Consider the following 144,179-nt stretch of genomic DNA (forward strand, 5'->3'; position numbering starts at 1 on the left):
TCCATTGACACAGTCTACACTTCCCACTGCCTTAGAAAGGCAGCCAGCATAATCAAGGACCACACACACCCTGGACATACTTTCTTTCACCTCTTCAGTTGGGGAAAAGATATAAAAATCTGAGGTCATGTACCAACAAACTCGAGAACAGCTTCTTCACTGTTGCCATTAGACTTTTGAATAGACCTAGCTGGCACTAAGTTGATCTTTTCTCTATACCCTAGCTATGACTGTAACACTACATTCTGCACTCACTCCTTTCTTTCTCTATGTACGGTATGCTTTGTCTGTACAGCACACAAGAAACAATACTTTTCGCTGAATACTAATACACATGACAATAATAAATCAAATCAAATCAAAATCAGAACTCTACATAAGCGTTCATCTCTGAGGGGGAGTTCAGAGTGAATGCTCACCCAGGCATCAACCCCCGCGGGCACGGGAGAATATGTGGGGACATAGATAAGTGCAATTCAGGGCCATATCACTGGGTGGATATCAGATGTGTTACCTACAGCCGTTACCTTCCCTCATGTTTTGTGCCCTTTGCTTTAAAGGGGTTGCGAAGGCTGGTCTGCGGGCGGCACTTCCCGTGTTCTCCTTCCTGGGTTCTTGTGTTCCTTGCAGCTGAAGGAATGCCCTTCCTTAGTGGGGGCTGGCAGAGGGTTTGAAGGTTTGGTTGAGAGCTTCACATTTCTAGGTGGCCAGATCACAAACAACCTGTCCTGGTCCTTCCACGACAGCACTATAGTTAAGAAACTCCACAATGCTTTTACTTTCTCAGGAGGCTAAGGAAACTAGGCATGTCAGCTACGAGCTCACCAACTTTTACAGATGCACCATAGAAAGCATCCTTTCCAGATGTCTCACAACTTGGTATGGCTCCTGCTCTATCCGAGACCTCAAGAAACTACAAAAGGTTGTGAAAGGAGGGCTTGAAAACAAGAAGCTCAGCACTGCAGGCAACTATGAGTTACCCAGGTGGAATCCCTTGAGAATCTGTGTTATCAGGGCAGCCTAGGGTAAATAAAAATGGGCTGTGTCTGCCCTCATGTGGCCTGAACGGCCTCACACTCAGTGGAAGATGACTGGCATCCACACTCAGGCAACAATGTGAGAACAAAGAGGAAAAGCTGCTCAGAAGTCCCAAACCAATTATCAGGGCGCTTACATGTAACAGTTTATCTCAATGGGTCATTGAAGGCTGCTCAGCTCTGCAACTCTTGAGACCTGGGAGAAACTGGATGCATTCTGGGAATGTGCTGGACATGCTAATTGCTGGCCTCGTATGATTCAGCTGTGCCTCCTTTGCCACAAGAGGCAGACACTTGGCTGAACAGTCACCCCAGCCTATCTGTGTTATGCCATTAAATGGTGTGCAGCCAAAAAAGCACTCTGTTTAGAGTCATAGAGATTTACAGCATGGAAACAGGCCCTTCAGCCTGACTTGTCTGTGATGCCCAGTTTTTACCACTAAGCTATTCCCAATTGCCTGCATTTGGCGCATATCCCTCTATAGCCATGTTAACTGTGCCATCTTAAAATGCTTTTTAAAAGACAAAATTGCACCTGCCTGTACTATTATCTCTGGCAGCTCGTTCCAGACACTCACTACCCTCTGTGTGAAAAATTGCCCCTCTGGACCCTTTTGTACTTTTCCCCCTCACCTTAAACCTATGCCCTCTAGTTTTAAACTCCCCTATCTTTGGGAAAAGATGTTGGCTATCTACCTTATCTATGCCCCTTATTATTTTATAGATCTCTAAAAGATCACCCGTCAGCTTCCTATGCTCCAGGGAAAAAAGTCCCAGTCTATCCAGCCACTCCTTAAAACACAAACCATCAAGTCCTGGCAGCATCCTAGTAAATCTTTTCTGCACTCTTTCTACTTTAATAATATCCTTCCTATAATGGGGCGACCAGAACTGTACACTGTATTCCAAGTGTGGCCTTACCAATGTCTTGTCCAACTTCAACAAGACATTCCAACTTCTGTATTCAATGTTCTGACCAATGAAACCAAGTGAATGCCTTCTTCACCATTCTGTCTATCTGTGACTCCACTTTCAAGGAGCTATGAGTCTGTACTCCCAGATCTCTCTGTTCTATAACTCTCCCCAGTGCCCTACCATTATTTGAGTAAATCCTGCCGTGGTTCAATCTACTAAAATGCATCACGTCGCATTTTTCTAAATTAAACTCCATCTCCCATTCATCAGTGCACTGGCCCAACTGATCAAGATCCCATTGTAATCCTCGATAACCTTCTTCACTGTCCACTATGCCACCAATCTTGGTGTCATCTGCAAAGTTACTAACCATGCCTCCTAAATTCTTATCCAAATCATTAATATAAGTGACAAATAACAGTGGACCCAATCCCTGAGGCACACCGCTGGTCACGGGCCTCCAGTTTGAAAAACAACTCTCTACAACCACCCTCTGTCTTCTGTCATCAAGCCAATTTTGTATCCATTTAGCTACCTCACCCTGGGTTCTGTGGGATTTACCTTATGCAACAACCTACCATGTGTTGTCAAAGGCTTTGCTAAAGTCCATGTAAACAACATTGATTGCACTGCCCTCATCTACCTTCTTGGTTACCCCTTCAAAAAACTCAATCAAATTTGTGAGAGACATGATTTTTCACTCACAAAGCCACGCTGACTGTCCCTAATCAGGCCTTGCCTCTCTAAATGCCTGTAGATCCTGTCATTCAGAATACCTTTTAACAACTTATTCACTGCAGACATTAGGTTCCCTGGCCTGCAGTTCCCAGACTTTTCCCTGTAGCTCTTCCTAGACAAAGGCACAACATTTGTTACGCTCCAATCTTCTGGCACTTCACCTTTTCAAATATCTCTGCTAGGGGACTTGCAATTTCTTCCCTAGCCTCTCATAATGGCCTGAGATACACATCATCAGGTCCCAGGGATTTATCTATACTGATGCCCTTTAAGACTATCAGCACCTCCGTCTCTGTAATATGTACATTCCTCAAGACATCGCTATTTATTCCCCCAAGTTCCCTAACATCCATCCACCTAACGTCCATGGAGGCCACCTTTAACCCTTTGCAAGTGAATGTCCCAAGCATTGAGCTACATCCCCAGAGAGGCTGCAACATCAGACAGATAACACTGATATGATGATGCATGACATGATGATGATGCCTAACATCCTGTACCCCAATCAAGGTCATGATGGGTGCATTAGTGAGATGCCCCGTCAGAATGCAAACACTAGTTACCTGCAGCCACTTGGCTGCCCTCTAATAGTTTCTTTGGGGGTGCAGGGGTTATGCGCAGGGTCCAGCAGGAGATTAGGGGTAGTTCACTTACCCATGCTGAGCAAAGAAGACCATTCACCTTCTTCCGACACGATGGTCCCGAGTTCTTCTGGTGTGCACTTGCACTAACCAGGGCTGACACTGCATCCCAGACGGGGGTGGTCACCCTGCTGAAAATCCATCTCCTGGAGCAGAGGGTAGAGTGTGTCCCACCTCTGCTCCACTCCATTCAGCATCCTGGTGAGGGCCCCCTTCGAAAAGCACTGTGCAGCCTTCATGGCTGCCATCCCCTACAGTCGTTATGGAACAAGTGCTGGGGAGCTGTTTAAATGGAGTTCATGATCTGGAGATGCTGCTGTTGGATTGGGGTAAACACGGTAAGACGAAAGGGCAGCACTCCAAAAGCTGGTGGATTTTGCTACCAAATAAACCTGTTGGACTTTAACCTGGCGTTGTGAGACTTCTTACTGTAAATGGAGCTCCCCAGTGCCTGCAGCAGTTAAGTTGGTGCAGGGTGCGCAAATCAGAAGGAACACACTGCGAATGCACCATGATACAAGTGGGCATTAAAATTATTATTAATGAGGCATAAGATTCCACCTGAAATCACGCTGGTGCTGTCAACGGACGTCATTCTGTTTTTCATGCTGGAACCAACACTCTGCCATTTTTTGGTAGCAGTAAGCAGTCTCAAAAAAGTCCAACAGGTTTATTTGCTATCACGAGCTTTCGGAGCACCGCTCTCTCGTCTGATGAGACACCATGATTCCAAATAAACCTGTTGGACTTTAACCTGGTGTTGTGAGACTTCTTACTGTGCCCACTCAGTTCAATGATGTGGAATCTCCACATAATTTTTTGGTAAGATCATATGTCTGAAATTTAGAGGCCAATTTAATAATATTAAGATAGAATATTAAATAGAAGAAAGAGGGAAAACTGCAGATTTAGCTACAATACAAACTTCAAAGTTAAAATATTGATTCTAAAATACCTCTGAAAGTCTTAGCTGCTATGTAATAACTTGAGCTAGGTGCCTGCAGTGAAAGCTTTATCCATGACTGAACCTTTATGGAACATATCAGTTCCTGGTGCACATAGTGGAAGAGCAAACACTGCAATGTACCGGCTGCTAAGCTGGGGATGTGATTCTTTTACTTTTGACATTCAACTTAAGCAACAGGAATATATAGAAGATACCTTCGAGATGAATCAAAACTATCAATCAAAATGCAGATGGCTGCATTCCATGTTAATGAGTCGAGATAACTAGCCATTGTGTTCCTGAGGAATTGCTAATGCTGTTGTGCCACTGAGCTTCCAGATTACTAAATCAAACATTCCCCCTTGTTATATTTGCAGACAGAGTTGTGTGCACTCTCAGCTTACAGCCTCAAGAGGAGAAAATAATTCATTTCAGAAACATCATCAGTAAATAAATGTCTTTAAATTTCAGTGGAATAAAATTAATTCGGAGAAAGGGAAGATCAAACAACACATTGAAGAATGAGATGGAAAAGATGTAGGTTTGTGAATAAAAAACAATTGGAAGGTCAAAGGAAGAGGATACATTAAAGAGGCACAGCTTGAATAAATAGTGAGGGAAGAGTAAAAAGGAGATTAAAAGACGGCACCGTGATAAACATGGAAGATAACTCAGAAGAAAATGTTTAGAAGTTTTCAAAGCAGACATGAGAAAGCTATGAGGACGTATGAAAGATTGAAGATAGAGAGAGAAAAAGCAAGAGCCTTAAGCATCCAGGAATTAAAGGATAGTAAATGGTGCTGGAGCAATTGGGTGCATCTTGTTCTTGAGGGTAAGGGAATATTTAGCATTCCTTTTTACAGAGGAAGTTGAAAGTAGAACTATAGGAGTACTGAGGGTGGATGCAAGAGAAATTACTGGAGAGAAATATTCGTTTGGGTGGTACGGTGGCACAGTGGTTAGCACTGCTGCCTCACAGTGCTAGGGACCTGGGTTCAATGTGTGGAGTTTGCATGTTCTCCCCATGTCTGCGTGAGTTTCCTCTGGGTGCTCCAATTTCCTTCCAGAATCCAAAGATGTGCAGGTTAGGTGGATTGGCCGTGCTAAAATGGCTCTTAGTGTCAGGGGGATTTGCAGCGTAAATACATGGGGTTATGGGGATGGGGCCTGGGTGGGATTGTTGGCGGGACGCTTGATGGGCCGAATGCCTTCTTTCTGTGCTGCAGAGATTCAATTCTATGAAAAGGGTTGCATTAAAAAGTGAATGGGATAGACTTTAAGAATGGTTCTTGACACTCAGTAAGTGGTTGTGAGGTGTTTCAAGATGGGGGAGAAGCAGGGCAGGTTTGGGTAAGAGGAGGGGGAAGCACTGTGCAGAAGGGGCTGTGATTTGCTGTATGAAACTTGGAGAAGTAAACCAGCTCCTCCTGGCCCTATAGTAGCAATTTTAAGCCCATACTTTACCTAGAATGGACTGATCTGCTGTTCTATCAACTCTGTGGCAAATAATGCTGAAATGGCATTGGGCGCCCTGTGCACAATAGGTCGCCAATTTCAATAGGTTAATGAGGCTCCCATTAGATTCATTCCAATGCTGAGAAAATGGCTGTGGATTGGGGAGTCCAGTGTCTCTTTTTTTAACTTCATAATTCCTCTATTCCTTGCAAGTGGAGGTAATTAAAATTGGATCTGATGCCCATTTTATGGAGATTTATTTTAACTGTGGTTTTTTTTTGCTAGTGGTGATATTGGAATGTTCGAAAGGAGCTTCTGACAGTGGATGTCTTTCCTCATCTTTCACAAGCTGAGGAGCAGAAGGAGGAACAATCAGAGCTCCAGCTGCACGAAGACCAAATGGAAGGAGGCAACTTGCAGGAAATGTTAATCCCTTATCAATAGACTTTGTAAGCACAGGTTAAAAGTCTGTAAGGATTATATGCTTCTTAAGGGAAGCTGTCACAGGGGATGTTAGCAGCATCAGTCTGGCTGCTGTTTGTGCTCTTGTAAGCAGGCACCTGATGCCATGTCTGCTGGAGTACACACATTCATCACTTTCCCCATGAAGTTCATGAAGCACAGGTTACTGGAGATTACAAAGAGTACAGGCTTCTGTCAAGTCCAACGTGTTATTGGTTGCACTTATGTCACTAGGGGGTCTCCTTCAGATGACACCACTGCTTCCTGTATTGCAAAATACAACTGATATGTGATCATTTTCCTGACAGCTGCCACAATGCATTTTTCTATTGATAATCTACTATCTAGCTCCTTTCTCAAACCTGCTGTTCTCCTCTGCATATCTGCAACAGATCAGCACTCTTCTACACCTACAGGAGAGTACTTACAGCACCTAAACCTACAGTAGGGCATTAATGATCCAAATAAGCTCCTTATCCATTCAGCCTCCTGCCACATTTAAGGCAGAGGAGATGGTTGAGTCTGAAACCTGGGTGACATTAGTGTGAGGGTGCTGGGAGATACTGATCTACACAATTGCTGTCTGTACCTCCTGTGACATGTGACATCAGGCCACTGCTGGGCAGGATCTTCCCCGCCTCCCACCAGCATGATCTGTGGCAGGGGAGGGGGGAGTAGGCGGGTGGAACAGAAGATGCAACAGAGATACAAATAAATTGGTTTCCCAATGTCAGGAAATGCTTTCGGGACTTCCTCTCCCAATGGGTTGATGGCTATTCATCTGTCCCAAGGAAGTTCAATGGGAACCCAGTTTGCATCTCATGCATGCTCATTAAAACCCCAACAGACCAGAAACATGCACCCCACCCAGCAGAATTTATGCTATTCCATTACCCGACTTCCAAACATGGCTTGCACCTGGCAAGAGAGTTTCAAAACTGACCATCGAGTCAAAACTGCCTGCACCACTGGAGGGCGCTGCAGGAGATGGTGCATGTGGAAGACATGAAGATGGGGATCAGTGGAAGAAACAAAGAGAAGATGGGTGGAGGACATGAATGGGGGGGATGTGGAATGAGGGGAAATCAGGAAGGCATGAAGTGGGGGGGGGAGTGTGTGGGGGGAGGTGGGGCTGAGTATTCAAAAGAAGGGGCCAGTTGAGTCATGTTGGAATCCTGGGGGAAGAACTGAGGGTACCAGTGCTGGGAGAATACATTGAATGTGAGAAGGGGAAGTGGAATGCTATAGGCTGAGGGGTCAGGGTTTATGCGTGTGGCAGGTATAGTTTTCATCCGATAGATCATTGAGGGGAGAGAAGTGGTGGCATGGATTGTGGGAGTGGGCAGTATCAGGGTAGGCACTGGCATGGTGACTGCTGTGGGCTCAGCAAGGAGGCAAGGCTTGTTCAAGTTGACCATGACAGGGTCCAGGGTGATGGAGGGGGAGGTACAAGGGTCACCAAGGGGAGAGATCGTAGTGGGTTGATGCTGAAGGGAAAGTTGGTTTGTGACGGGGAGGGGGAAAAGGTGGTGAAAATGGTCTCTAACATTACATACACCATCTTGGAATGCAGGTAACCCACCAGGAAGGCCCTGATTTCCAACTGCAAAACATTGAGGTGGGAGAAGGGTCTTCTATAGTGTTTGCAGGTACAGTTCAGTAAAATTGGACAACTAAAGGGAAACCTGAATAAACATGTGGACACTGTATGAGAACTTTTTGCTTTTGAAATGCATACTGTTTGGTGAAAGCCACACTGCAGCAGACTGGCCCAGAGGGTTCTCACTAAAACAAATTCCCAGCAAGGTATATAGCTGCCATTCACTCTGATTCATTCAGCATTAGAGAAGAAGGGAAATACGGAAGTGAAACATAACCAACCTGACACTCCTGAGGGAATGGAACTGCCTGACAAAGGCGCGTGTGCCTAGGCTTTCCATTGTGATCTGGTCTTCCATTGTTTTGAGGGCAGTGGAGACAAGCGGAATAGTGTGATTGGGAGACTTCTTGCACATGACAGCCATGGCCCTTGTCAAAAAGCAATGTATTCAAAGGAGGAATTCCCATTCTTGGTCTCCCCCCAGACAGTGGTAGAGTGCACACAATCACTTACACAGTCAGCAGCAAGAATGAATCCAGGTGACTTGCAATCAGTACAGGTAAACATATATTGACAAGTGCCTGAACTAGATATAATGATTATACACCTGGACCACCAATACTCATTTAAAATGTTTTTTGACTCTACCTCTCAATCTGCATACATTCCTGGCAACTGCAGCAGAAGGGGAGGCAGCCTGCTGACTACAATTCCTCTGTCTGTGATGACTTTTGTGGGTGTCCTCTGGAGGTCCAAGATGCAGAGGACCCTGGCCTCTTTTGGGACTCCTGCTCAAGGATGGATGCAACTTCCATAGTTTGAGCAGCTTGAGCTGAGGAGGTGACAGGGAGAGGGGATTGAAAACACCAGGACACCTTTGATGTATCTCGGGTGGTTGCCCTCGGGGTGTCTGCCTGACATCCCTCCTACCTTTGTGTGCCAGAGGGTCTCTTTCTGACTCCCTGAGGTGAAGGGGGCACTGAGTGGGCCTTCTACTGCCATCCCTTGGAAAGATTCTCCAGGGAGGCAACACTGAATCGTGAATCCTTGTTATTCTCCAGATTCGATGACGAGACTGATCCAGTTATTTTTAACTCAGTTCATGATTTATGAACTTGAATGGTATATGCTTTGTCAGGCTGATACCAAAATATTCTCTGACCTACTTGCATTTTCACTGAATATCATCAAATAACAAACATCTGCATTTAACTAATGCGAAAATGCAAGGTTTTAAACCGTTAGGGTATCATTTTCAAATAGTTATTTTCTCTTTACAAGTTGTACCCTGAAATAATCATTACAATACTTTTGACAATCAGTGTCCTGTGTGAAATGCTTCAAATACAAATTTCCTTTGTCTTGATAGGATTTGGACAATTCACAATAGGTACCGTATGACTTAAGGAATATGTTATGAAAGGGACTTGGACTGCCATTGTTTCACAAATTACACCCTGCCACCGCTCGTGAAGGTGATTGTTTCTCTCACCTTTCATGTTGTCGACTTTACAAATGAAGATTAGATCAAGTGTATAGGCAAGCATTGTTGATTATTTCTCTTTACTCTTTCATGGGATGTGGATATAAATTGGCAAGATCAGTACGTTTTTTCCATGCCTAATTGCCCTTAAACTGAGTAGTCATGATGTGGATGTGCCAGCGTTGGACTGGCGTAAACACAGTAAAAAGTCTGACAACACCAGGTTTTAGTCCAACCGATTTATTTGATAATAGACTCGTTGGACTAAAACCTGGTGTTGTCAGACTTTTTACTGTGCTTAAACTGAGTAGCCAGCTAGGCCATTTCAGAATGCAGTTAAGAGTCAACCATGTTGCTGTTGGTCTAGCTGGACTGGGTAAGGGTGGAAGGTTTCCTTCCCTAAAGGGCATTAGTGAACCAGATGGGTTTTTACACCAATCGACGATAGTTGTCGTACTCACCATTGTTGAGACTAAGGCCGGAATGTTATGGCCGTTTATGCCAGTGGGATTTTCCCATCCCACAGCAGTGAACAGTGATTTTACTGGACAACAAATTTTCCGATCTCACTGCAGCAGGAGTGCAGTGTGAATGGCCGGTAAGATTGCACCCTAACTTTATAGTGCAGACTTTATTAACTAAATTTAAATTCCACTGTTGCCATGGTGGGATTTGAATCCAGAAAAATCCATTTACATTACCACAACACCAGCAACTTTTCAATTCTTAACAATATAACCTGCAACAAGAAAAGTGCCCATTTCAAAATGATAAGTTACAAGTGATACAAATTTAAAACCGTACATTTTCACATGAATTAAATGTAAATATGTGTCATTTGATAGATCTTCAATTAAAGTTCAAGTGGGTCAGAGGAGATTTCAGTATCAGTCCTACATAAATCGGCTTCGTAAATCTCTGCTGCTTTGCTTCAAACTCAGAAACTTTGCTGCTCAGCAATATAGGAGAACCAGGCAAGTTTCTATGACATTGTATGATGCTCAGTGCTTTTGACAGTTCCCACATCCATCTGTACCTTCAACTCCCCAAAAGGAATATCTTCCATGAAATAAGCACAGGTAATTTTTCAATGCATCATGGATTCCAATGATACGGCCCATGATAAATTCTGGCCCAGGCAGGGAATCTGGAGAAAAACAACAGAAGATGATGCTAAAGATAATTTAATCTGTATTCTTTGTGCATTCTCCATTTCGTGAGTGGCAGACTTGAGGATTTGAAATGACTTAAGGCTTCAGCACCCATCTCTTCAAACAGTTGACTGATGTGATGGAATATAATTCACTCCATTATCATCGGCCTGTTTCCAAAAAGGATCAAAAGACAAGGCACACAGTGCCTAAACATCACAAAGCATTCTGAACAGGGCTTTACAATGAAAGAAAGAAGAGTTATCTTTACTCAAGGCCATTCAGCTCAGGTCTGTTTCCACATTTTAAAAAAATGTTATGCATTTATTCAATTGCAGCTGTGGGTGTCACTAGTAAGGTTACCGTTTATTCTGATTAGCCTTATCTGACTGACTTGAGAGACGAGCGAGGGACAATCACATTGCTGTGTGTCTGGAGTCACAAAGGCCAATCCAGCTAAAGATGGCAATTCACCTCTCCTAAAGAGAACCCAATGAGGTTTTTACAACAATCACTTTAGTTTCATGGTCACCATCACTACTAGTAGCTTTGTTTTTAGCAAATCACAATTTTTATTCTGAATGGGACTTAAATTCCTGCCTTCACATCATTAGGGGAGCAGTGGTGTAGTGGTATCGTCGCTGGGCTAGTAATCCACAGACCCAAGATAATGCTCTGGGGACTCAGGTTCGAAGCCCACCAGGATAGATGGTGAAATTTGAATTCACTACAAAACTGGAATTAAAAGTCTAATGATGACCATGAATCAATGATCATAAAAAGCCATCTGGTTCACCCATGTCCTTTAAGGAAGGAAATCTGCCATCCTTATGTGGTCTGGCCTACATGTGACCCCAGACCCATAGCAATAATGGTTGACTCTCAACTGCCCTTGGGGTGGAGCAGTAAATGCTGACCCAGCCAACAATGCCACATCCCATTAAAAAAGTCCAGACCTCTGTTGCTAATAACCATTATACTACCATTGCCGATAATGCAACAAAACAAACAATTGTTTTGATTCGACAGAATTGAAAGATTCACATTCCCAACATCCAGCAAGTCCAGTGCACAAATGTAACATTTGGTGTGATCCTGAGCATGGAAATCCAGAAGATCTTTGAAGAGATTTGAATGCTAATCCACGGTGAGTTTGCAGACTGGCCAGTTGTAAGGATATTCTTGGGCTGAGGGTGGGGCAATCAGCCAGATTTACTATCCACAGTGCCATGCTGGAAAGATGAGAATATGTAACGTGTAACTGCCACCTCTGGAAAAAATCCTGCTCAGCTGTGATGTATCTTACAGTTCAGAGCCTGTCAAGGGGCAGTCCAACTTGCAATGCAGTGGAGCATGATTCACCCCAACCTAACACCATCAGCATTATCTTTTACGTTAACTATTGCAGGTTTTAAATCCTGCAGCAACACATTATTTCTCACTGCCAGTTGGAGGTATTTCACAATATGTTTATAATAGTGGGATTAGTGCATTGGACATGGACAAATCAAACATCATGGTTTTCCTATGTAAAGATGAATAGTTGAGGCCTCAGTACGGAGCCCTGTGAGTCACCACTAGTCACAGCATGCCAATTAGACTACCTGCCATTTGTCCTGCCTCTCTTTCTCTTGCTGTTCCACCAATTTCCTAAACTGGTCACTAATTTTCCCTCAGTTCCATGAACTTCAACTTTAGTCCGACTAGTCTCTTATGAGGGACCTACCTTCCAGAAGTCCTTATGAACAAACATTTGTTGGCATTCCCCTGTCCACTATTTCAGCCACCTTTTCAAAGCATTCAATCATGGCTATCATTGACAGCACAAACTGCCGGCTTCAAGTGGAGAGTATCGCCAAGATGATCATGCATATCGACGCAGATATGTTGAAGGAGCAGCACTCTGAAAGCTCGTGATTCTAAATAGATCTGTTGGACTTTGATCTCATGTTGTGAGACTTCTTATTAGGTTTTGTCAGGCATGACTTATTCTTTATAAATAAATCCATGCTGATTCTTTGATCATCTGAAAATATTCAGGTTGTTCAGTCACCCTATCCTGTACAACTCCAGGATTTTCCCAACCACAGATACCAAAACAAAACACTGCGGATGCTGAATACTGAAGTAAAACCAGAAAATGGCTGGAAATACTCAACAGGCAAGGCAGAAGCTGAGGAAAGAGAAACAGTGTTTCCATTTCAGGTCAATGATCTTTCCTGATCAGCAGAAAAAGTCATCAACCTGAAGTACTGTGCAGGATTTTCCAGTCCTGACAGAGGCAGGCATTGTGGTAGGTGGGACTGGAAATTCAGAGTACAACCAAAACTCCTGCTGGTGTAAAAATGATTTGCTCCCAATTTCCATGGCGGTTAAGTTTGCCAGCCACACCATATTTCAAGCCTTTCCATCTCGTGGAAGCTCATAAAGAAACCAGCTCACTACAACCATGTCTCCCACTCCAATCAAATAGCCATGCTGGCTGAACTGTAAGATACATCACAGCTGAGCAGGATTTTTTCCAGAGGTGGCAGTTACACGTTACATTTAGAATTTAGAACTCCCCATCGACAGTTCCGATGCGCCACAGCAAAAAACCGCACCGGCCTCCTCAGAAGACAAACATGGGACACGGTGGACAGAATACCCTTTGTCATCCAGTACTTCCCCGGAGCGGAGAAGCTGCAACATCTTCTCCGGAGTCTTCAACATCTCATTGATGAAGACGAACATCTCGCCAGGGCCATCCCCAGACCCCCACTTCTTGCCTTCAGACAATCGCACAGCCTCAAACAGACCATTGTTCGCATCAAGCTACCCAGCCTTCAGGGGAACAGTGACCACAACACCACACAACCTTGCCACAGCAACCTCTGCAAGACATGCCGGATCATCGACATGGATGACATCATCACACGTGAGAATACCATCCACCAGGTACACGGTACATACTCTTGCAACTCGGCCAACATTGCCTACCTAATACGCTGCAGGAAAGGATGTCCCGAAGCATGGTACATTGGGGGGACCATGCAGACGCTACGACAACGGATGAATGAACATCACTCGACAATCACCAGGCAAGACTGTTCCCTCCCTGTTGGCGAACACTTCAGCGGTCACAGGCATTTGGCCTCTGACCTTCAGGTAAGCATTTTCCAAGGCAGCCTTCACGACACACGACAGTGCAGAGTCGCTGAGCAGAGACTGATAGCCAAGTTCCGCACACACGAGGATGGTCTCAACAGGGATCTTGGGATCATGTCGCACTATCTGTAACCCCCATGACTTGCCTGGGTTTGCTAAACCTCACTTACTGTACTGCCTGGAGACAATACACATCTCTTTAACCTGGGCTCAATGCTCCTTCCACTCACATTGTTGGCATCTTTAAGACTTGAATAGCAGGTTAGGTGTAAAGATTCGCATTCTAATCAGTAACCTGTAAACTGGCTGTGCTGTTATATGCTCTGTCTAAGGCCAGAACTCTCCATTCGCCAGACGAAGGAGCAAACCCCAAAAGCTTGCGAATTTACTATCAAATAAATCGGTTGGACTTAAACCTGGCCTTGTCAGACCTCTTACAGGGAATGAGTGGACAGAGACACATAACCAGGGTAGTGGAGGGGAGGTTTATCTTGATCTTGGAAGGGAAGGGATGGACATAGACACATGATGGGGAGGGGGAGCAGGGTGACGTTAAACTCGCAAGTCAGGGTGGGGGAGGGAAGAGTAAAAGTACAGGAACTACAACAGTTAATAGAAAGCAAAGCAACAGGTTAGCATGTGGGGAGAAGATTCAAACTACATCAAAAATCAGGAAAAAAGTTAAAAGGACAGAGAACTCAGGTGATGTAATTAATGCAGGTGTTAAAATGCAAAAAGAAGGTACAAAAGCTAGCAAAAGGGCACTTTATCTGAATGCTCGTAACGTTCGAAACAAGGTAAATGAGTTGATGACACAAATCATCACAAATGAGTTTGATTTGGTGGTCATTACAGAGACATGGTTGCAGGATGGTCAAAACTGGGAGTTAAACATCCAGGGGAATCAGACTGTTCGGAGGGACAGACAGGAAGGTAAGGGAGGTGGCGTAGCTCTGATATTTAAAGATAACATCAGGGCAGTAGTGAAAGATGAAATAGATTCTATGGAAAGAAAGGTTGAATCCATTTGGGTGGAAATTAGAAATACTAAGAAGAAAAAGTCACTGATAGACATAGTCTATAAGCCATCAAATAATAACATCACAGTGGAGCGAGAAAGAAACAAAGAAATAACTGATGCGTATAAAACTGGTATAGCAATTATGGGGGATTTTAATCTACATGTCAATTGTCAAACCGAGTCGGTCAAGGCAGCCTTGAGGAGTAGTTCATAGAATGATCCGTGATAGCTTCATAATTAATGATCTTACAGTTAGGGTCCTTTCGGAAGAAGCTATCACAGTATGGTTAAATTTAAAATACCGATGGAGCATGAGAAGGTAAAATTCAATACAAGTGTCTTGTGCTCAAACAAAGAAGACTACAATGGGATGAGGGAAGAGTTGGCTAAGGTAGATTAGGAGCAAAAACTTTATGGTGGGACAATTGAGGAACAATGGAGGACTTTCAAAGCGATTTTTTCACAGCGCTCAGCAAAAGTATATACCAGTGATAAGGATTATAGGAAAAGGGATATTCAGCCATAAATATCCAAGGAAGTAAAGGAGGGTATCAAATTGAAAGAAAATGCATACAAAGTGGTAAAGATTAATGGGAAACTAGGGAGTTGGGAACTCTTTAAAGGTCAACAAAAAACCATGAAAGAAAAACTATAAGATTATGAGACTAAACTAGCTCAGAATATAAAATCAGATAGCAAAAGTTTCTACAAATACATAAAATGAAAAGGAGTGACTAAAGTAAACATTGGTCCTTTAGAGGATGACAAGGGGGATGAAATAGCTGGAAATGAGGAAATGGCTGAGGCATTGAACAAAAGAAGACACAAATAACATGCCAAAAATTGATGACAAGAAGGCTATGTCAGGTGAGGACTTCAAAATTATCATTATCATGAGAGAGGTAGTGTTGGACAAGCTAAGTGGGCTAAAGATAGACAAGTCTCCTGGCCCTGATGGAATGCATTCCAGAGTACTAAAAGAGATGGCAAGAAAAATAGCAAATGCGCTAGTGGTAATTTACCAAAATTTGCTGGATTCTGGGGTGGTTCCAGCAGACTGGAAAACAGCAAGTGTGACGCCACTGTTTAAAAAAGGAGGTAACAAATGGTGGGCATTGTTTGCTGGAGCTGAGAGAGAGAGAGAGCTAAGATTTTACCTGTTAAAAACCTGTTTAAAATAAGTTTAAAGCACTTTACTCTTTGTAGAACTGTTTAAAGCATTTATTTATTGTATTTACTGCTTTAAGAATTCTGAGGGTGTGGTGAAAAGGCATTTGTGGACCAGCCTGCTTTAATTATCAAGGGGCCACACGGTGAAGCCTTCCATTGTTTGCTGGAGCTGAGAGAGAGAGAGAGCTAAGATTTTACCTGTTAAAAACCTGTTTAAAATAAGTTTAAAGCACTTTACTCTTTGTAGAACTGTTTAAAGCATTTATTTATTGTATTTACTGCTTTAAGAATTCTGAGGGTGTGGTGAAAAGGCATTTGTGGACCAGCCTGCTTTAATTATCAAGGGGCCACACGGTGAAGCCTTCCATTGTTTGCTGGAGCTGAGAGAGAGAGAGAGCTAAGATTTTACCTGTTAAAAACCTGTTTAAAATAAGTTTAAAGCACTTTACTCTTTGTAGAACTGTTTAAAGCATTTATTTATTGTATTTACTGCTTTAAGAATTCTGAGGGTGTGGTGAAAAGGCATTTGTGGACCAGCCTGCTTTAATTATCAAGGGGCCACACGGTGAAGCCTTCCATTGTTTGCTGGAGCTGAGAGAGAGAGAGAGCTAAGATTTTACCTGTTAAAAACCTGTTTAAAATAAGTTTAAAGCACTTTACTCTTTGTAGAACTGTTTAAAGCATTTATTTATTGTATTTACTGCTTTAAGAATTCTGAGGGTGTGGTGAAAAGGCATTTGTGGACCAGCCTGCTTTAATTATCAAGGGGCCACACGGTGAAGCCTTCCATTGTTTGCTGGAGCTGAGAGAGAGAGAGAGCTAAGATTTTACCTGTTAAAAACCTGTTTAAAGTAAGTTTAAAGCACTTTACTCTTTGTAGAACTGTTTAAAGCATTTATTTATTGTATTTACTGCTTTAAAAATTCTGAGGGTGTGGTGAAAAGGCATTTGTGGACCAGCCTGCTTTAAATCAGCGCCAGGTTTAAAAAGGAGGCCTGGTGTAGACAGCGGGCAGCGTCTGAGCGGGCAGCGGAGTGAGGGGGAAGCAGAGTGAGTTAATAGGGCTTAATATCAAAAAGGGCTTGGAGGAAAAAAGGCCAGGTGAGTTTGTTTGAAAAAAAAACAAGGAAAAAAAATTTTTTTCAAAACTGCTACAGCAGGAAACAAGGAAAAAAATTTTTTTCCCCATAAAAAATTACAGTGAATAATGGAGGGGCATGTGATGTGTGGTTTCTGTATGATGTGGGAACTGGCGGACCCCAGGGTCCTTCCCAGTGACCATGTCTGCAGTAAATGCAGGTTGCTGGAGGAGCTCCAGCTCAAGGTGGATGAGCTGGCCTCTGAGCTACAGACACTGAGGCTCATCAGGGGGAGAGAGGGTGCCCCTAGACTGGCTAAATCTAAGGGTCAGGGACAAAAGGGGGCTGCTGGGAGGAGGAGGAAGGGGGGTGAGGAGCGGAGGCCTCAGCCTCTTAATCTGCATAACAGGTTTGAGGTTCTTGCTTCCAGTCTGGAAGAGGACGAGGCAGGTGAGGTTGGTGAGCAAACTGCACACGGTACAGTGATGCAGCAGGACATAGGCAAAGAGAAGGGGAAAAGGAACGTAGTAGTGATTGGAGATAGTGGGGTGAAGAGTATTGACACTGTCCTTTGTCACAATGACAAAGTGCACAGAAGGGTGTGTTGTCTGCCTGGTGCTCGGGTACAGGATGTCGCAGCTGGGCTGCAGAGGAACCTGGAGTGGGAGGGTGAGAACCCGGTCGTTGTAGTACATGTGGGTGCCGGCGACGTAGGCAAAGTGTGGACTGAGGATCTGGGGAGGGAGTATGAGAAGCTGGGAATGGAATTAAAAAGTAGAACCGACAAGGTGGTCGTCTCTGGGCTACTGCCTGAACTGAGTGCAGACGGGCGTAGGATTGACAGGATAAAGGAAGTGAATGGGTGGCTCAGGGATTGGTGTGGGAGGAATGGGTTCGAATTTATGGGGCATTGGCACCAGTATTGGGGTAGGTGGGACTTGTTCGGGCGGGATGGGGTTGGTCTGAATCGTGCTGGGACCAGAGTGTTGGCGAATCGAGTAAAGAGGACTGTAGACAGGGCTTTAAACTAATTAGGGGGGGGGAGGGTGCGAGGGTAGGTGACGCTACGAGGTCTAAAGTTAAGGATAGGGTACAGGTAAGGGAAGAGGCCGAGGATGTCCCAATTGGTGGCGTTACGGCAAATAGGGTCCAGGTGAAGGCTGGGATGAAAGCGCTTTATCTGAATGCACGAAGCATTCGGAATAAAGTGGATGAGCTGGTGGCGCAGATCGACACAAATGGATACGATCTGGTGGCCATTACAGAGACGTGGCTGCAAGGTGACAGGGACTGGGAGATGAATGTACAGGGCTATCAAGTGTTTAGGAAGGATAGGCAGGAGGAAAGAGGGGGTGGCGTAGCTCTGCTGATTAAGGATAGTATCAAGGTGGTAGCAAGGGATGATATCGGAGCCAAAGAGCAGAACGTGGAATCGTTGTGGGTGGAGATTAGGAACAGCAAAGGGAGGAAGACGCTGGTGGGTGTCGTCTATAGGCCCCCGAATAATGATCTGGAGGTGGGGCGGGCTGTTAACACGCAAATAAGTGCGGCGTGCAGGAATGGGACGGCAGTAGTTATGGGAGATTTCAATCTGCATATTGATTGGTCGACCCATGTTGGACGAGGTGGGCTCGAGGAGGAGTTCTTGGAATGCTGCCGGGATAATTTCCTTGAACAGTGTGTGTTGGAGCCGACGAGGGAGCGAGCTATCTTGGATCTGGTGCTATGTAATGAGGCGGGTAGAATTAGGGACCTTGCAGTGAAGGATCCTCTTGGAGAGAGTGATCATTGTATGGTGGAGTTTCTGGTGCAGATGGAGGAGGAGAAAGTGGGTTCCCGGACACGCGTCCTTTGTTTGAATAGAGGGGAGTATGGTAGGATGAGAGAAGAATTGGCGAATGTGGACTGGGGGAGTGCGTTGGAAGGTAGGTCTGCTGAGGAGCAGTGGAGGATCTTTAAGGAGATCTTTCTTGGTGCTCAGCAGAAATTTATTCCGATGGTTAAAAAGGACAGTAGGAAGAGAGGTAATAAGCCGTGGATAACGAAGGAGGTGAAGGAAAGTGTTAAATTAAAAGCGGAGGAATTTAGAGTAGCTAAGAGTAGTGGGCGAGAAGAGGATTGGGAAAGGTTTAAATGTCAACAAAGATTGACAAAGAAGTTGATAAAGGAGGGTAGGAGAAGCTATGAGGCTGGGCTAGCACTTAATATAAAAAAGGATAGCAAGAGTTTTTATAAATATATAAAAAGGAAGAGGCTGGCTAGGGTGAACGTTGGTCCTTTAGAGGATGAGAAAGGGGAGCTAGTGGTAGGGGATGGGGATATGGCTAAGGTCTTGAATAACTTTTTTGTTTCTGTCTTCACGGAGGAGGACGTGAATAATTTGCCGGGTGTTAGCGATGGAAAGGTGGTAGGAATGGAGGGTCTTAATGACATTACTGTTACTAGAGAGGTGGTGCTCGACAGACTGGAGGGGCTGATTGTGGACAAGTCCCCAGGACCGGATGGAATGCATCCGAGGGTTCTGAAAGAAATGGCGGAGGTGATAGTGGATGCCTTGGTGGTTATTTTCCAGACGTCGCTGGATTCCGGGGAAGTGCCGGAAGATTGGAAAACGGCTAATGTTACGCCGTTGTTTAAGAAGGGTGCCAGGCAAAAGGCGGGGAATTATAGGCCGGTTAGTTTAACGTCTGTGGTAGGTAAAATGTTAGAATCCGTCATTAAGGAGGAAATTGCGAGGCATCTTGAAGGGAATTGCTTGATAGGGCGGACGCAACACGGTTTCATTAAAGGGAAGTCGTGTCTGACAAATTTACTGGAGTTCTATGAGGATGTGTCTAGGGCAGTGGATAGAGGAGAGCCGGTGGATGTGGTCTTTCTGGATTTTCAGAAGGCGTTTGACAAGGTACCTCACAAGAGGTTATTGCAGAAGGTCAGGGGACTTGGAGTTGGGGGTAGGGTGTTAGCGTGGATAGAGGATTGGTTGTCAAATAGGAGGCAGAGAGTGGGGGTCAATGGGTGCTATTCGGATTGGCGGTTGGTGACTAGTGGGGTGCCCCAGGGGTCGGTGCTGGGGCCTCAGCTATTTACCATTTATATAGATGATCTGGAGGAGGGAACCGAGTGCAGGGTGTCGAAATTTGCTGATGACACCAAGATTGGGGGAAAGGCAAATTGTGCGGAGGGTGTGGAGAGTCTGCAGAAGGATCTAGATAGGCTGGGCGAATGGGCCAGGAAATGGCAAATGGAATTTAATGTTGGCAAGTGTGAGGTGGTCCACTTTGGTAGGAAGAATGGTAGGAAGGACTATTACTTACGTGGCGAAAAACTGCAGCAGGCGACGGTGCAGAGGGACCTCGGGGTCCTTGTGCATGAGTCGCAAAAACCCAGCTTGCAGGTGCAGCAGGTGGTCAGGAAGGCGAATGAGATGCTGGCCTTCATAGCGAGGGGGATTGAATATAAAAGTAGGGAGGTCTTGCTGCAGCTGTATAGGGCATTGGTGAGGCCGCAGCTGGAGTACTGTGTGCAGTTTTGGGCGCCGCACCTGCGCAAGGATATTTTGGCCCTGGAGGGAGTGCAGAGGAGGTTTACTAGGCTGATACCGGAGTTGAGGGGATTGAGCTATGAGGAGAGGCTGAATAAACTAGGCTTGTACTCGTTAGAGTTTAGAAGAATGAGGGGAGATCTCATTGAGACGTATAAGATGATGAATGGGATGGATAGGATAGAGGTGGAGAGACTCTTCCCGCTCAAAAAAGACAGTAGGACTAGGGGGCACAGCCTCAAGATAAAGGGGAGGCGGTTTAGAACGGAGTTGAGGAGGAACTTCTTCACTCAAAGGGTGGTGAATCTCTGGAATTCTCTGCCCGTTGAAGTGGTGGAGGCTGCCTCGCTAAATATTTTTAAGAAGCGGGTTGATGGGTTCTTGATAAGAGAGGGGATTAAGGGTTATGGGGAGAGGGCGGGAAAGTGGAACTGAGCTACAACAGATCAGCCATGATCTTATTGAATGGCGGGGCAGGCTCGAAGGGCTAGATGGCCTACTCCTGCTCCTATTTCTTATGTTCTTATGTAACTATAGTCTGGTTAGCTTAACTTCTGCAGTAGGGAAAATGCTTGAATCTATTATCAAGGAAGAAATAGTGAGACATCTGAATATAAATTGTCCCATTGGGAAGATGCAGTATGGGTGTCCTTGTGTATGAATCACAAAAGGTTGATTTACAGGTATAGCCAGGGTTGGGGATTGGGGGGTGGGGGGGGGGGTTCATGGAGCCTTACTCACTGGGAAAGCTGGCTGCTGAGCTCTTAGGTGCCATTAGGCAGGTGCCCTGATCTCCTTCTCTGCTGTCAGCAACACAACCCCAGCTTATCCAACCTCTCTTCACAGCTGAAATGCTCCAGCCCAGGCAACATCCTGGCGAATCTCGTCTGCAACCTTTCTAATGAAATCATATCCATCCTATATTGTGGCACCCAGAATGGCACACAATACCCTACCTATGGTCTAACATGCATCTTACACGGATTTATCATAACCTCATTGCTCTTATATTCTATGCCTCAGCTAATAAAGATGTATCCCATATGCTTTCTTAACAATCTTACCTATTTATCATGCTTTTCATGATCTTTGGACAAGATCCCTCTGATCCTCTATGCTACCTAGCATTCTTCCACTCACTGTGTATTCCCTTGTCTTGATAGTCCTCTCAAAGTGTATCACCTCACACTTTTCAAGGTTAAATTCTATTTGCCATTGTTCCGCCCGTCTGACAGCCCGTCTACATCACACTGTAAACTAAGGTTTTTCTCCTTACTATTTACCACACCACCAATTTGCATGTCATTTGCGAACTTACAGAGCATATCCCCACACTTACATCTAGATCATTAATGTACACCACAAACAGCAAAGGACCCAGCACTAATTCTCAAGGTACACCATTGGGCACAGGTTTCCAGTCACAAAAACAAACTTCGACCATTACCCTGTGCCTCCTGCCACCCAGCCAAATTCATTACCCGCTGCTTTGTTTCTCTTAATCTTGGTCTTAAAAGTTCCAGTTTACAATGCAATGAGTAAATTTTCATATGGCTCCCTGTCACCTATCTTACAGCCATCATGCAGGTTCCAGCCTAAGCTAAATTCTCCCTCATGTGCCCAAACAGGTGCCGAAGTGTGGCGACTTGGGGGGTTTTCACAGTAATTTCATTACAGTGTTAATGTAAACTTACTTGTGACACTAACAAATAAACTTAAAAGAAACAGGATTTCAGATGAATTACATGGTGTAGATCTATTGGTAAATCTTATTTTCATTCCTGTCAGCTCTTTGTTTTCTTTTGATATCTGGAATGGGATCTTACAGAAGCAATATTTTATCTGCTGTCTCATTTTTGTTTCTCACTATAGTGTCATACTTTACTCCAGGCTGGTTATGTTCCTGTCATTGTTAATACTTCATAGCAATTCTGCATCTCTGTGTAAAATGCTACCCTTATTTTCAGGTCCAGCTGTCATGCTTTCTATATTTATGTTACACTTACTTTAGTTTCAGTTCTGCTGAGACGAGAGAATTTTCCTTTCCAGTTCTGGCATTCAAGGAACTAGCAGATTTAAGGAAATCACTGTGGAAGAAACCTTTTGCACCACAAAATGTCTGGATAAAATGCAACCCATGAACTAATTGAATACTGTTAAGTCAATAGAACACCCAGCAATACTGAATCGTCAGAAAATTGTGTTTAACAATGACTCCATTGTAAATGTTGTGTCAACATTTTATTTAATTCCATATCTAGCTATTTGTTTGATTTTATTTACCATTTTTTTCAAGTTAAAATGTGAGAGAAACCATCAACAATCCAAATTTCCTGAAGGTTGCAAAAAAAGCATAAATAAAAATCCGCCATCCTCTGCAGATATGTTTCACGATCAAATGAAAGGACCCTTTTTATCCAAGACCTCCTTTGTGCTCTCCATAGATTTTCATTCACTGAAGCTTTGTAAGTAGAACAGTATAGAAACTCCTTTACTGTATCATCAAATTTGATGAAAAGAGTTATAAAAACACTGGAATCTGTCTTTTCCTTGTTTTAAACAAATATATCAGTAAATAATTCCTTTTATCTTACAATATTAATATTTTGCTGCGATTTTTACATCATTATTATCTTTTATATCGATATAAATCTAATTAAATAGTAATGTTGGTATGATCAGTGAAAATAAAGAGGTGAACATGCTGTGTCAACATTGATGCTAGAGGAAGAGGTCAACATGCCAGATACTCAACAAAATTAATACTGAATCACTGAAATAGCGTTAATAAGGAAAATAATGACACCAAACAGTGGTAAATCCCCAGAATCAGATGGTTTTCAACCCAGGGTTTTAATGGAACTAGATGAAAACTAAAAGATTACCTAGCAATAATCTTCTAAAATCTCTCAATTTGAGAACTGTTACATTAGAGTGGAAAATTATGCATGTGATTCTACAATTTAAGACAAGTCAGAGAGGGTATCCAAGGAATTCTAAACTATAATAAAGTCAGAAAATGCAGATAAAGCCAGCAGATTGGCAGCATCTGTGGAGAATTAATGTTTCAAGTCCATGGGGGCGACTCTCTGACCTCGTCTCTCCTGGCGCAGATTGTGCCGATTCTGGAGAATAACATGTGGGGCTAAAGATCAGTTTCACACCCAGTGCCAAACAGTTTGGGATTCACCTGGCCCTTTTCTAATGGTGTGGTGGTGAGTGGCAAAGGCAGTGTGGATCCCAGCACGGTGGGTTTCTACACTAGATCATCTGTTTTTCACCTCAATGTATACACTTGAATGAGGAGTATACCATATCTCACCGTGAGGCAGGCTGGGATTCATTCATTGTGGTTGACAGGGCATTCAACCATGTCTGATCCCTCTCCTGCATCTCTGTCCTCACTCTTTCCCTCCCTCCCAGAACGGTGACAGGTTTCTCCTTGTCCTCACTTTTCACCTGATCAGCCTCTTCATTCAAAGGATCATTCTCTGCCATTTACACCAACTCCAGCATGATGCCACCACTAAACACGTTTTTCCTCACCCACTCTTATCAACATTCCACAAGGACCACTCCTTCCATGACACTCTGGTCCACTCCTCCATCACCCCCAGTTCCTCATCCCTTTCCCAGAGCATCTTCTTATGCAATTGCAGAAGGTGCAAAACTTTCATCCATACCTTCTCCCTCCTCGCTGTCCAAGGTCCCAAACATTCCTTTCACGTTAAGCTGCATTTCACTTGCAATTTGGTCTGCTGTATTGACTGCTCTCAATGTAGTCTCCTTTACATTGGGGAAACAAAACCCAGTCTGGGTGACAGCCTTGTGGTACATGTTCACTCAGTTTGCAAGTATTACCCCGACATTCCAGTCGCTTGCCATTTCAACTCAGCATCTTGTTCTCATGGTCACATGTCCATCCTTGGCATGCTGCAATGCTCCAGTGAAGCCCAACACAAACTGCAGGAGCAGCATCTAATCTTGTGATCAGGCACGTTCCAGCCTCTGGATTCAACAGAGATCAACAACTCTAGACTGTCAACTTTATTCTCCACTTTGACTCTTTTCTTGTCTTCTTACGTTTGTCCAAATGCAACCCCCCCATCCCCCACAGGGCTATTTAGTATTTGTTCTTTAGTTTTACTTTCACTGAGCACTGAGTTTTGTTCTCCTATTAAGACATTCTGTTATCTTACCTTTCTGCCACTATTAGCACCTTCTTTAGTCCTTAATGTTGAAACTAACACTCTATTTGTCTTGTACCCGTGACATCTTTGTCAATCTGTCCTTAGCTCCAACCTATCCTGAGCTTTTATTCTGCCCTGCCTCCTCCACAGTCCTCTCCAGCTATATAATCCATTACAGTTCTACTCCACTTCAGCTCTGTATATGAGTCACACAGACTTCAAACATTAACTCTGTTTCTCTCTCCATAGATGCTGCCAGACCTGCTGAGTATATCCACCATTTTCTTTTTTTTTACTTCAGATTTTCAGCATCCACAGTATTTTGCAATAGGACAGTTCGATAAGGTGGTTGAGAAGACATATGTGTCACATGCTTTTAATAGCTGAGGTATAGAATATAACGGCAAATAAGTTATGATGTAGCTATATAAAATGTTTGTTTGGCCACAGCTGGAGTACTTTGTGCAGTACTCCAACTGTGTTGCTGGAGGGCATCTGTATTTTCATGCACCTGGTCCCATATTTACCTGTAAGGCAACCGACTCATTTTTCAGTGCTGGACAGCCCTCTGTGAGCCTCCAAGCTTCAAGAGCCCACTCACTATCTTTAAATGGACAATGAACCTACCAAATAGGCCAATTCATGGAAATTTATAGTTGGGTTATTGTTCCCCAAGAGCATGGGCTTCTGACCATGTCAAAACCTATAGGAAAAATCCTGCCCCATGTGTCTGAAGGCCTGTGGCTGCAGGATAATTCTACTTTCCACCTACCTCACCAAGACTTCCATTAGAAGATGAATATCTAGGTGCCCACTCTCTCGCTCTCTCTCTCGTGGTCGATTATTCTTCACTCCCCCAGGCCAAATTTACTTGTAGGATGACTCCCAGCACTTGCTCCAGGCACAATGTCCCTCCCCTTTAAGAAGTTCAGGCTAACTTAAAATAGTATCGCCTAGTTTGGAGTAATGAAAGTTAGTACAAATACTGAGTCCCTCCTGACATATGCAGCCAATAAACAACACAAAGAGGGTTGATTGTGTGCAGGAGTATTTTCAAGAGTAGGCAGCATGAAGTTGGCATTGCTGCTTGCATCAATGGATGAGGGTTAATTACACATTGCAGTCGTATTCAAGGGCTGATCAATCAATACTCATAATGTTAATAATTAGGAGGTGAAATGATTGTCAGCACTGTTTGCAATAATTCTATTAGTGCATTTTCTTATAATTATCTACTACTATATGTACCAGTCATACTGATTGAGGCAGTCTTATATTTGATCAATTACAATGCCCGCAGAGGCTTCACTTTGCAAAGGAAATTGCCAATTCCTATAAATAGATGTGTGGCCTATCTCTAGGAGACATACCAGCTTGCCAGTGGTCATTGCAGGCTCCCACTGTGAGGTTGTGCAATAATATAAGGCTGGTGTACAAAGGTGTATTAGTAAAGTGATAGTTATCTTACTGTCTAGAGCTCTCAGTTACAAATTCCAACAGCGACAGGACATGTGACAACATGATTCGACCTTGCAAATTCACAGGATGGTGATTTTAATTTTATCACCAGGCAAAAAAACAGGAGATAGCCAGCTTCCCACTTCACCCAATTCACCCCATTCACCAGCACTTGAAATGCCATAACATGCAAGGCTACGGATCACATGCAGGAAAATGGGATTAAAATGGATAGGTCCTTGACGGCTGGCACAGACACAATGGGCCAAAGGGCCTTTTTTCTGCTGTAACACTCTATGACTCTATGGGTGCAATCTTACTGCCCGTTCAGGCCACGCTCCCGCTGCAGTGATGTGAATGGGCATTGGGATTTTGGCAACAAATCTCCATTCACTATAGCAGAATAGGAAAATGCCACTGGCTTGAATAGTCGGAAAATTCCAGTCTATAACTCCTTTTCATCATCAGCAAACAAAAGCACGTCAAATGCAAATAACCAATGCAAATAGAGAACTTTGCATCTTGGTTATGTTACTGGACTTGTAGTCCACTGAAGGTGGAAGCCAGTGGGCTGGAAGATGAGGAATAGGGCAACCATATCACGGATCTGGTTTGGAGAGGAAGGAACAAGTGCTGGGAATGGGGATGGACATGGTCAAGGGCCCTATCAATCACAGAGGAGGGGAATCCTCAACTGAGGAAAAGAGGAAGCAATGATGTGGAACAGCGTAGCCTTTTCTTAATGCAGTTGATCTTTTATACTTCTTTCCCATGGGAATCTAAAGGGGCCAATTTATGTTCAGCCCACATGGGAATACTTGGGTTATGCATAGCCGAGTGAGAATATTCATTGGAAGGTGAATTTCCAGAACATGTACAATGGAGACACAGAAACTGAGAGAAAGGAATAGATTTTTTTTCAGGGAACAGACTGTGAGGAAGTGCAATCAAGGTAATTTGGGAGTCAGTGGATTTATATTGAATGATAACCTATATCAAAAATAGAGTGAGAGAAGTTGAAAAAGGGAAGGAATGACTCAGAGGTCAACCACGTTATTGTGTTTGCCAGTTTGTTGTGCATTTTACCTCAGTGATACAGAGGTAATATGCTTCAGGTCATATGTGAGTAGGAAATTTGTTTACAAGAGTTTTAAAAGACCTGTGCGCTCACAAACTGTCTGCACTCATGCAGCAGCTTGAATTTCCAGAAACTTCTCACTTTAGTCTGAGTCTACACCCAGGCTTATCCAATCATTCACAGTAAGTATCAATAGTAAACAGATGCACATAATCACACACGGAACAATCTAACACATGTTCCCTTGTAAAGCTGGAAGACCATGGGCAGAATTTTCCCCAAAAATAGCAAAGAGTTAGGTTCTGACTGAAAATCAACGTTTTGGGTAAGCTTTCCATCCAGATCTTCCCATGCTTTGCTGTTTTAAAGCAAGGGGTGTGTTTTGCGCCATCATTGTGAGGGATATAGCCTAAACATGCCAGCAAACATGGTTCCATAGAAATCAGGGCGCCATTTCTCAAATCCACATTAAAGACTGCCCCTCCCTACTCCCTATTTGCTGGTATTAGCATGCCCCCATCAACACCATCTCCTCCTCAAAATGAAGTGGTCTCCTGCTATGGGGCCATCTACAGGCCCTATGCCATACAGGTCCCATCCATTTCAGTCCGCATCTACTTCTGACTGCTGTCAGGGTGCCGGGAACAGTGCCAAAGTAATTTCCTGCCATATCCCTGATCACCTGGGGCTACACTGGCCCCTGAGCTCTCACTGTAGTCACCGCGTCTGGTCTCTGTTTTCGGGGGTGAACCTGGCGGTATCACCAGGAAGGGGCAGGAAGGATCTCATTGTCACAGCCCCATTGTGAGACTCCCTGGCCATGACAGGATTTGTGCCTTTACCGAACAGGGCTGGAATATCACCCCATATTTTAAAATAAATCATCCTAAACAACAAACATACGGTATTCCGTGTTATTTCTTAGAGTTCAGCGTTTTTTCCAAGTACAGATATTTTCTTTGGAATACAAAGATATGTGATAATTACCCTGACATCAACACATTTGAGACTGTGGTTCCTCATGATCAGCCTGGTCATATAAATCCTGCAAGATACTCAACCTCAAAGTGATATGACAAAGACAATCTGACCATCTACAGATGATGTGGAGATGCTGGCGTTGGACTGGGGTAAACACAGTAAGAAGTCTCACAACACCAGGTTAAAGTCCAACAGGTTTATTTGGTAGTAAACGCTGTTCCTTCGTCAGGGAGTGGGGAGGTGAGTGGGCAGTGGGGAACTCCCCACCCACCAGACGAAGGAACAGCACTCCAAAAGCTAGTGGCATTTACTACCAAGTAAACCTGTTGGACTTTAACCTGGTGTTGTGAGACTTCTTACTGCATCTACAGATGCACAGAGGTCAATGGCTAGACTAAATCCTAAAATGGTTAACAATGTAATCAGCATGTGGTGATAGGTGCAGAGAGTGAAATTTCTAATATAAAGGGCAGCACGGTGGCACAATGCTTAGCACCGCTGCCTCACAGCGCCTAGGACCCACGTTTGATTCCTGGCTTGGGTCACTGTCTCTGTGGAGTTTGTACATTCTTCCCGAGTCTGCATGGGTTTCCTCCAAGTGCTCCAGTTTCCTCCCACAGTCCGAAAAACTAAGTGCATTATCCATGCTAAATTCTCCCTCGGTGTACCCAAACAGGTACTAGAGTGTGGCAACTAGGGGATTTTCACAGTAATGCAATTGCAATGTTAATATAAATCTACTAATGACACTAATAAGTAAATTAAAATAAATAAAATCATATAGAGATACATGTGACAATGTTCATAACTGTAGATACAGATTAGTGCTCCCCAATGTTTGACAATGGAATTGATGCATCAGTGATTGGTTACTTGTTTTCTTCAATGTACAGTGATAGTACAGCTCCAATTGCATTTCCAATTGCGTATGTTGTGATATCTGCTTCTGAAAGTGGATTAAAATGAGCAAGGGCTGGCAGAAATACTATCTCCACCTTTAATGTATCAAACACTGTTCTCTGTACAATTTTCCATCCCCATTGTGCATCTATGCACAGTCACTTATGAAGATTGAAATAACTCCTTAGAGGCCTGTGTCCCTTCACCAGATTCCCTTTTTTTTACAAACTCTATTCCACTCCTAGAGTGCTTCTGATCCACAGCCAGAATCCAGAGTGCCAGTGGACCTGACAGTCCCATTTTTAGATACAGGTGAGGCTTCCTGATTGGACAAACAATCATTACCTTAATCAGGGGGCTCATACTCTAAGAGACCAGCCTCATGTGACTTGTAGGAGTCATTACAGAGGGGCTCCACAAATACTGTGTACTTCAGAATGCATTTGTGATAAAAGTTTGAAGTACCAAGGAACTTTTTCACATTAGACAGGATCAGTGGTGCATGGATGACTTTGATATTGTCACGTGAGGCTTTGCTCCAACTGCTGCCATTTTTTGCCCTAAGAAACCTGGAATTAAGAATTATCTGGAATTAAAAATCTACTGCTGACCATGAAACCACTGTCGATTCTCAGAAAAACCCATCTGATTCATTAATGCCCTTTAGAAAAGGAATTCTGCCATCCTTACCCAGTCTGGCCTACATGTGACTCCAGAGCCACAGCAATGTGGTTGACTCTCAACTGCCCTCAGGTAACTAGGGATGCGCAATAGATATTGGCCAGCCAGCAACGTCCATGTCTCATGAATGAATAAAAGCAAAACAATCTTGGGTGCTGTAAATGTACATTTGTCCTTGTTGAGCATAAAATTGTGATGTGTGAGTCAAGTGAACACCGCTGATAACTGCCGATTGAGTTCTGCTTCATCCCTTCTGTAGGAGGAAATCTACTCAACATCTGATACTACTGACAAAACAATCTTCTGAAATGTACTGGGTGCTGAGCTTAGTCCGCAGGGTAATCTGCAGAACCTTCATGAGTAACAAAAGCTGAAAGATATCAGCTTTGCTCTACCAGTGATATCTGAAAATATCTCTTGCCTGTCACATTTTGTAATGACAGCGAAGTTATGAAATTATGCTGACAGTTCCTGGATTGCAAGAAGTGGATTCTTGTCTGGAATGATAGATTTGTTGACTGCCTTATGGACAATGCATAGTCTAAATTTGCTATTTTCATTGTGCAATGACTAGATTTGATCTGCAGTGAGTCAATTTGATCAATCATACCATCTACTTCTAACTGTTTCAGCTCCTATGTTATTTGGGATTGTGAAAAGCAACCTGCAACATCAATTCTTAAGAATGGGTTAATAGCTACCTTCCACTGTAGACCTAATTCATATGTAAATTGTTTAAAAGCACTCACCGGGATATATAAAGGGATTACAGGTGGCACTGAGTGTTGGAGATGTGTATGTGGAGTTGAATCAGAAACTAAAGAAAGTTTATGAAGAAGCAGGGCTTGCATTTCCTTCACTGCACTGTAACTGAGAGGCTCAAACATCAATCACATTATTGCTTCCTCCGATGGGGTCTTCAAGTTTGAATCCATTGAAAAAGATTCTGCCTTAAACTACATAGAATATGAACCTGTCTGGGATAATACTTTCACAGTGGACTGGAACTCTGATCGTTTCCAAAACTGAAATGATTGAGTCCTGGTGAGGGGCTCAAAAGTGACTTTCACAAGAATGATCGAAAGTTTAACCAATAGATAACCAAAATCAATCCATAGATTGACATAATCAAACACTGAACAATGAACACATAGAAAGACGAGAGGGCAGCATGATGACACAGCAGTTAGGAGCGGCACATTGGCACAGTGATTAGGGGCAGCATGATGGCACAATGGTTAGCACTGCTACCTCACAGCTCCAAGGACCTGGGTTCAAATCCTGGCTTGGGTCATTTTCTGTGTGGAATCTGCATGTTCTCCCCATGTTTGCATGGGTTTCCTCCAAGTGCTCTGGTTTCCTGCCACAGTTCAAAGATTGTATGGGTTTGGTTGATTGGCCATGCTAGCGTTAGAGGATTAGCAGAGCAAATATGAAGGGTTATGGGGATAGGATCTGGGTGGGATTGTGTGGTGCTGACTTGATGGGCTGTTTGGCCTTCTTCTGCACTGTAGGGATTCTACGAAAAAAGATTCTCTAAAAAGGTATGGAAATTGGAAGCAAAGCTAATATTTTTTTGTTTGGGGTGAGAGGAGGAAGTGGCACCAAATTTGTCATCAATGTATCAGAAAAAGGTGAAGGCACATGAACAGCAAGGAGCAAAGAATATTCTACACATCCCACAAAAAAGGTAGGCATAGCTCGGATTCTTACAGGTTCCCATGGCAACGCCAATAATTTTGAGGAAGTGAGAGATCAAATGAGAAGTTATTCAAGATGGGAACAATTTGAAACAGCAGAGGGGGATAATGGCAGATGTAGACCACTCAAGCAAGAAGGAAACCCTCAGGCCATGCTGATGAGGGATGGAGGTGTAGAGAGGGATGGTGAAAAGTGGATGATAAGGATCAGGAAACTGGAAATGGTGAAAGCCTTAGAGATTGTTGGAGTTAGGAAAAGACAGGTCAAGGAGGGTAATGCTTGGAGTTGAGATAGGAAGAAGTAAGTTCCTAGTGGGAAGAAGAGGTTGAAACAATTGTCCAGCATCTTGAATTTTGTGAAAATGGGCTGTGCTGTGGTTGGGAGGTGGTGAGATTGGAGGCAATGGGGGGAAGATTTCCAGTGGAGATGAGGTCAGTCACAGCCTGGGAAGTGATGGCTTGAAATTTAGTGGTGGGATTACGGTCCAGTGGAAGGCAAGAGAAATGTCAGTGAATTGGCATTCAGCCTCCATAAATTTCACTAAACAGATGCCAACTTTGTCAATAGGTTGGCAGCAATATCAGTGTTGAAAACTCAGTGGGAGATGGGTTACAGTGAATAAGCCAAGTGGAAACATTGAGATGACCATTGCTAGTAGTTCCCAATGAAAACATCTAGAGAGGCTAAGGAAAAAGAGGAAGGGTTCCAGATAGAATGAGAACCCTGAAGATGGGAGAAAGAGTCTGCAGTGTCCTCTTATTTATAGTAGTCAAAGTAACCTGATACTTTGACTGATATTTTTCATATGGTGGTAAGCGAGGACAGAAATGATCAAACTTTGGTATCTTGACACCTTGCATTCTGTGAGTGTGTGAACAGGGCATCTCAACAACCTTTCTCCTTCTTCCTCCAGCTGTGCCTGGAGTTGACACAACTGGGGCATTCACAAATTACAGAAGGGGAGAGCAATAGAACGCAAGGAGGATTTCTAACCCGACTATTATTGCAGAAAAGTCAATGAACAATGTACTGATATTGTATTGTAACACATTTTGGTCTGACACCAAGACTCTGGATATTTTTAAAAATGGACGGAAGTTTTATTACTTTTCTCTGCCACCCCTGCCCATTTGTCACATCTATTTTTCAAAAAACAAACAGAAGCAAAAAAAAAGGCCCTGTTATTGCAACAGCACAACAGAGAAGATTTAAATTGAATAAACTGCTGAAGAAAATCAAAGGGAAAGAATGACTGGGGGAAAACCCAAATCAGTCACTAAACATGAGGAAAAAGTTGCACTGGTTTTGGATAAGAATGTATAAATAACTCCATCCTGAAGCAAGTGATAAACCCTGAGCAACTGATTTAAGACTAATACACACTGATGTAAGATACATGCCGCTGCATAATAAGATTAATAACAAACCAAAAGAAATGATGCAGAGGCTGCTGATGTACAATACCAATTAAATACTGACAGATGTCATATGTAGAGAACATCAAAAACCAAAGAGGCAAAGAATGATGACAGGAATTAACATAATTGGCAATAAAGAAGAATATTGTATAAAACCAATGAGAAATGATAGCAACGCAGCAAAGAAATTTGGCAATGACTGAAAGATTGGGCCACATGTTGCTGCCATGAGCTTTAATATTATTATGACAGCAATATCTAGCCCAATGCATGACAGGCAAGATGATATGAAAGAACATGAATTGCAAATTGAAGTGACGGGCAATCACTATCTCCTCTGACCTTGTGTGCTCTCTTACATGAGCTGCAATGAAGCGTTTCTTGTCTAGTGAACCAGATTTTGAATAGGAAAAGCAAAGTTGAAATAAGAAACTTTTTTTTTCAATTTGTTGTGCTCATTTCACGGTAAACACCAAGGAGGATTGCAATAGACTTCAAGATCATGGAATGGGACTAACTTGATTGCTTTTCTGGGGAACCAGCACAGACTCGATGAGCTGAAAGGCCTCCTTCTGTGCTGCACTGTTCCATTATTCAATGATGTCGTGACCTTTATAGCCAGCAAACAAAGACAACTTTCATCCTATCAGTTGCAGCTAGATTCAAATCTGAAAGTGAAAAACCAATTTCTGCTGTGAAAACAGGGATGCTTTTAGCTATTAAATTTTGAGAAAGATTCCAGCCACACAGAGCAGCATTGGAACACAAGGCCGGGCACCAAACTAAATGAAGGGGTCACCAAAAGGGCCAAAAATGGTCACCATCGGGACTGTGGGAGGTGGGTCAGAGGGCTGACTCAGAACAATTGTTGGTGGGGGGGGGTGCGCGGGGGGTAGTGAGGTGGGTCAGATCGCTCCACTCAGATCGATTGGGGGGCGGGGGGGGGGCAGCAGGGAGATGGGTCAGATGGCTGCACTCACATCGGTGGGGCGGAAGGGGAAGGAGCAGGGGAGGGTCTGCTGCCATTCTGCCTCCCTCAGTGAGGGAGAAGAGGGGGTCTGCTGCCACTCTGCATGTGATTGGTTGGGGGGAGGGGGCAGGGAGCTACAATCGGTTTGGATAGTCGGGAGGGTGGGTGGATAAGGGGGTCATTAATGTTGTGGGGGTGAGGCAATGTCTGTGGGGGCCAGAGAGGGACATTATCCAGCCCAGGAGCAATGTGGCAGAAGAGCATTTTTCTATTTTTTTACGGCGCATGCGCAGTTACTGGTACCAATTGGATCTGCAACGTTTCAGGTGTGTTAATCCCCACCCACAGGCTTGTGCAGCGGGATTCAGAATAGCTGATATTTTTTCAGACAGAGTGTGTATGGGGGCGCCTGAGAATGGGTCTAAATGTCGGATCTGAAACACCCTGTTTCAAGTTCACCCAGCACTTGGAATGAAAATGGTCAAATTGGGCCCAGTGACTCTATTTGACCAAATGCGGCATCAGCCCTCCTTGTTCAGGGGGACAAGTCTCCACTGGTTGGAATTATACCCAACATCAAGGAAGATGGTTGTGGTTTGGCAGGCCAATCATATTAGTCCCAGGATATCACTGCAGGAATTCCTCAGGATAGTGTCAAGTGGATGATCCATCCCAGCCATCTCTGAAAATCCCCAGCATCACAGATGTCAGTCTTCAACCAATTTGATTCACTCCACGTGATATCGAGAAATGACTGATGGCACTGGATACTGCAAAGGCAATGGGCCTCACAATATTCTAGCAATCGCACTGAACATTTGCACTCCAGAGCTTGCTAGACTCCTAACCAAGCGTTGTTCCAGTACAGCTACAACACTGGCATCTACCCAGAAATGCCGAGGTAAGTCCTGTACACGGGAAGCAGGACAAATGCAATAAGGACAATTACCGCCCCATCAGCCAACTCTTGACCATCAGTAAAGCGATGGAAGGGCTATCGATCAATGCTTGCTTAGCAATTGTCTGCTCAAAAACGCACACATTGGATTCCACCAGGGCTTCTGATCTCATTACAGTCTTGGTTCAAACATGGACAAAAGGAGCTGATTTCCAGAGGTGAGGTGAGAGTGACAGCCCTTGACTTGGAGGCAACATTTGACCCAGCATGGCATCAAGCGGCCCTAGCAAAAGTGGAGTCAATGGGAATCAAGGGGGAAACCCTCCACTTGTTGGAGTCATTCCTGGCCTAACAGACCTTTTGGTGATGCAGAGGACAGCAGGGAAACATCTTGTAGATTTGTCACAAGCTATCGGCAGTCTGGACTGTGGGATGAAGAAGTCCATCCGCCTTCTGTCTGATGTTGTGACTCTGACTTGCAAGTAAATCGAGGTTTCCATGGGGAGTACGGTGACTGCCTTTGACAACCAGGTCCAGCAGTTTCTCCCAGATCTGTGTTTGAACATTCACATCATTGCTGTGGCCGTGGGTACATTTAACAGCAGTTGAGTGAGAGGGGTACCGGTATCTCAACTTCCCTCCAAGATGCTCCGTCTGCTTGAGGAGCCAGGGGGGAGCATTCAGACACACAAAGGAAAGAGAAGTGTTTGCCAGGCACCCCAGGGCACACACCCAGAAGTCTTCACGGGTGCCTTTCCACTCCACTTCCCCTCTGCCAATGACCACATAAACTCCAGCATGGCAGGCCAAGGAGGGTGCGCCTGCACCCGAGAAGAACATCATCAGCAGGCCGGGGTCCTCAAGGCTTTGAGCCAGCAAAGGTCATCAGCTGAAGTGTCTTAGACAACAGGACATAGCAGCCAGCTGGCTGCCTCTAGCCCAGTTGCGGATGTTGGGGCTGCACCTAGTGGTGAGGTTAGAAGGATTAGTGAGCATTGAATGCATGCAAGCTACATAGGTGTTCATGCATTGTGTAGGCTTTGCAAATATATGTTGAATCTATCCTACTCCAAGTCTTATGGACTCTATTTATATTCAATTGGTTTTTACATTTCAATGTCATTTAAAATGTACACCCCACCCCGGCTCAATAAAATCCCAGCTGGATCTTCAGTTGCAATACTTGTCACACATAGAAGGGGCACACACGTATGCGTGCACAGGTGCACAGACACAATCACATGCATGCACACACACACACAAACGTGCATATGCACACATACATTCATATACATACAGGTATGTGTGCACATGTGTGTCACAGATTAGTCTACAATTGCACATCAACAATGTCAGACAATGCACATTACTGTGACACTACTGCAAGGCTATTTTCTCAGGCAAGCAAGCTTTAACCTCAAGACTCAACTGCTGCTGTTGCACTGATGTCTGCTGTTTGTGGATGGCACATCTTCGTCACAACTCACATGATATTTGTATGTCCAATGTGTCATTTGGAATAGCTTTTATTTCACGGGAAACAGCTTGTGAAAAATGTGAAGTAAATCTTCGAAACACATCAGCTTCCATGTCTCTTTGCTGGAAAATGTAGTCTAATATAGTTTAAGACGGAACATCATTCCTTGCTGAGTTCTCACTTCCTCCACACTTGGCGCTAAACTTGGCAAGTAAGCACCCATCAGAAACTTTAGACTAGACTGTGTGATTAAAGAGGTGTCTGTTCATCTTGATGATGCCGTCCCCTTAAAGCCAACCACCTTTAATGGACCCTCCACAGCTGCTTAGTGCTGCTTTCAGTTCAACTTGGGTTAAGGCAGAGCAGTCAACACAATTTGGAACTCAATGATTGACAGAGCTCTCATTGATTTAGGATGTATAGACGGGAATGACTTTTATGAGCTGCAATGTGTCAAGAACAGCGATACTCTCAAAGTGATGCATATGTAACTTTATTAAGGTCACAGCACGGTCCATGACAGAAATAATTAGTCGATGGCTGTTGTGTCATGGATGACTAGTCAAGATTTTGACCTAATGCAAAGGCCAAAACAGAGACAAGTCAGTCTTCCGGTGACTGCAGGATCCTGAGTGCTTGCAACTCAGCTAATCAAAGTTCTGGTGAGGCAATTCTCAGTGAGGCCAGTGCAAACATTCCTCAAAACCTAACTGCATGATCGAGATGTTAGTGATTTTATAACGAGGTGAGAATGAGTGAAGTGGCTCCTTCTTCTCTACTCAAACTCCTCAGTGGGTCACAGCAGACATTTAAGTTTCTTTTTCACAGGGATATGCCTTTTTAAGATTAGAATATATTTAACTATTTAATCTGTGAGCAATAAGGAACAATCAAACAAAGTTTTCTATAGTAAAGGAAAATGATAAAAGCACATGAAACTTTCAGCTCTCATGCAGTCATTTGGGCTCACACACACGCACATACACACACACACACAGATACTGAGACACACACACACACATACATACATACATACATACATATACATACACACACACACACACATGTATACACACACGTGTGCCACAGAGTAGTCCACAATTCCACATCAACAATGTCAGACAATGCACAATACTGTGACACTAGTGCAAGGCTATTTTCTCAGGCAAGCAAGATTTAACCTCTGTCAATCATTGAGTTCCAAATCGAGTTGAGTGTTTTGTCTTAATGCAAGTTGAACCTAAAGCCACACTAAGCAGCTGTGGAGGGCCCATTAAAGATTGTTGGCTTTAAGAAGAGGACTTCATCAAAATGAATAAACACCTCTTCAATCACACAGTCTAGTATTAGACAGATCAGACAAAAGCAAGACACAGAGCAAAAGAAGTCCAGATTAAACTGCATTTATTTCAATGCAAGAGGCCTGATGGTTTCATTAAAGGGAAGTCGTGTCTGACAAATTTACTAGAGTTCTATGAGGATGTGTCTAGGGCGGTCGATAGAGGAGAGCCGGTGGATGTGGTCTTTCTAGATTTTCAGAAGGCGTTTGACAAAGTGCCTCACAAGAGGTTATTGCAGAAGGTCGAGTGTCATGGAGTTGGGGGTAGGGTGTTAGCGTGGATAGAGGATTGGTTGTCAAATAGGAGGCAGAGAGTGGGAGTCAACGGGTGCTATTCGGATTGGCGGATGGTGACTAGTGGAGTGCCCCAGGGGTCGGTGCTGGGGCCTCAGCTTTTTACCATTTATATAGATGGATGGCCTACTCCTGCTCCTATTTCTTATGTTCTTATGTTCTTATGGACAAGGCAGATGAACTCAGAGAACGGATAGGTACACGTGACTGGGATATTATAGCAATTACTGAAACATGGCTAAGGGAAGGACAGGACAGGCAGCTCAAAGCTCCAGGATACAGATGGTATAGGAAAGATAGAACAGGAGGTAAGAGAGGAGGGGGAGTTGCACTTTTGATTAAGGAAAACATCACGGCAGTACTGAGAGTGGATATATCCGAGGGTTCGCCCACTGAGTCTATATGGGTAGAAATGGGGAATAAGAAGGGGGAAATCACTTTGATAGGATTGTACTATAGGCCCCCAAATAGTCAGCAGGAAATTGAGGAGCAAAAATGTAAGGAGATTACAAATAGCGCCAAGAAAAATAGAGTGGTAATAATAGGGGATTTTAACTTTCCCAACACTGATTGGGACAACCATAGTTTTAGAGGCTTGGATGGAGAGAAATTCGTTGAGTATATTCTGTATGTGGATGGTCCAACTAGAAAGGGGGCAAAATTTGATATCCTCTTGGGAAATAAGGAAGGGCAGGTGACAGAAGTGTTAGTGAGGGATCACTTTGGGACCAGTGTCCATAATTCCATTATAAGGTAGTTTTAAGATAGCTATGGAGAATGATAGGTCTGGCCCAAAAGTTAAAATTCTAACTTGGGGCAAGGCCAATTTTGATAGTATCAGGCAGGAACTTTCATCAGTTAATTGAAGGAGTCTGTGGGATATCTGGTAAGTGAGAGGCTTTCAAAAGTGTGTTAACATGGTTCAGGTAAGCACCTTCTTCTTAGAGTGAAGGGCAAGGCTGGTAGAAGTAGGGAACCCTGGATATTGAGGCCCTGGTCAAGAAGAAGAAGGAGGCATATGACATGCATAGGCAGCTGAGATCAAGTGGATCCCTTGAAGAGCATAGGGGGTGTAGAAGTAGAGTTAAGAGTGAAATCAGGAGGACAAAAAGGGGACATGAGTTTGTTTTGGCAGATAAGGCAAAGGAGAATCCAAAGCACTCTTACAAATAAATAAAGGGCAAAAGAATAACAAGGGAGCGAGTAAGACCTCTTAAGGATCAACAAGGTCATCTATATGCAGATCCACAAGAGATGAGTGAGATCCTAAATGAATATTTCTCTTCAGTATTTGCTGTTGAGAAAAGCATGGATGTTAGGGGACTTGGGGAAATAAATAGTGATGTCTTGAGGATTGTACATTGAACAGAGAAGGAGGTGCTGGAAGTCTTAAAGCACGTCATGGTAGATAAATCCCCAAGATCTGATGAAGTCTACCCTAGGACATTATGGGAGCCTAGGGAGGAAATTGTGGGTCCCCTAGCAGTGACATTTGAATCATCAAGAATCACAGGTGAGATGCCTGAAAATTGGAGGGTGGCAAATGTCATGCCTTTGTTTAAAAAGGGCTGCAGGGAGAAGCCTGGGAACTACAGGCCAGTGAGCCTCACATCTGTAGTGACTAAGTTGTTAGAAGGTATTTTGAGAGACAGTATCTATAAGCATTTAGAGACGCAAGAACTGATTAGGGTCATTCAGCATGGCTTTGTGAGTGGAAAATTATGTCTCACAAATTTGATTGAGTTTTTTGAAGAGGTAGATGAGGGCAGTGCAGATGATGTTGTCTATATGGACTTTAGCAAGGCCTTTGACAAGGTACCACATGGTAGGTTGTTGCATTAGGTTAAATCTCACAGGATCCAGGGTGACATAGCCAAATGGATACAAAATTGGCTTGATGACAGATGACAGAGGGTGGTTGTAGAGGGTTGTTTTTCAAATTGGAGGCCTATGACCAGCAGTGTGCCTCAGGGATCAGTGCTGGGTCCACTGTTATTTGTCATTTTATATTAATGATTTGGATGAGAATATAGGTGGCATGATTTGTAAATTTGCTGGTGTCATCAATTTTGGTGGCATAGTGGACAGTGAAGAAGATTATCTAGGATTGCAACGGAATCTTGATCAATTGGGCCAGTGGCTGACAAATGGCAGGTGGAGTCTAATTTAGATAAATGCGAGGTGATGCATTTTGGTAAATTGAACCAAAGCAGTACTTACTCAATTAATGGTAGGGTTTTGGAAAGAGTTACAGAACAAAGAGATCTAGGGACACAGGTTCATAGCTCCTTGAAAGTGGAGTTACTGGTGAAGGCATTTGGCATGTTTTGTTTTATTGGTCAGAACACTGAACGCAGAAGTTGGGATGTCTTATTGAAGTTTTACAAGACATTGGTAACGCCACACTTGGAATACTGTGTACAGTTCTAGTCACCCTATTATAGAAAAGATATTATTAAACTAGAGAGAGTGCAGAAAAGATTTACTAGGATGCTACCGGGACTTGATGGTTTGAGTTATAAGGAGAGGCTGGATAGACTGGGACTTTGTTCTCTGGAGCATAGGAGGTTTAGGGGTGACCTTATAGAGGTCTATAAAATAATGAGGGGTATAACCAACTAGATAGTCAATATCTTTTCCCAAATGTAGGGGAGTTTAAAACTAGAGGGCATAGTTTAAGGTGAGAGGGAAGAGGTACAAAAGTGTCCAAAAGGGGCAATTTTTTCACACAGAGGGTGATGAGTGTCTGGGACAAGCTGGTAGACGTAGTAGTAGAGGCAGGTACAACTTTGTCTATTAAAAAGCAATTAGATAGTTACAAGGGTAAGATCGGTATCGAGGGATATGGGCCAAATGTGGGCAATTGGGATTAGCTTAGTGGTAAAAACTGGGCGGCATGGACAAGTTGGACAGAAGGACCTGTTTCCATGCTGGAAACCTCTATGTCTCTATGACACACACTCACACGCATATACTCACACACACACAGACACACACACACACTCACATACATAAACACTCACACTGTCTCACACTAGTTTGTGCACAGATGCACACACAGACACATGCACACAAACGCACACCCACATTGAGACATGCACACATGCACACGTACATGCACTGATACACACACGCATGCACACACAAACAATGTACATAAAGGTACATGCATGCACAGCTGCTGGTTGAGGGGCCATACTCTCAGGTTGATTTTCCTGTAAGGAAGGGGACATAGTTTCAGTATATGGCATGGCCAAGGATTGAGATAACAAAGCACTCACTGAGACTGATTATCTGGGTGAAGGTGCAGTGGCTCCTCACTTTCCTCCTGCAGTCCCACCTCTCCCATATACAGGCCTGCTCCCCCAGGAGCTCCATACTTCTCTCCTAGAATGGAGTCAGGATTCTCAGCTTGATTCTGCCACCAGTGTTGCCACAATCTCCTAAGTGGGATTCGTGAGCTTACTGGAGGGCCTTTTGCCAATGAGAGGGTAGATTGGTGCCCACCCCGCCACCATGGCACTCAGCATTCAGGTGAGGGCCTACAAGCTGGTTTGCTCGCTGCCATCCTCCTGGCTTGATTAAGAGCAAGTGCTGTACAGCCATTTAAAAGCAGTGAACCCTTGATTGAAGTGCTCAGATGACCCCAGAAGGTGGGTGAATTAGACCTCAGGCACAACGCTTTTCTCTTGGTGGAGGGCGGTGTGGGTATTTCAAGGTGTCTAAAGATTGCGGCCCAGATCACGCTGCCGGGGCTGATGGAAATCACACCAAATTTCTCCCCAGAAATGACACTGTCAATTTTTTGGGAGAATCCCGGACCTTGTGGCAAATACAAATTAAATCTCACACACAAAATGCATTTGCTGTGCACCCTTGTTTAAATGTTAGGTAAAGTAATAACAAATGGTCTGTGTCTATAATTTCTAGCATTCAGTTGTTGAACTGAGATGTGGCACAGTGGTTAGCACTGCTGCCTCACAGAGCCAGGGAGCTGGGTTTGATTCCTGGCTTGGGTCACTGTCTGTGTGGAGTTTGCACATTCTCCTGTGTCTGGGTGCTCTGATTTCCTCCCACAATCCGAAAGATGTGCTGGTTTGATGTACTGACCTGAATAGGTGCCGGAATGTGGCGACTAGGGGAATTTCACAGTACCTTCATTGCCTTACTTGTGACTAATAAACAAACTTTTTTTGAAAACATCACTATCCCTGAACTAGATTAGACAGCAGCTGTGGTTGAAAATAGTGAAATGAAAAGGCTGAAAGGCACTGCATAAATGTTCTGCTTGGATGAAATCCTGAGTGGAAATAAAGTAGGTGATAATTCACATCTGCCCAGTGCAGAACAGAATCCACCTCAGATTTCATGTCAAGCTAATTTAGATAATGGCACTGAACTGCCTGAAGTATGGATGCTAATTGTTGAAATTGTGCCATTTGGAAGTGGGGAGAAATGACAAAGACAAACTGCAATATTTAAATTCTGTGGCAGTTTGTATGGGCCATGCCAAATTGTTTTCAAAGCATGACTGCAATTTATTTAGTTCATAAGTGTCTCCCAGATTTGTGAGGTTAGTAGAAGTGTCTAGAGAGCATAAGTCCAATCTTTGTCCAAATCCAAAACCATCCACTTTACCGACCCTGCCCCTAGTCCTAGTTGGGCCGAAGGGCCTGTTTCCCGTGCTGTGTTGTTCTTTGTTCCCCTCCATCTATCTATGTGCTTCACCCTTACTGCACTGTGCAGCTGTTCCCTATCTGTCCTGGCTACACTGTGATCTGCTCTCATCCTTGCTCCCAAACATTGAACTTCAAACCCTTATTCTTGAACCAACAGAATCAAACTGTCATCAAATCAAAATATCACAGATGCTGGAAATCTGAAACAGAAACAAAAAGTGCTGGAAGTACTCAGCAGGTCAGGCAGCATCTGTGAAGAGAAATTAATTCAGATCAATGGCCTTTTATTAGAACAGTTCTCTATCTCTATCTTCCTACCTGTGCCTCCTTAAAGTCGTTTCAGAAACCTTTTGTTCACCTGTTCAAATATGTGACTTGGTATCAAATTTTGTTTGCTAATGTTCTGATGAAATATCTTGTGTTAAAGGTGCTATATTAATATAAACTCATGCTGTTGTTCGGACAAGAACACAGCCTTGCCACCAAAGCTCACCTCCTTTTGTTTTAATTCAGTCGTGGGACATGGGCATTGCTGGCTAGCCAGCATTTATTGCCCATCCCTAGTTGCCCTTGTTCAGAGGGCATTTGAGAGTCAACCACATTGCTGTGGCTCTGGAATCACATGTCAGCCAGACTAGGTAAGGAAGGCAGTTTCCTTCCCTAAAGAACCAGATGGGTTTTTCCAACAATCGACAATGGTTTCATAGTAATCAGTAATTCTTAATTCCAGACTTTTTTTATTGAATTAAAATTCCACTATCTGTCATTGTGGGATTTGAACTGGGTTCCCAGAACTGAGTTTCTGGATTAGTATTTTATCAATAAAACCACTAGGCCATTACCTCCCCTATGCACAAAGCTCCTTCACCTGTCTGGAGAGGAGTAACAGAGGCACATCCAATCCACCTCATCCCTTCACGCTAATCTTCGTGGCTGCTTGCCCACTTATTCCATTCCTGCTGTCTGGAATTGTCTGCCTAGTTTTCTCCTCCTCCCCAGAGTATGTCCTGCTTCACAAATCTCCTCATAACATCTCCATTTTACTGTCTCCATTTTTCCTCACCATTATGCCAAGGCATGATGTCAACTACATTGCCCTTGTTCTTATTTGAAAGCAGTCTGAGATGTCTTAAGGAATGTATGAGTTGTTTATCTTTATATTCATTCATATGATATGGATGTCACTGGCTAGATGAGCATTTATTGCCCATCTATAATTACCCTTGAGAATGTAGAAGGTTCCCTTCTTGAGCTGGTGCAGAGGAAAACTTGCAGATGGTGGTGTTCCCATGTATCTGCTGCCATTGTCCTTTGGGTGGTAAACAAGGTGAATCTGGAAGGTACTGTTGAAAGAGCTTTGATGAGTTGTTGCCATCTAACACCTTGTAGATAGCACACACTACTGCCATTGTGTTTTGGTGCTGGAGGGAGTAAACGTTTGTGGATTTGGTGCCAATCAAGTGGGCTGCTTTGTCTGGATGGTGTTGAGCTTCTTGACTGTTGTTGGAACTTAGGCAAATGTTGAGCATTCCATCACACTTGTGCCTTATAGATGGTGGACAGGCTTTGGGGCGCCAGGAGTTGAGCAACTCTCCTCAGAATTCCTAACCTTTGACCTGTCCTTGTAACCACAGTATTTATATGGCTGGTTATGTTCAGTTCCTGATCAATGTAATCCCCAGCATGTTGATAGTGGGGGGAGTCAGCGATGGTCATGCCATTGAATGTCACGGGGAAACTGAAGTGGAGAATGTGTGTTGTTTCCAAAGGACTCCTTGGTAGTTTTCCCCATTCTACCCTCCATAAACAAGGATATCCAAAATTTTCCTGTCTGTGTCTTGATTTGCAGCAAAACCCATTCTTCTATCACCATTTACTCACTGACTTCCATTGGCTTCCAGTAAAAACAACTTCTTGATTTTAAAATTCTCATCCTGGTTTGTGAATCCATGGCCTCAGTCACCCATCCTTTTCTTTACACTCACCTCCAGTCTCACAACTCTCCTAGATATTTGCACTCCTCTAATTCTGGGTTGGTAAGCATCCCTGATTTGAATGACTGTGCTTCCAGATGCCTGGCCATTAGCTCAGGAGTTCTCTCCCAACACTTCTCAGCTTCTCTGCATCACTTTCCTCCTTTACAGCACCCATTAAAACTTACCCTTTGACCAAATGGGCAGAATTTCACTGACTCCTGGGTGACAGGTTGGGAGATGGAAACCAGTAAAATCGTGGGATCATGCTTGGGATAGCTCTCTGATGTAGTCCCACCATGGGGATGGGGGGGGGGGGGGGGGTGGCGGCAGTGGGGAGGTGGGGGCAGCCTAAAGGTCCATTTAACCAGAGGAGGGGGGCCTCAGGCAGGAAAGATAGTCCTTGCAGCCCTCTAATGATCTTCTTGGAAGGGTTTCCCCATGACCCTTGACTCACTGAATGATGAAACTCCGCAATGATGCTTCTGAGATTTCACAGCTTCCAGACTTATAATTGGATGGCAGTTCCTTGAGTGGGCAAATAGAGGCTCAGATTGTGCTTTTTGGCCTGTTGGTGGGGGTCCAAAAGCTCATGGTAAAATTCAACCCTATGTATCTCAGTGCCATATTTTGATTGATAATGCCTCTGTCAAGTGCCTTGGGACATCTTATTGTGAAAAAGATGCTACATAGATATAATTTGTTGTCATTTTGTCTGGGCAGAATCTCTATTCAACCCTGGTTCTTAATCCAATATGGATTTTGAATATGAAATGTGAGTGTTTTTGTTAGGAATTTACTTTGCTCTATATTCACCAATATGTGAAAGGAATAAGGTAGGTGAACTTGGAGCGTGGATTGATACTTGGGACTATGATGTTGTGGCAATTACGGAGACAAGGTTAGAACAGGGACAGGAATGGTTGCTGGCAGTTCCAGGGTATAGATGTTTCAGTAAGAATAGGGAAAGCAGTAAAAGTGATGGAGGAGTAGCATTGTTAATCAAGGATAGGTTAACAAGTCGCCAGGACCGGATGGAATGCATCCGAGGGTTCTGAAAGAAATGGTGGAGGTGATAGTGGATGCCTTGGTGATTATTTTCCAGATGTCGCTGGATTCCGGGGAAGTGCCGGAAGATTGGAAAGCGGCTAATGTTACGCCGTTGTTTAAGAAGGGTGCCAGGCAAAAGGCAGGGAATTATAGGCCGGTTAGTTTAACGTCTGTTGTAGGTAAAATGTTAGAATCCGTCATCAAGGAGGAAATAGCGAGGCATCTTGAGAGGGATTGCTTGATAGAGCAGACACAGCATGGTTTCATTAAAGGGAAGTCGTGTCTGACAAATTTACTGGAGTTCTATGAGGATGTGTCTAGGGCGGTGGATAGAGGAGAGCCGGTGGATGTGGTCTTTCTTGATTTTCAGAAGGCGTTTGACAAGGTACCTCACAAGAGGTTATTGCAGAAGGTCAGGGGACATGGAGTTGGGGGTAGGGTGTTAGCGTGGATAGAGGATTGGTTCTCAAATAGGAGGCAGAGAGTGGGGGTCAATGGGTGCTATTCGGATTGGCGGATGGTGACTAGTGGAGTGCCCCAGGGGTCGGTGCTGGGGCCTCAGCTATTTACCATTTATATAGATGATCTGGAGGAGGGAACCGAGTGTATGGTGTCGAAATTTGCTGATGACACCAAGATTGGTGGAACGGCAAATTGCGCGGAGGGTGTGGAGAGTCTGCAGAAGGATCTAGATAGGCTGGGCGAATGGGCCAGGAAATGGCAAATGGAATTTAATGTTGGCAAGTGCGAGGTGGTCCGCTTTGGTAGGAATAATGGTAGGAAGGATTATTACTTACGTGGCGAAAAACTGCAGCAGGCGACGGTGCAGAGGGACCTCGGGGTCCTTGTGCATGAGTCGCAAAAACCCAGCTTGCAGGTGCAGCAGGTGGTCAGGAAGGCGAATGGGATGCTGGCCTTCATAGCGAGGGGGATTGAATATAAAAGTAGGGAGGTCTTGCTGCGGCTGTATAGGGCATTGGTGAGGCCGCAGCTGGAGTACTGTGTGCAGTTTTGGGCGCCGTACTTACGCAAGGATATTTTAGCCTTGGAGGGAGTGCAGAGGAGGTTTACTAGGCTGATACCGGAGTTGAGGGGGTTGAGCTATGAGGAGAGGCTGAATAAACTAGGCTTGTACTCGTTAGAGTTTAGAAGAATGAGGGGAGATCTCATTGAGACGTATAAGATGATGAATGGGATGGATAGGATAGAGGTGGAGAGACTCTTCCCGCTCAGAAAGGATAGTAGGACTAGGGGGCACAGCCTCAAGATAAAGGGGGGGCAGTTTAGAACAGAGTTGAGGAGGAATTTCTTCACTCAAAGGGTGGTGAATCCCTGGAATTCTCTGCCCATTGAAGTGGTGGAGGCTACCTCGCTAAATATTTTTAAGACGCGGGTTGATGGGTTTTTGATAAGAGAGGGGATTAAGGGTTATGGGGAGAGGGCGGGAATGTGGAACTGAGCCACGACAGATCAGCCATGATCTTATTGAATGGCGGGGCAGGCTCGAAGGGCTAGATGGCCTACTCCTGCTCCTATTTCTTATGTTCTTATGTTAACGGCTGCTGAAAGGCATTTCGAGGGCGATCTGCCTACTGAGGTAATATGGGCTGAAGTTAGAAATAGGAAAGGAGCGGTCACATTGTTAGGAGTTTTCTATAGGTCCCGAAATAGTAATAGAGATGTGGAGGAGGAAATGGCAAAGCAGATTATGGATAGGTGTGGAGGTCACAGGGTCGTTATCATGGGTGACTTTAATTTTCCAAATATTGATTGGAGACTTTACGGTCAAATACTTTGGATGGGATACTTTTTGTACAGTGTGTGCAGGAGGGTTTCCTGACACAATATGTGGATAAGCCAACAAGAGGTGGAGCCACATTGAACTTGGTACTGGGTAATGAACCAGGCCAAGTGTTAGATTTGTTTGTGGGAGAGCACTTTGGAGATAGTGACCACAATTCGGTGTCCTTCATTATTGCAATGGAGAAGGATAGGGTCACATGGCAGGGCAAGGTTTATAATTGGACTGAGGGTAATTATGATGCAATTAGGCAAGAATTAGGGAACAGAAACTGTCAGGTATGGGCACAAACGAAAAGTGGAGCTTTTTCAAGGAACAAATACTGCATGTCCTTGATAAGTACGTCCCTGGCAAGCAAGGAGGAAATGGCCAAGTGAGAGAACCATGGTTCTCAAAGGAGGTTGAATGTCTTGTCAAGAGGAAAAAGGAAGCGTATGTAAGGATAAAAAACAAGGTTCAGTTGGGTTGCTTGAGGGTTACAAGGTAGCTAGGAATGAGTTAAAGAAAGGGCTTAGGAAAGCTAGGAGGGAGCATGAGAAGTCCTTGGCGGGTTGGATAAAGGAAAACCCCAAGTCTTTTTACTCTTACATGTGAAATAAAAGAATGACCAGGGTGAGGTTAGGCCCAGTCAAGGATAGTAGTGGGAACTTGTGCATGGAGTAAGAAGAGATAGGTGAGGCATTGAATGAATACTTTTCTTCAGTGTTCACTAAGGAGAAGAGCCATTTTTTGAGGCTGAGTGTGTGATATAGGCTGATAGCATGAAGGAGGTAGATGTTCTGAGGGAACATGTATTAGCAATTTTTAAAAACCTGAGGATCGATAAGTTCCCTGGGCCAGATGCGATACATCCTAGAATACTTTGGGAGGCAAGAGATGAGATTGCGGAGCCTTTAGCTTTGATCTTTGGCTCCTCACTGTCCACGGGGATTGTGCCAGAGGACTGGAGAATGGCGAATGTTGTTCCTCTCTTCAAGAAAGGAAATAGGAATGGCCCTGGTAATCATAGGCCAGTTAGCCTTACTTCAGTGGTCGGTAAGTTAATGGAAAGGGTCCTGAGAGATAGGATTTATGACCATTTTAATCCGTGATAGTCAGCACAGTTTCGTGAGAGATAAGTCCTGCCTCACAAATTTGATTGAATTCTTTGAGGAGGTAATTAAGTGTGTAGACAAAGGTAGAGCAGTTGATGTCATATACATGGACTTTAGTAAGGCGTTTGATAAGGTACCCCATGGTGGGCTCATGAAGAAGGTAAGGAGGTGTGGGATAGAAGGAAATTTGGCTGATTGGATGAGTAACTAGCTGTCTCATCGAAGACAGAGGGTGGTGGTGGAAGGACAATTTTCAGACTGGAGACCAGGTACCAGTGGTGTACCACAGCGATCAGTGCTGGATCTGCTATTTGTGATTTTTATCAATGACTTGGAGGAGGGGGCTGAAGGGTGAGTTAGTAAATGTGCTGATGACTCCAAGATTGGTGGAGTAGTGGATGAGGTGGCGGACTCTTGCAGACTGCAAAGTGACGTTGATAGGTTGCAGAGCTGGGCAGAGAAGCGGCAGATGGAGTTTAACCCTGATAAGTGCGAGGTGATTCATTTTGGTAGGACAAACTTGAATGCAGATTACAGGGTCAATGGCAGGGTTCTGATGAACGTAGAGGAACAGAAAGATCTTGGGGTTCATATACACAAATCTCTGAAGGTTATCACTCAAGTGGATAGAACCGTGAAGAAGGCTTATCGTGTGTTAGCGTTTATTAAGGGGGTTTGAGTTTAAGAGCCATGGGGTTATGCTGCAACTAAAGCAGACGTTGATGGGACCACATTTAGAATATTGTGTTCAGTTCTGGTCACCTCACTATAAGAAGGATGTGGAAGCATTGGAGAGAGTGCAGAGGAGATTTACCAGGATGCTGCCTGGTTTGGAGGGTAGGTCTTATGAGGAAAGGTTGAGGGAGCTGGGGCTTTTCTCTTTAGAGCGGAGGAGGATGAGAGGCGACTTAATAGAGGTTTATAAGGTGATGAGTGGGATAGATAGAGTGGGCATGCAGAGACTAATTCCTCGGGTGGATGTAGCTGTTACTAGGGGGCATAACTATAAGGTTCATGGTGGGACGTTTAGGAGGGATGTTCGAGGTAAGTTCTTCACTCAGAGAGAGGTTAGGGTGTGGAATGCACTGCCTGCTGTGATAGTGGAGTCGGACACTTTGGGAACTTTCAAGCGGTTATTGGATAGGCACATGGAGCACACCAGAATGATGGGAATGGGATAGCTTGATCTTGGGTTTAGACATAGCTCGGCACAATATTGAAGGCCGGAGGGCCTGTACTGAGCTGTACGATTCTATGTTTCTATGTTTCTAATTTGTCATGAAAGTAGAAAGGGATATTTAGCCAGGTCAGTGTGAGATTATATATTCCATTAAATTAAGCCACGATCATAATGAATTTGATGATCAGCCATGATCACAAAGAATGGCGGAGCAGCCTCAAAAGGCCAAATGGCCTGCTCCTGCTTCTGGTTTCTATGTTTCTAAATACTATTCAATAAGACAATTGCTGGCTTTCTACTCCACTGCATTTTCCCACCCTATCCACCGATCAATCAATGTCCAAAAACCAATCAAAATCAGACCTGAAGATATTCCCTGACTGAGCATCCTTGTGTTTCTGGGATGGAGAATTCCAAAAGGTCACAACTTTCTATTAAAGAAATTTCTTTGCACCTCAGTTCAAAATGGCCGACTTATTCTAAGACCATAACCCCTGGCTCCGGGCTCTCCAACCAGGGAAGACAGCCCTTTGGAACCGACCTTTTCAAGCCCTGCAAGAATTATACATATGTCAATGAGGTTGTCACCACAGATATTGGCTGCCACTGCGTCAATTTAACTTGTTTCCCCTACTGCCTATCTAACTAAGTGTTCTAAATTTTTTAGCAGAGAATATATTTTTTATCATTCTAAAGTGCCACTGTCTGATGAAAAATGGGATGTCTTACATTAAATATTAAATACTAGCTGGCATCTTGATTTGACTTTGACTGGAACTTGTGAAACAACGAGAAAAAATGTAAAATTAATTTTTCGGCACTTGACGCTAAGTACTGATCCAGGCCTTTTTTTCAGATTTGCCTGAAAATGATTCCAATTGGACATTCATTCAAAATGCAGTGCTGGCCTCTAAAAGCAAAAAGATTCAGGGTAAATCTTACCTCCTTGTCCTTGAGCTATCTCAACATTGACCGCATCCTCTCTGCCGCAGTTTGTGAAATACTTGGCTTATGAAATACTTCACATTCGCTTGAGTTTGCCACAGTTACTTTTCATGGGAGTCCCTCATGCCTTCAGTTTCATACTATTAAACAACATGATATGCATTTAAACTGGATTTTTAAAAAGTGAGAGATGACTTTTAAAAAGAGAGATAAGCAAACATTGCACCAGACAACAGTATGACAGAATCAATAAGGCATTTTGGATTGCAATCTCATTTTGCGGTCCCAGTATCAAAATGTCTCAAGAAACGTAATCTTGGTTACTTTTCACAGGTTATCTGTAATATTTGGTCTGCACTTTGTAGTTTCAGAAATTGCTGGAACCTCCTTCAATCATAGAATCGTAGAATCCCTACAGTGCAGAAGGAGGCCATTTGGCCCATTGAGTCTGCACCAACAACAATCCCACCAGGCCCTATCCCTGTAACCCCATATATTTACCCTCCTAATCCCCCTGAGACTAAGCAGGAATTTAATGGCCAATCCACTTAACAAGCACATCTTTGGACTGTGGGAGGAAACCAGAGCATCTGCAGGAAACCAATGCAGACATGGGTAGAATGTGCAAACTCCACATGGACAGTCACCTAATGCCAGAATTGAACCTGGATTCCTGCCGCTGTGAGGCAGCAGTGCTAACCATTGTGACACCTTGTCACCCCTATCAGAATTAAGTGAAATAATATGTCAAGTCAGGGTTGCTGTGGACAACTACCAGAGAGACAGATGCATTTTGAACTTACTGGATTGACAAAATGCTACATAAAGCTGTTCATTCTTCCATAATTCCTAGCAGGGAGCTATTTCAAACTGCACAAGATGGAATCAATTCAATTCTGAATAAAAATAAGCCACATCAAAGATATGATGGGCCGACAGCTCTCCAGGGTGGGACTTCTTCCAGATGGGGTTGGAAGTTCCACTCTGAGTCGATTAATGCTGTTCTCAGCACTTTATTCCTGCAGGGTGGCTGGATTCTGAATTGACAGGCTCAAGATTGGGAGGGTGGGGAATGTATCTCCACGTAAAAACCAGCACTATGTTTGAATCCAATCAATCGTGTTTCCACTGCTGCCACATTACTGATAATTGTTCTTATCAAAGCCACAACTAACTGTGGCAAAAGTAAACAATCCTATTTCGTCCTTGTTAACATATTTTCAGCCTTTGACATGATTAACCATACCACCCTCCTGCAAAACATTGCTTATTCACTATAGCCATAGAGTCATTGCAAAGGCTTCTCTTCCTACCTTAACATCATTACCTGCAGCTTCCACCCCACAAGGCTCTTTGGCAACATCATCCATTAGCTTTGTTAGATACTCTTCTTCATCACCACCTGTCTCAGCTCCTCCACCATCTCTAAGTTGTCAGACAACTTGTCTAACATCCAGCACTTGACGCATGGACATTTCTTCCAAATAAAGTTGTTGGTCTGGTTTTTACCTGCCCTTTGCAGACTAGTTGAGAGGTTGGAAGGATGGAAATTGCATGCAAATGTAAGAGTGGCATTCCCGTTATCTTCCCACCAACATGCCATCTTTTGGAGAAGATGGCATGGATGGTATCCCTACCCAGAGCCCAACTGAGCCACATAGAGCCACCTTCTTGCCTTTATTGCTATTTTTAAAATTTGATTCTTTCGTGGGATGTGCGCATCATAGCTAGGCCACCATTTATTACTATTTCCAAATTACTCTTGAACTCAATGGCTGGAACTCTACCACCTCGCTCACCATGGAATCGATGTGGATAAGGGTCCGACAACAGAAATCTCCATTGACCTCAGGTGGAAATGTCCTGTCTTGCCCAAGCGAGGCTGTAAAATGGTATCTAATGATTTGCTAGGCCCATCGCAGAGGGCAGTGATGGGTCAACCACATTACTATAGGCCTGGAGTCACATGTAAACCAGATCAGGTAAGAACAGCAGATTTTCTTCTCTAAAGGGCATTACTAAACTGGATGGATTTTTACAAATATCAATGATAGTTTCATAGGCACTCAGACTACCTTTCAATTCCAGATTTTATTAATTGAATTTAAATTCTACCAACTGCCTTGGTGGCATTTGAATCTGTGTCCTCTGGCCTTCCGTGGTCCAAGCAGAGTCCTCCTGGGGTGGTAATAATAGTGTTGCCTAACCTCACCAACCTCCCCTCTCCCTGCCCCCCATTGCTCTCCTCCCGCCTCCCTCCACCGCACCCTGCCTGACTAGACCCAGTTCCCCCAAATCTCATTTACTTTATTCTGAATATTCATCCATGTGCGCGCTTCCTCTGGATTCAGGCCTAGCAGTTCACCATCATTCCCAGAGACACTGCTGAGGCTGCTGACCTTTTGGCAGCACTTGGCGGTCGGGCAGCCATCGCTGATTAATTGACTACTGTTGATAAGAACATAGGAACATAAGAACTAGGAGCAGGAGTAGGCCATCTGGCCCCTCGCATTTGCTCTGCCATTCAATAAGATCATGGCTAATCTTTTTGTGGACTCAGCTCCACTTACCCCCCCACTCACCGTAACCCTTAATTCCTTTACTGTTCAAAAATGTATCGATCCTTGCCTTAAAAATATTCAGTGAGGTAGACTCAACTGCTTCACTGGGCAGGGAATTCCACAGATTCACAACCTTTTGGGTGAAGAAGTTCCTCCTCAACTCAGTCCTAAATCTGCTTATTTTGAGACTATGTCCCCTAGTTTTAGTTTCACCCACCAGTGGAAACAACTTCCCTGCTTCTATCTTATCTATTTCCTTCATAATCTTATATGTTTCTATAAGATCTTCCCTCATTTTTCTGAATTCCAATGAGTATAGCCCCAGTCTACTCAGTCTCTCCTCATAAGCCAACCCTCTCAACTCCAGAATCAATCTAGTGAATCTCCCCTGCACCCCCTCAAGTGCCAGTATATCCTTTCTCAAGTAAGGAGACCAAAACTGTACATAGTACTCCAGGTGTGGCCTCACCAACACCTTATACAGCTGCAACATAACCTTGCTGTTTTTAAACTCCATCCATCTCGCAATAAAGGACAAAATTCCATTTGCCTTCTTAAATACCTGCTGTACCTGCAAACCAATTTTTTGTGACTCATGCACAAGGTCAGCCAGGTCCCTCTGCACAGCAGCATTTAAATAATAATCCATTTTGCTGTTATTCCTACCAATATGGATGATCTCACATTTACTGACATTGTACTCCATCTGCCAGACCCTTGCTCATTCACTTAAACTATCTATATTCCCTTTGCAGACTTTCAGCATCCCCTGCACACTTTGCTCTGCCACTCATCTTAGTGTCATTTGCGAACTTTGACATATTACACTTGATCCCCAACTCCAGATCATCTATGTACATCAGAAACAATTCCAGTCCCAACACTGACCCCTGAGGCACACCACTAGTCACTGATTGCCAACCAGAAAAACACCCATTTACCCCATTCTTTGCTTTCTATCCATACTAATAACTACCCTTAACACTGTGCACTTTTATCTTATGTAGCAGTCTTTGGTGTGGCACTTGCCAAATGCCTTCCGGAATTCCAGATACATCACATCCACAGGTTCCCCATTGTCCACTGTGCACATAATGTTCTCAAAGAATTCCACCAAATTAGTCGTTAGTGTACACTTAAACTGGACCATCTGACGGGCAACACGACAGCTGAGTGACTATCACTGTTTGTTGTGCAGATACATGGATTTGGGCTGGTGTCTGCAGGAGTTTGCACATTGTCCCCGTGATTGCATGGGTTTTCTCCGGGTGCACCGGTTTCCTCCCACATCCCAAAAACATGCTCTTAGGCTGATTGGTTAACAAATTATCCCTAAATTAGTCTTCCCTCAATCTTCCCCAATAGTTATTGTCAAAGGTCATAGTAGAGGAGGGCACTCATAATGTTAAAATGGTGGCGCAGGCTCGTTGGGCCGAAGAGCCTGTTTCCCGTGCTGTGTTGTTCTTTGTTCTTTGAACATGAGCTCCCTTTCATGAGCCCATGCTGCGTCTTCCCAATGGGACAATTTATATCCGGATGTCTCGCTAGTCAGTCCTACTGACTGTCGAAGTGGGTTTGCTCCTGCTCCCCTTCCCTGGTTTTCAGTCCCAGCAGCAGGGTTCCTACCACCAGTACTAAATAGAAATGCCTTCAATCCCTACTGCAGACACCATTTCCTCTCCGCCTAATTCATCCTGCCCTCTGCAACTATCTAGGATAGATTCAAGCTTTTTGCACCTTGGTGAACCACTAACCATATATCTGTGCCATCACCTACTTGCATCTCTGTAACATCACCCAGTGTGACCCCTTCCTCATATACTTCTGCTATTGAAACCATCACCCCTTGCCTTTGTTACCTCCAAGCTTAACTATTCCATCCCTGGCTGTCCTCCCACAGTCTACTCTTCATAAACTCCATTATCTACTGCCTGTGTCAACTCACACAAAGTCCTTTTCATCCATGACTGCTGTGTTCACTTAGCAACTTTGGCTCCCAGTTGAAAAATGTCTCAATGTTAAATTTTTCATCTATTTTTCCAATATCTTGACTGGTCACTTTGTCTTTCTCAAACTCTGTAATCCCCTCCAAAGTTTCAATCCACTGAGATATCTGTACTCCTCCAATTCTGGCATCTTGAGTATCCCCCATTTTAATTGGTCCACCATTGGTGGCCATATCTTCAGCTGCCAAAGCCTTAAGCGCTGGAAGTCCTGCCCAAATCTCTGCATCACTCTATCCTCCTTTAAGATGCTCCTTCTTTGACCAGACTTCTGGTCACCTGCCCCAATGTCTCCTCATGTAACTCGCTGTCAAACTTTGTTTGGTATTGCTCCTTTAAAGCCCATTTAAATGTTTCTCTATATTGAAGGTGGTCTATAAGTGCAAGTTGTTGTTAACCCTTTTAAAAACTCATTCTTATTTCTGAAAGAACTTTATTGTTTGATTGGCAGCTGCTTATAAATCACTGGTGGGTTTTGAGGTAAATTGGAGGCAAATTTGTTGTTGCTATGGGAAGTTAAGAATGTTTTGTGGTGATTTGTTAACATGAGATGGAGGCAGGCCCCATATACGTATGGCATATGCTCTTCAAAAGTCACATTCAGATTTGGCATTCCATCTCCTGTGATAGTTGAGACCAAGTGTAATTTTTAGATGGACCAGAGTTAGATGGCTGGGACTAACTGGACTAGGATGCATCAATATAATTCAGTCCCCATTTTAAAGTCATACACTCTGTCCCTACAGTTAAAGTAATATTTTGGTTTGATGTTACTTGTACTTAAGTGGGAGGATTTTGACAATTTGGGAAGCAAAGAAGTAAAGGCCTTTGATGCATAAGAAGTAATTTTGCTTTCATGCAAATAAAATTGACAATAGCAAGTTGACAGCCTGTTGACATCGCTTTCCATTTTTATTTCTGTTGACTTCAACTGGGAAAGGTGTAGCACGAACTGCCAACTCACAATTGCCCTTTTTATGCTATTGCACAAAGGCAAAATTACCTCCAAAGAGTTTCTCTGTTGAGTACAGGCTGAGGGTCTGACAAGTCTCAAACTAAGGTCCTATTGGTGGGAGAATCTAAGTACAGTGAGCAGGCAGAGGAATTTGTAAAGACATTTTTGACAGAAAAGTCGCAACAGGAAGGTTTTATTCTCAAAATGTGAACACACAGAACTAATTTTAGCTCCACTTGTTTCCATGTATATTAATATGTATTTCTTCTTCGAATGCCAATTAAACAGGAATTAAAATTGTTTAGGTCACATTTTTAATTAATATTGTGTCAGGCAAACTAATAACTCAAACAACACTTTCAAAATTACACGCATACCTGGAATGAAAAGCTTTTTCTGTTTCTCGATGCTTTCATTTATTTATTTTCAACCGCATCTTCACACATACTTCTTTCATTTTAGATTAAAGGATTCTTGCACTGACTATCAGCCCCTTGAACGATGTTATGAGCACTCCTTCTGTGGCCAACAAGTCCTGATTTTGGACTTGAACCAGGAGCTTCTGGTCCGGAGATAGGGACACTACCACAGTGCTACAAATGCTCCAATATTTAAATTCAATCCATGAGAAATAGGTCCTTGGGACTTAAAAGTCTCCATTACTTTGAGTGGCATTAATAGGTTTATCTTTGGTAGACAGTAGCCTTATTGGTGGAGTATTCCTTTTATTAGTCTGGAAAACAAACAGCAATGATCTCATGGTTTTGTACAAAATGATACAGATCTGACCTTAGGCTTATGATGATCTTACTCTGACATCCAGGCTTAATGGTTACAAATCAGCAAAGCTTCACTAAACTGAATCTTGCCTTCATTTTAAAGGGAGATGCATTGTAACACTCCTGCTTTCCTTTTGAGACTAATGTCTAAACGCTGTAAACTGTAAAATTAATCTTTCTCTGGAGATTTAGCAGATCTTTTCACCTGAGAATTACATGTTAAAGCTGCCATGAACATGTCAAAAACAAAGCTTTTTAAATTCCAGAATTATCTTTCCAACATCTTAAAGCCTCAGAAGGGAATGCTTACATCAGAGAATTGTTTGCAATCCACCCAGCAATTGCTGGTTGCAGAAATTGAGCAGTAATCCCCCCAAGATCCTCTAAACTTTCAAGCAGACGCAAACTTCCATATTTGTACGGGCTCTTGAAGATGAAAACTTAAAATATGACTCAGAGTAGGATCAGCTGCCAACACAAAGGAATGTGGCACAGAAATTAGTATGAAGTCTGCTTTATATTTTACTTGGATTTGTCATTAGTTATTAACCAAACTAGGTAGATTTTCTCTGCATGAAACAGCTCTTGTAACGAAATGTTCTCATATAGCTTCTAATGTTTTTACTATGTCAAGAATGGTCGGGATTTTCCAGCCCCGCCATGGTCAAACCCACTGGGGGGGGGATGTGCCAAGCCAGCCAAAAACCCACTGGATGGAATTTTCACGATTTCAAAAATTATTTATTTATTAGTGCCACAAGTAGGTTTACTGTTACTGAAGTTACTGTGAAAATCCCCTAGTTGCCACACTCCGGCGCCTGTTCAGGTACTCTGAGAGAGAATTTAGTGTGGCCAGTGCAGCACATCTTTCAGACAATGGCAGGGAACTGAAGTACTTGGAGGAAACCCACACAGCCACGGGGAGAATGTGCAAACTCCACCCAGACAGTGACCCAAGCCAGGAATCAAACCCAGGTCCCTGGTGCTGTGAGGCAGAAGTGCTAACCACTGTGCCACCGTGCCACCCATCGAGACTGCATTAAGGTTTTAGGAAAACACATTCCACACTGATAAAGATTTAGAGTGTTATGTACCCAAGGCAAGGCTTTGCATTTTTACATTCCAGTCACAGATGCTGTGCTGCATAATTTGGCTCAACAAAAGGAGGGTACTTTCTCTGAAATTACATTTAATCTCTTTCCAATCGAAAAGATTTGTCACTCAAGGAAGCTTTTGGCTTCTTGCAGGGAGCACACAATAGTTCATGAAAAAGATAAGAAAAAGCAACTGTCAATCATTTCTTCAAAGTGAAAACGGAGACATAATAACTGGATGTGAGGAGGGAGTTAAACTATTTCATTATCCTTCAAATTATTTTGTTACTTCTGGACTTGACTCCTCCAACATGTACCTGGTCGGGCTCCCATCTTCCATCCTTGATAAATTTACCTCAAATTCTGTTACTGCGTCCCATCCCAGTCGCCGATAGGCTCTCTACTTGCTGACCTACACTGAATCTCGATTGAGGAATACCTCAGTCTTAAGATTCTCATTTGTTTTTTCAAGTCCCTTCATGGCCTTGCCCCAGTTGATCCCTGATACCTGTTCACAACACTCCTATCTTGTGCTCATCCAATTCTGTCCTCTTGCTCATCATTCAGCTGCATTTTATGGGGGTGGGGGGGAGGGGGGGAGTAGAAAACTGCTTGCTGCTGCTCCCCTCCCACTGAAAGGAACATTGGCTATAAATTAACTTGCTCTGTTAAAACATCCCCCTCACCCCACAATATCCCTTCACTGCCATTGTGCGCTGTGGGTGGGATAAACTGGTTAATAGTGGGATTTCTGCCCCTCACTGGAGAGGGAAGTCCCTTACTGGCAAGCTGCAGGCCATTCTGATTAGCAGTGCTAAGAGCTCAGATCCCGCCACTGCCAGAACTGCGTCCAGTCCCAAGAAGAAGGATCCTGGAGTGAGGTAAATGCAGGGTATTGGGGGGGGGGGGGGGGGGGGGGGGGATTCGGTCAAGTTAAGGAAGAGGCGGGCTGAGGGATAGGAGTTAGCTTTTGGACAGAAGGCAGACAGGAAGGAAGGGTATATACTATATTTAGAGAGTTCCCCCCCCTTACCCCCCCCCCCCCCATGCACAAAGAACACCCCACAAAGATATGACCCCCTTCCTTCTGGGAACCGGAGGACAATGTAAGTAACAGTGATCCTAAAGTAGGGAGAGTAGGGAATGTTTTTGGGGGGGGTTCATGAGAGGAGGGAGAGACAACCAGAGTCACAGGGATTGGGGGAAGGAGGTCCAGATTTCACTGGGCCTTAAAGGGAGGGGGCTTCTGATGAAGGCACTCACTCCACTCCACCAGAGATCCAACTATCTTTACTTGCACATTTCCCACCCAAGTTGTCATCAGCTCACCAGCCAAAAAAAAGAGACTGGGTGGGAAATGACCCTTCAGTGGCCACTATAGGTCCCTTAAAGGCCTTAACTGGGGCAAGGGCAGACTTCCAGTCTGAGACCTTGCCCATACCAGTGTAAAACCACAAACAGGTCAGGGCAGGCAGGAATCTGGAAGAAATCCCATCCATGCACTTTTCGGCTTTAGAACCAGAGGGAGTGTAAAATTATGGTCATTATGTTAAATGTATGAAATGAATTTGCTTACTAATGGCATCAAATCACATGTTGAATCATCCTGTTAATCTCCAGCTGCAGACACTACAGCCTGGATCTTTTGTCCAATCGGGTGCACAGGCTCGGTGTGCCCAGAAGCAGGTGTAAAATGCACATCTGGCTGCGTTGGCCCTGGAACATAATTTCACACTGGCTGGCAAAGCGCGCACTGCGAAGGTTTCAGTGATGCTGGAGAGGACAGCTGGTAAAAAAATGTGGGATGACGCTTCAGCTGTGTTCCTTTGGGTTGGGGGAGGCGCTGGGAGGCAGTCACTGGGGAGCTGTGTCAGGAAGCTGGAACAAAATAAATTGCGATTAAAAAAACTATTCAAGGAGTATTGAGGCAGCAAATTTAAACACAAACCCCATCCCAGACACTCGTATTAATTTTTATTTCAGTCCTGACTTTTTATCTCATCCTGGATCGAGATTGCAGCTGAAATGTAAAGATTGGTTGACTGATTGGTCCACCCAGCAACTATAAAAGCAGATGGACAATGTCAAATTGTTTTGAATTAGATGCTTAACGGACTAAATTGACTGCTTGATTGTCTGCTGTGGCCGTCCTTCCAACTGTCAAGCAAACCCGCCAACCAAAAGATTTCATTGAGTACTCCATGATGTCTGGATACACACCCGATGTCTACTCATGCAAATTCACACACTTTCAGGTCAGGCATAAGCCCACCCCAACAATGTAAGTTTCTGGCCCACCACTTAAATCAGCTGTCTGTACCTTATCATAGAATCCCTACAGTGCAGAAGAGGCCATTCAGCCCAATGAATCTGCACCAACTCTCTGACAGCGTCTTACCTCAGCACTCTTCCCCATCTTATTCCTGCAACCCCATACATTTCCCATGGCTTATCCCATCTAACCTACACATGTTGGGACGCCAAGGGGGAATTTACATGGTCAATCTAACCTAACCTGCACATCTTTGGAGTATGGGACGAAATCAGAGCACCCAGAGGAAACCCACACAGACATGGGGAGAACATGCATACTCCACACAGATAGTCACCCAAGGCTGGAATTGAACTGAGGTCCTTGGAGCTATGACGCAGCAGCACTAACCACTCTTCCACCGTGCTGCCCTGCCAACTTGCAACTTGATGTCAATCATCATATCCCAGGTTTGCTCTTCGTCCAAACTTTGCAAACTAAGCTTTAAAGACCAGAAAGTAAACTTCTGCGCAACATTTATTTTCATTAGATGGTTCACCATAAATCAACTTGTAATTATCTGGAAACACTTATCCCTCTTTTGGTTTGTAACTAATCAATACTGTAATGTTTTTATTGTGTATTGAGGCAATGACAAGCTCGATAGTGAGAAGCCATTACAACCTGGCAGTGCAAAAAAAAACACACACACAAAGCCACAAAATCAATTTTAGGCAATTATTTTGTGAAAGGTTTATTTGCTTCTCAATCTAAAATCTGCAAGAGATTTCTAGGTTTTAAAGGTCACCTTTTGTGGCTAATACTTCCAGCTGAGAAATAGCCGTGCCGTGACCATACATTTCCTTTCTAAATGCAGAATGATAACGATCCCTAGAAAGGATTCTGAACAAGTCATGTTCTGCACTACAAGGTCACTTTCACAAATATACCATGAGATACCATCAACAGCTGTTGAGACTATTTCCCAAAATGTCTTGCTGCATTTCTGAATCAAGGAGATTGAAATATAAAATGATGATTAATCCTTTATGCAGTGCTGCAGGCACACCGAACTTTATAGAGTGTCTAATTACTGGAAAGATCCATATAACTTTTGAGGTGTCCAACGCCACAGTTGTTTCATCTGCTCCAAACTTCTTTGGGCAGTTTCTTCTCCATTCAGATAGTCTGTTAAAATGAGAAGTCCTTAGAAATTATTGCCAGAACCTTCATTTAATTAACACCAGATAGGAAACAATAACATGTGAATAATACATTTGGTTAAATAGGGGCACAGCAGGGCGCTTGTAACACTCCCTCAAAAGACTTTTGACGATATCATTATATTGATCCAGATTTTGCAATCCAGAGCAAAGCCAAGGCACTCACCACTGACCTCGAAGAAAGCTTCGCTCAACAGCAATTTCGTTAACAAGAACTTTACCTCTTTTGATATACGATCAATTGTAGTGATGTTTAATGGGCATTCTTGGCACTGAGTTGCAATGATATCATTAACCAATCCAAGCAGCATTAAAGAATTCTACAGACAACCAAGCTGGAAATAAAAAGCACCAGCAATTAAATTACTTTTTAAAATATTTTACAGAGAGCTAAAGTAGAGATTGTGACAGAAATGTATAGTTAAGGTAGAAGTTGAAATATGAGCAATTTTTAAAAAATGACTAATTATAAGGATCTAATTTAGAAAATCTAGTAATTAAACATAATGGAGACATTTAATAACATTACACAAATATAAAATTACTTTTCAGGGCCAGATTGGCTGTTCAGCAGTAGTTTATTATTTAGATCACCATTAAAATAAAGTGTATGTATGTGTCATTACAGTACAGAAGGAGGCCATTCAGCCCATCAAGTCTGAACCAACTCTCTCTGAAAGTGTACTTTTCCCAAGCCCTTTCTCCAGCCTATCCCCATAACCCCATAAATTTGCCATAGCTAATCCTTCTAACCAACACATTTTAGGTAGTCTAGTATGGCCAATCCACCTACCTGAACATACTTGGAATGTAAGAGAAATTCAGAGTACCCGAGGAAACCCACGCAGACATGAGGAGAACATGCAAACTCCACATAGGCAGTCACCCAATCGAACCAGGGGGTTCCTGGTGCTGTGAGGCAGTAGTGCTGTGTCATTGTGCCGACAAAATGGTAATGCTGACAAACATTGATAGTAGTTCAATATCAAAATCTCCTCAAATTCTAGTCCAATTAGTAAAAAAAGTTGGTGTACATGCTGCCAGAATCTCCTTGATTGTCTCAAGTGGTAAAGCATTGTCACCATCACACTTAAATAAACAATGACAGTGCAGAGGTTGCCATTTTGCTGCAGCCACATGTGGAATGACCTCTCATCTGGCTTAGACTGATCATTTGTGCAGCTTTATCATAGCAGAATTTTCCCCAGGAAAGATTCATGTTGGAAAATGTCAAGTTGTGTTCAGGTTTCTTGAATAATTCTGTAAGGCTTGAGTTTCTTCCAATTTACTTTCAGTAGTTTACTCCACTTGCCCAGTAATACTTTGTGTGAAATGGTTAACAATGCATTCAAACCTGAGGAGCTCAAATTGGCTAAAACTTTGTGGGTAGAATTTTAAAGATGGTAAGTGGTCGGTGCCTAAGGCGCAACTGCTGATTCTCCCACTCCAACTGCTATTTAACACTTACATAAGCATTGACTGTCAGTGGGTGGGACTTCCATCCAACCTTGGGAAAAAGCCTATGACAGCTGTCAGCCAGCCCAGCCAAGCACAGTTCTGCAGTGTCCCTAGGACTAAGTCACAGGACCTTTAAAAAGATAAGTCCCAAGAGACGCGGGGGCAGGATGATAGGGGACGCCAAGAGAGGTTGCGAAGGGGGATTATGGCATTGGGGGTTAGTCCAAGCTTGGAGGGGGTCCAAGATGTCCGATGTCCCAGGGAGAGGTTGCTCCAACTCTGGGGGCCCTTCCCGATGGAGAGAAGTGCAAAAATGTTTTCCCATTCTACCTACACACACCAGCCTAAAAATTGAGGCTGGGCTGGATAAGGCTCTTAAGTGTGCATTAAGTGGCCACTTAAGTGTCTTAATGGGAATTTTCCCACCCTCACCCCAGGTCTAGGCCCTGCCTTGTCACGCGTGAAATTGCATCTGGGTTTGGTTCTTGGGGGGATCCTGTACATTCAATTTTATGTTTTTCCACCTCAAAACCCATCTTGGGTTCTGGACACAAAACTCTGCCCTGTATTTTCCCCTAAATAATCCAAAAATGTCTTTATACAATTGTTTCATATTCCAGTATGTATCAGATTTTTTTGATAATTGCTCATATTTTACTGTAAAAGGTGCTATCTGAACGGAAATAGTTGTTGCTGTAGAGATAACAGATTCTAAATGAACCAGTTGTAATCTGGTCGATCACAAATTAAAAAAAAGAAAACATAAATGAGAAAAATCTGAAGTAAAAATGGAAACTACGATAAATGTACAGCAGATCAGTTAGCAACTGAACTATGAAGGCAGGTAAGACCAAAAGAGAAAATGCTCAAAAAATCTCAGCAGGTCTGGCAGCATCTGTAAGGAGAGAAAAAAGCTGACATTTCGAGTCTGGATGACCCTTTGTCAAAGCTAAATGGCATAGAAAATGAAAAATATTTATACTGCAGGGTGAGGGAATGGAGGATGAGTCATAGCCACAAAAATAAGGGGAAAGGCTGCTAATGGCAGTCCCTGGAGAGAATAAAAGGTATAAATGGCCAAATGGCTGAGAAGCTGAAATCAGAGAGTAAGCTGTGATAGATGAAGATATTGGGAAGGAGGGGATGGGGATGGGGGGTGCTGGGGGGAGCGAGATAAAATGGAGGAAAAGGGGAAGCAAAAAGATAAGGTAGGTGACTGTTTCAGGGACAAGGAGCCAATAAAGAATGATCCTACCTGAAGCACCAACCTTTCTTGTAGTTAAGATGTTGAAAGCCCAGTTGTACTGTTTCCAGCATTTTCTGAATTCATTTTGTTTCAATAGTACATTGTGGCTCTTTAAAAAGGACTCTAACCACAGATAAAGCAAAATTAATGTGAAGCACTTTATCTTTTGATATGTTCTTAGCATTTTTTTTCATAAATACCATTATATTATGAAAATTAGGATCGAGAGCTTTTTCAATAAAAGCCAAAGCACAATCATTTCCATAATGATGAAAGAAAACAGATGGTTCCTGTTAACAACCATTATGTGCAGAATGATGTTTTCTCACATCACTAATAATGGATAGAGTTAGTTTTCAGTTCTTATTGGAACTGCTTTCTTTATAAATCCAATTGCTGTACTATTTTTTGCTCATCCCAAGAGCCAGAAAGACATTTTTTTTTATAACAATCTCCTCACATCTCTTTCTCTCTTGAAGTTGTTGCTGCATTTAGGAACATGAGTAGGGAAGGTTGTATGAAAGAACCTACTTGATATTGAAGGCTGCATTGTGCAACAAAGAGACATCTTCTCCATAATCTGTTGGCAACAGCATTCTGGAAAATGTCTAATATTCAGTTCAGACAATCCCCATCTACATGACTGCTATAGACGGTGCCATGAGGCTTCCATAATTTATATTTATCTCTGTCGTGGCAACACAGGAATTGACTGGACAAAAAAAGACCAAGATCTATCCAGTTTGCCTTCTACCAACCTGGTTGTTATATATTTGTATGAGAGAGAACACACCATGATAAAGTTATGTTCATTTATCAAGTATTCCTGAGTGTCATTCTCCAAATATACAACAAGTCTGATGACAAGGATAACAAACATGCACTTGCACTTGCTAAACCACTCAAAAAAAGTTATGCAAAGAAAAGGCAGAAAAAGGAAAACTTTTCATACATGCTTTTCATACAGCTGTCTACAGGGAGTATCAGCTGGCTGATGTGGACATGAGTAAAAGATACTCTGAAAAACAGATTCTAGAGCTGGCGGTTGTAAATGACTGACTGAAGCTTAAATTAATGCTGTGTGCAAATAAGAAAACTGAGGTGGCTGCTTGTACAGTGGTTTCAAAACATGCATAAGGCAAACCTGCATGAGTAATATTGATGAGAGCTTAAAGTCAATTAATTAGTCACCAGTAAGTTTACATTAACACTGCAATGAAGTTACCGTGACAACCCCCTAGTCTGGTATCTGTCCAGGTACACTGAGGGAGAATTTAGCATGGCCAATGCACCTAGCCAACCAGCACGTCTTTCAGGATGTGGGAGGAAACCAGAGCATCCAGAGAAAATCACGCAGACACAGGGAAAACATGCAGACTCCACACAGACAGTGACCCAAACCAGGAATTGAACCCAGATCCCTGGCACTGTGAAGCAGCAGTGCTAATCACTGTGCCACCCTGCTGCTTTTTGTGGTGTTGGAGTTTTTGATGAAAATGTGAAGCAGTGCAGCTCTTATACTGAGAGTATTGATTATTTTGTGCTGTTGAAGCAAAAAGATGAAGACATTACGGTGTCCATTTTCCTAAGTGTGGCAAGAGGTACTTTTAATCTCCTCCAGACTTATTCAACCTGATAAGCTGGCACGAAAACATACAAGCAAATTGTGGAAATATTGCTAGCACATTTTTTGCCAACCCCCTGGTGTTTTCAGAGAAACAAAGAGGAGGAGAAGTCAATCGATAATTTGTTGCCATGCTTGAAAGATTTATAGAATATTGTGAATTTGGAAACATGTTTAATGACACCATTTGTGACAGATTTGTTTATGAGCTATGCAGTGAACCAACAAAAAAATGTCTGTAAACTGAAAGTAATCTCATTCTGCAGAAAGCCACTGAAATCAGCATAACTATGGAGCTGGATGCAAAGGAAGACCAGCAATTGAATTCATCCACTCAGGTGCACAAACTGTCCATTGAATCGACACACATTGGGACTCGAATATGTTACCGTTGTGCAAAGCCAGGGTATTCCGCTGCTGAAAGTTGGTGTAAGGACATGGAATGTCAAAGCTCTGGAACAAAGGAACACAGAACATGCTAGCAGGAACAAGAAGCAAACTATATATAAAAATAAAAAGCAGAATCAGACCAAGACAACATTTAAACAAAGTAAAAGGAGAAATGTCCTTGCTGTACAGTAGGGTTGAGAAGAGCAATGTGACACACAGTCAGAGGCAGAGCTGTTATTCCATGTGCTAGTCATCGCTGGCACTATATACAGATATTGGGTCACTCCAGTGTTGGAAGGACAGCCAGTAAGGTTGGAAGTTAACATCAGCGCAGCACTCTCACTGGTGCCAGAGATGACCTATAATGAGAAGCTCCAACACATTCCCTTAAAGCCATCAAAGATAGTGCTGAAGACGTACAGAGAAATGGTTCCCCTGAAGGGCCACATTGCAGTAGCAGCTTGATGAACAAGCAGCAGATTTGCCTGTACACGTAGTGAAGGGAAATGACCTGGCATTGATGGGTCGTGCATGGCCGGAGAAGATTCAACTGAACTGGGCTGAAGTCCACATGATGATGAATGGAGATTCAGGTCTCAAGAAAATTTTAAAGAAACAGACTGGGCGGAATTGTCTGGTCGTGCTGGTCCATAAGCTGGAAATTCCCACCTGACCATCAATGGCATTTCACATTTTCCGCCACTCGCCCGCTAAAATTCCAGAGGTGGGCAGGATGGGAGAATTCCAGCCACTGCTGTTCTTGATGGAGTACTAAGGAGCATGAAGGACATTACAGTCAAACTAAAAATCAAAGATGGAAGGCAAGTAAAATGTTTGAAGACGGAGTCTATACCATATACAATTAGGCTGATGGTTAAGGCTGACTTGGAGCAGCTGTGAAGACTGGAGTTTTGGAAGCTGTCAACGAATAGGCCACGCCTATTGTTCCAGTTATCAGGAAAGATGGCTCTGTGAGGATTTGTGGGGTCTTTAAGGTGACCTTTTGACTATCGTTCATGTTGAACTTGTTTCAAATTAAGAGGGAAGGAAATGTTATATATTTTTCCCTTTTGGCTCACTGTGGAGCTGTAGTAATGTATGCAAAGAAGCAATGTAACGTAGGGTGGGAAATGGAGGGAGCTAATGTAGAGAGCAGCGGGTATGAGAGAGAACACACCACAATAAAGTTACTTTAGTTTATCGAGTGTTCCTGAGTGCCATTCTCTAAACACACAATACTGATACTCAAATGTTACAATATAGTTGCCTAATCGTGGCAATCATTCTCTATCAATTAGTTTACAATAGATCCTTGGCCGGAGACAAGGAGAATTCTCAGTGATAAATATCTTTGGGAAGCATAATTCAAAGTCACTTGTTTCTCCCAGAATGCTACACTTACCACACATTGGGGGTGATTCTCCCATCCTGGTGTGCTACTTTTATAGTGCAGGAGGCTGGGAGACTCGAGCAGAAGCTGTTTTGCTGCCTCCCTGCTGGGCGCCTCGGACTCTGCATGGAACCAGCAGCCAGATTTCCAAAGCTGTCCACCCTGCACCTATGCAAATACACATCTCAATACATTCTTAATGGCATTAGCAGGCCGAGGACTGAAATCTCCGGGCTCGCTAGCCTCTACCCACCAAGCCCCCTCCTCCATCGAGGCCCTCAGAGGGTGTGGCGCTGGGGGGGAGGGGGGTGCCCCTGGACCCTCTGGCACTACCTAAGGTGCAAAGTGCTAATGCCCAGGCAGCACCTTGGCACTGCCCACCATCATTAGGGGGTGGGGCCTAATGGAGCTGGGACCTGATGGGGGAGGGGCCTAAAGAGAGTTAATTGGTGGGGGTGGGAAGATGCATTTGGGCTGCGTGACAGAGTAAGGGAGGCCAGCGATCGGGACTGACCATCAGGATGGGGAGGTGGGGAGGGTCGGGGGGGGGTGGCGGCGGCAGTAGGTTGGATTTGGGATTGGGAGATTGGGGCTGCAGGGGGGCTGGGGAGGGGATGATATCAAAGCGGACTGGAGCATGGCGGAAGGGTTGAGGCTGGCCCATGCATGTTTGAGGGGCCAGCGATCAGGCCGTAGAGGGGATAACTGAGGACCAGCATTATGGGGGTCGCAGGGCTGGCCAGCAATCGAGTTGGTGAACAATCGGGAGGCCAGCAGTGTCGGGGTACTGCACACACGCCGACCCCGGCATTGACAGATTGGCGCATGCGCAATGGCCTGATCAGCACTACGCTGCCAATCTCTCCAGTGGGAATAGGCCCCACCCACTGATTTTCAACAAGATTCACGCTAGTGCACTCACAACATGTAAGAAATTCATTTTGAAAATCCCATTGCAAAAACCAGTCTGACTTACTGCAGTTTTTATGCAAATTCCACACTTAAGACTTTTTTTGGGAGAATGTCTGATAGCACCAGGACTGTAGATGAATGAGGTCATATACTTAATGCCACAGATACCATACAAGTCTTTGGAATGCTAAGCAGTTATCTTAATGGAAACCAAGAGTAAAGGTCAAGGAACACAGGACATGATTTTAGCTGAGGATAAAAGCAAGTCCATTGTCATGAAAACCACCCTAATCACCTGTGTGACAGATCGTGCAGCAATTGTTAACTCAAGATCCCCGCAGCCTTTGCATCGCTATGTGTGTCATTTCTTCTAATAAATCTGTATCCAGTCTGCACATTCCTGATACAAATATAACAGTTCCAAGCTTAGCTCTCCAGCAATATTAATTAACTGGGAGCTCACCACCATATAGCGATATAGTTTAGCCATCTTCTATGGCTGAGACTTTGCACTGAGAATTAACAGGCCGCTTGATAGTGGAACGCAACCCATTCTCATCCCAGGATTGATTTCTGGCTTGGGTTCCCACCTATGCGGAGTTTGCATGTTCTCCCCATGCCTGTGTGGTTTCCTTCGGGTACTCCGTTTTCCTCTTACAGTCCGAGGTGCCGGTTAGGTGCATTGGCCACGCTAAATTGCACCTCAGTGTAAATGAACAGGTGCCAGAGTGTGGCAACTAAGGTATTTTCACTGTAACTTCACTGTGATGTTCATGTACTTGTGACACTAATAAATAAACTGATATCCACAATATATCAGATGGCCCACCCACAACTGAATCGCCACTTCTTTCCCCTCCCAAAGTCACTTCCCCCTATCGCCCAGCAACCCCCCCTCCCCAGACTCCACCAACAATGATTTATCCTTGATCCCATCAGTGATCCCCATTCAACAACAACAACTTATCTTTATATAGCAGCTTCAATGAAATTAAATGTTCCCAAGGTGCTGTACAGGAGTGTTCAAAAACAATGTATGACACCAAGCCACGTGAGGATTAGATATGTTGGATGGCCAAAAGCTGGGTCAAAGAGATAGGTTTCAAGTATCTTAATTGAGGAAAGTGAAGTGGAGAGAAGTAGGGAAGGGATTCCAGATGTTGGGACCTCAGCAACTGAAAGCGCAGCCACCAATGATGGAGCCATTATGATTTGGAGTGCACGAGCAGCCAGAATTAGGCACGAGATAGGAAACGGCAAGACCATGGAGGGATTTGAAAACAAGACTGAGAATTTTAAAATCAAAACATTGCTTTACTAGGAGCCAATGTCGCTGAACGAGCAGAGGGATGACAGGGAACAGATGTTGCTGTGGATTAAGATCCTGTAGGAGAGCTTTGGATGACCTCAAGGTTATGGAGGGTCAAATGTGGGGGGAGTGTTTTAAAAAATCAAGTTTAGAGGTAATGAAAACATGGTGAGGGTTTCAGCAGCAAATCTGCTCAGTCAAGGGCAATGCTGACTGAGGCTATTGAGGTGGAAATAAGCGGTCTTAAAGGTGGCATGCCTATGAGGTCAAAAGTTCACTTCAGGATCAAATGTGACATCAAAGTTGCAAACAGCCTGGCCCAAAGAGTGGTGAGCTTGTGGAATTCATTACCACAGGAAATAGTTGATGCCAAAAAATTGAATGTATTCAAGAGACAGCTAGATATGGCACTTGGGGCGAATGGGATCAAAGGTTATGGGGAGAAAGCAGGATTAGGCTATTGAGGTGGATGATCAGCCATGATCATGATGGATGGCGGAGCAGGCTTGAAGGGCCAAATGGCCTCCTCCAGCTCCTATTTTCTATGTTTCTATGTTTAATCGATCATTCTCCTTCCCTTGATCCTTCAATCCGTGACCCTGATCTTGGACATGTCTCCCAGCTTCAAAATCCCCAAATCAGGTCCCTGATTCCCTGCCCAATTTGTAATTCAAATCCCAGCCCCAATCCCCTGGAATTGCTAATACTGAAGATCAGATTAAAACTTGTATGAAGGAAAAAATGTTGAAAGGACATAATGAGACAAGGGTTGTGCTAAATGGCCTACTTCTGTGCTGTAATTTTAACAATGTCTCCAACTCATCTATTCAGACTTGTTATGCACTTGAACAACAACAACCTGCATTGTTATAGCACATTCAACACAATAAATCCAAGGACAATCTCAGGAGATTATTCAGTTACAAATCGATATTGAGCAGAGAAAGAAAATATTTGGTCAAATGATTTAGTCAATATTGCAGGTTTTAAGGAGCAGCATGAAGGAAAAAGAAGGGAACTCCAGAGCTAAGGCCTTGACAGCCTAAAGCATAGCCACTGATGGTGGGGCAAAGAGAATAGGACATGCACAAAGGTCAGAGTTGGAGGAATGCACATTTCTTTGCTGGTTGTTGGGCTGGAGGAGTTTTCAGTGATTTTGTTCCTAGCTCCCTTCTCTTCAGTTAACATGCTTTTTTTTATTGTTTGAATATTAATTTGTTAATGCAAACTTTCTATTCTAAAATATTAAAAATTGGTTCTCATACTGCTCAAACGATATAATCCCAATTTGCAACCACCTTTACTGACTGTTTTCTGTAATTAATAAACGGAAAGCACTAATTTTCTTGCAACAAGACACTTCACACAAAAGAAGGAGAATATAGCAACTTACAGTAGGAGATACATTTTATAAAGGGAGCCTACATTTCTCCACAAAGTGACAAGATAATAGCTATTGAAAAGAATGTTGTTCAGACACTCTATTTGATGTCTTCAAGATTTAGTCTTGAGATCCTGAATACCTCCGCGCACAAACTACGTAGTAATTGTTAGTTTGCTTAAAATTGCAAGGAGAAGTTTGTGGGTAGGATATGATCAGTGTACCATGAGGGGCAAAAAAAATGCTGATTTTCAAGCAAGAACCATGGTGGCACAGTGGTTAGTACTGCTGTCTCACAGTGCCAGGAACCTGTGTTCAATTCCCAGCTTGGGTCACTGCCTCTGCAGAGTTTGCACATTCTTCCTGTGTCTGCGTGGGTTTCCTCCCACAGTCTGAAAGATGTGCTGGTTAGGTGAATTGGCCATGCTAAATTTCCTGTCAGTATACCTGAACAGGTGCTGGAGTAAGGTAGCTAGGGGATTTTCGCAGTAACTTAAGATCAGGAGTAGGCCATCTGGCCCCTTGAGCCTGCTCAGCCATTCAATAAAATCATGGCTGATCTTTTTGTGGACTCAGCTCCACTTACCCACCTGCTCACCATAATCCTTAATTCCTTTACTGTTCAAAAATTTATCTATCCTTGCCTTAAAATCATTCAATGAGGTAGCCTCATGGGGCAGGGAATTCCACAGATTCACAACCCTTTGTGTGAAGAGGTTCTTCCTCAACTCAGTCCTAAACCTAAATCTGCTTCCCCTTATTTTGAGACTATGCCCCCTAGTTCTATTTTCACCCACCAGTGGAAACAACTTCTCTGCTTCTATTTTATCTGTTCCCTTCATAATCTTATGTTTCTATAAGATCTCCCCTCATTCTTCTGAATTCCAATGAGTATAGCCCCAATCTACTCACTCTGTCCTCATAAACCAACCCTCTCAACTCCAAAATCAGCCTAGTGAATCCCTTCTGCACCCCATTCAGTGCCAGTATATCCTTTCTTAAGTAAGAAGACCAAAAACGTATACAGTACTCCACTTGTGGCCTCACCAGCACCTTATACAGCCGCAACATAACCTTGCTGTTTTCAAACTTCATCCCTCTAGCAATGCAAGATAAAATTCCATTTGCCTTCTTAATTACCTGCTGCACCTGCAAACCAACTCCTTGAGATTCCTGCACCAGGACACCCAGGACCCTCTGCACACAGCATGCTGCAATTTTTTGCCATTTAAGTAATAGTCCATTTTGCTGTTATTCCTACCAAAATGGATGACCTGACATTTAGCAATATTGTACTCCATCTGTCAGACCCTAGCCTACTCACTTAGCTTATCTATATCCTTTACAGACTTTCAGCGTCCTCTGCACACTTTGTTCTTCCACCCATCTTAGTGTCATCTGTGAATTTTGACACACTACACTTGGTCCCTAACTCCAAATCATCTCAGTAAATCGTAAACAATTGTGGTCCCAACACTGATCATCAGCCAGAGAAACATCCATTTACCCACACTCTTTGCTTTCTGTTAGTTAACCAATCATCTATCCATCTAATACATTACCGGTAACACTGTGCACCTTTATCAACTTCATTGCAGTGTTAATGCAAGCTTACTTATAGGCACTAATAAATAAGAAAAGAACCATCATCATTTGAGTTTCAGGGGTGTATTTAACATGGCTCCTGTTCTTGTAAGGGTCTCTGGGTATTGTCTCTATTTTCAGGCCCAGATAGTTCATATTCTTGAGACTAGAAAGTGAGTATGGGGAAGTAATTCAGTTGTGGAGATACCATTGTGGAGCCTCATCGTGTTCTTAAACTGTCATTCAAAGACACAAAATTATGTATTATATCAGCAGTCATCATTGAATAGTGATCAACAATATAACTCTGCTTGATGCTCTCCTTCTCTAGCTCACACCAATTGAAGCCAATTGTACCACTCCCTGGCATGTCCAGACTCAGGTTAAATCAGGAGAGATAAGCAAAAACTCAGCAGCTGCTTTCTTGCATTGCAAGAAATCTCTTGCTTCCTTGTATCACTTCCTCTGTGCTTCCAGGAACCTTCCACACACCTGACGTAGGAACACCATTTCCGAAAGTTTGTGAGATTACTATCAAATAACCTGGTGTTGTGAGACTTCTTACTGTCTTCCAGGATTCACCAGCAGCAGAGGTTGTGAACAATGGGAAACTCCATTCACAGTGGTGGGATCAGATAATCCTGCTGTTGGTCAAAGGCGGGCCCCCTCTGCCGCCTTAAAAGAAGCTGCAGGGGGAACAATAATACCACTCAAACGAGAATTGGAATGCTTAAACTAAAACTGTACTGGGACTTGCTTTTTTGAGAGTCACAGCTCTCAGATGGGTCTGTTCAACCAGTCTGACAGGCTGATAAACAGGTAATTATACCGTAGGTAAGCATGGGAACCCCATAAGAGATTTTGGGTGGAATTCTCCCATGACCCTAATAGCAAGTGGCCTGGGCATACTCAGCAGGATGCCCAAAAATCAGTTTCATACTGGCATGAATTTACAATGGGGGGATCTTCTGATGGTGCCCGCTATGATGGATCAGGAATTCACTGAAGGCTGGCATAAAATTGATTGTCATCCCAATTATCAGAAAACACAGCATGTTGGTCGAGAACATACCTAGACCAACGTGCTGTGCAGAGGTCAGGGCTTACCGAAGAGGTCCCATGTCTGAGACTGGCTGTAAAGTTTGGGATGGAGGCCACCAGTGACCGTGGACCCTGGAACACCTCAGCAAGGGGTGGGCAGAGCAGCTATCAGGTTGAAATTCCAGCCTCAGAGTGTTCCTGGTGATCTATCTTCTTTCTTCAATAGTGGGTCAGTGATGTCAGGCAACTTTTCAATATGGTAGCCAGGTATGACAGTGGGACATGAGCCATCAAACTGCCACAGAATACGGTGCAAATCCCCCAAATGCATAATTAGTTACAGAATGATGTGGTTTCCTGTCAGTCTCTGCAGTGAGAAACATACCCCGTCCTCACTCTCACCATTGGACTTAATCCCGGATGGGAGAATTCCACCCACTGTCCTAGAATTTTTGATGGGCAGTGCCCATTCGGAACTGAGAACCAGGACAGCTTTGAACTATAGTGAGTTGGTGCCGCTGAAGAAACTGATTGGGAGCGGGCATGTTGCAGTACATGGTGGAGATCAGGAAGCAGCTTTTGGTCCTAACAAAAAACCGATTGATGCAATATGTTACTCCTGCCTTTCTCTCTCTATAGATGCTGCCTGATCTGCTGAAGTACTTTCCTGTTTTTATTTCAGATTACTAGTATCCGCAGCATTTTGTTTTATGTTCAGTTGATTTGATTCCTGGCTTCCAACCCATAAGAAGCACACAAGGTAACAATAAATGTTGCCAACATGTTCCAACATCAGGTCTTGTGTGGGCTTTGCTGATGAATATCATTCTGTCTCATTTTAGATCTCTGTAATTATTTTATCCTAAGTATTCACCTTTCAAAGATGATTTTATTTAGCTGCAGTAATATAATCCCTGATAGCTTTTCTTCTAAATTAGTCCCAATATTTGGACAGCACTGAACTGCCTGATTTTATATGCATGAAATTGACCTAAAAATGGCAGACTGTTGGAAGAGGCATTGCAAAATTATGGAAGTAAATTGAGATGAGTCCATTGAAATAATGCATTACCTAAAGATGAGTTTGAAATTAAATAGGTCATTGTAAATAAATGACAACAGTGCCATAGATAAACAGCAGACTGAATTACAAACTAGAGTTGACTACTTCAGTGTTCTAAGCTATGACCTTTGCTATTTAATGTGTTTTCCATTGCAGGTAGCCTGAAGAATCATACAACCGAGGTGATCCCAATTGAACATTCAGAGGTAATGTGATGGATTCAGCCTCCAGTTTCGAATCAGATTATTGCCTCCTGTACAAGAATTTCAGAATTTAAATGAACAAAGCGACCACCGGCAGAAATACATGTTTCATTTGCTGCTTCAGATTCTGATTATTTCTAAATTAGTTCATTCTATCCAGACTACTTTTTATCTGAGATTGAAAATCTAGGTTCTCTGTGCATTCACAGGGCTTGTGGAACCATATCCAATTTGATGGCACTTTAATTCTCTGTTCCATTTCCACTCTGATTTCTCTGCCCTCGGCCTCCTACAGCAGTAAAGCTCAACATAAACTCAAGAAACAGCTCCTCATCTTTCCATTTGACTTGCCACAGCCTTTTCTATATTCAACGCTGAGTTCAACAGATTCTTGTCACAATCTTGTCACAACCTCTGCTCCCATTACTTTCTGTTCCTGTTGCACTTGGTAACGTGTGTTATTGTTTCTTGTGTAAGTGATGATTTTGCATTTACACCTCCTCCAGACATAGAATCATAAAAACCCTACAGTGCAGGGAGAGGCCATTTGGCTCATCATGTCTGTACTGACCTCAATCCCACCCTGGCCCCATCCCTATCGCCACACACTTTTACCCTGCTAATCCCCCTGACCCTAGGGTTAATTCAGCATGGCCAATCAACCTGCACATCTTTGGGCTATAGGAGGAAACTGGAGCACACAGAGGAAACCCACTGGGAGAATGTACTAACTCTACACAGACAGTGAGTGACCTGACAACAGAATTGAACCTGGGTCTCTGATGCTGTGAGGCACAGTGCCGCCTAGTCATACCACTTGTTTTTTTACTTGTTGCATTACCACTATCTTTTGCTTTACACCATCATTTGATTTGACACTTAACTTGCCCTCAATCTTATTACAGACTTTACCTTTTGAACCCCAGCCTTTTCCTACTTCTATACATGTTTCAACATCTTCTAGTTCTAAAGGAAGGAAGGTCATTGGGCTAAAACTTCGGCCAAACCTTTCTAGTCATTCCCACCAGCGGGGTCCTCTGTTTCTGCTGACCGCTACATCGTGGATTTCCTAGTGGAGAAGGGTGCAAACAATAAGAAAACACATTGACAGCAGCAAAACACACCATGGGGTAGGTTGGGTCAGCAAATCCTGCCCATTAACTCCATATCTCCCTCCACAGATGTTACCAGACCTGCTGAGTATTTCCAATACTTCTTGTTTTTATTTGAGATTTCCATCATCTAGAATAGTTTGTTTTGTTCCAGTTTGATTTTGCGCAGATTGCTATCTCATTTTTGCTCTGAGATGGCAAATAAGTGAAGTTTGAATCTTATAGCCAGAGATGCTGGGTGGAACTTTGAGCTCTGCTAGAGGGGGTAAAACTGGAGGCATTTTCCTCTTCCATTCACAGACAGTTGCTCCAGTGTGGCCACTTTTATCTCTCCACCAATGTTAAAAACTCTGCCTGATGACATTTTCTCCTTTTTACTGTAACTGCAAATGGCATGTGCTGCAGGGAAGATTTGGGCAAACAATAATTATTTCCAGCAATTTTTGAAATTTTAGGCTCATAAAACCTCTGTCACAATGTGGTGAGGAAATGAATATAGTGCAAAAAAGCACTAATGGAATGCTGACCTTTATAACTACAGGACCAGAATATAAGAGAATAGAAGTTACACTATAACTGCACAATATCCTGGTTATACTGAAACACTGTTTGCAGATCTGGGCGCCACACCTGAGAAAGGAGGGTGTGCCATCATTGGAATATTACCTAGATTCCAAAGATTAAATATATAAGAAGTTAAGGATGCATTCATGGGAATTTAGAAGATTAACTGTGATTTTTCCAAAGTTTTCAGGATGTTAAAGTCAAGAGATAGGGTAGACAGAGGTGAAAATATTGTTGCTGATTGAGGGGCCAAGAGGCAAAAACCAGAGGCAGGTCTTTCAAGGATAAAATTAGGAAACATTGTTACATGAAAGGGTGATAGAGGTTTGGAAATCTCTTCTGCAAGCAGCAATTGATGCTGGATCAACTGTTAATTTTACCCAGATTGATTTTGTTTACAAAAGTATCAAGGGAAATGGGGGTGTAGATGTGCCATCATTTTGTTAAGTGGCAGAACAAATTTAATGGGCAACATGGCCAACTTGTGTTCCTATGTTCTTAGAACTAAAAGTCAAATATCCAGAGCACCACACAATACAAATTTATAGTTTGAGGTTAAAAATAGCTGAGGATTAACCATAAGCCACTCTATTACCCTAAAGGTCATAGATAAAAATAAGGGGCTCATGTGTCAATAAACTTATAAGTAAAGGTAGTGTTACATGAAGATGGAGAAATAGTTGGATATGAAATATTAGACAATTCAACAGGAATGAAAATGGTAGCTTCATATTAATTCACTAGCAATCCTGGTCTAGTGCTTTGGAAGTATGAATTCAAATCCCACCAAAGCAGCTGGAGGAATTTAAATTACATCTGGAATAAAAAGCAGTAATTATGATGATGAAATTATCTGATTGTCATAAGAGCCCATCTGGTTCACTAATATCCTTCAGGTAAGGAAACCTATTGTCTCTTATCTGGTCTACTTTACATGTGATTCCAGATATACAACTATGTGGTTGACTTTTAACTGCCCAGTAACCAATCAGTTGTTTCAGACTATTACAGAAAAGACAAATAAAAACAGAATTGGCATTAACCTAGACACCAGAGATAGCAAAGGCACATCCTGCCTCCTCAAAAGTACAAATCCTCCTCAAAAATATCTGGGGACTTAAACAGACTATTCAAGCACAGTCTGACATGGTCATATTCACCAAATCATGCCATAGACCTGATGTCCCACACCATTCCTGAGTATGTCCTATCCAAGGACAGATGCACCAGAGGTTGCAGCACAGTGACAAGCAGTAGGGAAGGAATGACCCTGGGAGTCCTCAGCATTGACTCCCCACCCCATGTATTCTAATTGGCATCAGGTCAAACATGGGCAAGGAAACCTCCTGATGGTTGTTACTACCTAATAATGTTCCTCAGCTGATCACTGAGAATTCATCCATGTTAACACCACTTGGACAAAGAATTGAGAATTGCAAGGGCACAGAATCTTTGGGGCACCTCAATGCCCTTTACCAAGAGGACTCTGGTAGCTCCACTAACCAAATTCCTGAAGGATGTATCTGCAAGACTGGTGAGATGCCTAACTCGAAGGGAAAACCTACTTGACCTCGACCATAGCAATTTACCTGTTAGAAATGCATTTGTCCATGACAATGCTGGTAGAAGTGACCACCAAACAATCCTAATAGAGGACAAGATCCCATCTTCACATTCAGGATACCCTCCATTTACTTTAAGGGCCAGCCAATGACCAGCTCCAACAGTGGAGAATCTAACTATCTCGCTTGAGACTCAACAACATTATCATCATTGAAACCTCCAAGGTCAACTTCTTGGCTGTTACCATTGACTGAAACTTAACTGGGTCAGCCATGTAAATACTGTGGCCACAAGAGCAAATTGGCTGGGAATTCTTTGGTGAGTAGCTCACCTCCTGACTCCCCAAAGCCAATATATATACTCTCTACAATGCACAGGTCAGGAGTGTGATGGAGTACTCTTTACTTACCTGGATGAATGCAGCTCCAACAACACTCAAGAAGCTTAACACTATCCAGGACACAACAGCCCATTTGATTTGCATCCCATACATCACCTTAAACATTTACTCTCTTCATCATAGTCACACAGTGACAGCAATGTGTACCGTCTAAAGGGTACTGCAGCAACTCACAAAAACTCCTTCAATATCATCTTCCAAACTCTTGACTCCTACCACCTAGAAGAACAAGGAGAACAGATGAATTATAACACTGCAATCTGGAAGCTCCCCACCAAGTCACACGGTTTGACTTGGAACTACATTGTAGTTCCTAAATATGAAAAATCAAAATCTGCAAACCTACTTCCCACCAGCACATAGCCAACACTTGGAATAGTGTGAACAGTTCTGGTCACCCTATTATAGAAAGGATACTATTATACTAGAAAGAGTGTAGAAAAGATTTACTAGCATGCTACTGGGACTTGATGGTTTGAGTTATAAGGAGAAGCTGGATAGACTGGGACTTTTTTCGCCGGAGTATAGGAAACATTGGGGTGATCTTATAGAGGTCTATAAAATAATGAAGGGCATAGATCAGCTAGACAGTGAATACCTTTTCCCAAAGGTAAGGGAGTCTAAAACTAGAGGCCATAGGTTTAAGGTGAGAGGGGCAATTTTTTTCACACTGAGGGTGGTGAGTGTCTGGAATAAGCTGCCAGAGGTAGAAGTAGAGGCGGGTACAATTTTGTCTTTTAAGAAACATTTAGACAGTTGCATGGATAAGATGGATATAGAGAGATATGGGCCAAATATGGGCAATTGCGACTAGCTTCGGGGTTTAAAAAAAAGGGCGGCATGGACAAGGTGGACCAAAGGATCTGTTTCCATGCTGCAAACCTCTATGACTCTATGGTGCACCTTCACTACAAAGACTGCAAAGGTTCAAGAAGGTGGCTCACCACCGCCTTATTAAGGGTATTTAGAAATGAACAATACATGCTGGCCTTGCCAATTATGTTATCATTCCAAGGACAAAGAATACAAAATACTGTGTAGTGTGGCACTGCCGCTGTGCTAAATAGGATTTATTCAGAGCAAATTTAGCAGCTCAAAACTGGGCATCTATGAGCCACAGTGGAGCTTCAGCAGCAGAAGAATTGTATTAGACCACAATAAGCAACATCATGATCCAGCATATCCCTCACTCCACCATTAACATCAAATCAGGGACAAGTCAGGAGTGTGATGAATTACTCCACTTGCCTGGGTGAGTATAGCTCCAAAAATATTCAAAAGGCTCGACATCATCCAGGATAAAGCATCTCTCTTTATCAGTACCTCATTCATTACATTCACCACTGGTGAACAGTGGCAGCAGTGTGTACCATCTGCAAAATATACTGCAGCAACTCACCAAGGTTTCTTCAACAGCACCTTCCAAACCCACGACCTCTACCAACTGGAAGGACAAGGGCAGCAAATGCATGAGAACACCACCATCTTCAATTTCCCCTCCAAGCCACACTCTATCTCAGCTTGGAACTATATTGCTGGTCCTTCATTGTCACTGTCAAAATACTGGAACACCCTTCCCAACAGTGTTATGGGTATCCCTACAACACATGGGCTGCAGCAGTTCAAAAAGGCAGCTCAACGCCACTTTCTCAAGAGCAACTGGGAATGGGTAATAATGCTTAACTTGTTTGTGATACTCACATTCCATGAGAAAATTGAAAAAAGCATGAGCAGTCTATGAAATACCTTCCAATTCCAAACTGACAATTCTACCTGCATATCTATTTTTGCTTTCATTTGAGTTGTCTGTTTATTTACGGAATTCTAATCTCCAGTAACCTAACTGATCCAAATCTCTCGTTCAGGAGGCTCCAGGACCACATGTGGCTCATGAAGAACTCATGTGCAACTCCCAACCTTGATAAATTCTCATTTTGTTGGGAGTTAAATGGCTTTTTAAAAATCTTTTATTAAATTATACATATGAGGAAGTATCATTTCATTAACAATTTCTTCTGTAAAAACTTAAAAATATTGTTGAAATATGTCTTTGTCTTGTTTTTCATTATTGTTGTTATTTGAGTAACATAACTCAAACTATCAGTAGCATTCAGGAATTTGGCTCTTAAGATATTTCATTTTTGACACAATTTTACAAATGTCTCTTTTTGTTATTAATGTTGCTGATCCTGCTTGTAAGCTGACCAGGATGGAGTGAGAATTATGAGGCTCTCCATTAAAGCTCTTTTTTGCCTATATTATTCACTGAATAATAATACAACTCAACAATCAAAGTTTAATGCAGGCAAATGTGAGGTGCTGCACTTTGGGAGATCAAATGTTAAGTGTAAGTATATAGTTAATGGCAGGACCCTGAACAGTATTGATGTACAGAGGGATCTTGGGGTTCAAATCCAAAGCTCCCTGAAAGTGGCCACATAAGTCAATAGGGTGGTAAAGAAGACATAAGGCATGCTTTCCTTTATTGGTCAGGGCATTGAGTACAAGAGTCAGGATGTCATGTTGCAGCTTTATAAAACTGTGGTTAGACCGCATTTATTGCATATTGTGTATTGAGTACTGAGTTCAATTCTGGACACCACATTACAGGAAGGATGTGGAGGCTTTGGAAAGGGTGCAGATAACGTTTACCAGAATGCTGCCTGGATTATTTCATAAAATCCCCACAGTGCAGAAGGAGGCCATTTGGCCCATCGAGTCTACACCGAACACAGTCCCATCCAGACCCTATTCCCATAACCCCTCATAGTTACCCTGTTAAACCTCCTGACACTAGGGTCAATTTAGCATGGCCAATCAACCTAACCCTCACATCTTTGGAGGAATGTGGGAGGAAACTAGAGCACCCAGAGGAAAACCACGCAGACGCAGGGAGAATGTGCAGACTCCATACGGACAGTGACCCAAGTTGGGAATCGAACCCGGGTCCCTGGTGCTGTGAGTCACAGTGCTAACCACTGTGCCACCGTGCTGCTCATTAGAGGGCACGAGTTATAAGGAGAGGCTGGACAAACTGGGGTTGTTTTCTCTGGAACGGCGGATGCTAAGGGGATTCCTGATGGAAGTCTATAAAATTATGAGAGACTTGAATAAGATTGACAGTTAGAATCTTTTTCCCAGAGTTGAAATGTCTAATACTAGGGAGTATGCAGTTAAGGTTAGAGGGGGAAAGTGCAAAGGAGATGTGAGGGTCAAGTTTTTCACAGAGAGTAATAGGTCTGGAATGTGCTGCCAGGGTGGTGGTGCAGGCAGATATGGTAGGGGAGTTTAAGGGGTTTTTAGATAAGCACATGAATATGCAAGGAATAGAGAGATATGGACCAAGAGGAGGCAGAAGGGATTAGTTTAATTTTGACATCATATTTGGCACAACATATGGGCCAAAGGGCCTGTTGCTGTGTTGCACTGTTTTATGTTCTATGCTGTCAGGAGTAGACAGAATGTGGAGTTGATGCTAAAATCAGACCAGATGCTCAAAGAACTGAAGGGCCTATTCCTGTTCCTAATTTGTATAATTGTATCTATGGCTGTAGTATTAATAAAGGATGAAAGTTTACTCAGTAACACATAAATTTATTCTTCATATGCATGTATGTGAATTTCTGTACTAAATACTGGGATCAAGTGAGAGAAAATGTGAAAAATTAAAGAGAAAGGACAAAACAAGAGAGCAAGATAGCAATAAAGGAATTGATAATCTGTGTGTGGAAGGGACAGAACACACAAGGTGTGCACCAGCAGATAAGGCTAATGGTTGCGACATAATAAGAACTCCTGCCTTTTGCTCAATGACATCTTTGTAATTTAACCTCCTCCATTCTCTAACCTATCCCCAACTTCCCGTTTTTGCTCCATCTGCTCCTCTGTTTCCAAGCAGCGGAAAACCCACCATGTTTCTGCTTTTACAGCAAACACAGAAGATGCTGGAAAATTTCAGTGGGTCTGACAGCAACTGTAGAAAGAGAATCGAGCCAATGTTTTGAGTCAGGATGACCCTTTATCGGAGTTCTAACAAAGGGTCATCCATACTCAAAGTTCTCTCTTTGCAGATGCTGTCAGACCTGTTGAGATTTTCCAGCATTGTCTGTTTTTGTTTCAGATTTCAACATCGCAGTATTTTGCCTTTGGCTTAATGTTTCTGCTTCTCTTCAGTTCTGAAGAGGAATCATACTGGATTCTAAATGTTAACTCTGTTTCTCTCTCACCAGAAGCTGCCAGACCTGCTGTGTTTTCCCAGCATTTCCTTTTATTATTTCAGATCTCCAGCATCTGCAGTCTTTCCTTTTTATTTTGGGGAATGGCACAAGGTGAATTGCCCATTTTGAGAAATGGTGCAGGCACGAAGAGCAAAATAGCCTCCTCTGCACTGCAACTTTAAAAATTCTGTGCATGTTCTCTTTCATTTCAATCTGACTAATACTGAAATCATTCGCTGCAACTGTTGTGTTTTGCTGCTTCTGAAAGAACAGGCCTGCCTGTGGCTACATGTGTGCGCACAGACCAATCACAGTAATAAAAAGTGTTCAAAAAATGTAGATGTTAGACCAAAACTTAATAATCTATAACTCACAGAAGCCAAGTTTTGAAACGTAAAACAAAGCATATAGAAATTAAAGGATTCATATTCACAATGCTCAATTTTATATACTGGAGAAATTAAAACAAACCATTGTATTATTATGTATGCGTGTATTTTAAATTAGGAAAATTATGTGTCTCCAGTTATTAAAATTTACAGCATCATGTTCCCAGTTATCATATCCTTATTAAGCTTGGGATGTTAACAATCAGTGCAGTAATGGTTACTATCTAGATTTTATACCTATTTCTAGCAAAATATGCACATTTTGGCCTTTCTAACAGATATGACTGGGTTGTTTAAGGAGACCAATAGTGGCAATCCAAGGGTAAGACATCAAAGTGGCTGAGAGATATTTACATGCAGTGCCATTTTCTTGCCACTAAATTACTTCCTAAACATCCAGTAAGGCAGACAGGAAGCATACACCCATCAAGAGCCAGAAATATGTCCTCCCACCTTATTAGAAAAGACAGCTTGCATGCAATAATGATCCTCCTAACACCACAGTGGAGACAGTGATGGTAAGAAACCAAACTGCTCCAAGGTGATGGATCAATCACAAAATCATAGAATCCCGACAGTGCAAAAGAGGCCATTCAGCCCATCAAATCTGTACCGACAACAATCCCACCTAAGCCCTATCCCCTCAACCCCACGTATTTTCCCAGCTAATCCCTCTAACCTACACATCCCAGGACACTAAAGAGCAATTTAGCATGGCCAATGCACCTAACCTGCACATTTTTGGACTGTGGTAGGAAACCGCAGCATCAGAAGGAATTCCGCGCAGACACAGGGAGAACATGCAAACTCCTCACAGACAGTGACCCAAGCCAGGAATCGAACATAGGTCCCTGAAGATGTGCGGGAGCAGTGCTAACCACTGTGCCACCGTGCCGCCATACTTATGTAAATATTTTAAGGATTCTGCGAGCCTCAGATTTAATCTCACTTGAAGCTGCTTTAATGCTGGCCAGCTGAGTTTCTTTTGCCTTGGGAAACACAACCGCTAAAGGGAGGCATGCAGTGCTGTGTGGAAGAGATAAATACTATTCCATCAATACTTGTGATATTGTAGGAGAAAGCATGTTTCCGTCAGCAATCGCCCCAACCCCAAGTTAACCTACTTCTTACCTTATAATTGGATACATCCTACAGTCATCAACATCACTACAATCACTGACACCCACTGTGATCAAGGGACTCCACTGGGGAAAATCAACTAGGAGGCTGCTGTAAACTTGCAGCATTTAGTCACTTCACGCATCAAAGCTACAACGGTCAGTAAGTATTATTGATCTGTATCCACAATTATAATGCCCTCAGTAATGTTTAGCTGGTCTGGCTCTACACTAGATTCAAAACTGTTTGGCTCTAACAATCTCTGTTTCTGCTGATGGGTCATTGACCTGAAACATTGGACAGACTGGTTAGTTTTGGATTTGCTTTGGGTAGCCTGTAAAAATGTTGAAAATCTGAAATCCAACCCATGTTCACTTCCAACCCACCCTCTTCTAAATCTGATGTAGGTGGGATATGGGTAGTAACCAACCACAGGAGGCGGGCTGTCAAATTAAAGTAGGCCAACCAGATTTCATGGTCCTCAAGAAAGCCACTGGCTAAATGCAAGTGAGGATTTTTGGATCCAGGTGTTAAGTACTTGCCCATTAACTTGCTGGATGTAGTTTACTTGTTCCATCCATCTGCTGCTGTTGAACACTACCTGACACTTACAAACTTCCCATTCCTCCAGAGCCCCATTTTCCTTCTAACCAGTCTCCCATGTTCCATTTCTCCAGAGCCCAGCTCCCCTCAAGTTGGTCTCCAACCTCCCCCTCTCCTCCAGATCCCTGTCTTCCTTCAGGCAAATCTTCAATCTCCCCCTCTCCTCCAGACCCCTATCTTCCCTCAGTATGACCTGTGATCTCCCCTCTGGTCTTCTTTCTCAGCCCCATGTCTGGCTTTTCCAATCTCCCACTCTGTCCTCTCCAGTCCCTGGCTGTGGCCTGGTGCAAAAGGCTGACCTGACTGAGAGTCGTCCAACAGTCCAGTCGGCTGACTCTGAGCAGAAAATGGAGGCAAAAAAAAATCATAAGGTCCTACCCTGAAATTTGGCAGGAGTTGAGATAACCTTATTTATCTGGGCTTCCTAACTGCAAAACTCTCCTGTGCCCCACTGCCGACCAGCTCTGAGATCGGATCAGGTCCTTTTAACTCTCCTCACAAATGCTGATTTCCAGCATCCACCACATTTTGCTTCTGGTAATTATCTTTGACAACATGGCAGGCAATTTGCCCTCAGCAAAGTCCCACCTGCAGCAAAGTGATAGTGACCAGATATGGAATTATTACTGCTTGGTTGCAGGTCTAAAAAGACTCTCTCTTGTGAAGAGAAGTAAGTCTATCGAACAGCTGGCTTGGTATGATCAGGTTGTCCTTCATATCAAGGACTGTGAGCAGTTGCCTCTCTGACATGAAGAAGACTTAGCAACCATTAATATAGTTGTATGTAAATAGCAGGACAGTGCTGGCAACACATTGTACCATAACTTTGTATAAACAGGTTGCTGACAGCTCCCAGTGTTTACATATGACTCCTGATCCTGAGCAGTGGCACAGATCATGTTTGACTCTCTAACAAGCAGCCAGTACAACAGATGCTTGATATTGCTGCTGGAAAAGGGAGGCTCTATCTGTCAGCGCTCGAATATAAATTCAATGTCACAGACTTGTGCAATATGTCTGTTCCGCTCTATGTCATTTTTTTTTCTCCTGAAGAAAAAGTTTTCTGCGTCTCTCAACATTTTCACCCACTTTCTTTCAGCAAAACCAATATGTCCCACCCCACTTTGTCAAACTGTCAGTAAATCCAGTTCTTAAATTGATTCCGTTTTCAACATCATCCATTAAGTGGCTCGTGGTAGAGGATTTATCCTTTTCCCCAGCAAATCAAGCAGCATTCAATCACATATTTCACTCTCGGCTGAGCAAGTAGAATTGACAGATGATTTTGTTCTCTATTTAAGAAATGAGACGGGTGTTAGTGCCAGGCAGATCAATTCCTTTAAAGAGAAAGGAACAAACTTTCATTGAAATGGCACTTTCCACTTCTCCAGGATGTCCTGAAGTGCTTCATAGCCAACTAAGTCACTTTTAAAATGTAGTCCTTGCTTTGTAATGGAGGAAATTGCAGGATCCAATTAGTGCACAGCAAGCTTCCACCGACGGCAACATTTTAGTGGGATTGGTAAAGGGGTAAATATTGGCCGGTACAGCAAGGAAAACTCCCCCGCTCTTCTTTGAGTGGAATTTTGGGATCTTTTACATTTACCTGAGGAGTCAGATCTTGGTCTTAGTTTGAGGTACATCCCGAGAGATGACACCTTCAGTAGTACAGCACTTCCTCAGTAACACGCTAAGAATATGTTCTCAAGGCTCTAGCACAGCTCTTGAACAGACATTTGACTCAAAGGGCATGCTGCTATCGCAGAGCCAAGGAAATTAACTCTGATGGAAAGAATTGGGAGTATCAAAAGCAGCAAATCCAATATTATCCATCTTACATTATTGCCAGAAGTTAGAATCACTCCCCAGGACAATTCTCCCAAAAAACTTCAGGTGTTGAATTTGTGTAAATCTGGAGTAAACCCCACTGTTCTTTACAGTGGGAGTTTCAAACTGAATCTCCCACACTCTGTGCACTGCAGAATGCACTCGCGTGAATCACATTAAAAAGCTGTGGGTGGGACCTATTCCCGCTGGAGAGACTGGTAGCATAGCGCGAGCGGGCCACTGCGCACGCATTGATCTATCAGCACTGAGATGGGCGCATGCATAGTAGCCCCATGCTGCTAGCCCTCCCAGTTGCTGGCCACCTCAATTACTAGCTAGCCCCGCGACCCCTGCATCACTAGCCCTTCCAACCCCCCTACGCCCACAACCCGATCACTGGCCCCCCCGACATGTCGAAGCAAGTAAGCCCAGACGCCCCTCCCCCCAGTCCACCTCGTTGCCCCCCCAACTCCCCCCCACAGTAGTCCTGATCTCCTGATAGCCCCCCATCAGCAGTCCTGACCGCCCCCCCCAACCCACTGCACTCCCGACCACAACAACTCCCCTCCCCCCACAGCCCTAACACTCCCAGCAGGCCGAAATCACACCCCTCAACCCAATGGACAGCCCTGATTGCTGGTCTCCCTTCTTTTGTGACCATTGAATGGAGATTGGTGCGTTAGGTGTGAGAAGGAAGCCGGGTTCCGTATGAACTTCTGTGCATGGGCGCCACCTTTAGAAATGGTGCCATACCCCTACCAATCTCCACCCCTGAGGACCCGCCACCGCTCTGGCCCTGCCCCTGCTTTGGCCCCACTCCTTGGCACTGCCCGATACCTGGTGGGCAGTGCCAAGTGTCCCCAGGGTTTGCCACTTTGCCCCTTGGGCAATGTCAGGAGGCCAGACTGGCAATGCCCAGGAGGCACTACCTTTCTTCGACCTCCTTGGGGGGTCTTAATGGCCCGTCTTCAGTCCAGCAGTGTTGGGCCATCAGCCCTCCACTAATGGGGAGATATTACAAACCCTGCTGGAGTGAAACATTCCTGGCAGGGGGGTAGATGCTAGTGGGCCCAGAGACTTAAATCCTGGATCCGCTAATAATATGCAAATCTTCATTCAAATAATTTATGCAGCTCCATGCCAGTTTTTGGTGTGGAGCTGACAATGCCAGAAATCCAGCAGCTGGAGACACACTGAGGCCAAAGCACCCAAGGGGAAGCCCACTAGACAGCTTCCACTTGAGTCTCCTGGCCCGCTGCGCTAATCACCCCAACATTTTCTCTGTACAAGCTGGAAGAAGGGTAATATTAACCTGATCTGATATCAGATTATCGTTGGAAACACTGATTTAACAAACCATGATGGAAGGTTACATCCGTAGATTGGAATCTATTTTTCTGTTGTGAACTGTCTAAATTTAACATTGCTTTTGCTATATAGTTTTGGTCTCCTTGCCTAAGGAAGGATATACTTGCTTTGGAGGGAGTGCAGCACAGGTTCACTAGAATGGGATGAGGGTTTGGTGTCATGAGGAGATGTTGAGTAGACTCAGATTATATTGCCTCAAATTAAGAAGAATGAGTGATGTTTTCATTGAAATATATCAAGTTCTTCAAGGGATTGACAATTTAGTGGCTGAGAAGGTAATTCCCTTGTCAGAGGATTTCAGAACTCGGAAGTGATGATCTTAGAATAAAGGGCCATACATTTAGCATTGAGATGAGAAAAAAGTTATGGATCCTTGGAATTCTCTATGCCAGGGGGTTGTGAATGCTCAAATGTCAACCACACTCAGGGCAGAGATCAGTAAGTGTTTGGATACTAAGGAAATCAAGGAATATGGAGAAAGGGTGGAAAATGGAATTGAGTAGAAGGTCAGCCATGATTGCATAAAATGACAGAGCACATTCAAAGTGTTGAAAGAGATCTTGCTCCTTCCATTTCTTATGCTATTAATAGGCAAGAAGCACTACATTGGAAACTCACTGCTCGCAGTGCTACTCAAAAGGATATTACCACAAGAACATTTAAACCATTTCCTCAGTGTTATTGTAGGTATGTCAACTGATTTATTTTTAACAGATTAATGATTCTGCTAAAATAGCGGAGAGAAAGATTTCATGTGGTAGAGAAGCTCAGACTAATGTACAAGAGCAATGGAGTTGATTTTAATTCAGGAATGGGAGTTGTAGGAGGCAGGGAGTTCAGAGTTTGATTTGATTTATTATTGTCACATGTATTCGTGTACAGTGAAAAGTATTGTTTCTTGTGCGCTATGCAGACAAAGCATACCGTAGAGAAGGGAAAGAGGGAGTGCAGAATGTAGTGTTACAGTCATAGCTAGGGTGTAGAGAAAGATCAACTTAATGCAAGGTAAGTCCACTCAAAAGTCTGATGGCAGCGGGGACGAAGCTGTTCTTGAGTTGGTTGGTACGTGACCTCAGACTTTTGTATCTTTTTCTGGCAGCGGGAAGTGCGGACAGAATCAATGGATGTGAGGCTGGTTGTGTGACGTATTGGGCTTCATTCATGACCTCTGCAGGGAATGGTATCAAGACTGGCATGCAACAGGAGAAAATCATGGGAAGTTGGACTGTTTCCAGAAACCCACAGAAATGTTCTTGGCAAGATAGATGAGGAAGGGGGTGATATCAAGTGGAAGTTTATCTGTATTTGGCAGAATGTGACAGCAGGCAGGAAGAGCAGCATTGAAGCCACTGGCACCAATGGTTATGGCTTTCTCTGGTGTATCATTGGGAACATAAAGAAAAAATGCCAAGGGGCGGGTCTCACGATGTCACACTGGTGGGGCAAGCTTTGATTGAACCTGCACTGCCAGCAACTTCATTTTTTAGATTGGGGCACCATTTTTAAAGGCTGTGCCCATACACAAAAGCTCATATGGAACCCGGCCTCCTCCCCACACCCAGCGCAATCCCCCCATCAGCAGTGCCCCCGGTATAGCTCCTGGGCACTGCCCCCTGGCACTGCTCCTGGGCACTGCTACCAGGGACTGCCCAAGCATGATCCTTTGCCCCTGAGCAACGCAGTTACCTGAGCTCCACCACTTGCACAACATGGGAGATCAGTCATAATTCATGTTGGTCTGTCCTCACACAACGTGATTGAATTTTCTTATGGGATGAGGGAGGGGATTCAGACGTAGGGGACTGATAAATGTATTATATGTATTATGATGTTCCCAACATTGAACATCATTATTCTTTTTATGTCACTGGAGGAGTTGGGGGGGGCGGGGGGCGTTGTCGTGGGGACATCTGCATTATGCTTTTACATTGGCATCAAACACAATTTGGATGTCTCATGAGACTTTTTTGCTCCCGTCGCTGACCCCACCCAATGAAAACTGGAGCAAAAGTCTCCCGCATTGGGAATGTTCATAGGTGGAGGAAGAAGGAAATCTGGGGCAGGGGAAATACAAGTTACTCATGAATCCTGCTATTCTTAACCCATGAAAATCTACATAAAAGACACTTTTTAAATTTACCTTGGCCTTTCCTGGCATATATGCTTTTTACTAAAGTGAAGTTGTTGGGCTTGGCCGCATTAATGATTCCATTCACAGAATCTGAAATGTTGCCACAGCTTCAAGCCATGAATTTAAGATAAAAAATAAAATGCCACCAGCAAAAATAGTGTGAGCTCAATTTAGAAAATGGATTCTAACTCTTCTTATTTCCCATTCATTCCCTCTGGGCAAGAGGGTCACAATAGTCTCCAGTTAAACATTTTCATCTAAAGACTTTTCCATTGCAGTAGTTACAGATTGAATTATCCTTCCTCGTATCGGTGAAATAGACAAACATTGGCATTTGCTGTGTTAAATAGCAATGTATACAGGCAAAAGATAAGGCCCCTGACTATCAACTTTACAGTGTGATTTGTTGCTTATTACACAACCTGTCCTACTGATTGCTCCCTGCTCTCATCAGACACACAATTTCATAGAACGATTACAGTACAAAATGAGGTCATTCAGCCCACTACTGAGTTGATATTGTATGCTATCTCTCTGTAAGAGCAATTTAGCTTGGCCCACTCACAGCCCCTTTCTAGACCTGCATGGCCAAGGAACATTCTTCTGCGCAGTGGTGTTTTGATTGGGCAGGACATCTAACTCTGCCACAATCTTGACCTATTGCCTTGGAGTGCAGATGTACATGGTAGGTTCTGGCAGGACACCCACTAACAAAATACGGCTGTCGAGTGCCACTGAGGAACATCCAGTGATGCTGCGGTGGATCCACTATACGGCTGTCGAGTGCCACTGAGGAACATCCAGTGATGTTGCGGTGGATCCACAATGAGGAACTTTAAAGAGGCAGAAAACTCCTGAATAGCAAAGGAAAGATAATTTTTAAGCCTTAAGCTTATACAACTGCCTCCTGCCCTGACGCACAAACTGCTGGACAGCAGGGCTCGCAGTTAGGCTTGCAGGGAGGAATCCAGGTCAGCTAGCTGTAGGCTTGTCCATTGCATGTAATGACCATTGCCACCACTATCCTCTGATTTCAAAGGAATCTCAGACTGTAACTTTCAAAAAAAAAATTAAGACTAAGAAAATGTAAGTATGTTTCCCTGAGCCCAAAGAAGAGTTATAGACTCAATACAAATGAGGAAAACTGCACAAATTCATGTATTTGAGTTGGATGGCTTGGTTGTCCTTTACATTGGTATCAAGCTTTAGGCTTCCCGTCTGGCAAAAATAGGACAGTAATATTCCAATGAGAGTAGAGAATTACAGCACATTCCCGTCATTGCTGTGGTCACCATAATGTTATCCCTAACCTACTGCCGGGAAAATAGAATACCCACTTGGATTATGCTGTAGGCACATTAAAAATATAATTCAAGGTTCTACCACTCGCACACAATTAATTTGTCATTTTAGGACAGTACCAGATAGAATTTGCACATGACCTGCCCAGGTGGTCCAACTAAAGAGATGTCAAAAAAGGAATACTTTACTTATTATTGTGAGGCAGGAATGTCTCTCTGAGCTCCACAAAAATACGATGGGACAATTCCAACAGTGGTCTAGGTTAGTCAGGCCTCTTCAGGCTTCTCTGCGTCCATTGCCTGTAAAATTGGATCTTGCTTTGGCCAACTTTAAATGCCAATCAGAATGTCATTTATGTAATAGCGTCCAGATTTTATATGAAAAAGGGATCTGTTGCTTGAAACAGGTACTTAACACGCCTGGCAGGGGGCTATTTTCAAAAATGGAGCTGGTCACATTCAGGTCATTGACCCCAATACCATCCGTTAATAAATAGCAAATAGGCAAATTTGTTAAAATCAAATCCCAGTAGCTTTAACACTGTTGGTAGCACCCTTACAGGAAATAAACATTTCCCAAATGCAGACATTTAGTTTGGAGATAAATCTATTTGCACAATTTGTACAGGACTGTCAAATCTTATTATAACACGTCATAAATACATTTCCAAATGCAAAGGTTCCTTGGCAGCTGATTATAGCGAGATTAACAGTAGAAACCTCAATAAGACAGGCCTCTGATAAGAACAATCTGTCACTCCCTGTGAGTTAGCAGTAATGAGGTTAGTTGTGCCATTGAATGGTTGTCACAAATATTACATTGCCCAATGCCTACAATCTTCTCATCCAGTTCAATTTTTATATTTAGTTCATCTCATTTCACTGCTTTTTTGTAAAGGTTTTTGATGCACTCTTATCTATTCCAGACACCACTGGGATGCAGAGACTGTTCGTGTGGCTACCTCCTGTTCCATTCATGCATCTGAAATAAACATCAACAGTATGTAATGGGCATCAGAATTACTAACTTAAAAGCCATGCTTAATTTTACATTTGGATTACATAGGAACACAGAAAACAGGAGTAGGCCATTCGGCCCTTCAAGTCTGCTCTGCCATTCAGCTAGACCATGGCTGATTACTCTAAAGAATAAAGACAGTTTAAAAAGGAAGCCTACAGGTATCCTGAAAGACACTTTAGAAATGCAACCTTGGTCAGAATTCTCCATTCCTGCCTGGCACTGGAATTTCAGCGGGCGGCAGGTAGACCAAAGTTCCATTGAAGTCGGGCAGGAATCTCCAGTTTTCAGGCAAGCACGGTCAGAAAATCCCTCCCCAAGGTCTTTCTTTGGTATTGTTCATTACTTGCCAATATATCTGATGGATGAGCTTTATTGTGAAAATGAGCTAGATTCATAAAACAGGTGAGCCAAGTTGGAAGGAGAGACATGAAAACCTTCAAGGGGTGCACCCTTTATAACATACAACAACATTTGCAATTATGCAGCTAACCCCATGTGATCAATAACCCCAAAGTAAAACCAACCAGAGTTCACAACTCTGCCAGTTTTGTTCAAAGTTACTAACAGCCCTGAACTCTTTGCCTCCAGCACTTTCTGGTGAAAGGATATCACTAATATCAGTCAGTTTTCAGTCCCCCATTACATCAAGCAGATGAATGATACCATGTTTGTCAGAGTAAACATTTTCATCACTTTCTCCATGGACAGCCAGAAACAGGAGGATATGGTTCTGTGATTTGTGCAGACCACAGTCTTCCCTCAAGTCTAGGTTTGACTGCCTAATGTGTATTACAACCTGCTAACCCATAGCCAATTCCTCCACCTCATGTGTATGCGTTGCAGCTAGTCCATGGCAAGCAATTCAACTAATCTGGAAAATGCTGGAGTACACAAAACATTTTCCATTTGGAGGTTGGGCTACTTAAAGTCTTTAGCCAGAAATCCCTTAGGGGTTCTCCTGATAGGGCAGCAAAACTTCTTGGAAACCTCAGTTATACACATAATCAGAAATGTTGTTGTTCTTCAGTCAAGATTACAGTGGCCAGTCCAGAAAAACACCATATAAATTCTTGTGGTTCATCTCTGTCATCCTCAGTGGAGCCAGGGTCCAAACTCTCACTCCAGTGTTATTTCCTGGATTCTCTTTCATTTATTATGACATAAGAAATGAAGCAGACAGTTTGTGGACAGCCAGCAACCATAAGAAGTAACATGATGTTGACCACATCATCTATTTTAGTGCTGCTTGCTGAGGTTAATTATTGCTCAGAGCACAGAGGAGAACACTGCTACTAGTTCTTAAAAATAGTGTCTTTTATTTCTATCTAAGAGAGCAAACAAAGTCTTGATGTTATGTGTCACCTCAAAGATAGTATCATGATAAAGAGTTGGGAATGAGATGCTGAAATAGATGGGCATTCTTTATCTCAAGGTCATTACCTGATATTTATGGAATACAATGTTAAATACTATTTGTGAATCCTCGTTGGGATGTTATCCAGGTCTTGCTATAGGCTGACATAGGCTGCTTTGATCTTAGATTTTATTTTGCAGAATAAGATTTTTTTTGATATCCTCTTTCTCCACAATTATATTTTCTATTCTGGTGCTGGCAGTACTTTGAGTCTACAAAGATATACCAGCCTTGATTGGTACATCAGTGCTGGGGCAGACATCAATGTGAGCTCATATCAATAGTGAAGTTTAAAGGAAATCATGAAATTGCGGATGTCTACCATCTGGCCAACACTGACAACACTCAGTGGGGAAACACTTATCATCCTTCCTCTTTCCTTGGAATCAGTCCTTGATGGCAAGATAGCATCTGATGTTTCTCTCTGCAATTTTCTACATGCATTTAGTTCACAACAGTATTACTTGTTCATTTGTCCAACAGTAATAAGCCATGGGGTTTAAATGATTTTCTGCAATTAATGCGGGTTTAATTTTTCATGTTTAGTTGTTTCTATGCTATTCAAATTGTTGATAGAAGTGCATTTCATATTTGGAGACGATAAAAGTCACACGGCTTTTTGGATCACTGTTTCCATAGTTACATTGGGTAGACCAATTTACTTTCAAAGAAAATAGCTTTTAAATTGTTGAAATGTGTAAGAGGTTTTCGACTCTATGAGTAGTTAGCCTTTTGGCTCTTTTCCGACTGTACTTGAAGAATGATCCCAGCTCATTTGTAACCAGTCTGTTGTACGAGAGAATGATAGTTTGTCATTGATTCATCGACATTTGTGGACTATTTGAAAAGAACTGACTCCGATTATATTAGTTGACATTTTTAGAAAAATCTGCTCCTTTTTTTCGCATTATTTAACAGCTGAAGATATTTCTGCAGAAAGTTGGAGCAATGTTTTTGTTGTTTATATTAGATGCTTTCCTTTCAACTAAACGTAGGCTGTGAGTTCTGAACCAAGTACACTTTCCTGCTATAAATATCTCAAGTTATAAATATTTTACATATAGTCATTTGGTAGCACTGAACTCAAACATCGCTGAAAAAAGAGACATTGGGCTAAATCTTACCAAAAAAATGATGGAGTGTTGTTTCCGGCGAGAAAACCAGTGAGAGAAACAGACTGGCTTTTTCTCCAGATCTGACGACACTCTACCAAAAAAATTCAAGGGGGCAAGTTTTATGGCATCATAAAGGGACAGGGCCTAAACACACCAGCAAAACCCGCTTGCACAGAGATCGGGGCACCATCTTTAAAGGGCGATTTGATCATAATCTGAGTAAACCTCCCCCCAACTTCCTCCAACACCCCTCCTCCCTCAGCCCAACAAGGAGGTCTCAGAGGCTCCCCTCTGATCAGAGTCCGCATTTCTCTTACCCCACCCCCGATTATCAGCCGCTTCCCTTCCCCTCTGATCATCAGCCCCTTCCTCAACAACCACCACCCCCCCAACAGGTTATCAGCCCCTTAGCATGGTGCCAACTTGGCAGCACCAACCTGTGCCAAGAGGTAGTGCAAGGGGGCATTGCGAGGCCCCTGACTGGCCATGTCCCTCTCCATCAGGGGCTAGTCTTACCTTTGTATCCCCAGGGAAACCCCATTGCTATGTCAATATGTGTGTCAGTGTCTGGCGTGGTTGATTGTACTAAAATCTATTCAGATGCCCGTGGACCACAATGGGCATGAACCTGGTGATGTCACCAGTAAGGGCCAGGGTTAGATCCAAAATTCCTGCTAGTATTCACACAGACAGCAAACGTGAGTTCAAGATCACCCGCATTAGAATCATAGAATCCCTAAAGTAAAGAAGGAGGCCATTCGGCCCATTGAGCTTCTGCTGACTACAGTCACACCCAGGCCCTATCCCCATACCCCAAATATGTGCCCTGCTAATCCCTTTGACACTTAGGGACAACTTAGCATGGCCAATCCTCCTAACCTGCGCATATTTTGGACTGTGTTGTTATGCTGTGAAGCATGTTTACCTGTTGTTTCTGCTCAGCCCACCCCACCTCCAGCCCATGCCCCCCCTCCACCTCCCAAAATAAGATATAAAGATGCCATTTGTGCAGGAACCTAAATGGAATGGTGAACTTAATATGGCTGGCAGGCATTCAGTGCTGATGTCCCATCTGCAGGTAATGTGTGACATCCTGCGGACTCTCATCCTTAGATTTCCTAATGTCCTTTTGAATGTGAGTTTGGAGTGAGTAGGAGTTTCACTTACCCTGGCAAAGTGCATCAGATTGTTCATCTTTTTCCAGAACTGCAATGTGGTCTTTTCTTTATTTGCCTTGGACAGAATAGAGGACCTCTGGCTCCTCTGTGCCAACACAGATGCCTCTCTAATCTAATATTTTCTTGCCTCTATGTGGTCCATATCCCTCAATTCCCTTTATATTCATGTATCTATCCAGGTGCCTCTTGAACATTGTTATATAATCTGTTTCCACCACAATCTCCAGTAGCACATTCCAAGCATTCACCACCATCTGTGTAAAATCCTTGACCCTTACAACTCTTTCAAACTTTCTCACTCTCACTCTCAACCTATGCCCCCAATTAATTGATCCTTCAACCCTGGGAAAAAGACTCTGACTATCCACTCTATCCAAGCCTGTCATTTTGTTAACCTCTATCAGGACCCCCTCATCCTCCGACGCTCCAGTGTAAACAATCCAAGTTTGTTCAAGCTTTCTTCATTGTCCATATCATCCAAACCAGGCAACATCTTGGTAAATCCATTCTGCACCCTTTCCAATGCATCAACACAAGTCTGTCTACTTTAGGATAAAAATGGAAAAAGATGAGTGCTGTCCAAAGGGGAAGGTGCTGAACTGGGGGAAGGCAAGCTATAGCCGGATTAGGAAGGAGCTGATGGACACTGATTGGGAGAGGTTGTTAGCGGGTAAGTCCACGGTTGGCAAGTGGGAGGCTTTCAAGGGCAAACTGAAAAGGTTGCAAGAAAGACATGTGTCAGTAAAGAGGAAGGATGGGAAAGGCAGGATTAGAGAGCTGTGGATTACAGGGGATATTGAGGACTTGGTCAGGAAGAAGAGAGGCATATGTTAGGTCTAAGCAACTGGGAACAGAGAGAGCACTGGAGGAATATAGAGACAGCAGGAGGGAGCTCAAAATGGGAGTTTGAAGGGCGAAAAGGGGGCATGAAATTGCTTTGGCGGATAGGATTAAGGAAAATCCAAAGGCACTTTACTCTTATATTAATAACAAAAGGGTGGTTAGAGGGAAAATCGGTCCTCTTAGGGACAAAGGAGGGGAACTGTGCATTGAGTCTGAGGGAATGGGGGAGATCCTGAATGAATACTTTGCGTCGGTATTCACGAAGGAGAGGGGCTTGGTGTCTTGTAATGTCTTGGAGGGAGCTGTAGACCAGTTGAAGGAAATATCCATTACGAGGGAGGAAGTGTTAGGGTTTTTAGGCAGCATAAAAACTGATAAAGCTCCGGGGCCTGATGGCATTTATCCCAGGCTGCTTAGGGAGGTGAGCGATGAAATTGCTGGGCCTCTGACGCAAATCTTTGTCTCTTCTTTGGACACAGGTGAGGTCCCAGAGGACTGGAGGATAGCTAATGTGGTACCGCTGTTTAAAAAGGGCAGTAGGGATAACCCTGGTAATTATAGGCCGGTGAGTTTGACATCGGTGGTAGGAAAGTTGTTGGAAAAAATTCTTAGGGATAGGATGTATAAGCATTTGGAGCGTTGCGATCTGATTAGGGATATGCAGCATGGCTTTGTTCAGGGGAGGTCTTGCCTTACAAATCTGGTAGACTTTTTTGAGGAGGTGACAAAAATGGTTGACGATGGACGAGCCATTGATGTCATCTATATGGATTCCAGTAAGTCGTTTGACAAAGTCCCTCACGGTAGGCTGGTAGAAAAGGTTAAGGCTCATGGGATACAGGGACAGGTATCTGGATGGATTGAAAACTGGCTAGGCAACAGGAGACAGAGAGTAGTAGTGGAAGGGTCCTTCTCTAGCTGGAGGTCTGTCACCAGTGGTGTGCCGCAGGGTTCAGTACTGGGACCTCTTCTATTCGTAATATATATAAATGACTTGGAAGAGAGCGTACGTGGTGTGATCAGCAAGTTTGCAGATGACACAAAGATGGCAGGATTGGCGGATAGCGAGGAGGAGTGTCAGGTGACACAGCAGGATATAGATAGGCTGGTATATTGGGCAGATAAATGGCAGATAGAATTTAATCCTGATAAATGCGAGGTGATGCTTTTTGGAAGGAATAATGTAGGGAGGAGTTACATGATAAAGGGTAGACCTATTAAGAGTATAGAAATGCAGAGGGACCTGGGAGTGCAAGTGCACAAGTCTCTGAAGGTGGCAACTCAGGTGGAGAAGGTTGCGAAGAAAGCTTATGGTATGCTAGCCTTTATAGGAAGGGGTATAGAGTATAAGAGCTGGCGTCTAATGCTACAGTTGTACAGAACGTTGGTTAGACTGCATTTGGAGTACTGCGTCCAGTTCTGGTCACCTTACTACCGGAAGGACGTGGAGACCCTGGAGAGAGTGCAGTAGAGGTTTACCAGGATGCTGCCAGGTATGGAAGGACTTGGGTAAACTGGGGCTCTTTTCCTTAGAAAGATGGAGATTAAGGGGGGATCTGATAGAGGTGTATAAAATAATGAAGGGTATAGATAGAGTAAACAGTGGCAGGCTTTTTCCTAGATTGGAGACAAATATCACGAGGGGCCACGAACTTAGGGTGAGGGTGGAGAAGTATAATTTGGATGCTAGAGGGAGGTTTTTCACACAGAGGGTCGTGGGGGTACGGAATGCACTACCAAGTAAGGTGGTGGAGGCAGGCTCACTGGACTTGTTTATGGTTTACTTAGATAGACACACGAGTGAAACAGGGATGGAGGGTTATAGGAGACGGTTTTAAATAAGGGTCAGAGCCTTGGGACGTTCCTGGAAATCTAATGTGTTAATGTTTTGTCTCTTTTACTCCGCAGGTGAATCGGTCCACCTTGTTGTATAACGAAGGGCATGCACACGGTGGGTCGTGCGTGGGCTGCTCTTGGATGTTTCGAGAGTGGCCTAGTACTTTGCATCGTTTGTGTATGTTTAAAACTGGACCATCAGATGGGCACCACAACAGCTCAGTGACTATCACTGCTAGCTGTGCAGATACATGGATTTGGGCCAGTGTCTGTGGGAGTTTGCGCATTCTCCATGCGTGGGTTTCCTCCAGGTGCTCCGGTTTCCTCCCACACCCCAAAGATGTGCTCTTAGGCTGATTGGTGTAACAAATTGTCCCTAAATTATTCTCCCCTGAATCTGATTTCCAATGGGGTTACCATAAGCATAGACACAGGTCAAGGGAGGTGTAGGAAAAATACATTGTTAAGATGGCGGTGCGGGCTCGTTGGGCCGAAGGGCCTGTTTCCTGTGCTGTGTTGTTCTTTGTTTTCTTTGTTTGTTTCCAGTGATGTGGAGAACAGAATTGTACACAATACTCCAAATGCGGCCTAACCAAAGTCTTATACCGCTGCAACATGATTTTCCAATTCCTATACTCAACGCCCTGACCGATGAAGGCCATACACCTTCTTGACCACCTTGTCCACCTGAGTTGCCACATTCAGGGAACTGTGGATCTGCATGTCTAGATCACTCTGCATGTTAATATTTCTAAGGGCTCTACCATTTAATGTATATTTTCCTTCTGCTGTCGATCTTCCAAATTGCATCACCTCACATTTGTCCGGGTTAAATTTCTTTTGCCATAAAAACAAGCAAGCCCAGACAATTCAGCACCAGGCTCGTTAAAGACATGTAAATTAATATTTCAATAAATTAACATAATTTATTCAGCCTCTCACCCATTTCCGGCAAGAGGCTGACCGTATCTGAAATCCGGATCTTGTAAGATCATGAGAGCTGAGAAATCGTGCGCAATCCTGATTTCTCGGCTTTTGAGCAATTTTACTGGCTCGCTCAGCCCATTGATGGGTGGGAGAAACCAGTAAAATTCTGCTTCTTATGTCTGTGTGCTCCAGGCAGTTGAAGAAGAGAAGAAAATATCCTATTTGCTAAGGCAAGCCCAAACTTGGATGCACAGGAATCAAATCTCCGATCAAATGATTTTCATTTAAAGTCATTTTATTGCAAAACTCAAACAAATCAAAGTTACTGATTTGAACATTTTGGGTACCTACTATAAAGGCCATGCTGTTTGTTTTATTCCAGCAGCACAAAAGACAGACAGTTCTACCAAAGTTATTTTTTTAAAAATATGACTAGTTTGATGCCGGAGTTGAGACGGTTGGCTTATGAGGGGAGATTGAGTGGGGCTATACTCATTGGAATTCAGAGAATGAGGAGAGATCTTATAGAAACAAATAAGATTATGAAGGGAATAGATAAGATAGAATCAGGGACGTTGTTTCCACTGGCAGGTGAAACTAGAACAAGGGGGCATGGCCTCAAAATAAGGGTGAGCAGATTTAGGACTGAGTTGAGGAAGAACCTCTTCAACCAAAGAATTGTGAATCTGTGGAATTCCCTGCCCAATGAAACAGTTGAGGCTACCTCATTAATGTTTTTAAGGTAAAAATGCATAAATTTTTGAACAGTAAAGGAATTTAAGGTTATGGTGAGCAGGCAGGCAAGTGAAGCTGAGTCCACAAAAAGTTCAGTCATGATCTTATTGAATGGCAGAACAGGCTTGAGAGGCCAGATGGCTTACTCCTGATCCTAGTTCTTACGTTCTCATGACTTCCTTCTATTGTTTTCTGCAGGTCTACACCCACTGTCACTGAGCAGATGACCAGAACAAATTACTGGGAACTGCAAAAGTGGAGCTTTGTGGGACTCTTCCTTGGATTTCCTCCATCTTGGAGAAGGCTCCAATGTTCTGTATTCACGTGCCATGGATTTTTTTTGGTTATGTTCATTTCAAAACATTTTCAGGAAATAATTTTGTACTTTAATTTATTTTACCATTTTTGCGATGACATCCAATGATATTACTGCAACAGTTTTACAAGACCTAACGAAGTCTTCTTGCTGCTACGGTTCCCCATTTAGGAACATTAGCCAAAGTTCACTGTTGAAATGAAGATGAGACTAATAGCGCTTGTCTTTGTTTATGTGCAAGTGCCTGCAGTGCAAAATACCCTTGACGATTAAACGAGCAAAGGCAACTTCTGGCAAAGGCCGATGCAGAGGTTGTTGTTGGCAATGGGCCAGCCATTTGTTAACTTTTCTCCACGTTGGAAAGCACTGAGCAAGATGAAGTTCCTGTATCTGCATTGTAGGTACAAAGTAAACTTGAAACAAAAAGTTAAGCTGAGTCATTTGGAATCTAACTATCATTCAATAATATTACTCACTGCCAGATTATGTCACCAACAGTGAAAATGAACATTTTTATTAATATTCATACATAGGACATAGACATCATTGGTGAGGCCAACATTTATTGTCCATCCCTCACTGCCTTTGAGAAGACAGTAGTGAGTTGCCTTCATGAATTGTTCCAGTCCATGTGGCATAGGTGTACCCACAGTGCTGTGAAGGAAGGAGTTCCAGGATTTTGATCGTCAACAGCTAAGAAATAGCAACATAGTTCCATATACTATACGAGTATGAAGTCTCATTCCTTCAGATTTTAACTGTTGTTAAAGATATATTTTTTAAATCAATTAACAATTTTATTTCACTTTTCCTTTCTGTCTTCCTTTTACCACTTCTTCTTATTCCAGTCTTTCTTTCCTCACTTTATTAATTTTTCTGCACCTGATTTGATATTGAATTCACGATAACTTTATACATCCTTCTCAGCTGTTAATTTCACCATCCTTCAGTCTTATAGCGATACAGAGTGGCTTGTCCTCAGATACCAGAGTGTGTCACATGAGTTCCATCTCTCATCTCCAGCAACCTGCAGTGCAAAATACCCTTGACGATTAAACGAGCAAAGGCAAGCCTGAATATTTTGTGCCAGTTTACAGAAAATCTGTGCCATTTGTGGTCTTGAACCGTTCTTGACATTTGCTTGATGTATATTGCCATGTTCCAATTTCTTGGCTGTTTGATGTACGGTAGAACTGGAAAGGACAACTCAACTTTGGCAGTACAACAAAGTTCAAAGTAATTAGTGGCACATGGCTTATACTTCCCATAAATCTATGTTTGCTATTCTTAACAAAGGCTTGTGCCATTCCAGTAGGGTGACATGACAGTGTAAGAAGACTGTTAATTTGTATGGAAATTATATCAGCTGCTATCTGACAAGAACACATGCAATGAATAAAAACAGTAGCTGAGATGGACAGGCCCAGTTGAGTGCAAGACACCATCATTTCCTACTATCAAATGAATAAAATGACAGAAAATTTGTTAAATTTAAGCATGAAATGGCTCTTTGAGTTCAATACCCTGGTTTGAATTTACACACAATCCTACAATTATATTTGCTAGCACCAGAATAGCTTTGGAAATGCGGGCATGACAAATAAATTAAGATAATTAGCAAAGGGGAGATGAGAACATTTTTCATGCAGTGAGTGGTTATGATTTGGAATGCACTGCCTGAAGGGGTAGATGGAAGCAAATTTAACAGTAACCTTCAAAAGAGGATTGGATAAATACTTGAAAAGGAAAAATGTGTAGGACTATAGGCAAAAAGGGAACAAGTGGAACTAATTGCATAATTCCTTCAAAGCGATCGCACCCGCATCACAGATTTAATGGTCTTTTTCTGAACTGTATCATTTAGTAATATATTTGAATAAAATCATGTTGATAAAAGACCAGGAATTTTTTCTCTTAAAGTTAGAACACTGTGAGCTGGAATTTTTTTTAACCATTTAGTAATTTAACTCTCTCCAAAAACTATAAATTGAATCGTAACCAGAGAAAACAAACACAAAAAAAAGTTAGATAAAAATTTCAGAAAGCCAAAAGCTTTCTGAAAGAAAGGTCCAGCAAATTTCCTTACTGCCTAGTGACAACAACAACTTGCATTCATCTAGTGTTTTTAATAAAGGGAAATGTCCCAAGGCACTTTGCAGATTGCAATCAGTCAAATATTGACCCCTTGCCAATGCAGAAAAGCTTGCCTTAATCTTTTTTCTAATGAAAATAGATTAAGTTTCCTTCAAATTCATCATAGCTCAATGATCTAAAATTTTTTGCTGCCTTTCCTTGACTGTGTTCTGCTTCCTCTTTGTTTTTTACCAAGTATGGTAACTGTAGTTGGACACAGTACTTCACACACAATCCTTTATATAGTGATAGTCCCTGCTCCTTGGACTATTCTAATATAGACCTGTTTACTTAACAACCTATATGTCTTGGCAAACATAGACATGAAACAGTATGACTCTGAGTTTCCTTCTTCTCCCTGTTCACCACCATAACTTCAGTAGCAAGTCCCTGGGAATCCTGAGAAAAACAGTGTGAACATTATTGTCATTTTCTCAAGATTTCCACTGCTAAAGTTATGGTCAGAGATCTGGAGAACTCCTTGTTGAAAATCTGATTTTTTTTGCCATATAATCTGCTATCAATAATTATATTTCCTGAGCTATTAATTAAACAAATTAGTTTTTCTTGCGTTACAATTTTCACAGCTTTAAACACAGGGTGCAAGAACACCTACCTGATAAAGGAGCAGTGCTCTGAAAGCTCGTGGTTCCAAGTAATCCTGTTGGACTTTAACCTAGTGTTGTGAAGCTTCTTACTGTCAGTACAGGAGGTCACCAGTGCAGAGTGGCTCTATGGACAGAAATTCTGAAGGCAGCAGGGGAGCAGGTAACAATGGCAGTCAGTGCTACCAGTTGGCATTGAGGATCTGAATGCAGTACTGGAAGAGGTTTAAGGGCCTTTCACCAGTGGTCATGATCAATGAATGCATCATTACATGCCACTTTCTATTAACACCACCATCAGCCTCAAACACTGCTCATTATCTATCCATTTCACTCAGTTGCTTACAAGCTATATCAACCATGTCTCAAATCTCTCATTCAGCTGCTTAAACTCACCCTCATACACTTAGCAGTTTTGCATGTCACTCAAGGGTAACAATGATGGGTAATAAATGCTGGCAACGCTGACATCCCAAAAGCAAAATTTTTAAAAATCGTCCAAACCTCTCATGCAAGGTCTTCCTGTCCAAATCCCCTAGTAAACATTGTGATCTTCTAGTTCTGGGCTTCTGTGCATCTGTCCTTTTTTTTGTCTTGTCCATGTGATGAAGCCTTCAGCCATCTAGATCTTTATCACTGGACTGCATCCTTAGGCTACTGTAGGACTGTACATCTCTTTCCCCCTTTAAAAACCATTTTGAAGTTCACCTTTCGACCTTTAACCAAGGTTTCAGTCATCTTACCTAATCACTGCCTTCCTGGCTTGACACCTGCTATTCTTACACCAAGTTCGGGGCATTTCAGGCACTGTAAAATCTCTGTATAAATGCCAAAGATTCCTGTTATCATGCTGCATCTAAATTTGAATACAGTTGGCAATACTTCATAATGATCATAAGCAAATGACAATAGTGAGATATGGAAAGAGGAATGGGTAAAGGTCCTTAAAATCACTCATTCGCATGCTAACAGTAAAGCAGTGCAACTTCATACACACTACCTCCCTGATCACTGTTAGCAACAACTCCTGGAACTGTAAGCATGAGAAAAAAGCCTGTGACCAATTTCAGGAAAATCCCTATGAAATTCCTCTCTCACTTTCCAAGGCCTAAGGGCAAACTTCTATTTAGGGACCATCCATGACAGTTACATCTTGGACCTCTCGCAAATCCCAGCTGTCTTTGAGGGAGAGCGATGGCTGGAGGGACAGTTCCTCAGGGACAAAGGGTACTCCCTCAGAAGATGCTTGTTAAGTCCAGTGTAGAGGCCACAAACACCAGCAGAGGACTGTTACGATGAGGTTCACGCTTCAACCTACGTGTTGATACAAAGGCGATCAGATTATTGAAGATGCGGTTCCAGTGCCTAGATGGATTGGGGAGTGTCCCACAATATAGCCCCCAGAGGGTCTCCCACAGTGGTCAGTTGTTCTATCCACAATCTAGTGCTTCAAGGGGAGACAACCTAAACCTGGAGGAGATGGGCCAGTGCCAGGTGCCCTCAGATGAGGAGGATGTTGAGGAGGATGGTGGGCCTGACGATGCTAAGGAGAAGGTGAAATCTCACCGGAGAGTGGACAGGGCCAGAATTGGGCATCAAATAAGGGATGCCCTGATTGCCTCATGTTTCAGGGGGGAGCAGGAGCGGGAGGAGATGAGGTCTCTCACATGGATGTAAGGTCAAACAAATGATGTGGTGCCACCATTACCTCTTCATCAGGCTACACATTTCAATGGCAGGGGATGGCAGCCATTGGCCAGACTCTGCAGGAAAACGATGGTGACTTGTAATGAGGACAAAGCGCTGCTTCTCTCATCCTCAGCGATATGCCTGACTCCTGCCTAACAGAGAGCTGCATGGGCCCTGCCGGTGAATGGGCACGTCATGGGATTCAGCAAAGCTGGGATAAGTCACCTCAGGCACTGCAGGCCCCTCTTGGCCAGATTTTCACTTTCACCTTTCACCTGAGGTAGGCAGGGGATCAGCACCTTGATGGCCCCTTGGCCTCCCCCACTCAGGTGAAGCAATGCAAAATTAAGCTGCTGCAGTCTTGGTGGATGGGTGGGAGGGGTTTTTCTCCTTCCGGGAAGGCTGGCCAAGGGTTGGGGGGGCAGAGTTTTCTGCAGCAGGGCTTCTTTACTCTGTCCTTGGTGTGAGAGAGACATATTACAGCCATTCTGACTCTCCACAGGAATAAAGTGCTGGGTGTGCGTGGGTCTGCTGAGCTTGGCGGCACAAAATGATAGGGTGACGGCTCTGAGAGTGAACGGAGTGAGTTATTATTTGTAACTATATACAACAGTGACCTCTCAAAACTAATGTCTTCTTTCACCCATACCAACTAGCTGTCCATCACTTCTTACTGTTCCTCACCCTCCCACTAAGTCTAGGTGCTTTCACAGGATCCACAGCTGAGGTTGAGGAGGGTTGCTGACTTCCATTCCCTGTGCCAGAGATGACCCTGGCGGGCAGTCCCTGGGGGTCCTGGACCTTGAGGCTCTGGCCAGCTTTCGGGCAGCACAGGTATTGCAATAAGGAGAAGGATCTCCTTATGGGTGTTGGCAAAGCCCGAGGTGGCTGGGTGAGAGAAGAAGGTGAAAGTAGGAGGGGTGTGCAAAGGGGGCCAGAAAGAAACTGCGTGAGGCTCACTTACCCTGGCTGAGCTCAGAAGATTGTTCATCTTTTTGTGGCACTGCTGCCCCATTCTCTTCTGCAGCGCGTTTGCACTCACCAGGACTGCCACTGTGTCCCAGGCGGGGATTGTGACCTTGCTGGGAGGCCTTCCCCTGGAGTGGGGAAGACTGCACCCTGCCTCTGCCGCACTCCATCGAGGAGTCTGGTGAGGGTTCCCTCTGAGAAACGCAGTGCGGGTTCCTGGCTGCCATCCCCTGCAGTCACTGTGGAACAAGTGCTGGGGAGCCATTTATATGTATTTCCCCAGTAATTGGCGCAATTAAGTGGAGCCGTGATGGGCGAATCAGAGGGAAGTCGCTGTGATCGCAGTTATTCTCGTGGCCATAAAAACCTTCATCAATGAGGCTCAAGATTCGGTTAGAAATTACGCTGGAGACATTGGCGCGATTCACTCCATTTTTCTCTCCGGAACCAACGCTCTGCCAAATTCTGGTCAGATGGTCCCCTCTGGGTTTCCTTCCTATTGAAGTCAATGGGAAATTATACCATGTGGGTGTATAACAGGTGGTTCACCCACTACCAGTTTTCCACCTAGTGGTGAAAGTAAAAATACACATCACTGTTTTTCACTCGAATTAGAATCTTTTCTATTGTTAGCTTTTGTATAAATAACAAGGGTGAAGAGAACAAATATAAAAGTTAATAATCTGCATTTTGGCAAGAATCATGAATCAGCATTATTTACACGAGATTCTCTCCAGAGAGACTGCGTGCCGCAATGTTCCCCACCCCTCGACATGATGAGTTCTCACCTCACAAGAGTACAAGAAACTCATTTACATATATGTTCATATATCCTAATATAATTAACAATCCACCTCTCCCTATATTCCCCCCTTGCCATGTTTTCAAAGCTCGCCAAAATGATGTCATTCGGCAACGTTTACAAGAGGTTGACCTAGACGTGAACCTGTGGCATGGATCCTTCCAGGGTCGCAAGGATGACTATTGCCCCTGGGGAAGAGGGACATAGCTAGGCAGTGCCCTGGCACTGCTCTCAGCACTGGAGAGAAACACACCAGTTTTCACTTATTTTGCTTAGCTGAAACAGGTACAGTGCGTGTACATGTTCTTTCTGTCCGCAAAGAACAGGATGCTGTATATTAATATATATAGTTTCTGGTACACGCAAATTGTGTCACATTGTGAACCCGACTGACAATCTTAAATTGACTGTCAGTGTGAATTTTAGCACACTTGGGCCTTGGGACCATTCGTGGGGGTTTGCATAATATGCTGCATAAAATGTGGCCATTCTCCCGTAGAATGTCTTTGATGCATCCTATTTCAGCGTCATGGTGGGCAAATGGCTTGAAATCTATTACAAGATTGCCGATAAGGCCAATATGATAGCGTGTGGAATTGTGAGAATCCCAGCGTGTTTACTGACCATGTATGCAGGCATGTGGTAGACCGTGGTAGAGAACTCCCTGGCCGATTTCTCAATTAGTACATCAAGGAAAGGGAATTCACTTGACTGCACCATTTCAAAGGTGAGTTAAGACATGTAAGGAAATTATTCCATACCGTTGCAGATTTCAATAATGAATCATCCACATCATGGCAATGTGCAAGGAATAGGAGGTTAGATGTCATTCCATCAGAGACGCATTCCTCATGGAACCCAACAAAGATGTTTTCAGAATTGGGCCTAGAGAGGATCCCGTAGAGATTTCTTCCATGTAGGCATCCATGACGTTGTTAAAACTGAACTTAACGGCGTGAGTTGCTAAGCTCATAAGTTTGATGAATACTGATTCATGCAATGGTGTGGGCCTAGATTGCCAGAGTGATGCTAAGTATTTAGGCTGTACATGATTGTATCATGTCTCTTCCACTGTTTGCAACAGGAAAGATACAGACTATACCCAACAAGTCCATACTTAACTAACTCAAAACACAGTGTCCAATATTAGATGTGATCCCATGATTCAACCAGATTTGCTAAACAATCCTCAGTGTGCTAGGAATTGTGCTGACAACCAATTTAAGATCGTCAGTCAGGCTCACAGTGTGACACGCAGGTAGTATTGAGGAAGCAGGGGGGCTGCAGAAGGAGTTGGACAGATTAGGAGAGTGGTCAAAGAAGCCACAGATGGAATACAATGTGGAAAAGTGTGAAGTTATGCATTTTGGAAGGAGGAATAGAGGCATAGATTATTTTCTAAGTGGGAAAACGTTTAGGAAATCAGAAACACAAAGGGACTTGGGAGTCCTTGTTCAAGATTCTCTTAAGGTTAACGAGCAGGTTCAGTCGGCAGTAAGGAAGGCAAATGCAATATTAACATTCATATTAAGAGAATTAGAATACAAGAGTTGGGATGTATTTCTGAGGCTGTATAAGGCTCTGGTCAAACCCTATTTGGAATATTGTGAGCAGTTTTGGGCCCCATTTCTGAGGAAGGATGTGCTGGCCTTGGAAAGGGTCCAGAGGGGTTTCAAAAGAATGATCTATGGAATGAAGAGCTTGTTGTATGAAGGAACAGTTGAGGACTGTGGGTCTGTATTTGTTGGAATTTAGAAGGATGGGAGAGATCTTATTAAAACTTACAGGATACTGTGAGGCCTGGATAGAGTGGACATGGAGAGGATATTTCCAATAGTAGGAAAAACTAGAACCAGAGGACAAAAAGGCTAAAAGGATGATCCTTTAAAACAGAGATAAGGAGGAATTTCTTCAGCCAGAGAGTGGTGAATCTGTAGAACTCTTTGCCGCAGAAGGCTATGGAGGCCAGGTCATTGAGTGTCTTTAGGACAGAGATAGAAAGGTTCTTGATTAATAAGAGGATCAGGAGTTATGGGGAAAATGCAGGAGAATGGGGATGAGAAAATGGGCTGAGTGGCCTAATTAGGGTCCTGTTCTTTACAGCCAGAAAGAACATATACACACATTGTGCCTATGACAGCCATTTTCTGGTTCATCCCTCACAGCAATGCTTGGACAAATCAGAGTCAAGCTGCCAGGTTCAAATTTCGAATAATGTTTGGAAGTTAACTGTCAGCCATCAACTGGTGCATTCTCCATGGCAAAGCCTCTACCAATCAGAGTCCACCTGCCAAACAATTAGCATTCTCTTCTCCTGTGGTATAAATCTATTGATTTCTCTTGTGTTGTATTCTTGCGACTGTCCAGGTGAGTGCAGGACTAAAAGCTTTGTCAAAAATGTTTCTTTTCTTCAGCAACAAATTCTCTTGCTGCAGTTGATACTAGTGATTCATCCCTGCCTCAGTACATGAGACTTGTATGTATAATAATTATGCCTCTGTCACATTCCAGAAGTATGGGCTGAGATTTTTCTCAACATTTTCCTTTCAGAGCAGAACGTTGCCATTGATGATATGAATGTTTTGCAAGCTGCAGAAAATAGTCACAGAAACACATTGAAGAGTCCCTATGGGCCAAAATCCCATCTGCTTGTAGATGTGGCTAAGCTACACCTTAGCAAACCAGAAATTCATTCCAAATGTACTGAAGTGGATGTGCTATTTACTGATAATTACCAACAATACCTGCCAGCAATGAGCAATGACATCCAGAACTGGGAAGAGCCTGTGCGGCTTTCACTAATCCATTTAATGCAGACTGATTTATACTTGATGTCTTAAATACAGGATTGGATTCGAGCAGTTTGAAATAGAAAATACACCACCACAGAGATTAATTGATTGCAGAAGCAGAGGTATTTATTCTTTTCTGATTTGACCTTGCAGCTCCTGAGGCCTGTGTAAAGCAAAGATAAAGACGTCGCGTGAAAGCTAATGAGTAGAAATAATCTGGTAAAAGAACATGACAGCCTCTATTGTATTAGCTTCATATTTCTATTTGAAACCTCCATAATGCTCATTACTCCAACACAATCAAACAATATTTGGTTATCCACAGTTTCAAAATCAGTGTTCTAATAATTAGCACTTGTATAATTGAAAATGTGTTTTTGGTAATGTTTTGCAATATAATGGTGACAAAAATTTTTAAATTATCTTCGTGCCAGTAATTTTGGACCTGGAGCTTTACTTAAATGAGATTGGCAAGCTTCATACTCTTGCCCACTATCCCCAGGCAGCATGTTGGCAAAGAGGCTTTAAATTTCAGGCTACTGGATACGTAAACCTGTGAAGCTGCCTCTACTCGTCCTCAACAATAGGCAGAAACTTGAGCATTTCAACAGTAACCACAAGTTGGGGCCATTTTCAGGTCTCGATCCTGCACTTCCTGGTGACTTGCCCACCACGTAATCGTTTTGAAATTCCTATCTGGGATGTGAGCGTCACTAACAATGCCAACAGTTGTTGCCCATCCTTAATTGCCCTTGAGAAGGTGGTGGGGAACCCGTCTTCTTGAACCACTGCAGTCCGTGTGATACTGGTATTCCCACACTGATGTTGGGAAGAGAGTTCCAGGATTTGGGCCAAGTGACAGTGAAGGAGTGACAGTGTATTTCCAAGTTAGGATACGTGTGCCTTGATGAGGGATCTTCCAGATGATGGTGTTCCCACACATCAGTTACCCTTGTCCTTCTCGGTGTTAGAGTTGCAGATTTGAGAGGTGTTATTGAAGGAGACTTGGTGAGTTGCTGCAATGCATCTTGTACAAGGCCGCAATTCCCCATTGCGACCCGCAACTTTTCGTGGTGGGAGACACGCATCTGTGGCCTTGAATAGGAACGTGTGCATGTGCCAGGAATGCATGTGCATCTCCCACAGCCAGTGAACAGTCACCAGTCAGACCACACTGGAAAACAGCAGGAAGGCAGGTAAGTAATTTAAATCATTTCTGCACGTATTTTCAGTATGTATTGTTGCTAATTATCAGGACCTAAAAGGTCCCGATTGAATCTTCCACCCTGCCAGGAGTACTTCATTCTGGCAGGGTTCAGACTAGCTCCCCAAGTTTGGGGAAATAGCGGGAGACCCTGCCAGAATGAAGAGGGGAGCAATCAAGGCCCCCTAGGGAGTCAGACGGCGGGGCGGTGGTGTCTCCTAGGGATGGGCATCCTGGCAATGCAAAGGGTCAAAGTGCCCAAGCCCCGGGGGCACCTTGGCACTGCCCACTAGGCATTGGGCAGTGCCAAAGAGTGCAACCTACTGTGGGTGGGGCCTAGGGGTGATCAATGGGGGTGGGGTGGTCCCGCTGCCACTCTGCATTGGAATCTGTCTGTGATGCGGGGAAGGCAGCAATTGGAGCAGGCTAGGAGGGGCATCTGCTGGGGTGGGGGGCGGGGGGAGGGGCGGGGGGGAGGCCTGCCTCCAGGGGAGGGGGGGGTGATCAGCAGGATGTGTGGTCTGCTAGGGTGAAGGGAATGGGGGGATCACACTAAGGTCAATTCAGCCTTGCCAATCAACCTAACCTGCACATTTTTGGATTGTGGGAGGAAACTGGAGTACCTGGAGGAAACCCACGCAGAAGCAAGGAGAACTGCTGGGGGTGGAACATGGACTTCAGGGCGCTCCAGGGAGGAGGGGGTTGGGACAGGCCAGGAATTGCTCTGAGGGCCACAATCAGGCTGTGGGGGTGGGGGGCTGGAAGGGCGGCACTTCAGGGGTCCCAGGCTAGCCAGCGATCGGGCTGTCCAGCAAACAGGAAGTTGACAGTTTGGGGCCACTACACATGCGCAGAACTCCAGAACTGTCAAAACTCCAACATGAATAGGCCCCACTCCCTGGGTTTTTAATGATATTCACAACTGGGCCCTCTGCAGTGCACAGAGTGCAGAGATTCAGGTGAGAAACTGAGCTGACAGAACAGCCAGGATTTAGAATAGTTTTTCCACCAATTCAGCACTTTTGGGAGAATTGCCCCCAAGTTTTCAAGTTGTTTCAAGTTTTGTGTTTCATAGAATCATAGAATCCCTACAGTGCAGAAGGATGCCATTTGGCCCATTGAGTCTACACCAACCACAATCCTACCCAGACCCTATTCCCATAACCCCACATATTTACCCTGCTAATCCCCTGACACTAAGGTCAATTCAGCATTGCCAATCAACCTAACCTGCACATATTTGGATTGTGAGAGGAAACCGGAGTACCTGGAGGAAACCCATGCAGACACAAGGAGAATGTGCAAACTCCACACAGAAAGTGACTGGAAGCCAGAATTGAACCTGTGTCCCTGGTGCTTGAGGCAGCAGTTCTAACCACTGTGCCACTGTGAATTGTGGCCACAGCTATCAGACTGAAGTTTGCTTGAATAAGCAGAAGCCATTTTCAACTATAAGAGGAGGGGGTTCCAGCAGAAGAGTTCTGGATTTTCACAGAATTGGGGAAACTCCAAGGACCTTTAAAGATGGTGTCTGGGTCCTGATTCCAGAATTTCTTGCCCTATTCCTGGTGCCCCCAATTTTCATAAGTGTGTGTTAAGGGTGCAGCTGGTATGGCTGACGAGTACATATCCAGCACACCCACCCCGGCTGGCTCCACTTCAGGGAAATCATCTTCTGCCCTTTAGAATTTTCATGGATTTGGGCCAGTTTTTTAAGAATTTGTGGTTTATGGTCCCTTAGAAATGACATGAAATGTGGAATGAATAAAGCAAAAAGATGTCTCACCCCCGTCCCTTGCCCACCTATGTTCCCCAGCCACTTCCAGGCTCCTCATTCCCTTCAAGCCAACCTATGATCATTTCATTGTCATTCATCCAGTATGTAGTGTGTGCAGAACCACTGAACATAATAGTAACCACAGCATATTTGAATAACATTTTATAAACAGTCATTTTTGTGTAAAAATACATTTACTAAAGCCCTGTGAAAGTGTCAATCATCCAGGCCCTGTAAAGTATCAGTAGCAGAACCTGCAAGTACTAGTAACCTTTCTGGTTCATGTAAACAAACACTTTGTGTTTGGTAGAATAGATCAAATAGCAGTATCTTTCAATCAAACAATGTTTTCCCTGAGGCCCTGCTGCTTCAACTGAGCAGTGGGCGATGTGGTTTTCAGCCAAAGCTCATTATGTATTCTTGATTAAAAGTCCAAACATCCATCAATCTACTTAAAAAAGCTATGCCTAGAGAAAATGTTTCTCTTTGATAGTTCTTTCTAACTGACCTAATTTGTTGATTTCACAATGATAGCTTCCACAAGATGAAGAGATTTCAAGTGTTTGCAGTTTCTGTTACTGATATTTTAAGGGGTCTGGATAATAACATAGCGCTGTAGCAAAAGTAGCTTCGTGAATGAGTGAGTGTTTTCTTCTGGTTTTTTCACACATGCTATTGACACATGTTAATATGAGAGTGAATTGTTCTGTAAAGTGTATATTGGGTGAATTTGCATGGTTGTTTCCATAGGTTACTATGATGACTTCAGCCAGGCTAATGAGGTTGGCTTGCTATAGCATGAACTACCTGATGAGTCCTAATTGATGGTTAAATCAGGGAGCCTCATACTCCCTATTTAAAGGAGGTCTGTCAGACTCCGAGCCTGTATTCAGCAGGGAGCAACTGGAGAGATGGCTGTGTACAGGTGTGTGGTGTAAATAAAGTAACTTGGTGATGGGGCTTTCACCCCCGTGGAGTTATTACAATTACCGTGGAGGGTATGAGAGGCTATGGGGGTAGGGAATGAGATGGCACATTAACATAAGTTAGCATGGATGGGGCATGCAGCATGTATGCTACAAAGATTGTGAGCAAATTAATTCAATATAAAATCAGGGAGTATTTTTTCAAAGGATAATGAAAGTATGGAATTCTGTCTCTTTTAAAATTATGGATGCTGAGTCAACTGCATTTTTTGAGACTTAGATCAACATATTTCTACTTTCAAGTGATATAGACCAATGGCAGGAAAATTGAATGAAGGGACAGATCAGTCATGACACAATTGAATAGTGGAACAAGTTCAAGGGGATGAATGACATGCGCCTGTTCTTATATCTTTAGGTATTCAATGCAAAGATACTGATGTACAAATACACAATTTCCCATTTCAGGGTGAAATTCATTCACAAAATCCTCCTTTAGCAGCGCTTGCAAACTTGTTTTGAATCAGCAGTGGCAGGCATCAAGGGCGGCTACCTGTCTGGCCTAACAGGTGTTCTTCATCAATATACAATCAGAAACTGCAGAACATTCAAGAAACACATTTCCCTGGGTTTCCCAACTTCAAAATAGTCAACAAGCCTTCCTCCCTGCTAGGATCACAACTCCATGTTAAAAGGACAGCCATTAATTTTACTTGCCCATTTTTGCATTCATTCTGTCACTTACAGGAGGCAGCACATCATCTGGCATTTTACTGCTAGCCAGTACACAGTTCATCTTCAGAGAAAGGTTATAGATCACCCAATTATGGTGTGAGATGCCATAATTTGGAGAGAAAATTGTGTACACAATATAAAAGGATTTTTTCTGATGGAGAATAAAGCAGATCAAACTTTATATCACTTTTATCCAAAATACTCATTAGTTAAGTAAATGAAAGAGAATTTTTCATTGTTTGCGAATGATATGAAACTGTGCTGGATTCTGAATGACATTATGGAAGCTGATATTATCCAAAGGATGCAGAGATTTCGCAGCTGAGCATCCAATTGGCAAATGACATTTAACAAAACCTAACTCACATTGGTGCTAAAAATAACACTATAATTACACAATGGCGAGGCGAACTTAAAGAAAGTCGTGAATGAAAAGAGTTTGAGACTTAGAGTAAATTATCTCTCAAATCAACCTTTATAATATGAGTCAGCAATTACAATGATGCTCCAGCCCACACTGTCCTTATCATTTAATAGACAGTCATGTCCTCGTGGTTAAAGAAAATAATTATTTATTAGCGTCACAAGTAGGCTTACATTAACACTGCAACCAAGTTACTGTGAAAATCCCCGAGTGGCCACACTGACGGACAATTTAGCATGACTAAAGTACCTTACCAGCTCATCTTTCTCACTGTGGGAGGAAACCAGAGCTTTCTCAGAGGAAGTCTATGCAGACACAGGGAGAACGTGCAGACTCCGCACAGACTGTGACCCAAGCTGGGAACTGAACCCAGATCCCTGACACTGTGAGGCAACCGTGCTAGTCACTGTGCCACTGCGCTGCTCAATAATTAGTAAAAGTTGGAAAAAAATACAATATCTGTCTTAGGGCTGGCTTCAGATTTAATGTTCAGCTACCCTTCTCCGGTTTGTGTTGCTTTGTGTCTCTGCCTCACGTGAAGAGTTGTGACATCAGTGCAGGTCATTTGGGCTTTGGTCAATAGCACAAAATGGGTGATGGCCATTCAGTGGCTTGCTGTACACCAATTGCCTCACTTGTTTTTATCAAATTCAATGGTGATGAATATTAGGATTATTCAGGTTTCGGAATCAATATCACCCAGGTTACATTGTCACTCAAAGTCAAAATTGCCCACAGTATTTTGTCACATCCACATAGTCATGTCCACAACTTTATAAACGAACACTACTTTTATTTTTAAAAAGCTTAGAGAAAGAATAGCCTGCTGTATTGTAAGATGGAGTAAAGGGAGTGACTTCTTCCCCTTGTCTGCAAATTTGCATGAAACTGCTCAAGGCTGGAAATCTTGTCCGATCAGAATGTTAAAATGTAAATGGCTTTTTTTGGGACATTCCACTGATGAGACATTAAAAATGTAACAGATCTCTCCTGTGGAGTTAACAGCTACAACTGTCTAAGTGTCTTCAGAAAGCAACACAGATTTTGTGGTTGAAGATTGAAATCCCACAGCAGGGGTGTGAAGAAAAACCACTCTATCACAAGGTGTGAATGGCCCAGATTCAACCCCTATGGTGTATCACTCAAAACTAACAATGTCAGGGGCCATTTGTGTGGACGGTGGGAATTCTGATTCTACGGACACTTGACACACCAGTTTGTGAGAAAAACATTTATAACCAGACACCTTGAGTGACAGCCTTGTGTCAAACAGTCTGGGAGACAAAGGGATCATGCTGCAAGGAGATCCAACCCAGCAGGAGAGGACTTTGTCTAACAGGCAGAGAAGTGGGCCAATCCTTTTATCTGAAGATTTTCAGAACCAAGCCTGCTCTTTGCTACAGGGGCCCAACTATAACTAGAGCAATGTCAGCCTTTTGGCTAAGATAAGCATCAGATCAAGCCCAGCTTGGGGAGCAAAGCTGACAATTTTACCACTGCATCGCCCCTGATTTTGGGTGCGAAAACTTGGTAAGGTTGGGCATGAGGCCATTAACGTGATCCGCACCCACATCCATGCAGATGTCCACTTTGCCAAGACCCAAAAATGGTCGCGATCCACATCACACCCGAAATGGGTACAACGGTATTTGCATGCATTTAAATTGAATTAATGGGCTGCCCACCCAACTTTGTCAGCATTTCCCCTCTACCATTGCGTTTACCCGTCCAGATTCGGCGTGAAACAGACATACTCAGCAAAGATCTGTTTCGGGCGTTCTAGCTTCTGAAGAGGTGCGTCCAGAGCTTCCAATGGCTCTCTGACTCAGATTGGTGATTGGGGGGAAGGGAGGCAGGCCAGATCATTCTCTGGTGAGAAGGAAAGGGAGGGAGGAGGAGGCGGGTCAGATGTATCTCTGTTTGGGGGAGGGAGGCACGATCATTATCTGGTGGGCAGGGAGGGGGAGGGAGGCCAGATCGTTCTCTGATGTTGGGGTAGTGAGGAGGGAGGCCAAATCATTGTCGTGGGGGGGAAGAGGACGGAGGTAAGAACCTGGTCATCAGGTGTGAGGCACTCTCAGTGTGGCGCAGGTCTGGCCCATTCCCCATTCCTGTGTGTGACAATCACCTGAGCCATTTTTCAATTTATCTAAAAGAATAAAACTGACCAGTACGAAGGGGAAAGAGTGACTAATATCACACGAATCCTGATGGTGTCTTTACTGTTGGCTGCATCAAGCTGTGCATAGACCCTCAGTATGCAAACACTAAGTGTCACTAGGTCCTGACATTTCACTTGTTCCCAGCGTTGCGAAGGATGGGTCTGGTATTGCAGCTGCGGAACCCTTCAAATAGTTGGACAGTGCTATTTCAACTGTCCCTCATGGAAAGATTTATGGAAAGAAACATCATTGTCCACAAGTCTCTCTGGTGGTGGTCTGCACATAACTTCCTAGAGGTCCAACAGGAAAGGGAGATAGTAGATCCTGTCAGATAATTCTGTGAGCAGACTTTAAAGGTCATTTGCCTCATTGCCAGAACTTTTGAACAAGCACCAAGTTATAGCTTGGTTGGTGGTGAGAAAGACCTCCCTGTCAGATCTTCCAACATGCCCAGAATCTTACCCCAACTGCATGTTACCCTCGAAGTGACTGTGATGAGGAAGAGACCATTGTCCACCTTCTTGTGGAATGTGTCTTTGCAAAGATCTGGAGAGAGATGCAATGGTTTTTGTCGAGGTTCATCCTGAACTGCTCCATAACGTAGGACACTGTTCTACGGCTGTTCCCAGGGACATCTATCAAGACAAACATCATCTGCAGCTGCAGGATCATCAACTCAATGAAAGATGCTCTTTGGTCTCTCTGAAACTTGTTGGTCTTCAGTGCAACTGACCAAGTGTTGCAGACTGGCTCATTCCAAAGCCCAGGACTACATACTGAGGGATGCACTAAAACTTGGGACTGTCGCTGCAGAGGCACAATGGTAAAAGGTCGCTGTCTAAGGCTTTTCAGACATAGTGCAATGAGGGGAGGGGAATTGTGTAGAACCCCTTTGGCTGTATGGTTCACACTGACTGTAGACAGTAAATATTACATCTATTTCAATTATACTGAAGCATCTCACCATGCAACATGATCTATGTAGACAGGTTAAATATCATTGAACTTTTTATAATGACTATTTTGAAATGAATGTAATATTCCTTTGATTGTATTGAAGCACCTCAGGGTGAAACATGGTCTATATGGAAAACCTGAATATCAATATACTGTGGTGGCCATTTTGAAATATGTATTAATACTGAATCTTGGTAACTGCACTAAGCACTGTGTACGGATATATTCACGTATTCATTGGAAGAGATGTTACCAGCCGCTAGCATGGGAAACTGCCAGACTGAAGAAGCAGCCATGTAGTGAACACACCTTGTCAATAAAGCTACGCTATTTTTCACCCTTCACACTTCTTGGCGTCAATTCTCTAACATACAATAAAATGTTTGTCATGTCCTTGCAGATATTTTAATGAATAAAGTCTTTTTTTCAAGAAACGATTTTCCTTTCCGATCCAAAAGAACATCGGACAAAGTGTAAAACAAGTTTAAGTTTCATAATTGGTGTTTTTGCACCACCTTCAAAAATCAACTCCACCCTCAGCAGTTTCAGGTTTAGGCGACAGCATAAATTAAAACCAAAGTAAGCCACGGCTCTGTCTTAATCTTCCTCCTGTTCTCTTTAGCTTTCCCCACACTGTTATTTATTATTATGGGTCTCAAGCAAAAATTGAAAGAGCAAAGCAATGGACAGGATCCACCAGTGTTGGTTTTGGCATGAAGTGACGCCAAGTGCTAAAGTGAGATAATGGTATAAAACAAGGCATGATAAATGAAGACATTTGAATTTATTATTGCAATTAGATTAATTAAACACTCCAGCAGAATTTGTTTTCAAATGGGATTTGGTTGGGGACTTTCACGGATGGTGCACAATATGTAGACAAATTAAATTCTTAATGATTCCAAAGTCCTTTAATAAAATTGAAAGCTTTCTGAATGATTAAATTGACCAGATCAATAGCAATTTAAAAAACCTTTTCTCACAATCTTTGCACAGGGTTCCACATCAAATTAGACTTCATGCAGACACTTAATAATGGAATCTTTAATTTTTCTTCAGGCATATTCTGACCCTTTAAATAATCCCTCCTCCTCCTGATGCTGGTGTGGCATTCCTATTGTAGCACCCTCAGAAGTTTCCTCTTGGCAGTGGTAGCTGGAGGCCTGCTGGGAGCTCACATGGCACATGGGGGATTGGGGGGGGCGGGGGGGAGCGGTGGCGGGGGGATGGTGAGATGGTGGCCTAGCAGCGATGTCGCTGGACTAGTAATCCAGAGACCCAAGCTAATCGTCTGGGGACATGGGTTCAAACCCCACCACAACAGTGGGTGGAATTTAAATTCAATTAACAAAGATCTGGAATATAAAGTTTGTCTCAACACTGGTGGCAATGAAACCGTTGTCAATTCATTTCATCAAGGAAATCTGCCATCCTTACTAGATCTGCTTTACATCTTTCTCCAGAACCACAGCAATGTTGTTGTCTCTTAGCTGCCCTAACAAGCCAATCAGTTCAAGGGCAATTGGGGATGTTCAACAAATGCTAACCTTGCCATCCTATGGAAGAATTTTAAAGATCAGTGAGGGTTACAGAAATGGTTTGATAAGATGGGTAAGGCTCTGAGTCCTTCCTTATGACTGCCCCATTGGAAAGAGTGAAATGCAACCCACAAAATTATGTAGGAGTCTAGCTAGCATATCGGTGGTGTGCCAGCTCTATGAAACACTTGGTCCATTCCTCTGCCCATATTCTCACATACTTTTCACTTTCTCTATTTGAATTATTTACTCTTTCTAATGCCATTATAAATTTTGTATCTGCCATTGAGATAGATTTCCATCACTCAATTACTCAATATTACAGAGTAAAATCAGATGACTGCGAGTTCAATGTAATTTTCAGGTTGGCCTACACTTAGGCAATCAACCTTCACCCAAAACTGACCAAATCCTCATTGCCCTACACAAATCAGGGTCCAGCTGCTAACTGAATTATAAATCATTTTTAATTGTAATGTCTATTTCTATTTACATATTTAGGACAACAATATCATTCTTGTCAGCAAGACAAACACTCCTTATTAAACCCATCAACTAATCATGGGCAGTTGATGTTAGAAATGGTTTGTTTCAACACTATTTAAAGGAGAACTTGCCTGCCAGTACTTTTCACTGGAATTGCAAGAAAGATGTCCTGCTTGTATTACTTTGCCAAGGAGCAATGGGAAAAGACCAATGCTAAGGCTTTTAGCTAATGTACACCAAGGGGCTAATGAGTGCAAAACATCTTGGACTGTGTGTTTAATTCTAAGTCTACGCAGATGTATTGAAGCACCGCAGAGTGCAACATGACCCCCATGTATAGTTTAAAAGGAATTTTGCTCTCTGTAACAAGAATATTGAAAAATATGTAATATTCTCGTTACTGAACTGAAGCACTTCAGAGTGCATTTTGATCTCTGGAGAAAAGGTAAATATTGTTGTGCTTTACTGTTGTAACAATCAGAAATGTTTTGTAATGTGTCTTTCAGAGTTTATATGAATAAAGTATATTTTTGCAAAAATGAACCTGGCCATTGTTTTGCTGCAGAACAGTCGCACTTTTGCTTGTAGCTGTTGTAAACCCTTAAGGTAACTCAAGAGAATGCTGCCTACTTCTGAAGAGAGGATTTTTTCTGGCTGCTGTATTTTGACCAGGAGCAACAGAAGCAATAAGTTGAATCTTCTGAGGTGAAGGAGTCTCAGCCACCCAGCACAGAGCCAATGAGACGCCACATTTCTTTTTTTCAGAAAGTCCTGCCACATCGTGTGTGATTCAGACACTTGACAGATCAATGGGACAGCCATTGCCTGGATCAAAGATTCCAGTAGTGCACAGTTGAACCTGGATTCAAATCTGGCCTTGGGACACTGTCTGTGTGGCATTTTCACATTCTCCCCGTGTCTGTGTGGGTTTCCTTTGGGTGTTCTGGTTTCCTCCCACAGTCCATAGATGGGCAGGTGGGTTAGGTGGATTGGCCATGCTAAATTGACCCTATTGTCAGGGGGATTAGCAGGGTAAATATGTGGGGTTACGGGAATAGGATCTGGGTGGTATTGTGATCTGTGCAGACTCAATGGGCCAAAGAGCCTCCTTCTGCACTGTAGGGACTCTATGATTCTAGGAGTGGAAATCCTGCCTATCGAAAGTTGCCGACCCATCAGAGACCAACAACTCTTCTGTACTCAGCACCGTTACCCAGGAGGTGGTGGCTCTGACCAATATGGTTCCCATCCAAGGCCTTTAATTTGAGGAGGGACCCAGGTATGTGAGCGATAGTGCAAGGGTGTGGTGGGAGAGAGGGTGAGGATGAGAGGGGGTTAGCTGCAAAAGTGGGTGTTGGCTTTGAGTGGGCTCCTCCTTTCCTGATATTGGATCCCTCAATCCGCCTTTGAATTTGGGACCCAGCCCCAAAATCTGCAAGCAAACTTGTGAGGGTTTGCTTGTCATGCTCCTTGCATGGTCAGCATCCCGCCCACTGACAAGCTAATATCATCAATTGCCCACTTAACAATCTAAATTGGCAGCAGGGTGGGAAAGCTCTCCCTGGGCATGGTAAGATGCCACAGAGATCAATACAGGGATCAGTGCTTGGGCTGCAGCCATTCACAATATACATCAATGATTTGAAGACACCAAAGGTTGATGAAACAAAACTTGGTGGGAAGGTAAATGGCAAAGATAATGTTAAGAGACAAATTGATTGAGCAACATGGATAAGAGTGAAGATATCCACTTCAGCTGGAGAAACAGAATGGCAGAATATTATTTAAATAGTGAGCAATTGAGAAATGTTGTCACATGAAGGAACTTGGGCGTTCTGGTACACCAGTCACTGAAAGCAAACATGCAGGTACAGCAAGCAGTTAGGAAGACAAATGGTATGTTGGTCTTCATTGTGAAAGGACTTGAGTACAGGAGCAAGGAAGTCTTACCTCAGCTATATAGAGCCTTGGCGAAACCACACCTGGAGTATTATGCATAGTTTTATTCTCCTAATTAAGAAAGGATCTAGTTTCCATAGAGAGAGTTTAGTGAACTTTCACCAAACTGATTCCTGGGATGGCAGGATTGTTGTATGAGGAGAGATTGGGTTACCTAGGCCTGGACTCACTTGAATTTGGAAAAACCATAGAATCCTACAGTGCATAAGGAGACCATTTGGCCCATCAAGTCTGCACCGACAGCAATCCCACCCAGACCTTACTCCCATAACCCCACTCAGGCCCTACCCCATAACCCCATGCATTTACCCCAGCTAGTCCCCCTGACACTAAGGGGCAATTTAGCATGGCTAATCCACCTAACCCGCACATCTTTGGACTGTGGGAGGAAATGGCAGTACCTGGAGGAAACTCACGCAGGCACAGGGAGAATGTGCAAACTCTACACAGAGAGTGACCCAAGCCAGGAATCGAACCTGCGTCCCTGGCACTGTGAGGCAGCAATGCTAATCACTGTGCCACCGTGCACAATGAGGAAATCTCATTGAAATGTATAAATTTCTGACAGGGCTGGACAGGCTGGATGCAGGGATGTTGTTTCCTCTGGTTGAAGGGTTCAGAACAAGAGGTCACAGCCTTAGAATGTGGAAGAGACCATTTAGGACTGAGATTAAGGACAATTTCTTCACTCAGGGTGGTAAATCTATGGAATTCTCTACAACAAAATGTTTTGGAGACCAAATCACTGAATATGTTTAAGAAGGAAATAGGTAGATTTCTAGACTCCAATGGTGCTAGACAGTACAGGCAGAGTGTGGGAATATAATGTTGAGATAGATGATCAGCTATGATTATATTGAATGGTGTTCCTATTCTTTAAGTTTAAGGACCACAATAAAGCCAAGGTGATTGGGCTGGCACCTGCCCCACTGCCTGCAAAATTTCAGTAAGATGTCTCACAAAACCAGGTTAAAGTCCAACAGGTTTATTTGGTAGGAAACGCCACCAGCTTTTGGAGCACTGCTCCTTCGTCAGGTAAGTGGAAGTTCTGTCCACAAACAGGGTATATAAAGACACAAACAGGGTATATAAAGACACAAACTCAATTTACAAACAGGACAGTCCTGTCTGGAGACAATACACATCTCTTTAACCTGTGCTTAATGCTCTCTCCACTCACATTGTCTGTACCTTTAAGACTTGATTAGCTGTAAAGATTCACACTCCAATCATTATTCTGTAAATTGAGTTTGTGCCTTTATATGTCCTGTTTGTGAACAGAACTCCCACTTATATGACGAAGAAGCAGTGCTCTGAAAACTAGTGGTGTTTGCTACCAAATAAACCTGTTGGACTTTAACCTGGTGTTGTGAGATTTCTTACTGTGTTTACCCCAGTCCAACGTCGGCATCTCCACATCATGTAAAATTTCAGACAGTTCAGGAAGATGGAAGGGTAGGTGGCAAGGAGTCCCCCTAACCTTGGACTTTATGTGCCCTCCATCTTCAAAGTTGCCAATGGGGAGTGTAAAATTCAGTCCCTCAAGTACATATCCATGGACTTCTTAAAATGTGATGAGAGTTGCAGCCTTCACCATCCTTTCAGTCAGTGGGTTCCAGACCCCCGACTTTTCCCTGGTGAAAAAAACTTCTCTTCAGCTCCCGTCTAATTTTTCAATTAATTATTATAAATCTGTTAGCCCTGGTTATTGACCTCTCTGTTCACTCTACCTGGGCTTCTTGACATCTCACTTAAGTCTTCCCACATGGGTAGTGCTTCATGAAAGCTATTCCTAGTCCCTTCACTTATTACCCCTTCTCTAAGGTGCTGATGTGAGAGAGCTGACCATAAAACAAGTGACCTCCAAATTGTAGAAAGTTGCCTCTTAAAGCAGAGATGGTCGAAAGGAGATTAAATGATATACTCAAGACCATGAGGGATTTTGATAGGCGTAAATAAGGAGAGACTGTTTCCATAAGATAAAAGCAAATTGCTGCGGATGATGGAATCTGAAACCCAAAAGAGAAAATGCTGGAAAACCTCAGCAGATTTGGCAGCATTTGTAAAGAGAGAAAATAGCTCACATTTCAGACCAAGATGAAAATGGAGCTTTGACAAAGGGTCATCTGGACTCAAAATATCAGCTCTTTCCTCTTCTTACAGATGCTACTAGACTTGCTGAGATTTTCCAGCATTTTTTCTTTTGGAGACTGTTTCCACGGGCAGAAAGTAATTGAAACAGAATCAAAGGGGAGTCCTGGAGATTTTTTTACATGCAGTGAATTGCTGTAATCTGCACTGCCTGAAATGTTGGGGAAACAGATTCAATGGTAACCTTCAAAATGAAATTGAATAAATAATTGAAGGCGGAAATTTTGCAAGGCTGTGGGAAAAGGCAAGAGAATGGAACTGTTTGCATAACTGTCTAACAGCCAGCACAGGCACAATGGGCTGAATGGCCTGCATACTGCATCACTCTGTTTCTTTATATCGTCATAAGCTTTTCAAGTCAAGCATTTTTTTTGACTGATAAGTTATAACCATTGTTCATTAAACTTGTATTTAGTGAAATAATTCAGATGAGGGTTGATGCAAAAACACAATTTAGACATGTAAAACAATTATTTTCCCCTTGCTATTTCTAGCCAGGTTCAAACGCTTGCCTTGTTGTCTTAATAACAGAAATTATTTTGTCAAAGATCACTGTCTTAGTTTTTTTACATAAAGGCAGACTTCTAAGTGCTGACGCATACTTATTATGCACCTAAAAATATCGTTTATCTCTCCCAGCAAAATGGGACAAGTAATGTTCCCCATTACCCAAGAGATTAGATGTAATAGAAGTTCAACAAATACCATTGATCGGGTACTTTCGGCTTCTGACAGGCATGAATTAATCAAAATGATCCTCTGGTAAGTGACTCATACTAAGGTACTTCTATGTGGCTTTGAAGCTATCCAATGCCCTATGGCAATAACAAAGTTAATTGGTGTAACATTATTTTGGTGACTTTGTAGTGTGTTCACTTTTCTGTGGAACACCAGTAATTTGCTTTCTGGAATTTCCTGTTTCATTTTCTTTCAACAAGAGAGAAGCAAGTCAGAGTGCATATTGTGAGAGTATTGGAAGGCATTTTTGTTTAACATTTCGCTTACAACAATCTGAGGCAGCACTGCTGTCAGAGGCATCAAAAAGACGGCCATCATTCCGGTACCAAAGAAAAGCCAAGCAACGTGCCTTAGCGACTATCATCCAGTGGCTCTGACATCCGTCATTATGAAGTGTTTCAAAAGGTTAGTCATGGCACAAATCAATTCCAGCCTCCCAGATTACTTGGATCCACTACAGTTCGCCTATCACCGCAACAGATCCACAGCAGACACCATCCCCCTGTCCCTGCACTCAACCCTGGAACACCTAGATAACAAAGACACCTATGTCAGACTCCTATTTATTGACTACAGCTCAGCCTTTAACATCATAATTCCTACGAGGTTCATCTCCAAACTTTGTGGCCTGGGTCTGGGCTCCTCCCACTACAACTGGATCCTGAACTTCCTAACCAACAGACCACAATCAGTAAGAATAGGCAACAAAACCCCTTCCATGATCATCCTCAACACCGGTGCCCCACAAAGCTGTGTTCTCAGCCCTCTACTATACTCCTTATACACCTATAACTCTGTGTCCCCTACGAACAATTTTCACGTTTGCTGATGACACCACTGTAGTGGGTTGGATCTCAAACAATGATGAGACAAAGTTCAAGAAAGAGATAGAGAATCTGGTGAACTGGTACAACAACAATAATCTCTCCCTCAATGTCAACAAAACAAAGGAGATGGTTATCGACTTCAAGAAGCAAAGTGGAGGGCATGCCCCTGTCTACATCAATGCGGGCAATGTAGAAATTGTCAAGAGCTTCAAGTTTTTAGATGTCCAGATCACCAACAACCTGTCCCTCCTTGTGGACGCTATAGTTAAGAACGCCCACCAATGCCTCCACTTTCTCAAGAGGCTGTCTACTACAACTCACACCAACTTCTACAGATACACCATAGAAAGCATTCTTTCTGGTTGTATCACAGCTTGGAACAGCTCTTGCTCTGTCCAAGACCGCAATAAACTACAAACGGTTGTGAATGAAGCCCAGTCCATCACCCAACCCATCCAAACGTTCCATCCATTGACTCTGTCTATAGTTCCCGCTGCCTTGGAAAAGCAGCCAGCATAATTAAGGACCCCACAGACCCCGGACATTCTCTCTTCCACCTTCTTTCCTTGGGAAAAAGATACAAAAGTCTGAGGTCATGTACCAACTGACTCAAAAACAGATTCTCCCCTGCTGCCATCAGACACCTCGCATTAAGTTGATCTTTCTCTACACCCCAGCTATGACTGTAACATTATATTCTGCACTGCCTCCTTTCCTTCCCTATGCATGGGATGTTTTGTCTGTAAAGCACGCAAGAAACAATACTTTTCACTGCATACTCATATATGTGACAATAGTAAATCAAGTCAAATGATTGAAGTGCTTAGTAAAATCAGTGGGAGGTCCCTTTTAAGGAGTGGTGTTAATCACATGAGACAAGAGCAGAAAGACCTCCTCTTCAATCATTTTGCTACAAATACTCCTTCAAAGGCAATTAGGGATGGACAACAAATGCTGGCGACGCTCACATCCTGTGAACAAGTTTCTTTTAAAATTACATGAATAATTTCACTAGTAATTGCAAACATTAAAAAAATCCCACTGGGATGCCACTAGCTTACTATCGTAAGTTCAGTAAAAAGAGAAAAATAATTGAAATTCAGCAATTTGAAGGGATACTGAAATAATAGGGAGATGGAGGTATTGTCACTGGACTAGTAATCCAGAGACCCGGAGTAATGCTCTGGGGACTCAGGTTCAAGTCTCTCCACTGCAGATTGTGAAATTTGCATTCAGTAAAAACCTGGAATTAAAAGTCTAATGGTGACTATGAAACTGTTGTCAATTGTCTTAAAAGCCCATCTGGTTCACTAATGTCCTTTAGGGAAGGAAATCTGGCTTACATGTGACTCCAGATCCACAGTGGTTGACTCTTAAATACTCCTTCAAAGGCAATTAGGGATGGACAACAAATGCTGGCGACGCTCACATCCTGTGAACAAATTTTAAAAACTTGACCAGAATTTTTCACACTTAGTTTTTAAACAGGAAGTGGTTTCCTTTTCAGGTTACAAACTCAATTTGTATAGTTGCAGTGGGACCTCAAGCACAAGCTTCCAAAAGGTGTCCAATTAGAGAGGGCACCTGTGGGATCGCCATCCAATTAGTGCAGATTGAAAGGCACATGATTATAGATGCAGCTGACATTGTGCTGTTGAGGAGAATGGGACAAGAGAGAGCAAAACGGCAGCCACTTCATCACCAAGAGCAACTGCCCCTAAGGGTCAGTCTTCAGGAGATAATCGCTCAATTACAAGCCACTTACCCGTGGGAAGCATCAGCCTTGCTGCGTTGCACCTTTTAATGTGCAGGTTGCATGTTGGGTCATAACCTCCTGGCAACCCAAAGATGGACTGGGGAATCCCACTTGGACGTTCCCACATAATTGTCCAGAAGTGCTAATTTCCCCTGGATTGAGGAATAATTGCACTGTGCTGGAAATGAAAATGATTCACATTGCTAACTTTGGGTGGGTCTGCCAGTTTTACTCTCATAGTTACTCTGAAACAGATAGAAGGTGAAGAGGCACTTCTAACTGTAGAGTGACTATTTTAAACACCCAGACGTTGCCCCTCATGGAACAACCCCAACACCACCAACACACCAGGTGAGCCCCTCACCCTCCAGACAACTAAGAACCCCACCCGACCGACATTTCCCCCTCCCCCCTAACCTGACAAATCCCCAGTGATGTCCAAACTCCTGCATCCTATTCACTTACCTCAGAAAGTTAACTTCTCCTTTTCAGTGGGACCTTTAAACTCAGCTGATGTTTGTCCTCCTTCACTCTGCACTGCTCCTTCTGCACTTTGTCACTGGTGCTGTGGACACCACTTCTTGAGTCTCAGCCAGCCTGAGTCAGGAAGGTCAGCTAATACAGGTGCTTTCCATTTCAAAAGCAGGCAAGTTGCTATGGAGTGGAAATCTGCCCCACCTCCTGCCACCTTAGATTTCCAAGCATTTGCAGCATCCCATGTATGTAGTTATTTTAAATACTCTGATATATTTGCAAAGGTTTAGAGACCTGGCAATTTCAACATAGCAAAATGTCTTTCAGATGAATTGAGAAAGGATGAAATTCTGTTGTGCAAAATGTTTGTTGCTTTATTTGAGTTAGATTCTTTGGGTTGCTATTTTGGCCAAGTTGTTAACTTGTGTGACAATACAAATGTGAGAGAGAATAACTTCCAAGAATCGAAGGAACAGGCATGCAGGATTTGGAGGGTTGTGCATATAATGGATAAATACCAATACAATTTGATGTCCATTTGCTTTCCTCTTCACCATGGATAGTAGAGGTTTCAGGTATCTGAAACCCTAAACTCTGTATTCTGTTCTTAGCCTCTTTGCCTTATTGTTTCTCTCCGAATTAAGAAGACTTTTATGAGCCTAGCTTTTCAATGACAAGTTTGGTTGGCTGGTAGACGATGCCTGGGCAGTGCACTGGTTATAGACAGTGGACCCACTGCTGTCATTGATTCAGTGCATGATGTACTGAGTAGTTGCATTGTAATTTATTGTTTTGCAGAGATATTGAAACAAACAGTGATTGGCTATTACCAATCTCCATGAGCTATTTAAATTTGTTTAGTACATCTATGTATAAATTCTGTACCCTGTAATTAGTCTGACTTAAAATCATTACTGTTTAAATTTGTTTATGAACTTGATTCAAACAATTTTAATTTTGTTTTGAATTCAAGGCATCTCTGAGGTCTTAAATGGCAACTTTACATCAGTCCTCATTCCAGAATAAGCTCAAATGAAACGTCCTGCTGGCTGTAAAGTTTTGTCTCAAAGTGAAAAGTAGAAGGGGTCTCAGAATAGTTCAAACTGCAGGTCTCGACTGCATTAATCCCAGGGTACTCAAAGAAATGTCAGCTGTAATGAGCGGGCCTTTTGGTGACATACTGAATAGTCCACTCAGGTCAGGGATTATTTCCATGGACAGCTGGGAGGCTCTTGTTGTGCTAATATTCAAAAACACCAACAAGTTACAACCAGTAAATAAAAAAGCCCATGAACTTGGCTCCTGTTACAGGCAAGGTGCTAGGAGGGACCCTTGGAGATTTGAACTTCTTGACCAGGAGATAGAAAACTGGCAATAACAGATCACATTGAAATCCCCATCCAATTTTCATTTCCATTTGGGGCATGACAGAATTTCTAAACCAATCTGTTCCATTGATGTCAGTTTTGGAATAAACAACAGTCACAATAACCATTCATTCAAAGCCATTCAGGGCAGTACAATGGCATAGTGATTAGCATGCTGCCACACAGCACCAGGAACCTGGGTTCAATTCCAGGTTTGGGTGACTGTCTGTATGGAGTTTTGCACATTCTCACCATGTGAGTTTCCTCCGGGAGCTGCGGTTTCTTCCACAACCCAAAAATGTGCAGGTTAGGTGGACAGGCCATGCTATATTGCCCTGTAGTGTCCCAAGACTAGGTCATGGGACTAGCAATGTAAGTACGTGGTGTTACAGGGGATAGGGCAGGGATGGGCCTGGGTAAGATGCTCTGTCGTTGAGTCAGTGCAAACATGATGGGCCAATTTTCAAGATCCCGAGTGGACCAGCTGGCAGGGGTATTCACAGACATCTTCAACCTCTCTTTACTACTATCTGAGGTCCTTATCTACTTCAAGAAGATGACCACCATCTGTACATAAGAAAAGCCAAGCAGCGTGCCTTAATGACTATCATCCAGCAGCTCTGACATCCATCATTATGAAGTGCTTTGAAAGGCTAGTCATGGCACGAATCAATTTCAGCCTCTTGGACTGCCTGGATCCACTACAGTTTTCCTATCGCCACAAAAGCTTCACAGTGGACACCATCTACTTGGCCCTGCACTCAACTCTCAAACACCTAGATAACAAAGATACCTATGTCAGACTCCTATTTACTGCCTACAGTTCAGCCTTCAACGTCACTTTTTCCAAACTCTGTGGCCTGGGCCTCGGCTCCTCCCTCTGGATCCTGAACTTCCTAACTCCCAGACCACAATCAGTAAGGATAGGCAACAACACCTGTCTATATCAATGGGGACGAAGTAGAAAGTGTTGAAAGCTTCAAGCTTTGACGTCTCTAGATCACCAACAACCTGTCCTGGACCCCCATGCTGACACTATAGTTAAGAAAACCCACCAATGCCTCTACTTTCTCAAAAGACTAAGGAAATTTGGCATGTCAGCTATGATTCTCTCTAACTTTTACAGATGCACCATAGAATGCATTCTTTCTGGTTGTATCACAGCTTGGTGTGGCTCCTGCTCTGCCCAAGACCACAAGAAACTACAAAAGGTTGTGAATGTAGCCCAAACCATCATGCAAACCAACCTCCCATCCACTGACACTGTTTACACTTCCTGCTGCCTTGACAAAGCAGTCGGCACAATTAAGGACCCCACGCACTCTGGACATTATCTCTGCCACCTTCTTCCATCGAGAAAAAGATGCAAAAGTCTGAAATCACTTGTCAACTGACTCAAGAACAGCTTCTTCCTTGCTGCTGTCAGACTTTTGAATAGATTTACCTTGCATTAAGTTGATCTATTTCTACATCCTAGCTATGACTATAACACTACATTCTATACTCCTTTCCTTCTATATAAACGGTATGCTCTGTCTGTATTGCATGCAAGAAACAATACTTTTCACTGAGTGCTAATACCTGCGACAATAATAAACCAAATCAAATCAATTGGCTTCCTTCTGCACAGTAGCAATCCTATAATTCAATCCTTTTTGATACATCACCTCCAAGGTGGCAGCCCACCCCTCGCTACAGCACTGATTTGTTATATTAGACTATGCACTCTAGCTTCTAGCTGCATTGCAGCCTTGCTGATTAGAGTTGCAATGAAACTTTTCCAAACAAAATGCAGCTCTTCCCAGTTATATTGCAGTTTTCCCAAACACGGGGCTGCTATTACCTGATGCAACATGCTTTTATCAGATACGGTGCAATTTTGACAGCTAACAGGCAACTGTGCTGATCAAATTGCAGAAATCAGGAGAAAAATTGCAAATGATGTGCTGATGGGGAGGTGCATTGAGGTGTTTGAACTTGATGAAGCAATAATGCAAATGAGATGATTTTTTAAAGCAAAATTAAAAACAAATTCTAAGTTATTATCTAATGGAGTATGGAGAATAGAATTTAGAAAAGAAGCTGTGAATCTACTGCAATAACTCTGGGTCACGTATATTGAAGTTAGTGCGATTAGTTCAATGAAGCTATCCCATTTATGGCCCTTCAAAATGCAGCAGAACTAAGCTCCACACTTGTCATTCATTTTATTCACTTCTGGCTTTGCTTAATCATGGATGGGATTAACAGGTGGGTGGCTATTTATTTTGCCTTTAAGGGGCTTTCAGTAAAACCACTTTGAGATGCTGGTGAAATTCTTAGATCTCCAAAGGAGCAGACATTTCTGCATGACCTGCATCACAGAGTGTGGCTATTCTGCGAAGGTGGCAGTGCTTTTAGTAGAAACAGTAAATCATGCACCAAATGCATTTTCAAAGTAAGGAAAGGTTCAATACTTTTGGGGATCAGTGTGTACTGGTGATGCACTAAAGACCAGTATTTTGTTATTTCTCTCCAAATAGTAGCTGCCTAACTCCCAGTGTCAGTGACGTTGACCACATAACTCCTGCTGCCAGATTTAAACTTACAACCACTGTGCTAACCATAAAGTGAACAAATCCAGCAGAAACACCTTGTGAAAAAACGTCATTGCAAAAATCTTTCTGTCGTTGTGTTAGTTACAAATTCTTAATCAGCATTAAACTGGGACAGATCCTCCACTGGGAAACTCCTTAGGATTATCCAGTGTAACTTAAACCTTTTATGTTTTCAATAGTTAATCAGTCACCACAAAAAAGTCATGCATCCATCTATTCTTATCTCCAGAGAGAGAACAAAAGGACATGAAAACTTAAGAAATACATGCAGGGGTAGGCCATTCAGCCCTTCGAGTCCACTCCATCATTCAATGAGATCATGGCTAATCTACTTCAGCACCATTTTCTTGCACTATCCTCATATCTATTTTTAATTTGAAGAAATCTATCTATCACAGTTTTGAATATACTGAGTCCTTAAGCAGAAAATTCCGAAGATTCATCACCCTCTGAATGAAGAAATGATTCTTCATCACAGTTATAAATGGCCTGCCCCATATTTTGAGACTGTATCCCCTGGTTTAAGAGCATTCCAGTCCCCCTCCTTCCCTCCTGTCCCAATCAGGGGAAGCATTCTTTATACACCTATCCTGTCGAACCCTGTAAGAATTTTGTATGTTGAATGGGATCATATCTGCTACCTTCTAATCTGCAGGAACCATTCCAGTCTACAGAAATTTGAACGATGATCACCAAAATACCTCTATTATCTCTACAGCTTCCACTTACAACACTCCAGGATGTAGATCATCAGGTTCAGGGGATTTATCTACTTTAAGACCCATTAATTTCTCCAGTGCTATATTTTGACTGAATCTTGCAGATCCCCATTTACACTAGTCCCCTAATTCTCCATTATTTCTGGGAAGTTTTTTTGTATTTCCCTCCATGAAAGACAGGCATGAAAGATTTAGTTTCTTTGCTATTTCCTTACTCTCAACATAAACTCTCCTGACTCCACATATAATGGACCCACGTTTGTTTTTGCTAACCTTTCCCTTTGTACATCCCTATAGAAACTTTTGTAGTTCATTTTTATGTTTCTCATTCATTTACTATCATTTCTATTTTCCATGGAAAAATCATAGAATCCTACAGTGCAAAAGGAGGCCATTCAGCCCATCGAGTCTGCACTGACTACAATCCCATCTAGACACTATCCCCACAACCCATGCATTTACCATAGCTAGTCCCCTGATACTAAGAGGCAATTTTGCATGGCCAGTACACCTAACCCGCACATCTTTGGACTGTGGGAGGAAACCCATGCAGACACGGGGAGAATGTGCAAACTCCATATAGATTGGGTCATTGAACCTGGGTCCCTGGCACTCTGAAGCTCTTTAACCTGTGCTTAACCCTCTCTCCATTCACATTGTCTGGACCTTTAAGACTTGATTATCTGTAAAGACTTGCATTCCAACCATTATTTTGCAAATTGAATTTGTGTCTTTAAATACCCTGTTTGTGAACCGAACTCCTACTCACCTGATGAAGGAACAGTGCTCTAAAAGCTAGTGGCTTGTGCTACCAAATAAACCTGTTGGACTTTGACCTGGTGTTGTAAGACTTCTTACTGTGTTTACCATAGTCCAATGCCAGCATCTCCACATCTGTGAGACAGCAGTGCTAACCACTCTGCCACTGTGCTACCCCAAATCTTTCTTAATCTTTCTCTTGGCCCACCATTGCAAAACTATAAAATGCTCCCAATCCTTGGGTTTACATGTTGATTTTTAGAACTAAGGTTATCGTTCACTACAGTACTGATGTAGGATAACGTTTATGTAAGATTGCCATCCAGTTACCCATCAACATAAAATCCACCATTCCATCTGCCAGCTACATCCCAAATCTCAAAAGTGATACTGCAATATTCTAATACCCTGCGACCAGAATACCCAGCAGAATTAATTCCTTCATCCCATCAATCAAGTTGGGTTCAAAACAATTCACTTGTCTAACAGGTTGCCCTATCCATTCACCTGGCATGGTCCCACAGTTTTCCACAGTTCATCTGAGGTTAAATGCAAACAACGTGCTTCTTTAGAACTCTTTGCCTGTTCCATTAGTTAACAGCAAATACCCCCATAATGGTATAGTGTCTGTTTTCCAACCAATAATTTAAAAGACTTTGCAGCTCCCTGAAGTGCTTCGTCTAAAAGCACAACCAAAATCTAGGAAACTCAGCACAGTCCTGATTTGATTTGATTCATTATTGTCACAGGTATTGGTATGCAGTGAAAAGTATTGCTTCTTGCGCACTATACAGACAAAGCATATTGTTCATGGAGAAAAAAAGGAGACAGTCAGAATATTTTATAACAATCATAGATAGGGTGTAGAGAAAGATCAATGTAATGCAAGATAGTTCTACTCAAAGGCCTCATGGCAGCAGGGAAGAAGTTATTCTTGAGTCGGTTGGTACATGTCCTCAGACTTTCATATCTTTTTCCTGATGGAAGAAGATGGAAGAGAGAATGTCCAGGGTGCGTGGTTGCCCTAATTATGCTGGCTGCTTTTCCGAGACAGCGGGAAGTGTAGGCAGAGTCAATGGATGGGAGGCTGGTTTGAGTGATGGACTGGACTTCATTCATAACCCTTTGTAGTTTTTTGCGGTCTTGGATAAAGCAGCAGCCATACCAAGCTGTGATACAACCAGAAAGAATGTTTAAAATTTGTTGAGAGTCATAGTGGACATACCAGATTTCCTCAGTCTACTGAGAAAGCAGAGGCATTGGTGTGCTTTCTTAACCATAGTGTCAGCATGAGGGGACCAAGACAGGTTGTTGGTGATCTGGATACCTAAACGCTGGAAGGTCTCAACCCTTTCTACTTCATCCCCATTGATGTAGACAGGAGCATATCTTCCACTATGCTTCCTGAAGTCGATGACTATCTCCTTCATTTTGTTGACACTGGGGAGGGATTTTCGTCGCCACACCAGTTCAACAGATTTCCTATCTCATTCCTGTACTCTGTCTCATCATTATTTGAGATTCGACCCACTACAGTGGTGTCATCAGCAAACTTGAAAATCAAGCTGGAGGGGAATTTGGCCACATGGTCATAGTGGATAAAGAGTATAATAGGGAGCTGAGGACCCAGCCTTGTGGCTCACCAGTGTTGAGGATGATTGTAGAAGAGGTGTTGTTGCCTATCCTTACTTATTCTGGTCTGTGGGTTAGGAGGTTTAAGATCCAGTCGCAGAGGGAGGAGTCAAGTCGCAAGCCATGGAGTTTGGAGATGAATTACATAGGAAACATGGTGTTGGAGAATGAGATGTAGTCGATAAATAGGAATCTGACATAGTTGTCTTTGTTATCAAGGTGTTCCAGAGTTGAGTGCAGGGCCAGGGAGATGGCATCTGTTGTGGACCTGTTGTGACAGTAGGCGAACTGTAGTGGATCCAAGTAGTCCAGGAGGCTGGAATTGATTCATGCCATGGTTAACCTTTCGAAGCACTTCATAATGATGAATGTCAGAGCCACCAGACGATAGTCATTAAGGCACGCAGCTTGGCTTTTCTTTGGTACTGGGATGATGGTCATCTTTTTGAAGCAGATAGAGACCTCAGGTTGTTGTAAAGAGAGTTTGAAGATGTCCGCGAATACCCCCACCTGCTGATCCGTGCAGGATATGAATGCTTCTCCGGGTATTTCATCTGGGCCAGTCACTTTCCATGGGTTGACCTTCGAGAATTTTGCTCTGATGTCTGCGATGATGACCTCGGATACAGATTCATCGGAGGCTTCCAGGGTGGAGGGCATGCTGTCAATGACCTCTTGCTCAAAACAGGCATAGAATGCATTGAGCTCATCAGGGAGGGATACGTTGGAGCTGGCAATTTTACATGCCTTCATCTTGTAGCCTGTTATGTCCTGCAGACCCTGGAAATTCGGCAGGGGTCCATGTGGCTAGCCTGGGACTCCAGCTTGGTGCTGTCTTTTGGCATCTTTGATGGATCACCTTAGATCATGTCTGGCTTTCTTGTACAGGTCAGGGTCACCTGGCTTGACCCTCAGATCTGGACTCCAGCAAGCAGTGGATATCCCTGTTCATCCATGGTTGGGATTTGCTTCTTTGGCACACAGTCTTCCACACACTTACTAATGAGTCAGTTACTGTAGTGGCGGACTTGTTCAGGCTGGTTGCAGAGTTTTTAAATACTGATCAGTATACTGACTCTAAGCAGTCCCATAGGAAATCATCCGATTCCTCAGACTAATGTTGCACGCTTCTCTTTGATGAATTCTCCCGCTTCTAAGCTGGGAGCAGGAGGGCAGCCTTGTGGTCTGACTTGCCAAAATGTGAGCAGGCGATTGAGTGGTAGGCATGTTTGATATTTGTGTAGAAGTGGTCTGGGATGTTTGTGCCTCTGGTTGAACAGGAGATATGTTGGTGGTACCTTGGGAGGAGGCTCTTGAGATTGGCCTGATTGAAGTCCCCAGCCACAATGAACAAGGCCATGGGATGTTTCATCTTAAGGCTAATTGTAGTGACGTATGTTTCGTCTAGTGCGGTCTTCAAGTCTGCATGGAGTGGGATGTAAACTACCATCAGGATAACAGAGGTGAACTCCAGTGGAAGGTAGTAGGGGCTGCATTTTAACATCAGGTATTCTACACAGTCTGACAACTTCAGGGATTAGACAGCCTTAGACTTCAACCTGCAATCATTGGAATGTGAACCAAGTGCTTTTGCAGTGTAACATTTTTGGCTTATTTATCTTAATGTATTAAGTAGTTGTTTTTGAAGATCTGAACTAGGACATAGAGACCACTGTGTGTTACCCAGAAATGGTGTAGTGGACTTTAACCAAAACTGTTCAACAAATAGTGTCATGTATTTTGAATCCAACTCAAATATGCAGTGATGTCATTCCATAATCCACTCTTATCAGGGAGCCAGATAATTTGCTTCCACTGAGATCTCACGCCTGAGGGAATGGGAAGGAGATCAAAAGAAAAAACTGTACTTGATCTTTCATTTGCAAAGCTTTAAAGACAAAATTATAAGTTTGTACAGATTTAATTTGAGATCTAAAATGAGTTGACAAATTAATGATTTATCAATCTGTTTCAGGGCTTTGAATATTTGTATTTAATGTTTCTAAAAGGTGTAAAAGGCAAATCAAGTTCTGTAGTAAACAACACTTCTCTACTTATTACACCAGCTAGCAGTGATCATTCAGACCAGGCTACCATGAAGTCATCAGTATAGACCATGAGTAACATAGAAATCAGTACAGTACAAGTACATCAGTAAGTGTTGCACCAATTGTTGGGTGTAAAATCAGTGCAATGGTTCCTAAAGTTTTAAAGTTTATTTATTAGTGTTACAAGTAGGTTTACATTAAACTAATCTAGTCATTTAGATCTGAATTCAATCTGTTCACCAGTCATAGTTGCAGACACCTAAAGCATGCATCAGGCGCATTAAATATGTAAATTATAAAACTAAAATCCGTATAGGGGCCCCATTTCAAAATTATTTAGTGAAGAGTGGTGCAGGTGTCTGAGGAGCCATAAAAAGCAGGAGTGCTCCACACATGTTGAATCAAATCCACCACGCACTCCCATCCCACTGCCTACTCCAGCCCACCTCCTAGGGCTTACCTGAGGGTTTCTGCTGGTGTCGCAGAAGCATGACATATTGATATTCGTTTCACTGGCAAGTAGGCATCCACAGCCTTTCAATCTAATGTAAATGAGTTCTGAAACCCAATTTCAAGTCTGCCTGCTCCAGAGCAAGAATTGTTCCCTGCATCCAGCTTGCCCCTGCAGGCTGAGACAATGAAATTTCTATCCAGCTAAAACGTACCTGGAAAACTTGACTTGCAGATACTTTCATGCCGGTTTTTGCATAAATATTGCATACATATAAATGGCATATTATGCACAAGTACTTGCCTGAACGTTCAATGGGTACATTACTGAGTTTGTATTAACTGCTCATCTTCAATGCTCATTGGAAACACATTTGAATTTCATGTTAAGTAACACCCCAAAGGCAACATTATGGTACTTTGAGCATTGTTCTGTCTTATTTAAAGGCACAAAACCTTCCTTTTCATGAAAGATACAAATCACTGAGAGGAGCTTTTCAGCATGCTTTCACTCTGGCATGCCTGAATTCCTGAAACTGCTTAAGAGAATAAAATTGCCCTGAACGGAGTAACGCAAATATTGCAGCCCTTTCCTCTTTGTGGTGAGAAATTACAACCTTTGTAGACAAAGCAAAGAGATATTTGAGACGCGTGACCCTCACAGTTTAAAACAAAGTCAGGAGAATGTAATCACTAAGTGCTGTTGATTTTTCACAGAGGAATAGAGAATGGAACGGCATAGTGAATGCAAAGAACAAAGAAAATTACAAGAAAAGAACAGGGCCTTTGGCCCTCCAAGCCTGCATTGAGCATGCTGCCCAACTGAATAAAACCCTATACCCTTCTAGGGACCTTACCTCTCTATTCCCATCCTATTCATGCATTTGTCAAGACATCCCTTAAAAGCCACTGCTTCCACTACCTTCCCTGGCAGTGAGTTCCAGGCACCCACCACCCTCTGTGTAAAAAACTTGTCTCGTACATCTCCTTTAAACCTTGGCCTTACACCTTAAACCTGTGCCCCCTAGTAATTGACTCTTCAAACCTGGGAAAAAGCTTCTGACTATCCCCTCATAAAAGCTTCTGTCCATGCCCCTCATAATCTTGTAGACTTCTATCAGGTCACCCCTCAACCTCTGTCGTTCAAGTGAGAACTAACCAAGTTTCTCCAACCTCCCTGATAGCTAATGCCCTCCATACCAGTAAAATCCTGGCAAATCTTTTCTGTACCCTTTCCAAAGCCTCCACATCCTTCTGGTAGTGTGGTGACTAGAATTGAACACTATATTCCAAATGTGGCTGAACTAAAGTTCTATAAATCTGCAACATGACTTGCTAATTTTTAAAGTCAATGCCCCAGTCAATGAAAGCAAGCATGCCATATGCCTTCTTGCCTATCTTTTCCATCTGTGTTGTCACTTCCAGTGACCTGTGTACCTGTACACCCAGATCCCTCTCTCTATCAATACTCTTAAGGGTAGTGCCATTTAATGTATATTTCCCATCTGTAGACAGATCACCTGTATTCATAGAACACATAGGAGACCATTTTACCATCAAGATGTGTCCATTTTCAGGTGCAAAAACTTGCTAAAGTTGGGCGTGAGGTGAGTAGCACAATCCGCGCCTGCCTCTGCATCAGTTCCTGTTTACCAAGGCCCGAAAATAGCCATGACCGGGACTGCGCCCAAAACAGGTGCAACAGCCATTTGCATGCACTTTGCCTGATATCAGTGAGGGGGAAGGAGGGGGTCTGCTGCCACTCTGCCTGTGATAAGCGTGGGGAGAAGGGGGATCCGCTGCCACTTTACCTGAGGTCAGTGGGGTGGAAGAGGGATCCACTGCCATTCTGCCTGATATCAGTGGAGGTGAAGGGGTGGGGCCCACGATTGATCTGCGTGGCGGGGTATTGGGGGGGAATATGGGGGAATCGGTAATGTTGTGGGGGTGGGGCAGTATCTGTGGGGACCGGGGGAGACATTATTTGGCCCAGGAGCAATGTGGGAGAGGAGTGTTATTCTATCCTTTTTTCTGCGCATGTGCAGTTGGAGGCATCGATTGGAGCTACAGGATTTCGGGTGCGTTAAGCCCCACCCACAGGCTTCTGCAGTGCGATTCGGAATTGTCAATATTTATTCAGGCAAGAGTGTATGGGCGCCTGAGATTGGCTGTAAAAGTTGGATCTGAAACACTCCCAGTTTCATGTCCGCCCAGGACTTTGAATCAAAATGATTAAATAGGGCCCATAGAATCCCTACTGTGCAGAAAAGGCCATTTGGCCCATCGAGTCTGCACCAACTCTCTGACAGGCCCTATCCCCCACCCTATCCCTAATATTCCACACATTTCCCTTGGATAATCTATCTAACCCACATATTTTGGGACACCAAGTGGCAAATTAGCACAGCCAATCCAACTAATCCGCACATCTTTGGATTGTGGAAGGAAACCAGAGCACCCAGAGGAAACCCACGCAGACATGGAGAGAATATGCAAACTCCAAACAGACAGTCATCCAAACTTAGAATTGAACCCGGGTCCAGGAGCTATGAAGCAGTAGTGCTAACCACCATGCCATATGTACATTAATGGATTTTCTTTCAGAATATAACGATCCTACATCTGTTATACGTCTCCAATTTTTATTGTTTCTTTTTATCCATTCATTCACTTATTCATTCACAGGATGTGGGCATCATTGACAGGACCAGCACTTACTGCCTATGCATGATCAGTTGTGGTTCAGTTGGTAGCACCCTCATCTTTGAATCCCAATGCTGTACATTCAAACTCCACTCCAGGAGTTGAGATTAAAGATCTAAATTGACAGTGCAGTGTAGTACTGAGGGAGTGCTGCACCTTCAGAGCTGCTGTCTTTCAGATGCGAAGTTAATCAATGCAGCCTCCCGCACTACCTGGATCCACTACAGTTTGTCTACCGCCGCAACAGGGGCACAGTAGACGCCATTTCCCTGGTCCTGCAGTCTGGAACACCTAGATAATAAGGACACTTATGTCAGGCTCCTATTTATTGACTACAGCTCAGCCTTCAATACTATTATTCCCATGAAACTCACGTCCAAACTCTGTGGCCTGGGCCTTAGCACCTCCCTCTGTGACTTGACCCTGAACTTCCTAACCCACAGACCACAATCAGTAAGGATAGGCAACAACACCTTCTCCATGATCATCCTCAACAGCAGTGCCCCACAAGGCTGTGTTCTCAGCCCCCTACTATACTTCTTATACATCTATGACTGTGTGGCCAAATTCCCCTCCAATTTGATTTTCAAGTTTGCTGACAATGCCACCGTAGTGGATCAGATCTCAAACAGTGACAAGACAGAGCACAGCAAGGAGATAGAGAATCTGGTGAACTGGTGCGGCAACAGTAATCTTTCCCTCAACTTCAACAAAACGAAGGAGATTGTCATTGACTTCAGGAAGCATAAAGGAGAACATGCCTCTGTTCTCTGAAGGTAGTGGAAGCAGTGGCTGGAGAGAATGCAGAATATAGTTACAGTCATTGCTAGGGGGTAGAGAAAGATCAACTTAGTGCGAGTCAATGGGGACAAAGTAGAAAGGGTCGAGGGCTTCAGGCTTTTAGGTGTCCGGATCACGAACAAACTGTCCTGGTCCCTCCCATGACGACACTACAGTTAAGAAAGCCCACCAACACCTCTGCTTTCTCAAAAGATTACAGAAATTTGGCATTTCAGTTACAACTCTCACCAACTTTTACAGATGCACCATAGAAAGCATTCTTTCTGGTTGTAGCACAGCTTGGTATGGCTCCTGCTCTGCCAAAACCACAAGGAGCTACATAAGGTGGTAAATGTAGCCCAATCCATCATGCAAACAAGCCTCCCATCCATTGACTCTTTCTATACTTCCCATTACCTCGACAAAGCAGCCAACATAATTAAGGACCACACACACCCCGGACATTCTCTCTTCCACTTTCTTCCATTGGGAAAAAGATACAAAAGTCTGAGGTCACGTACCAACTGACTTTAGAACAACTTCTTCCCTGCTGCTGTTAGACTTTTGAATGGACTTACTTGGCATTAAGTTGATCTTTTTCTACACTCCAGCTATGACTGTAACACAACATTCTGATTCTCTCGTTTCCTTCTCGATGAATGGTATGCTTTGTCTGTATAGCATGCAAGAAACTATACTTTTCACTGTATGTTAGTACATGTGACAATAATAAATCAAATCAAATCAAATCAAACTGAGGCTCCCTTTCCCTCTTGTTTGAACATAAAAAAATCCCATGGCACTATTTTGAAGTAAGTGAGTTGTCCCTGGTGTCCTAACCAATATTTATCCCTTCAATATTCCAAAAGCAGAAACCTGATCATATTGTTTGCTGCTTGGTAAAGAATGCTGTAAGAAAATTGGTTCCCCCGTTTCCTACATTACAATATTGACTACTCTTCAAAAGTATTTCATTAGTTATAAAGTGCATTTATAATTTTTCTGTGATAATGGAAAGCGCTTCAGAAATGCAAGCTTTTTCTCTAGTTCATCTTATGACTCATGGTTTTAAAATGAGCATATAAACAGAGGATAGCTGGGACACTAAGTGGAGTGAGATTAAACACTCGTAATATTTGTCTTGGTTTCTGCTTTCCCAACCAGCATGGATCCCATTAGTATTTAGCCCCAAATAAACCAATGTAATTTCCTGGTGAAATGTTCTTCCTTGCATACAAATAAATCATAAAAATTTGAGAATCTTCATCTCATTTACTGTGATCTATTATTCAGCAGTGACTGGCTGCCTTTCTCTTCGTGACATTTTCAAGGAGGAACTTCTTCATCAAAACAGTTCTGGCTGCATTTTCATGAGTTTAAGGCTAAGAGGAAGATTTTCTAATTCAAAGTACTCCTCAAATTATAGATCAAAATATTAAGTTCTAAGACTGTAAGATGATTTGATTAATTATTGTCGCATGTATTAGCATAGAGTGAAAAGTATTGTTTCTTGTGTGCTATACAGACAAAGCATACCATTTACAGAGAAGGAAAGGAGAGAATGCAGAATGTAGTGTTACAGTCATTGCTAGGGGGTAGAGAAAGATCAACTTAGTGCAAGGAAGGTCCAATCAAAAGTCTGATGGCAGCAGGGAAGAAGGTGGGTTCTTGGGTTGGTTGGTACATGACCTCAGACTTTTGTAACTTTTTCCCTATGGAAGAAATGGAAGAGAGAATGTGTGGGGTGCGTGGGGACCTTAATTATGCTGGCTGTTTTTATGAGGCAGCTGTAAGTGTAGACAGAGTCAATGGATGGGAGGCTGGTTTGTGTGATGGACTGGGATTCATTCGTGACCTTTTGTAATTTCTTGCAGTCTTGGGCAGAGCAGAAGTCATATCAAATCGTGATACAACCAGAAAGAATGCTTTCTATGGTGCATCTGTGAACATTGGTGAGAGTCGCAGCTGGTATGCCAAATTTCCCTAGTCTTCTGAGAAAGTAGAGACGTATGTGGGCTTTCTTAACTATAGTGTTGGCATGGGGGAACCAGGACAGATTGTTGGTGATCTGGACACCTAAAAACCTGATGCTCTCGACCGTTTCTACTCCGATTCCACTGATGTAGACAGGAGCATGTCCTCCACAATATTTCCTGAAGTTGATGACTATCTCCTTTAATGCTGGAAAGGAATCTCACCCAACAGGAGTGCAGACTGGGGATTCAGGTTTGAAGGTCATGATTTATAATAGTTACTGTTACCAATTCTACTTGAATTTACCTATAGATTTTGAGCTTTTCATTTGGAATCTCACATGCAGCAACCTAAAACAAGGTCATTAACTTCAAGTCAGCTTGATCTTCCTGTTTTGCTGTTGAGAGGACATCTGTGCATCCAGTTCCTGAGCTCCACTCATGTCCCATGTAGTCATTCACTAGAGGCCTTCAGTTACTGTTCAAGCATACTTTTATTCTGAGTGCTTGGTCCAACTAAATGCATTTGTTTTTATTGTTTTATGCATTTAGTTGTCAGATTTATTGCTGGTGCAGACTTGAACATCAACTCATATTAAGCAATAAATCTGACAAATAAATGTATTAAATAATAAAAATAAATGCAATGTTACGAACAGCGAATAAACTGGAAAAAATAATCACCTTGGTCCAATACGAGCCAGCTCCATTTACCGTCCAAGCGTACTTTTATTCTGAATACTTGTAAGTAAGTCTGATTCTGCAGATTTGCAGTTGGGCCAAGCACTTAAAATGAAGATATATATAAAAGAGGTGCAAAATGTATTGAGAAAAACACCAACCACACAAAATTAAAATTCAACATTAATCACAGAGAGGAAAAAAAAGAGTGAAGGTGTTGGTAAGGAAAGCCAATGATAAGTTTATTCCTGGATCAAAGGGAACAAGAACATGCACCTTGTACAGTCCCATGGTGGGCCAATTTGGTCTTCCAGTTTAAGTCCACAGTTTTCTCCAATATATAGCTGTTGAGCTTTGTTTGCTCCTTCAAGACCTCATCCTTGCTCACCCTCTTCTTCAAGTGATGAAGGAAACATGCTACAGATGA

Source organism: Carcharhinus amblyrhynchos, chromosome 7 (genome assembly GCF_965287045.1).
Source record: "Carcharhinus amblyrhynchos chromosome 7, sCarAmb.v2.hapA, whole genome shotgun sequence".
In the NCBI taxonomy this organism is placed as follows: Eukaryota; Metazoa; Chordata; class Chondrichthyes; order Carcharhiniformes; family Carcharhinidae; genus Carcharhinus; species Carcharhinus amblyrhynchos.